The sequence below is a fragment of the Mytilus californianus genome, unplaced genomic scaffold (genome assembly GCF_021869535.1).
Source record: "Mytilus californianus isolate M0D057914Y unplaced genomic scaffold, xbMytCali1.0.p SCAF_2, whole genome shotgun sequence".
Lineage (NCBI taxonomy): Eukaryota > Metazoa > Mollusca > Bivalvia > Mytilida > Mytilidae > Mytilus > Mytilus californianus.
This window is the reverse complement of record NW_026262668.1, coordinates 46,700,283-46,825,075: the sequence shown is the minus strand read 5'-3', so window position 1 is coordinate 46,825,075 and position 124,793 is coordinate 46,700,283. Positions and strand designations below refer to the sequence as shown.

Genomic DNA, 124,793 nt, shown 5'->3' with positions numbered 1-124,793 from the left:
TTATTATAGATAGAGATAAACTGTAAACAGCAATAATGTTCAGTAAAGTAAGATCTACAAATAAGTCAACATGACCAAAATTGTCAATTGATCCCTTAAGGAGTTATTGCCCTTTATAGTCAATTTTAAACAATTTTTCTTAATTTTTTTTCTCATCACTTGGCGTCGGTCGTCTGTCATCGTAGTCGTCGTCTGTCATCGTTAACTTTTACAAAATTTTCTCCTCTGAAACTATTGGGCCAAATTTAACCCAAACTTGGCCACAATCACCATTAGGGTATCTTGTTTAAAAAATGTGTCCAATGACCCCGCCTGACAACCAAGATGACCGACATGGCTTAAATTATAACATAGGGGTGAAATGCAGTCTTTGGCTTATATCTCTGAAACTAAAGCATCTAGAGCAAATCTGACATGGGTAAAAATGTTTAGCAGGTTAAGATATATCTGCCCTGAAATTTTTAGACGATTCAGACAACTCATTGGGTTGCTGCCTCTGAATATTGGTAATTTTAAGGAAATTTTGCAGTTTTTGGTTATTATCTTAAATATTATTATAGATAGAGATAAACTGTAAACAGCAATAATGTTCAGCAAAGTACAATCTATAAATAAGTCAATATGACCAAAATTTTCAATTGACCCCTTAAGGAGTTATTGCCCTTAATAGTCAATTTTTAACAATTTTTCGTAAATTTTTTTAATCTTTTACAAAAATCTTCTCCACTGAATTTACTGGGACAAATAGAATTAAAATTAGCCACAATTTTCAATAGGATATCTTGATTGAAAAATGTATCTGACGACCCTGTCATCCAACCAACATGGCTGCCATAGCTAAAAATAGAAAATAGGGATTTACTATAGAAGTCTAAGGGAAAATTGTAAAAAAAACAATTTCAAATGGTCACAACTTGAAAACTACTTTAAAAATGATAAGGGGTCTTCAGTAACTGCGAGTACTCTCAGATCTGTACTTAGTGTCTTTTTGTTGTTTGGATGTACAACTACCCGGCCACATCCACTTGTATTTGTAGTATTTGTATTTTATCCATCTGATGAGTTAAGCCTCTTTCAACTGATTTTTATAGTTCGTTCTTATATTGTACTGTTACACCACTGTCCCAGGTTAGGGGGAGGGTTGGGATCCCGCTAACATGTTTAACCCCTGCCACATTCTGTATGTATGTGCCTGTCCCAAGTCAGGAGCCTGTAATTCAGTGGTTGTCGTTTGTTTATGTGTTACATATTTGTTATTCGTTCATTTTTTGTACATAAATTAGGCCGTTAGTTTTCTCGCTTGAATAGTTTTACATTGTCATTTCAGGGCCTTTTATAGCTGACTGTGCGGTATGGGCTTTGCTCATTGTTGAAGGTTGTACGGTGACCTATAGTTGTTAATTTCTGTGTCATTTGGTCTCTTGTGGAGAGTTGTCTCATTGGCAATCATACCACATCTTCTTTTTTTATATTCAGTAACTATTGTAAGTCTAGTTACCAGTGGGATGACCTTCTTTTAATTTAACTACTGGGCCAAATTAAACCAAACTTGGCCTCACTCATTATTAGGGTAACTTATACTATTTATTTTGATTTAAACCTTATTTTACATGATTTCCAAAACCACAGAAGATACAGGTGAGCGACACAGGCTCTTGAGAGCCTCTAGTTTATATAAATTAGACCATTGGTTTTCCCGTTTGAATGGTTTTACACTAGTAATTTTTGGGGCCGTTATAGCTTGCTGTTCGGTGTGAGCCAAGGCTCCCTGTTGAAGACCGTACTTTGACATATAATGGTTTACTTTTATAAATTTTGACTTAGATGGAGAGTTGTCTCTGGCACTCATACCACATCTTCTTATATCTACTGAAAAATTATGGGCCTACATTTGTGTCGAAATTATGTACTTGCACAACATCATGCTTTTCTGCGACTTTTGATGACGTCTTTATGAAAAATCAGTTGGATGTGTACTGATTGATACTTAAGTCTATGAGAACTAGATTTATTTTATTAGTTGTTATTAGCATTGAAACATTGAAACAGTTTTCAGTAACTATGAGTACTCTTAAATCGGTACTTTGTATCTTTTGTCTTTTAGGGAGCTACCATTTGATTTTTAGGGGGCGGGGGGGGGGGGGGGGGGGGGGGGGGGGGTGTGGTAGGATGAAATTTGAGACAGGAGTTTTGAGTAAAAAAAAGGCAGGATGAGCAACTTAGCAAAAAAAAGTCAGGATAAACTAATAAAAAGGCAGGACCGAATAGAGTGAAAAATAAAAAGACAGGACAGAGCTCGAGATTACAACTAAAAAAAATGCAGGACAAAATTGTTCATCCTAGCCCCCACCCCCCATAAAAATCAAATGGTTGCTCCTTTATATGGTATGACACTAAAGTTGGATAAACATTAAGTTTTAATATTTGCAGTCCCATCTGTGAGGAATGTTGCAAATATGATCGAGACATGGATATGTTGACTGTAACAACTTGGATAAAGCTTCTACTACACTGGATTTTAAAATACCATTGAAATTATATTGCCTTATAATGACTAACGATCAACAAAACTGTACTATATCCATGGTTACTAATTCTAAATGTAAAATTTTGCATAATATAATGTTGTTTGTAATTGATTACCACATGTTTTACATGAAATAGAGGTGGATAGGACATCTTTAGAATAATAACAGACGAAAACAGATAATACACACTGACCTTTGGAACTACTAGCGAAATGTTGACTGCTGTACCCCAATTTTTGACATGTTTACCTATTATGTCTGTTTGTTTTGCTCACACATTGTTGTCAATATAATGTAGTTATATGCGACTGTCATACAAGTGAGAAGCTTAGCTAGTTATAAAACTAGGTTTAATCCACCATTTTCTACATAAAGAAATCCCTGTACCAAGTCAGGAATATGACAGTTGTTTTCCATTCGTTTGATGTGTTTGAGCCTTTGATATTGCCATTTGATAAAGGACTTTCCGTTTTGAATTATCTTTAGAGTTGATATTTTTTAATTTTACTTTTTTCGTCAACATTTGCATGATAAATAACTTTCAATGGTATAGTTGCGCGCTGATAAAGAACATATTTGTAAGCACTCAAAAATATGACAAAAGTTCTTTGTATTGTATATACCGAAGAAACTACATTTGTTGCCGACTGGGGGGAGGAGGCACGTACGCTATTCAACGTTTGAAGTGGACATGTGAAAAGTCTATGCATTATCCATGTAATACATGTTCGGGAATCCCCGGACACCAAGAGTATGTCAGCCAACTATATTTTGCACCCAAAATATTTTGGGACCAAACAATTGATGTGAAAGTACAATCATGTACATGTATATATGTATGTACCCCGAGATGTATCCAATAAGCTGTATTTGCTTTGGAATAAACTATTATTTATTTATCCTTTCCTTGCGTATACCCGATTATTTTATTCATAACACATCGTTGCCATGTTGGTTAATTCATAGGTTGCCCAATGGATTTTTTTTCTGGGTGAAAGAGATGTCCCTCTAGTTTATTTTGTGTTAATGGTTCATTATAATCTTTTTTTCAGTTTTGAGTACACTCGAAGCGATTGATTAGCAATCAGTAGTTTGATTTCTGCCAGGCTTTAAAAGAGTAACTTTTCAGAGGGCCATGTAGATTATCCTACTCTGTAAACTGAGTTTTACTGTGCGTATTGCTGTGTTTCTTTATTCTACATTGGCTAGAGGTATAGGGGAGGGTTGAGATCTTACAAAACATGCTTAACCCTGCCGCATTTTTGCGCCTGTTCCAAGTCAGGAGCCTCTGGCCTTTGTTATAGTCTTGTATGCTTTTTTTTAATTTTAGTTCATTTAAATATGTTTTGGAGTTTAGGGTGACGTCCATTTTCACTGAACTAGTACACAATTTTATTCAGGGGCCAGCTGAGGACCACCTCCGGGTGCGGGATTTTCTCGCTGCGTTGAAGACCCATTGGTGGCCTTCGGCTGTCGTGTACTCTTCGGTCGGGTTGTTGTCTCTTTGACATATTTCCAATTTCCATTCTCAATTTTATCTATCGAGTGCTGAGCCATTTATCTCTGAAAAATACCTATTTACGGCAATAAAAAAATCAGGAGACAATAAAGTGCCTGTGACCGAGTGTTTGTTTTATTGTCAGAAAAGCATAGCAATCAGGATTTAGTGATAATCAAAAAATGGCATTGAAAAATGTCCGGACTTGATTGATAAATTATTATTTATAATTTGTCCGAAATTTGGAAATTTATATTTCAAGTCTGTTAAGAATTACATTCGAACCCTATGCCCGCCAATCCAAGTTTGCTTTAGTTAGTTTTCTTCAATGATTACTATTACGAGTGGTTTGATTGACTATCTACTTGTGATAAGTTATTTATTTTGAAAATCTCTTATACCCCCTAAGCGAAAATCAAACGGTTGTACCTTAATCACTTAATTTTTCTTCGAGAGATTTATAAGTTGGCAAACTTTTGAAATGGTTTTATGGAACGACTGTAATCGTATATGTCGTACTTGTATATTATTTTTATTTTAGTTTTGCAGTACAACATTAAGAACTTGTGACTTACGTACTAGAAATATTAGAGTTAAAACCCGATATAAATTAAGACACTTTTTGAAATATTTGAATATCCTTGATAAATATTCTACGAATTTTAGTAGTAGCTGAGTTGAATAGATATATGATGTTAACGTCAATGAAATAGTAACCGAACGATACAAATATCCAAGACATATAGGGACTAGGGGTAAACCTAGAAGTAAAAATAATTATTATTCTAAAATGTGCAGGAAAATCATGGGAAAGATTAACTGTAGTCTCAAAGTAATAAGGGCATAGCTTGATGATTATGATATTAACTGAAGAAATGAGTGATACAAGAACACAAGGACGTATAATCTAATATACGTCCTTGACTGATAAGTACAACAAAATAAGACACTTTTTTGAAATATTTGGGTGGCCCTGAAAAGGGCCTTTGGATTGTGTAGTTATTTCTGCTAATCGGGTCTACTTCTTTGACTTCTTGGCGGCCTTCTTCTTGGGAGACTTTCTGGCTTTCTTCTTTGGAGACTTTCTTGCTGGTTTCTTGGCAGCCTTCTTTTTCTTCGGAGACTTTGGCTTTTTGGCCTTCGACTTTGATGACTTTTTAACTGCAGCTTTCTTCTTTCGGGGTGACCTCTTAGCCTTAGCGTTGTTTGTTTTGTTCTTTGATTTCTTGGAACTCTTCTTTTTTGGTGACTTTGCTTTCTTTGCCTTTTTCTTGGGAGAAGAAGGTGCTTTTCCAACTCGGAAGCTACCAGTTGCACCAGAAGCGCCAGCGGAAGTTTTAGGTCTGACTAAAACACCAGATTTCAATCCCTTTGCGAAAGCCAGTTTCATTGCAGATCCGAGGTGTGATGTGTTGATTCCTTTGTTGTTAGCCAGGATGTACTTTCTAATAGCTTGGACTGAAGACCCCTTTCTGTTCTTCATTGCTTGGATGGCAGCAACAATCATGGATAAAGTAGATGGCTTCTTGGCTCCACCCGTTGCTCTTGCTTTCTTTGGTGTCTTTCTTGCCTTCTTTGCTGGACTTCTCTTTGGAGATTTACTCCTACTCCTAGACCTAGATCTGGAACGTCTACTTGGGCTTGGCATATTGGTTACTTGCTTTTACTACGTCAAAATACAAGAATGACAACGATGTCTACAGGTGCTTCATTTATGTTACTAACGCGGACGTGATAGAGAGCACCAATAGAAATTGGATCAGAAAACAGAGGGAAAATGGCGGACAGGAAAATTTGTGCTTCCAAGTTCACTTCAATTGCATAGAATATACAGGTAATTGCGTGAAACCGGAAATTATTAATGTAGAAATAATTGGTAAGATCAAATCTTCAAATTCCATAACAAATAACGCACATTTAAAAATCTTTTCGTCATGAAAGCGTACGTCGAACTTCTAATTGTTTGTTTCTAAAATGTTTGCTCAGTCATAGTGACACTAAAATGGAAAGATAACTGACGTAAAAGGGTATGGAATTGGTTTTATGTGGCCAATAAATGATGCGTGTACCAAACCTAATCATTTTTAGTATAATTAATGAATGCAATATTAAAATATTTGAAGAAGCAAAATAGGTTTCCAGATACATGAACGCATGTCCGCCATTTTTACTTTGGCAATGTTCACTTTGGTCCATTTTCACCTAAAAAATTCCACTCATGTTATGACTGTATTGTCAATAAAATATTTTCTCCTTTTTAGAGATAGATTTCAATGCTTGACTATATTTCCAAAGAATTCATGAAAGCTATTGACATATATGGGTCATTTAAAAAAATGTTCAGTACACCTATGCTAACAAAAGATATGTGTAATGAAAAAGGCAGTTGTAAGTGTTTTAATGAAATTTTGTAGGATTTATGAGTATTTACATCAATAATAAATACGATTTAGATTTATTTTGATGAGATTAAAATATTTATATATGTATAAGGCGACGACCATTTGATTTTCAGGACGAATGGTTTTCATTCACGGAATTTACTACGCCAGGTGAAAATGACTTTAAATGTATAATTTTGCCTGGCAAGAACTAAATATGAATAACTGCTCACAGACAGGATGAAAATGAATATTCTGCAACACAATGAATAGGAAACAAATGGGTACAAAACTGAAAATGAATTATCGTGTAGGAAAAATCCTCCTCCCCAGCAGAGGCGGATTTAGAGGGGACAGGATGTGCGGGCCCCACTTAAGGAGCTATATATAAGGGTCTGGATGGGGTTTACAGAATAGAGAATAATATAATTTAATTATAATCTTTATTGCAAAATTACACCCATAAGGGTCAAGCAATACAAACAATTATAAATTTTAAATACAATGCAATACAATGTAATACAATATATTTTAAGAGTTCAATTTTAAATTTATGTAAAAATCACAATCATAAGCTTGTCTGACATGGGTCTGACCCCCTCAGTTCTAAAGACTCCAATATGACAAACAAAGTCAGGGATGGGGTTTAGAATGTGTTTTAGTTTATTAAATGCATCAAGATGTTGAAATAATGGTACATAGTCTTTTAGATAAGCAAAAAAATTGGAACGCAATGATATGTTAATGTTACAATACAAAAAGAAATGAAATTCGTCATCTAGGACTCCACATTTTTTACATAATCTTTGTATGGAAAAACCGTTCAGAATAAAGGGCAAAAAATATAAAGAAAAGAGAAAAATAGGCAAAAAAAAAAATTCAGAATAGAGAATAATGGGGTGCTAAAATATAAAGAATGGAGAATAACAGGCAAAATTTATAAAGAATAGAGAAAAATAGTTTAAAATTTAAAGAATACAGAATTGAAGGACCCCCATCCAGACTCTCGTATATGGTTAATGCATTCCCCGTTTCCATTCTCAATTTTACTCTTACATGTACCACTGCAAACTTTGCCTAGTTTGGGAGCCCTGGCCCCCTTTTCAAAATCCTAGATTTGCATCTATGGTGGTCGTCCCCTGAGTCAAATTTTTGCGTAATAATTTTAATATGAGCGTAATGTGTCAGGGTAACAAAATTTCAATCACCCTTCCCACCCAACAAAGTATATTCGCCATACATGAAATATATGTGATACTAGATCAGCCATTAAATCATCCAAGCTAGCCCTCGGGGGGAAGGGGGGGGGGGGGCCTTCAATACTTAATTGATAAGGGGTGTCGCTGGGGTTCTGTTACCACACCCTTTTATATAATTTAGATTTTTAAAATGTATACCTGTTCATATATTGCGTAAGTAAAAATGCAACCTTTTCCCACATTGGTTGGGTTTCGTGAAATCGAGAAATATCACCTTTGCTGGGAGCTCAGATAATTAAAGGTTATCTTTGAAACTATTCACCGTCTTCAATAACACTTGATTTTCTTAGCAAAATTAAGAAAAAAGTAGAACAGAACGACGGACAAATTTGTGGATTGGTTAGGCAATATATTAGTTATACGTCCTTGGTTAGGCAAAACTATATTTTCTAAGCTATCCATAATTTAACACATTTTTTTTAGAAATTAATTCAAAGATTAAAAAAAAATAATCAGTGTGTGTTTAGCGGTAATATATGTGAAATGATTTTGACAAAAATAAAAGTTAGCTTTCTGACATCAATAAAAATCAACACTGTAGAAATTCTGAAATTCACCCCATGAAAACAAAAAAAATAAAATTAGCAAAATATTTTTTTATACTACATGCTGGTGTGTTCCTATTTTATTTTATTTAAAAGAACAGCATAGTCTTATATATAAATTAATAGTAATCTAAAATATTATTCCTGAGTAATACACATAATTCATTCATTCACTCATAAAGCCACCGGCACAGATAGCATTAGTGGCCGCTTACTCAAAGAAATGCAGACACAAATCGCACCAATTCTCTGCCAAATTTTCAAAAAATCTTACATCACTGGTATTACACCTAACGACTGAAAACATGCTAGAGTCACACCAGCATATAAAAAGGGGGATAAACACAAACCGGTCAATTATAGACCTATCTCATTAACTTGTATTTGCTGCAAGTTAATGGAGCACATAGTAACATCACATATTATGAAACATCTTGATTCAAATAACATCTTGTACGACCTCCAACATGGCTTTCGGCACTCTCGATCCTGCGAAACACAACTTCTCTCCTTCATCCAAGAACTTCAATCCACAAACAATTCAAATACACAAACAGATCTCATAATTATAATGGACTTTGCAAAATCCTTTGATAAAGTTCCACATCGTCACTTACTATACAAATTAAATTATTTTGGCATTAACGGAAACACATTAAATTTAAACTGGATCTCTGCATTTCTCTCCGACCGTACTCAGAGTTGTTCTGTATGGAAGATCATCAAGTACAGTCCCAGTCACCTCTGGGGTTCCACAAGGTACTGTCTTAGGTCCAGTCTTATTCTTGGCCTTATTAACGACCTTCCAGACTACCTTACTCATAGCAAACTAAGATTATTCGCTGATAACAGTATCATATACATGCCAGTTAAATCCCAGACTGACTGCCTAAAACTACAAGCTGATCTTGGTGCAGCTGCGAAATGGGAAGTGGACTGGCTGCTGGCCTTCCACCCAGACAAGTATAATGTTCTCTCTGTCACAACTAAACGTCAACCTTTACAACATAATTACACTCTTCACAATCATATTTTAGAAACTGTTACATCTGCTAATTACTTAGGCAGCACACTACAATCAAACATAAAATGGGACAAACATCAGGGCCGGAACTATGTCTTCAAAACAGACGAGGCAGGGGTATGGGGGCCGCCGACTGAGGCCCCCCCCCCTTTTGGCCCCCACTACCTAGGGGGCCTCAGTCGGCGGCCCCCAGACCCCTGCCTCGTCTGTTTTGAAGACATAGTTCCGGCCCTGATGTTGTAAAAAATTGTAGTATTAGGGTTCGAAATAAATATATCTTGTAACATCCATTTTTGCATCATATTTATCGTTTGTGTTTCATATTTACTGTATGAAGAAATGCGTTAGGCAACCAGAGCCGGCTGATCGATACTTGCCTCGGATTTTGTTCCATCAAAACATATATCCATTTACAGTAGGGTACATGTTTAATAGTAGAAAAAGCGGGACAAGTGTGTGTGTTTAACGCTGCAATAAAAATAACACATTTTGACAAATTTTAATAAAGACCAAAGAATGGAAGCTGGTCCTCGTCTGTGAACGCTAGTTCGACCTTTCTTGTGCCAATAAGATCCCATTGTTTGAGAACAGCTTCTACGTTTACTTGCCCGACATTGTCCGTACGATGGACGTGAAACATGGTCAAACAACATAATCTGTCCTCGGTCGAACTTGTTCAGAACCTTTTTCGCGGGAAATAGATAATTGCTGAACCAAATGCCGGTTTACTGGCGATAGTAATCAGACAGAGCGTTCGATTAACGTAGTTGAAATAAAAGTACACAAGCTTAACGTCAACATTTTACTATTCGAAGTATGTATTACTTAATTGTTGAATGAAATGAAAATGTAAGGATGTTTTCTATGGCATGGTATTGGTTGCAAAAATTTGATATTTTTCATTTAAATGCATTATTTCTTATTTAATTGGTATATTTCTTCATTTAAATGCAATATTTTTTTATTTGAATTGTATATATTTTCATTTAAATGCAATATTTTTTATTCAAATGGTATAATTTTTCATTTAAATGGTATAATTTTTCATTCAAATGGTATAATTTTCATTCAAATGCAATAGTTTTTATTCAATAGGTATAAAATGTCATTTGAATGCAATATTTTTTATTCAATTGGTATAGTAGTTTTTTTATTTATATGCAATAATTGCATTATGGGAAATTCTTTGACGTCATAAGGTCAAATTTGCAACAACGTTTGCGATTGGTCGGAAATTGTTTGGATTTCACCCCTTTCTTTCTAAACATGGGTTACCAAGAATTAAAAAACGCGTCAGAATATCGCCCCTCTAACCAAATCTAACGTTCGTGCGAGTCCTGCACTGGCTGTTAAAATCTTGTGGTCATAACTAGTATTTCTATTGCAAAATTTCGATGGTCAAAACGTTCGGTCCACTTTTCAAAAACCGTTTCATTGTATATAGACACCGTTGGTTTTCCCGTTTGAATGGTTTTACACTACTAATTTTTTGGGGCCCTTTATAGCTTGCTGTTCGGTTTGAGCCAAGGCTCCGTGTTGAAGACCGTACGTTGACCTTTAATGGTTTACATTTACGAATTATGACTTGGATGGAGAGTTGTCTCATCGGCACTCATACCACATCTTCTCATATCTATATACAACGTAAACCAGACGTTTCTCAGACTGTTTTCTCTTTTTAATAAATTCTTCGCCGCGCGTTGTGTACTGATTGATAACTCAGTCTGGGAGAACAAGATTTATTTCAGTACCAGTTGTAATTAAGTTTGAGCAAATTTAAAACTTCCAGTAATTGCAAATACTCTTATGTCGGTGCTTTGTGCCTATTGTCTTAATGTTAGTTTTTTTTTGTGTGTCTCGTACCGATCTTTTGAGTTAATTTGCTGATTTGTGTAGGTTGTTAATTTATTGTACTGTTACACCACTGTCCCAGCTTCGGGATGGGTTGCTCACAAACATGTTGTTGTACTGTTACACCGCTGTCCCAGATTAGGGGGAGGATTGGGATCCCGCTAACATGTTTAACCCCGCCACATTCTGTATGTATGTCCTTGTCCCAAGTCAGGAGCCTGTAATTCAGTGGTTGCCGTTTGTTGCTTGTTATACATATTTGTGTTTCGTTCATTTTTTTGTACATTAATTCGGCCGTTAGTTTTCTCGATTGAATTGTTTTACATTTTTGATTTCGGGGCCTTTTATAGCTGACTATGCGGTGTAGGCTTTGCTTATTGTCGAAGGCCGTACGGTGACTTATAGCTGTTGATTTCTGTGTCATTTGATCTCTTGTGGAGAGTTATCTCATTTGCAATCATACCACATCTTCGTTTTTATATCCACCCTGCCATATTCTTTATTTGCCTGTCCCATGGATGGAGCCTGTAGTTTAGTGGTTGTCGTTGGTTCCTGTCTCGACTCATATTTGATAGTTTGTAAATTGTTTTGTTATGTATAATTAGGCTGTTAGTTTTTTCGTTTGAATTGTTCACACTTTTCATGTCGGGCCTTTTATAGACGACTTTACAGTATCAGGTTTTTGTCATTGTTGAAGGCCTTACGATTGTCTACAAAAAGCATTTGTCTATATGATGGCAAAAAGATCTACAGAGCTTATGTTTGTAGTATTTCATGTAACCCGGCTTAAAATAAATTTTTCTTATCTTATCTTATCTATAATTGCTTACATCCACTTCATATTTGAACTCCGGTGGATAGTTGCCTTATTAGCAATCATATTCCATCTCTTCATTTTTATATTATATACGTGACTTCTAAACTCGTGTTTTCCTGAACAAGCATGAAATAATTTTTACTGGGCGTTAAAATTAGCAACAAACAATCAATCAATTTAAACTTGTGTTAAATAAGAGGAAAACCATTTGATATTTATTTATTTGTTGGGGTGGGGGACAGAGGGATTTCATATATGAATATGGTTGCCTGGTAAGAGCTGAAAAATAGGCATGATTAGCGACAGATTGAAATGAATAATAATGCCCTCTCTTCCCTTCCCCATCCTTCATCTATAAATTTAAACTGACCACCACGGAATAGCCCAGTAGTGTTGAAAGTAGCGTTAAACACCAATCAATCAAAATCCCTTCCCTAGAATATCAAATAATCGTCCCTTAACTGTTATTGTCCGTGCAGTTCTTATATTTATCCAGCTTATCGTCCTACAGGGATGTCCTACTAAGGCTGTCATACCATAAAAACGTTTATAAAACAGCTCACATTCTAATATATCTGCATTCATAAATTTATTAATTTCATTTAGACTAAACGACGCCATGTTTGTTATGTGCCTCTGCCGTCAACCTATCAAAAAAGAAGAGGTGGAAGAGAGCCAGAAGATCTTCCCACTGCAAAAAAAAAAAATTTACTTCTTCTGGCTCACTTCCGAAGAACAAAAAAAAAAGCGCCCCATTGATATGTTTTAAAAACGCCTTGCCCCTACCCTTTTTTCCAAAAAAAAAAAATGGCATTATTAAATATATAAACATATATATAATCATCAAAATTAAAATCCTATTGTATTTTTATAAGACCTACTTTATTACATGACCTGGGACTAATGACATCTATCTATAAGTCCTAGCATACATTAATTATTATAATATGAATATGTTTCTTGTTTTAATAACCACATATGATGCTATGCATGAGTCACCATTTATCAGGACATTACATGAATTGGGTTTACATAGAGAGGATAAGGGACGACATCAGAAAATCAATGAAGGATAAAAAACTTAATTCAAATATTATTTTTTTTTTTGGGGGGGGGGGGTCAAAATTGCTGCAAGTTTTGTTTAATTAACATCGATTTTATATATATCCTTATTGGTCAATAAATGTTTCCCAAATTAAGTGAAGAGGGGGGGGGGGGGGGTAGAGGGTTAGCGAAAAAAACTATATGAATTAAGTTTTTTTTTATCCTACATTGAACTTTTGATGTCTCTAATGTGCAAAAAAATAGATAAGGGGCGGGACCAAACCTATAGATAACATAATAAAGAAATGATGAAATATACAGAATACGTTGATTGACTTTTGGTTGCCTTATGTCCAGTGGCAAATATGTCACGCATGTTTAGGACAAATATAATAGAGATCAAAGAATAGAGTGAAATGGTAAAAACTAAAAGATATAGAATTATAGAAACGATCTTTGGTCTGAAACCTCTACCCTCACACACACACACCATAACCATTACTGCCAATACTCGCATATATACATCTCTATACAAATATCTAAATTTGAACCTACTCCCCCCCCCCCCCCCACCCCCCTCTAGACACCGAGGTTTTGGATCCGCCCCTGTTAAATGTGTCTAATTATATACATTTTGTATGGGTCTAGATAATAGCTAAACGTACAATTATATAATTTGTTGGATACCTAATTATATTATATAATGTGTCACAAAATAAACTTGTATACCTCCTCCCCAATGTAGTATTGGAAAGTAAATCATTTAAAAGTCCTGAAGATAAAATATGTTTTGAAATATGCCCTGCATACTTATTTATGCAAAGACATATAGTAATTATTGAACTACTGTGGGGCTTCAAAAAAATCTATTTAAGGGATTCGGAGACGAGAACAGTAAAAACTAGAGGCTCTAAAGAGCCTGTGTCGCTCACCTTGGTCTATGTGCATATTAAACAAAGGACATAGATGGATTCATGACAAAATTGTGTTTTGGTGATGGTGATGTGTTTGTAGATCTTCCTTTACTGAACATTCTTGCTGCTCACAATTATCTCTATCTATAATGAACTTGGCCCAGTAGTTACAGTGGAAAATATTTTGTAAAAACTTACAAAAATTTACAAAATTTATGAAAATTGTAAAAAATTGAATATAAAGGGCAATAACTCCTTAAGGGGTCAATTGACAATTTTCGTCATGTTTAACTTATTTGTAGATCTTACTTAGCTGAATATTATTGCTGTTTACAGTTTATCTCTATCTATAATAATATTCAAGATAATAACCAAAAGCTGCAAAATTTTCTTAAAATTACCAATTCAGGGGTAGCAACCCAACAACGTGTTGCCTGATTGGTCTGAAAATTTCAGGGCAGATAGATCTTGACCTAATGAACAATTTTATCCTCGTCAGATTTGCTCTAAATGCTTTGGTTTCAGAGATATAAGCCACAATCTACATTTTACCCCTATGTTCTATTTTTAGCAATGGCGACCATCTTGGTAGGTTGGCGGGGTCATCGGACACATTTTTTAAACTAGATACTTGAATGATGATTGTGTTTAAGTTTGGGTGCATTTGGCCCAGTAGTTTCAGAGGAGAAGATTTTTGTAAAAGTTTACGGACGACGGACGACGGACGACGGACGACGGACGCAGGACGACGGACGACGGACGCAAAGTGATGAGAAAAGCTCACTTGACCTTTCAGGTCAGGTGAGCTAAAAAGCTCAGCAACGAATCCTAAATGTAAAATGATTTGCAGCATAAGACATGAGAGCACATATTATAGATAGTATTAAATATGAAGTTCACGCCTCCTATAGTGAAGTCCTATGTCATAGGACTATTGTTGTAACATGGGTTAGTAACTGGTTCCAATTTATCCTGAATTGTCTTTATTAAAGAATTAGTTCCGGAGTATAACAGCTTATGTCTCTACTTGTGGGTTTCCGGTTCTGCTGTCGTAATTAGGTGATTTTTTTTCTACGTGTAGTAAAAAAGAGGGTGCTTAGTCCAAATAATTGTAACGTCCTGGATGCTTTTTATTCTTTTTTCATGTGTGCCTTCCTGCAACGTCTCTGGGGATCAAGAAAAGTAAAAAATGATATAGCACTAAAGTACGTCATGATTACATGTATCTGGACTTAGAAGGGGGAGGGGGGCTAGCTATGTATTTTTTTTTTATTTCAATGTGTAGACTGTAGGAGAGTTTCTTCAGAAAAGGTTTTCATTGGAGGTGTTTTTGCCATGCACGCAGGCATCTGTTTCTATCCATGAACAAGTTGTGTGTCAAATTAATTATTATTACTTGTCACTCGCATTTTTTGCTCGTCCTGGCCATTATTGGCATTAACAGCCAGTGCACGAACTCGCAAGAACGCCAAATTTAGTTAAAGGGGCGATATTCTGACGCGTTTTTTGATTCTTGATCACTCAAGTTTAGAAAGAATGGGGAGAAATCCAAACAATTACCGACCAATCACAAACGTTGTTTCAATTTTGACCTTATGACGTCAAAGAATTTCCCATAATGCAATTATTGCATATAAATAAAAAAACTACTATACCAATTGAATAAAAAATATTGCTTTCAAATGACATTTTATACCAATTGAATAAAAAATATTGCATTTGAACGAAAATTATACCACTTGAATGAAAAATTATACCATTTGAATGAAAAATTATACCATCTGAATAAAAAATATTGCATTTAAATGAAAAAATATACCATTCAAATAAAAAAATGTTGCATTTAAATGAAGAAATATACCTATTAAATAAGAAATATTGCATTTAAATGAAAAATATCAAATTTTTGCAACCAATACCATGCCATAGTTTTCTACCTGTGCATGTCCAACCTTTTTCAATTTTCTTTTTTTTTCTCTTTATTATTTTTTTTTGCCAAAAATTCACTGCCTCGTCTGCCTCTTCGGTAGTTACGGCCATGTGGAATTTCCCGAAATATGTTTTTTTTTAATATGTCTTGAAACAACTTGTAGTGAACACTATTCGTAATCTCTTATGTCCATGCTATTAAAAAAAAACAATTTCTATTGTTATGAATAACAATGGACAGTGTTTTCGGGATGTATAGAAGCAGGGGTTTACAGAAACCCCGCTCGTCACACTCTGTGGTCAAAATCCATTGTTATTCGTAACAATAGATCTATTCAATTTACTCTTGTTTCAGAAGAAGTATAACAATAGAACTAGGGTGTAACTATTGAATGAGTGGTAACGTTTTCATCTCGTACAAACAATTGCCTTACATTTGACGCTTGGATGCCTGGATAATTGATTTTATCATGCCGTTGTATATACATCTTATTCAGTAAAGACAGTTCCGAGCAACAATCGAGTCACATTAATTTATGTTTGAATTTCTCAGAAATCGTTGTTACAAATAAGCAAATACGTTATTGTAAGAATACAAGGATAATTATATTAAATACAGTTTATTGTTGGTAGATATAAGAAGATGTGGTATGAGTGCCAATGAGACAACTCTCCATCCAAGTCAAAATTTATAAAACATGTTTAAATGGTTCTATACCACGGGGTATGACCGCCGTACAATTGATACCGGACGTTAATCGCTGCATCGCGAAGCGATTTTGGTAGATAGACCGTCCTAATATTTTCACCAAAGACTACTTGACGTGCTGTTCAGTTAAGTATTCAATTTGTATGAAAACAAAGTGTACTTCTCCTGCCAGCATTCAATTTTGTATATTATTTATATTACATCAACACCCTGTGACTTTTTTTTAAATAGACAGGTATGTGAATCAACATCGCCAAACAAACACTCGATGAAACTCAAACTTGATTTAATACACTACAATGAGAGCATATACATATATATATATATATATATATATATATATATATAGATGTTTGGCTCTTACACAAAATGGGACTTATATAAACCCTGAAACCAAATTTCAGAAATCCTTGTATTGTAGTTCCTGAGAAAGATTCGACGAAAAATGTTCATGGGACGGACGGACGGACGGACGGACTGACGGATGGACAGACAGAGGTAAAACAGTATACCCACACTTTAAAAAATACAAGATAGGCATTTCAATAGAAACAGCTAATTATGTTCTCGATGTTTTACTTACGAACGGTACAGAAATATGACGAAAACATACAAATTAACGAACTTACAGAAAAAATATCGACGAACGGTATACAACGCACAATGTCCGGAATCAACCATACGTTGGCTATACCCGTGTATAATCAAGTAAGCATCTACGACAAGCTTGCATTTCAAATTGTAAATATTATCAATATTAAAGTCTTTTAAAGACTATTTTAAGTTGTTGCATGTCGAATTATCATATAAAACAACAATGAAAATTCATCGCACCTCCAAAAATTCCACATCAGAAATGATTGATCGCATTTATAGTTAAAATGAATCGCATTCAGTAAACAATATTATGGATTCAGCTGCTTTAATTACACCTTTTTTTAAGTTTAACCTTCTTATTGTCATTTAAAAAATTATATTCTAATGAAATTGTGTTAAAACATACATTCAAATCAATTATTTCGTATTTTCAAAAAGTAAACAAACGCAGTCTTTCCCGTCATCCTTTATTCTACAATAGACATACTGGCATACGACAGTGAAAATGCACAAACTGGATTCGCACTTTATGTACACTGAAGGACCAACAAATGAGAAATCTATATTTAAAATTGTATAACAAAATCTCTGTAATCATGTCTGTGAATATAAAAAAGAAGATGTGGTATGATTGCCAATGAGACAACTCTTCACAAGAGACCAAATGACACAGAAATTAACAACTATAGGTCACCGTATGGCCTTCAACAATGAGCAAAGCCCATACCGCACAGTCAGCTTTAAAAGGCCCCGAAATGACAATGTAAAACAATTCAAACGGGAAAACTAACGGCCTAATTTATGTACAAAAAATGAACGAAAAACAAATATGTAACACATAAACAAACGACAACCACTGAATTACAGGCTCCTGACTTGGGACAGGCACATACATACAGAATGTGGCGGGGTTAAACATGTTAGCGGGATCCCAACCCTCCCCTAACCTGGGACAGTGGTGTAACAGTACAACATAAGAACGAACTATAAAAATCAGTTGAAAGAGGCTTAACTCATCAGATGGATAAAAATACAGTTTATACAGTAAGTTTGTAAAATCTTGGCTTTATTTCCATCGAATCCACATGTTTTTATTAAGCTGTTTGCTCCTCTGTTTCAAAATAACAAACTTTTTAAAAGACTGTTATAAATTGACAGTATATAAAAAATGGAATTAAAAAAGCAGAAAACAATTAAGGGTCCGTGTGTTTGTTTTCGAGATATAAGCCATTGAAAATTTGGCGGGAAATGATTCTCTCTAGATTTTTCATCTATTTATCATTGGCACCTTTTTTCTTTCAAAAACTTTGAAAAAATAGCAAGGATTTTATAAGATTTTCAAATATGGCTTTTTAAATAAAATTATGAAAAGAAAAGTAGGGGTTAGCGGGCAAATTTGTATTAGCAATACATGGATAAAACCAGAGAATTCCGAACATTCTTAAATACAATTAACATGTTGGGAACGATCCCTCAAATGAGGGGTAACCCCTCAGTGTAATGACTATCCCTTTTATGAGGGGTATATTTCAAGTGATAATTTTTTTTTTTTTGTTAAAACCACGTCTTAGTACAAAAGGGCACATATTTATATTATCTGAAGAAACTTTTCAAAAAGAACTATACATCTATCTTGAATTATATTGTCAAAACATGTCCAAGAATTTTGTAATATTTATTGACTTATAATTATCTTCTTTATCATTAAAAAATAAGTCACCGGTATCCCTCTTTTAGAAAAGTTGTTCCAAATATATTGAATGTTTCCACTTTTAAGTTAAAAAAAGCAAAGTTTTTCTCTTTTCTTTTATACAACAGCAAAATGACTTCTTGTCTGTGGGATAGTCCCTTGTTTAAGGGATGTCCCTCCGTTTGGGGGTTGTTTCAACCCTGATGAAACATTGCTTTGAACAACGTTTCCCTTTGAATTAGATACAAACTGGCATGCCACTTTTATTCTGTATTTTTACTGATTTTATATTGTAGCACTTTGAAAATAAGAAAATGTAGTATGATTTCCAATTAGACAACTCTCATGCCACCAGAGACCAAAGACATAGAACTTAAGGTTCATCATAACCTTTTGGCTAATATGGCCGTATTTACACCATAAATTTTACTCTGAGTACAGATAAACCTGTACACTTGGAAAAGTTTTAATGCATGGCAGGAACTAGAAAATTAAATTTTAAATGCATTTTATGTTTCAGAAAATTATAGATTTTTCTGGATTTTGCTATTTATTTTTTTTTTATTCCTGCAGAAGGTGCCAAAATAAACAAAGTTGGGAAAGAGGTTTGAGAAGCTCCCCTCATATAATAAATGTTGAGTAGTATTGATTTAAATGGACAATAGACATCTGCAAACTATAGGTGATTTAAACTGTGTAACTGAGTGGACCGTATCAAATGAAACTCATGTGTTTGTTTATTTTGCTATCTTCTGCAGACTGGACAAAAATGTACATCGAAATCTAGGTAAGTTTTTAATTTTCTGAAACATAGACTACATATAACTTTTATATATCTAGGTCCTGGCTGCCATGCCTTAAAACTTTCCTAATTGCATACAACTCACAACATGTATTCTATGAGGGGACTCCAAACAATGAAGCATAGTATATTTTGGCACCTTCTGCATGAATGAACAAAGATGAATAGCAAAATTTAGCCATGCTCTAAAACTTTCCCAGATGCACAGGTCTGTCTGTACTCAGATTGAAATTTGTAGAGGAAATACATCCATATTTGCGAAAAGGTTATAATGAATCTTAACAACTATAAGTCACCGTACGGCCTTCAATAATGAGCAAAACACATACCGCATAGAAAAGGCCCCGAAATTTGTTTGCTCAATCCATTAATGTTATTGCTTATAAAATACCATCATGAAGGCATTGGTCCTAGCTTTATTCTGTTGACGTAATGTTTTACCTACTTGTGGCTACAAAAAATGACCTGCTTTGAGCTAGTTGTCTATTTTCAGTCAGTCTAGTAGCTTTTGCGCTAATATTTGGTGTTAAAGTAAGCTGTGTGTATTGAGTAATAATAACATATCAAGATGAAAAGTTCCATTACCATCATTCTATATTTCTAGGATTCATTTGCTGATGGCCTTATTAAGCACATTTGAAGGCTATTGTCATCAATGACCAGGTTTCCAGTGGCGAACCAAGGCCATGTTTAAGTGTACGCCCGGACTTGGGCCATTGGACTGGGACCCTTGTCTGAGTTTCAAGGGAGCGAAGCCTCTCCGGTTTTACGCGTTATCGAGAAAGAGGTGCTATTTCTGTCATTAAAAAATCGTCAATAGCAACATATTTTAGTTTTTTTAATTTTAGTTCATTTATATGTTTAGGAGTTTAGTATGACGTCCATTTTCACTTAACAAGTACACATTTTTTGTTTAAGGGCCAGCTGAAGTCCGCCTCCGGGTGCGGAATTTTCTCGCTGTGTTGAAGACTCATTGGTGGCCTTCGGCTGTGTTTTTTTTACTCTTTGGTCGGGTTGTCTCTTTGACACATTCCCCATTACCATTCTCTTTTTAATTTAGAGACTATATAAAAATTTGAAGATGTGATATGATTGCTAATGAGACAACACCAGACCGTAAAGTAGAAGTTAACAACCTATATAGGTCATAGTACGGCATTCAACAATGAGCAAAACCAATACCGCATACTAAAATTGAGAATGGAAATTTTCATAGGTGTTCTGGTGTAATATAAGAAGGCAAACCACGTATCGTATTTCAGGTCCCATAAAATAATAAAGAAAACTCGAGTGAAAAGGCTTTTAAAGACCCCGAAACGTACAAGACAATAATAGAAAATTAAATATGATATACAGCACAAACGGCAACCACTGAATTACAGGCTTCTGAAAAGTGATATGCTCATATATATAGAATGTAGCGACCAAAACATGATTGCTGCCACCAAACCTTCCCCGTGACCTTTGGGACAGTGGTGTAACAGTACAACATAAAAACAAACTTAAGAATCAATTGAAAAGGGTTTAACTCATGAGATCGATACAATGAACAACCAGAAAAAAATAACAAAAAAACTCTCACAAAACACAAGGTACATGTAGATATCTGAGATTACTCGCAGTTACTGAATGCTAGTTCAAAGCCAATAACAACTAATACAACAAATGTATTTCTAAAACTAAGATATCAATCAGAACACATTCAACATCCAGTGGACTTAGAGTTAAGACGTGATTAACAGTAAAAAAAACGATATTTTGCAATGGCAAAAATATCCGTATATTGTATGACCGTGAATGTGTATGTAAAATTGAGAATGGAAATGGGAAATATGTCAAAGAGATAACAACCCGACCTAAGAGCAGATAACAGCCGAAGGCCACCAATGGGTCTTCAACGCAGCGAGAAAATCCCGCACCCGGAGGTGGTCCTCAGCTGGTCCCTAAATAAAATTGTGTACTAGTTCCGTGAATGAAAATAGACATCATACTAAACTGCAAAACATAAAAATGAACTAAAATTAAAAAGCATACAAGACTAACAAAGGCCAGAGGCTCCTGAACAGAGGTTAAACATGTTTTGCGAGATCTTTACCCTCCCCTATACCTCTAGCCAATGTAGAATAAAGAAATACATAGCAATACGCACCGTATAACTCAGTTTAAAAGAAGTATATGTATGTGTAAAACAATAAAATTTAGTTGGGTTTTAATCAATTGATAACAAAATCAATATTTATACCGATGAAAAACAATATTCAGGGATATAATTACAGTGTTGAATAGGGTTACCTTTTAATGTAAATTTATATACAGGATCGATATTTTACCCGCATCGTATCTTAATTTAAGGGCTCGTTAAACACCATCACCGTAAAAATTAGGAAGTGCTTTGTCATTTAATAAGTTTTCTATAGCCAAACTTCCAAACAAAAATTATTTGTATGTATGAAAGGATTTAGTAAATTTTTAATTGGGTTTCTCGAGGAATATGCATCAACCCTAATGCGGATAGTCTCTTCTGGTGCATAGTTATGCGCAAGTCAATTTTTACCCAACGCAAAAAAATAAACGACACTTCGGCAGTAGCTGTAGCAACGGGTATGATAAGTAGTACAGTGAGGAACCAATTCTTTAATTTAATTAGATTAAAAATTTGTTGTCTGAGATGCATATGTACACCCGAGCGTTTTGACGCAAATAAGCTCCGCGCTTGATTCTGGTGCAAACACTATTAGAGGGCATGCATTTTGTAGCCGGAGACTCGAACGCAGTGATATATTATAAATATCAATTCTCAAATAACTCAGTTTAAAGACTAAATTTAATACAACTGATCTTTTTTTTTAATGTAAAATACACTTATCTAGTAACGTCTATATTTATTTCAATATAACCAGATAACACGGGACTACTATGGTATAAAACCCCTATTTCATAGCCCCATTACTTTCTATGTTAAATTCTGCAATTTTCTAGCATTAATGGTTACTTTATCTTACGTTCAAATAAAGTGCCAGTCATTTCATGTCAAAACTATACATTATCCTGTGCTAAAAAAATCAATATACCTTAAATAGCATTTTAGAGCGTTTTGGTTCCCCAATTAAGCCCATTTCTAGTAAAATGTGTCTGGCACTTATTTTCCTATGAACATTTTTATATATCCGTATTCTCATTTTTTTTTCAATGAAAAAGTCCCTGTTAAATTTTATTTTTAAGACATTCTTTAAATTAATCAATATTAAAATTAAGAAAGGAACAATTGTAATTATGTACATCATAACAATCTGTGATATCCATTTTCCTATGAAAACAAGTCCGTTTAATTATATAAAAAAAAACGAACACCCATATTTTTTTTTCATATATAGTGAAATATTATTGTCTGTTAAACAATTTTAAAACATATAACAATTAAAAATTGAATTATTTCTTTCATTGCAAATTTCCTATAAAATTAAAGGACCTGAATTTTATGCATCTTATAGATGTGTTTTTACTTCAATTATAGTTTGGAGCTTCGAGATATTTGTAAACTTTTAAATCATAAACACATTTTCATAAAACAAAAGATTGTGCATAAGCAGAAATTCCGCCGAAAAAAATCCACAGAAAGAGAATAAATTGATCTTTTTAAAGTAATAAGGATGGACACCTCTGAGGAGCCAAACATTTCTAGAATTAAACTTTTTTCTTTACCTGATTTTTTTTTATATATGTTACTGTAAAAAAGTAATTGATGAAGGAATAGATCATATTAATATTAATACTGTGGTGCACTTCTTATTTTGCTTCGGCCATTTGAAATACCCCATTTTTATGATTTCGCCATTTGTCATCAATTTTTACCCATCTTTGGGCTATTATCATGAAAAAAATCAAAGTTATTAAATTAAACTTTTGTTCATTCTTTGAAGTGGACCAATCTGAATAACCTAGCTTTAAAAAACGAATTATTGATCGTGTTAATATAAGAAAGTTTATAAAATTTTGTTGCTTTTTCGTGTCAAATTGACCATGCTGTAAATTTTTAAAATTTAAGATTATTTTTTTTTTTAACAAAAAGCATATTATATCAACTTCTTTGTAATGAATGATTGAAAAATACATATCTAAGAATTTGGAAAGAAAAAAATGACATGGGATGTACATATTTTTGATAAAATCACTTCTTTGTACACTTCACCAATTTTCTCAACATTTTGGCTAATCACACTGACCGGATTGCTTATTCAAATTAAAAAACAATATATATCCCAAAAACTACTTATTTTTAGAACACAATTTTTTTGCATCTCTGCCCCGGCGACAGTTTTTTTTTTTTTGAAAAAAATCATAAAAAGGAGCAAAAATTTCATAAAAGAGAGATTGCACCTTTCTTTGTTCAGGCGTGTTTGAGTTTACCATTCTGTCTTGAAAACTTATAAAGCAAATATATTTGATACATGGTCTCGCATCATATTCTATTAGTTTTATATTTTAGGCTACAGGTTGATTTAATATTATTAAAAAAATCACAGTACTAAAAATGAAATATGTGGGTCAAGTGAAATACCTTTTCGTTGAGTCATAAAAACAGAGTAGGTGTGTTCGAATAACAAATTTCAACTAAAATGCTTGACGACAGACTTTTCAAGTTGATCTTTGAAATGCATGACTTCAAAAAAACTTTATTTTATGTGTTAGTTATTTAGGGTTATAATTAAGTCTTCAACCTTTGAAAAATTTTAGTCTGCCCTTCCACGAAATATTTAGTTAGAATTTTTTAAAATGCTTTCGAACTTTCGAAAATTACACCTGACAACCGATTAGACATTAATTTTCAAGTTGACTAAATGCAGAAGTACATTAAATGGTGCTCAATAGCTAATAGATATACACATGTCTTTTAAAATACAACTTGCATGTAAGGGTCGTTATGGGGCTATGTGGATAAATGTGTCGGTTTTCTAGAGCTAAATTGGCAGCGCGTCATCCGTATAATGGCTGCCATGTTTACGATTGTACAAATTGACTGTCGTAATTGGGAGATATTTTTGACGAAGTCGAATCCTGACTGATTAAAAGATTAATGCACAACTGTTACAAAACATAAAAACATAAGAATTAAAAACTCCATTGTTAACATGTAAAAATTCTTTAATTTCACATTTTCTGAGTAAAATAAAGGACATGGACGTTTTTACCTTGAAATATTGATGACCTGAACATGAATTCTTACGAAAATTTGTCTGGGGACATAAATTACTGACATCGGACTCGCGACTAAATATACTAGTAAATTCTTAACCATGCATGGACATTTTATAATGGTATTATTTCAAGTTCCGCCCTAATTTATCTCTTACACTTGAACACTAAGTATTTGTTTCTTTAGTGACAACCCTGTGATGAAATATAAAAGTTCAACAAACGCTATAACTGTTTTATCTTTATGAAACTTCTTTCTGGTGATATTTTTGGTGTTGCTGCGGACAAAATATATTCTTTCTCCTTGCCTAAAATTCAACTATTTTTTTTATCAGAAGTTGCACTTGGCTCATAATAGATTATCTGAAGTATTCCCAGGACGGAGCAACTGAATACATGCTTCATTCGATTCTTTATAATTTACGGTCACAATTAACTCGGTAACTCCGACAGAAGCCCAAATAAAATCAACCGAAATCTAAGAAATAATGGTAATGAAAGAAAAAAAAACTCGGTCTTTTCTAGTATACAAAAACTGGTGTAAATTTATGATATTTCGAAGCACTTCTTAAATAGCAATCTCGTGTTTTTGCCTGATCCGCCACTGAATAAACCGGGTCCTTCATTCTGTATTCTTCGCTCATTTTTTTTAATCATTCGCTCATTATTTTTTTATCTTTAAAACTATAATTAATTGATTACTGTATTCTGGACTTTGCTTTTATCTGTAATCAGTATATTTTTATCCAATTCTTAAATTTTCCCAATTTTTCCAATTATTTAGTTTATATTTTAGCACTCCATTATTCTCTATTCTTTCTGATGTTTGCCAATTTTTCTCTATTTTTTATTTTATTTGCCAATTAAATAAATTAATTAAATTAAGGTAAACCCCCTTCCTTCATGGTTCATTGCACCACGTGCATTCTGTTTTTCAGTGGCTACTATTGGCGGGATTTTCTATTGTTCTAACTGTTGGGGGTGAAGCCATTTTGATGTTCTAGCTAACACATTACACTGAACGGCTGTTCACACATATAACATTTATTTTGAAAATTTCATCTATAAGGTAGGTTTTATTCATTCTTTATAAATAACATATGGTCTAGTTATGTTACGCAGTATAAATATCAAGTTTTAAATGTTGCACAGTATCGGAATGTCAAGTTTAGTTTGGTGACTATTGAAAACTTGTAATCACTTTATAAAAAAAAATATATACATTTGTGAATAAAGATAAGAAGTGAATATTTCATCATTCAACATGCATCTATAACTATCATATTAAGTCTCTGGTTTGACCAAAGAATTGACTGAACTCGGCGGATCCTCGATTCGAGTAGACCGGTATGATTGTGTAAAACGATTTGAAATGACATGCCATAGAAAAGAAAATTGTTTTATCTAATACGGTTAATTTGAGTTTTATCCTGAACAGGATTTTTTGTTGTAGTAAGTGTCAGTGTATTCACAGGACTCGACTATCACAATAGAGCTTCTCGCGCTTTTCCACCCGGCAGTTAAACACTTGCCAAAAGTGGGGCAGAGGCGGATTTAGAGGGGGCACAGGGGGTTTGGGCCACCCTTTTCTGGGAAAAATCGGTTGATTATATAGAGAATCACTAAAGCATGACCGGAGCAGGGCCCTCTTTGCCAGTCAGTGGGCCCACACTTATGAAAATTTCTGGATCCGCCACTGTGGGGCATCTGTTTGGCTATGCAAAATGTGCAAGTACCTAGTCATTCAGTCAGAATATGGACATTACATTTCAATGATTTGATGCCTCATGTAGAGAGAGTGCCAATGCTCTCTGCACATTATGAACCCTTCTTACTTCTTATGATTTCCAGTTATCCATCAGACTTTTGATGATTACTAACTGCTGTGCATGCGTAGTATAATTGTACATAAATATTAACAAAAGAATAGTGCCAAAAATAGATACTTTACATAACTCCTAAGGTTACTCTGAGGGTTTACTTCGATAGTTTTTTGGTATAGGGGTGTGCCATTTTTGCCTCAAAAAACGTACCCATTTTAATATAATACTAGAACACACCCGCGAAATCGCGGGTATTTAGAGCTTGGTTGAAAGTATGTAAACTGTTGTAGGATGAATTTTTGTAAAAGATTTTATGTCTGGAGAATTTCAGAAAAGGTATCAAACTGAGTCATAGGCACTTGGAGACCGGACAATTATTTTAAGCCCTCTTCCTTTTTTCCAAAGTCCGTTATTTTTTTTCTCTGTTAAATTCCATGATTTTCGCGTTTCTGTATACTATGAACATACATATAATATATATAAAGTGTATTTGCTATTAACTATCAATTCAAGTCAGTTTCTTCTCCACGGCGATCACTGCTATATTATATAGAGAGTTTCTATATATTATAGGATTATAATCATAGTATACATGCAGAATAACGCGAAAATAATTGTTCCGTCCCAGAGTAATTATGAAAATTATGTTTAAAGAGGGGAGTATAGGGGGGTTGTATCTGCATGGAAGAACGCGAAATAAAATTGCCATTTCATGATTAGAGAACAATTAAAAATTTCTTGCACGTTCATCTTTTTATCGATTTCAAGAACACGGTGAATAACTAACCTTTTTCATGGCTGCACGTGAAATAAAAAGTGGCAAAACATGTTGCACGAAAATAACCCTTTACCCCCTCTTTTAAAGTTGAAAATCAGAAGTCTTGGGTATGACTTAAAAGTCGGTCTGATGACGGAAACAATATCCGGACGCCTTTTTCTTCGTTTTTCTCCCAAAATAACCCAAACTGAGTAATCATAAGAATGGATGACAAATGCGACTATGTACCTATAGGACACAGAGGCATGATGATTAATTTATTGGGGAAGGAAGAGAAGCGACACACAAAATGAGGTCTTCTCATTTAATAGTATAGATATTCACTGAAATTCAGTTCCTATAGTAAAGCCAAAAAAAAAAATATGTCTGTTTCCGGTTACCCAACCGGGTCGACCCTACTTTTGAGCGCCGACCTTCGTAAAGTGAAAAATAAACTGAACTCGTGTCAAAAGCAAAGTTAGTGTTGCAAATAATATAAATCAAATGTTTGATGCATCCCAATGTTCACAATCGTGAATATGACAGCTGTTGTCTCCATTTTTTCCAATCAATTACCAAGGGAAATAATCCAATCATTAAAAATACGGGTAAATTCTGCCCATGATCAACTCGGACCACGACAAGACAAAACAGCATGACTCAAAATCTTGTCACAAAAAATAAAATGAAAAAATAAAATAAAATGAAAATACCGACCTACCTACCCTATTTTTTTAAAGTATGCAACCTTAAACAGACACATATATATTTTTTTGGCCTAATATAAATATTTAAGAAAGAATGACCAATACTTATATACAAATTGGGAGACAAATGTCCAGGATTTCATTTTGGGAACTTATTTGAAAGGTGAACTTTCAAATGAATTGGTTTAATTTAATTATGAATATAATATTGACCATTGATAATTTAAGATTCCGAATAGCATATTTATATATGATATGAAGATCATATATATACCCCAAATCAATATACAGTTATCAAACGTAAATGCATTTTAATATCATGAATATAGTGTGTGATGAAAAGGAGGATCATTTTTAAATAAAATCTAGCAAAATTATGACCCATATATGGTGTGTACATCACTGTGTTACACCCAATTATAGGAAGTGACCTCCCCTGGGGGTTGAATGTTGTAGTAGGTATCAACTGTTCTCTAACAGTTCATGCCCGTGTGTGTAGTGATGTCATAGATTTTAACGAAGGTAATCAATGCATCACTGGTAAATTATTAAGTCAGGGATTTCATTACCATAAATTACTTAAAACTTTTACTAAATTCTTTAGTCTCTGATGCATGATTTTTTATTATTAATTGTTTTGGCTTTTAACTAGCTGTCAGTAACTGCTGGACCGTTAAAAGGTTTGTTTAGTTCGCACTGGTATATAGTCCGCACCCCCTTCTCCCCACGAAATTTCAGGTAAAAAAACTTTTTGTAACTGTTAGAAAAGGTCTAATGAAACTCCGGTAATTTTAAATCGTGTGTGGTCGTTTGCGGTATTTTCTTGGAAAAACCTATTTTCCATCACCAAACAGAAGCTGAAACTGCTTGTAAATGGTTCTAAAACACTTCACGCTGGTTAAAATAAGTCTAAATCACACAAAAAACAATTTAGAAACTTGTGTATGTTTAAACCGGAAGTTTGAAAAGCACCTGTAAAAGATGAAAAAATCCAGTGAGAGTCGAAATCCGTACATAATAGATACCACTATAATACAACTTTGAAAGAAAACAGTTCCCTCCTTATGTAAAACAGCGTTAAATATATCTATCACATTAATGTTTGAAGGGTCTTAAGCTAATACAAAACATATTTGTCGATAGGAAACACCAAAACGGAACGAATAATAACCAATTACATTTTGTAGTTTACACATCGTAAGCTGGTTTACGGTTGTCTTTTTTTACTTTTTTTGTACGATTTCATGCAAGCAGATACCAGTTTATGCATTGAAAAGAAACGAGAATTTTGTAATGAATCATTTAATTTTTAAATTTATCAGTATTAATTTGATATTGAATAAAAATAACTTATTCATATGGATTGGGTAAATTATTGGTTTGGAAAATGGTAAGAGCGCCCTCTACAATGTCAATAACAAACATGGTGGAACGTAAACAAATCACATTGCGAAATTGAAATTTTCTCTTATTTCTTGCTTATTGTACTCTATAGTCTGCACCCCTGCTGTCAGGGTCAATTTTGGAGAATAAAACCGCAGACTATACAAGCCTTTTAACGGTACTCTCAAGTCGTACTTTCTTTTTAATTTGACCTATTGATACTATTTGTAATGCTTTTTTGTTATTTAATGTTAACATGGATCTTGTCTATATACCAGCTTTGATTATTTGGTATTACTACAAATTTTCACTTCTTCGTACTATGAACATCAAAATTATTTCATTTTTCCTTAGATGCTGTTCTTGGACCTGTACACATATATATAAATATAAATATGTGCCCCTATTATAGTAACCGTTGGGGATCTCTCTGAAGTAATACCAGGAGGTTTAGAATCTTTTGCACCAACAACATTTGGTGGCTTATGCTGAAAATTTACCCCTTCTCATCAATATTGTATATGCAATGAGGTTTATCAATAAGGTTATATTTTACAAGAATTGTTTCTAGTTCCTGAAAATAGCTATTACCCAGTAAACAATCCAACGTTGACATTACGTTGTGACAACGTAGTAAAATTATGTTGGTACAACGTAATTTTGTGGACTCCAAGGCACGTGCTGACAACCATCCACACAACGTTGGCACAACGTAATTTGTGACGTAATTTATTACACAACTTATACACTTCTAAAAATATCCCAAATGAAGAAAATACCTGAAATACAATCAAAACTAACTATTGCTTTTTTCCATTGACCAACTACAAAATGTAGAGATAGACCTATCCAAAAGTTAAGACTTCTTTTTTCTTGGCTTCATGAACCAATAAAAATATAATAATATATTTCTGAATTTTTTTAATTTTTATTCCAAATTTTAGTCTTGTGTTGGTTGTATACATGTCATTCCAAATTTTGGTTTTCTGCCCTCTGATCAGCTGGTCTTGTGTTGGTTTCAGGTCTCTGAAAAATAAATAACCATAAATTATAAAATACAAAAAAAAAACTGATCCCAACTTATGAATTACAGCAGTTCTTAAAAAATATCCTGTGTAAACATAATTTATATTTTTTCTATTGCTGGTCGTATAATAAATCTTGCAGATTCATAATTATGTTGTGCTGTTACTGAGTCAGAGATGTTTGTATCTTTGCCAATTATACACATTTTGATATTGTATGTTAGAAATTTTAACATAATTTCAACAGTATATAATAATTTATAACTTTTGGTTAACCTTTTTCTTATTTAAAAAATAAATTTGTTGTTAAATTGAACATGTGTTAATGAATTTATGGCTGTTCCAGAAAATACTATGTCCGCCCCCCAAGGACGGCCATTTTTTAACCCCCAGCACCGACAGAATTAATAAACTACTGTGCTGTGCGCATCTGGATATGCCCGCAGAGGTCCAACCCTGAACAGTTGGGGCAAAAATGGACACAATATTCAAGCTTGATACAGGTCTGAATTTGGATTGAAATTAAATATTTGACATATTATAGGTTTCTGAATAAATGTAGTCAAAGAACTTGAAATTGGTTATATGAATTGAATTCATATTCAATTAATATAAAGATTTCTCGCTGTTGTGCAATACACTGTGCTGTTGTGCAATACACTGTGCTGTTGCGCAATACTTAGTAAATCTGTTGTCAGACTATAAACAAATAAAGTTCAATTAATTCTCAATGTCATATTAGAAATTATGAAAATCAAAAGGGAGCTTACATCAATAGATATAAACAATTCACCAAAGTTTCATGAGAATTGCTGACAGCATTTTTGAGTTATTGTCTGAAACTGGAAAATCCCCCCTTTTTTAATGAATAAAACCCCATAACTCAGAAATGTAAAATTTAAAATTTATAAAATTCTAAAGGGAGCTTACATCAATAGATATAAACAATTCACCAAAGTTTCATAAGAGCTGCTGAAAGCATTTTTGAGTTTTGTCCGAAAACTGGAAAATCCCCCTTTTTTATGAATAAAACCCTGTAACTCAGAAACGTAAAATCTAAAATTTATAAAAATCAAAAGGGAGCTCATGTCAATAGATATAACAATTCATTACAATTTCTTGCAAGTTGGTGAAAGCATTCTTGAGTTATTTTCCGAAAACTGGAAAATCCCCCTTTTTTTAATGAATAAAACCTGATAACTCGGAAACGTAAAATCTAAAATTTACAGAAAAACGAAAGGGAGCTTTTGTCAATAGAATTAAACAAGGCACCAAAGTTTTATGCAAATTGGTTAAAGCGGTTTTGAGTTAATGTCCAACATGTTGATGACGGACGGACAGACGGACAACGGTATACCATAATACGTCCCGTAAACGGGCGTATAAAAATAAATAAGAACAACACTCCCTTTGCATTTTGGTATTTCAAATACAACCACCCCCACATAAAATTTAAAAAAAAAGAGCCTTCCCTGGGGGGACATAGTATTTTCTGGAACAACCAGTAGTTATTCTACAAATAATGATGAATCCAAATTAAAAAAGGAAGTTTGGTTTCTCAAAATTGTTATTTATCAATTAATTTTAGATATTCATGGGATTTTATCTTAATACATTTAGAATTTACAGCAAGACCTTATATCATATGCCAATGAACGCAATCTATAAAATCAACAAATTATAATTTGATAAATAAAATTAATAAAAGAAGAATGTGTCTATGAGCCACAAATGATGTTATTAAAGGAGATAACTAAAGAACAGTAAAACAGATGCTCTTCAAATTCAAACTCTGCGTTTTATGATAATAAGCATTGTGTATAAATTTCATAACATGTCGTTCAGGCAAACTAAAGTTAGAGAACAGAATCCAATTTTGAGTTCAATGTATGTACGTACAGAACAAGAGTAAAACTATATCACTCAGTGAAGGAGGGCATAAAAAGAGCTGATCAACTGATGTTTACCTTTTTATAACTTGGTCCATCTTTTTGAGCTGGTGCATGCTTAAGTGTTACTGCAATGCATTCTTCAACCTCAGACACATTGGATCTGTGGATTTTTATACAAGACTCTGGAAAAAAAATTATAAATACATTCAATTATCTTCTATATTCCTCCGTCTGTTTACATGAGTGTCAGTCCAACAAATCGTTGGGAGAACTAGGTAAGTGACAAATTTACATGCATTCCAAAATTCATAAGTTTTATGATTGATTACAACATTGTTTCTGATCACATATTTAGTGAGAGTTGAATACAGCTCGTCATTGATAAACGTTTAGATTTCATACCATAAATTGAACAGCAAAAAAGACGTCCCTATATACTAGTTTTTCTAACACCAGTAAACTTGGTTTTACCCTCAAAACAGGAAAATTTTACCCAACTTTTCCCGATTGGATCCTAGTCTAAATAATTATGACGTCTTGGAAGGCTATTTTAATTTTTTTCTGTGACGCCTATCTACGACGATCTAGTCCCAAATAATTATGACATCTTGGAAGGGTATTTTGATTTTTCTGTGACACCTATCTACGACAGTCGTTATTGGCACAATTGTTTATTCCCATGCATGTCAGACCCAGTGATACATTGATTGATTGTTGGTTGCTTAACGTCCAGTGGCAAATATTTCATGCATGTTCAGGACGACCACCAGTGATACATGTAGTATTATCATTAATAGGCCGAGTTTGTAACATGCCAAGTTTGTAATGTGCCGAGTTTGTAATGGGCCGAGTTTGTAATGACTAATGTGCCGAGATGTCTAGCTTCGCATTTGTGATATTGATAAGACTTTTATGCTTCCAACATTATCAAAAAATAACGGTGCAAAAGAGACGTGCAGCCTTAATATATAGGGATAGTAGCTCTTGGCATGGATAGAAAACAAGTGCCTGTGACTGTGCTGTGCACCCCCCTTTTTTTTACTTTCTACAGTTAATTTCATATATCTTAAAAAACAACACAAGTTAATCGAGCAATTTGAAAAATGGATTCAAATAACACAAATTTTTGCTAAAATATCTTGTATCAGTGCAATGTATTGACAGTAAAATAAGAAGTATCATATTTCAACCCGGTCGCGGACAACAGACTTGAAAGAGGCGCCCAACACGTCAACAGATGTTTTATTTTCTTCAATCATACTTGTTTTTATCATGGAGAACCTTTTTGGCGTAATGTGCAATTATTATATTACCTTTTTCTTTGTTCTGGAATCTGGATCGAGCTAAATTTCACTGCAAGTTTGGTTATCACTGACACTGTTTTTAAAAATCAAGCGGTGAAAGTGCGCATGCTCAGACTTTTCATAGTATACAGCGGTAAAACCCGAGTACTGCTGAACGTTCCACTATTTATAACCAATCGTAAAAAAACAATAAATGATGACAAAACTTTAATGATATATTAAACAATAAATATTCATACAAAATATATATATTAGAACACTAAAATTGGATTTGTAATATTTTCTTGGACATTTTGGTGCAAATTATGTCTGTGCGGGAAAAAAGGGGGATATTTTGAAAATCGAAAAAATCGTGAATATATTCTGGTGAAGGTGAATGTTATATCCAGGAAGACTCATACCTACAAAATTCGTCCCATAAAACCAGATTTAAATGTGTCACTGGTATTCACAGGGTTTGTTCACTACGTTATTATAATGTTGATACGACGTAACAAAATGTTAAGTCGGATTATGACAGTTATAAGCACGTTGTCACAACGTAATAAAATGTTACGTCCTGACAGGGTACTAAATTTACGTAAATTAAACGTAATTTTATGACGTCGTCTGTACGTCTGCATCCAACGTTGGGTTTTTACGTTCCCACAACGTAGGTACGACGTAAACTCAAGACATGATGTTCAGACGACCATTAACTGACGTTGGGAGTACGTCGTGTGTTTGCTGGGTAATATTTTCTTGTGATGCAGATTTTGCCCTTGATATGGCTAAACCCCTGGCTTTGATGGTTTTAAGCTCTGGCCATCTAGACATGAATGAATAGAACCAATTCAGGGTAAATGGTTTGGTTTTCTCTCTCAGCTCCATGTACACGGCATAATCTGTGGCCAAGTCAACAACTTCAGATCATGTGTATCAGGGGTTAAAAAAATTTGTTACAGCTCACTAGCCCAGGACTTATTGGTAGCAGGATTTTACTAGCCCTGTTGGAAGAGCTGCTAGCCCATCAAAACTGACCTGCTAGCCCGAGTATACCTTACAAATTTAGAGTGGGTGTCCCTTGTTTTGAATGCGGCATTATACACGGTATTTGATAAAATAAATCAAATAAATTTTTGTTTTATTAATTATAACAAGGATCTCTAGACATCTTTTTGGATATCCCTTGTACTATGGGTTGTTAAATATTTCCGGGCACAGAAAACATGTTCATTGATCTTGTCATGTGAAACCAGTGGTTCAATTCGTATATTTGTTGTTCCCACATACAAAGCAGACTTTTTATCAGCGTGATCAGGAAAATAACGGCAATATTCACAAAACATCATCTCTTGTATATAATCAGTAACAGTCGACCTTGCCCATGGGGAATCTTTCTGTCCATGACACTATAAATGTTTTTTTCCGCTTTTCCTGGTTGTATTTGGCATTTTTTGGGATAAATTTTCAGCCTCGTTACCCCCTTCATCTACCGTTTTTCGTTTTGAAACTGACAAAGTTCCTATGGTGGCCGTACTAAAATGTTTAGAAATAATTTGTGCATGGTTTCAAGCTCAAATTAACAGCTGTCCGACAAGAAAGGTCAATATCGATCATTACATTATACACCCAAGTACCATTAATTGAAAATCTCGGCATAAGCAATGTACAATACCCTCTGTACTGAGAAATTGATATTGAAAGTTGAAAGTACGTGAATTGCGATCAAAACATGATACTGGTCCACCCAGAGTTAGTTCTTCTATTTTTAAAACATGTACAAAATCGGTTCAAATTCTTGGAATCCCGGATGACGTACGTAATTGAATCTGATTGGCTAAGATAGAATAGTGATGAGGGGATTTTCCACTTACAATTTTGGAAATGCCAAGAATTGTTTGTTACTAGTCCGTCGGGCATATTCCGTTACAAGTTTTAATTGCCCGAAGTGTAAAAGTCTAGTCCCGGGCGTCGGGCTAGTGGATTTTTTAACCCCTGTGTATCTGCAATAATAATAATAGTAATAATAATAATAATAATAATAATAATAAAATATATTATTACAATAATAATAATAATAATAATATATATATTATTACAATAATAATAATAATAATAATAATAAAATATATTATTACAAGAAAAAAGTATGCACATGCATCTGACACGAATTATTTAAATAAATATTAAAATTAATTGAAACCAAAAATATATTTTTCAATGAAAAACATTGAAACTGTTAGCATTTAAAAAAAATTAATAATTTGAAACTCCTGAAATATTTGCATTTATTTCCCCTCTTTAAAATTTAAACTAACCCGTAACCAAAATTTGCCATCATTTTTATGTGATCAACCAGTCGTGCTTCTTGCTCTACATCCAATGTTGGGGCAGGGTCAGACTTCACTACATCTACACCAACCCTTCCAGAAACTGTATCAAGGAGGGTTGACTTTGGCACTCCATATACTTTGGAAGCCTTGCAAACAGTCATGTTTTTGTTCCAAGACTTTAGTCAAGGCATTGTGAAGTGAGGTTGGGGAGTATTGTCTGTAATCTTTCCTAACAGGTTGTTGTTTCTGTAATTCAAAATTAATTAATATTTTATTTTTCAGTAAAAAACTGTAAGGATCATGCAAATTTCCGGATTGAAAATAATTTTAAGTATGACGACTAACCACATGACAGTCACATGACTTATTGACCTGAATGTGAACTTCACATGCAAAAAGTCTTCAGGCATATCTATAGAATATTTGTTTATTTTTAATAGATTCCTTTGGAGAGTAGAAAAGGTATTAGTGAAAGGGTACAAAAATGTGATATCAAATAGAAAAACGTAAATACTTATTTGTAATAACTTTATTTGGAACAACTTCGCCACACGTGGAATTACTTGTTATTGTAACTAAGTATAGCAGCCGATTATGACGTCACGCGAGCACGCGCAGCATACAGGAAGTGAAAGTAGGATTAGGTCGAAAACGTAAGACGGTCGAAAACACAATACGAGACGATACAATCTTCCATGTTAAACTGTTGTAGTTTAAACAAATCTTGTCCGTTTTTCAAGTTTGTTACATTATTTGATTTCTTTCTGAAGGTAGAAGTTTTATATGATACAGCGCCACCTTGTAATTGATAAACTAGGGATTTCCCACAGGTGCTTTATAATTACCTTCCTCGATAAAATCATGTGACTGATAAGAAATTCCAGATGCCATTTTACAACAGCGTTACCACAGATAATAACTAAAGGCGTCTTGTCGCTGAGACAATATTTGGAAAAAAATCATATGACTTTAGTACAGAGCTCTGCAGGTCATTAATATATGCTAATTTATTGTTGTTATTCGTTCTCATTTTACTTCCATGGTCAAATTTATTTGTTCACTGTATGTTCTTCTGGTGTTAATGTCTTGATTGAGTTAAGCCATTTCAATTGATATTTTATATGTCTTTCTATGTTGTGATGTTACACTATTGTTTCAGATAAGGGTGAAGGTTTGGTACCATTAAAACGTTTAAACCTGCTGCTATTGTTTGCACCTGTCCTAAGTCGATCAGGAATCTGATGTTCAGTAGTTGTAGTTTGTTGATGTGGTTTCTCGTTTTTCGTTTTTATACCCCCGCTTTAAAAAAGTGGGGATAAACTGTATTACCTCTGTCTGTTCTTCGTCAGTCCATCCGTCCCATGAATATTTTCGTCGCATTTTTATCAGGAACTACTTGACAAGGATTTCTGAAATTTGGTTTCAGGGTATATATAAAAAAGTTACACCGTATGATGCGTTTTCAGATTCATCACTCAACAACTTCCTGTTTACCGAACACTTGTATTATTTTATACATGATAGCCAAGTTGAAAATTTTCGTCACATTTTTCTCAGGAACTACTTGACAGGGATTTCTGAAATTTGGTTTCAGGGTTTATATATAAGTAATTAGTTACACCGTGTGATGCGTTTTCAGATTAATCACTCAACAACTTCCTGTTTACTGAACACTTGTATTGTTTTACACATCATCAGATAGCCATGCAAGTTGAAAATTTTTGTCACATTTTTCTCAGGAACTACTTGACAAGGATTTCTGAAATTTGGTTTCAGGGTTTATATAAGTCAGCTATACCGTGTGATGCGTTTTCAGTATCATCACTCAACAACTTCCTGTTTACCGAAATATTTCGGCGTTGGTATCATCAGAGAGCAGTAGCTCACAGTTTTTGTCGAGCCTGCAACTTTTGTCGCAGAAAGCTCGACATAGGGATAGTGATCCGGCGGCGGCGTTAGCTATATTCTTAAAAGCTTTATATTTTAGAAGGTGGAAGATCTGGATGCTTCATTCTTTGTATATGGATGCCTCATGTTACGAAGTTTCCGTCAGTCACATGTCCAATGTCCTTGACCTCATTTTCATGGTTCAGTGACTACTTGATAAAAAAATTAAGATTTTTTGTAATGTTAAATTCTCTCTTATTATAAGTAATAGGATAACTATATTTGGTATGTGCGTACCTTGCAAGGTCCTCGTGCCCGTCAGACAGTTTTCACTTGACCTCGACCTCATTTCATGGATCAGTGAACAAGGCTAAGTTTTGGTGGTCAATTCCATATCTCAGATACTATAAGCAATAGGTCTAGTATATTCGGTGTATGGAAGGACTGTAAGGTGTACATGTCCAACTGGCAGGTGTCATCTGACCTTGACCTCATTTTCATGGTTCAGTGGTTATAGTTAAGTTTTTGTGTTTTGGTCTGTTTTTCTTATACTATATGCAATAGTTCAACTATATTTGTTGTATGGAAGAATTGTTAGCTGTACATGACTGCCTAGCATGGTTCATCTGACCTTGACCTCATTTTCATGGTTCATTGGTCAATGTTTAGTTTACTTGGTTAATGTTAAGTTTATGTGACAGTTGTAATAAAGCTTTATATTGAGGACTATCAACATAATATCAATGATTAGTAAAGAAGGTGAGACATTTCAGCGTGTGCACTCTTGTACTTGTTTATATAGATTAGACTGTTGGTTTTCCTGTTTGAATGGTAATTTTTAGGACCCTTTATAGCTTGCTGTTCGGTGTGGACCAAGGCTTTGTGTTGAGGACCGTACTTTGACCTATAATGGTTTACTTTTATACATTTTGACTTGGATGGAGAGTTGTCTCATTGGCACTCATACCACATCTTCTTATATCTATCAAACATAACTACCAAAGTTGTCAATTGATCCCTTAAGGAGTTATTGCCTTTTATAGTAAATTTAAAAAAAATTAGACCTTGACTGAGGGGGCAGGGCCAAAAATTAAAAAAAATTAAAGTATTTAGAGCAAATCTGACATGGGGTAAACATGTTCATAAGGTCAATTAAGTTTTATCAGCCTTAAGTGATATTCCTACCTTTTTTCAAATGAGGCCTGGGCCCTAGCCAATTGGTAGAAATGTGTCGTATATAACATGTTAATTGGGGAAAAAAATAAATCATCGTTTTTATCATATCTTAATGAGGTTATTTATTAAATTTCCAATTTTATGAACACATCAAATTCTTTTCTTGATGCATGTTAATATATATATCCAGGTTTTGACACTAGCTAAATTTCTTTACTAGCCTAGAGGGCTATTTAATTTTTTTTTAAAGTCCTCCCTCAACTCTGCTAGCCCGTCAAATTCTGCATTTGGCACGACTCATATGCTACGGGTGTCTGATGGCATGCCCCCCACCAGAAAATTTAAAAATAATTGAAGCTATATCATGTGACCTTGGACATTTCCAGATGTTTTTCATGATGAATTAACTGGTTTGCTAATAAAATGTAGAGACAAAACAATTTATTTTTAATCATCTGCATTAAGAGTCTGTATGCAGTGATCTGGAAACATTTAGTCTCTATGAGCCAAGGGCTCCCTCATATAAATTTGAATGGACAAATTTGAACATGAATAGGCCATGAGAACATATGCATCGATAAGTAAAAAGTATATACTAAAACGGGAAAGTACTATCCATTACTCTCCATGATGACAACAAAATGAAGAATCAAATCTGGATACAGTGACTACAGACTAGTAGAAAAATTCATTCAAATTATTACAACTGATTTAACCACTTTTAATAATCATCAAAATTAGAAAGAGATAATTAAAGATTCGTTTCTATTCCCATGAATTCCGAGTGTAAATGGACTGCCATATTTTTTATGCTACATGAGTTTAATTAATACCATTTAGTGCACTTCCGTGGCTTGATTGACTGTTTAATTAATATTATCATCACAACTAACAGAAGAAAATAATGCATTGACCAGCTTTGGCATGTTTACAAAATTTATAAATAAACCAAAGACCAAAAAATTAACAAAGACAGTTAAGCGCATTTTATGGAGACAAAAACTAAATTTAGAATAAATGCTCAATGTTTTCTTAATCCAAATTAATAGTAATCATACTTTCAATACTTTTATTGGAAGAAAAATAATCGACTGTAGTAGGAAACTTTCATAGAATTAAAATTGTTTCCTTTGAAAATTTAGATCATGCATGGTTATTGACGTTTTTCCGGTTTTCAGATGAACCATGCAAAACTTTAAACTGGTTCCCAAAATATATGATGATATTCTATCTACGGATGGACATATTTTTCTTCGGGAACAGTACAACAACCTATATTTTGAACCAAATCATACAAACGATAAAATTATCAATTAATTATCTTTCTGCTACAACTTGATTAAATGGTGGGAATTTTACGTGTTCATTTGGGAAAAATTTAGGTTTTTATACGCCCGTCAAAATTTTCACTGGACGTATTATGGTATACAAAGGTATACAAATGTTGTCTGTCCGGCGTAAACATGTCTCATCGTATGATACATTTGGTCTGAAACAATCCAGTGACATCTTATAGGAGTTATTGCCCCTGAAATGTTTAATTTTAAGGTAAATTGATTATTACTTCAGATTGGTACATGCTAAAGCAATAAGGTCTTTTAGAAAAAGTTGTGACATGACCTTGAAAAATATCAACCGGAAGTGACCTTGGGTGAACCGGAAGTAGTCATTTTTACACTTATTTTATGTAAAAATATATAGAAACCATATATTTTTTGAATGGTCATACATTAACCTATCATTTGAGACCAGAAGTGACATTTTATAGACCGGAAGTATCATATCATCTCCCTTATTACATGCACAAGTATATACAAACTATATATTTTGGAAATTAGTGTGAATAAAGCTATCGAATGAGACCGGAAGTTACATTTTCGAAACCGAAAGTTGACAATATCTCCCTTATTTCAGGCAAAAGTCTATAGAAACCGTATATATTTTTAATCAGTATGAAGAAACCTATGATTGGACGCCAATAGTAGCTTTGAGTAAACCAGAAGTAGCATCTTATCAATTATTCAGAAAACTAATGTTGAAAAAAAAAAACCTTCAATTGTTCTTTAAACAATTGGTTTTTAATTGAAAATATACTTGTGTCCAATTTAGGATTTGACATAAAATATGAGTGACATTTATTTTATAATTGATTGTAACAGCCATTAGTCTCTATTTGAAGCTGATACTAATTGATGATTTGTTTTTTTTTCAGAAACAGCCTAAATATGTTACACTTCTAGACAATGAGGCTTTCATGGTATATAGCACACAGAGATTTGAATCATGTAGGTATTTGGTCATTATATTTGTACTTTTAACTCTTTTTATATGTGTTGGGTAACAAAAAAAAAGCTGATGTTATGTTATAGGTTTTGTTGGAAACAGCCGAAATATGTTGCACTCCTAGACAGAGAAGATGGAGTCATGGCAGATATGAAGAGTCAACATGTAAGTATTTGGTCATTACAATTGTACTTAAAACTATGTTAATATTTGGAAGTCAATAAAAATCTGTTTTCACTGAAACAATAGCTTAAAATTTTATTACAAATGGGTCTAAAATATCTTATTCGAATTTCAAATGTGGTATATTTTAATAAGAATGAAAGAGTAATTGTAAATTAATTGTCCAAAATTTAAGATTTGACATGAAACATGAATCACATTAATTTTTTATTTTTTCAACAGCCATTAAATATTCTCTAAAGCTGATGTTAATTTAATTTTTTTCTTTTGTAAAAGATACAGCCCAGATATGTTCCACTCCCACACATTCAAGATGGTTTGGTGGTAGATGGCACATGAGGATGTTTGACATGTAAGGATTTAGTCATTACAATTGTACTTTAGACTATGTATGTGTTGGGTAATAAATATCAATTTTCCCTGGAACAACAGCTTAAATAAAATTTTATTTCAAATTAGTTTACATATTTCTTTTGTTCAAATTTATAATCTAGTGAAGTAAATTTTAACATGAATGCGTTGTAATTAGGTCTCACCACTTAGACCTATTGTATTTGTTCTGATTATTATTTTTGTTTTCATCACCAAACCCTTTTCTTGCGGTATAAAATTGTTTCGCAAGATGTTGCTTAGATATTATTTTGTATATGATATCGAACAGTTATTGCGCTTTTTAAACATCTCTCTAAGGCGAAGACTTTTTTATTGTAAGAGTTATCTCCCCAAACACTTTTACTTGTGAGTGTATCTCCTCCGTAACCAAAAAAGATAACGACAAAATTCTTTTTCATATTTGTTCGTTACATCCTCTGAAATTTTTGGCTGATTTGGATTGAAGCGATCCAGTGAAATTTGATAGGAGTTATCTACCTTTATCAATTATATTTGTCGTTATGTTTTTGTAACTCGTAAACCGTAAGCCGTATAAACCTAAAGTCTTTTTATTTGAGGTCCTTGGGGCCTAACTTAGAAAATGAGGTCAAGGTCATGTTCTCAATTTTGTTTTTTGCTTGTTTTTGCATTTTCTTTGATATTTTTAACGTCATATAAAAGAACTAGTGCAAAATGTTTGTTTTATTATGATGAAGATATGATACATTTGGTCTGAAACAATCCATTGACATGTTATAGGAGTTATTGCCCCTGAAATGTTTAATTTTAAGGTAAATTGATTATTACTTCAGATTGGTACATGCTAAAGCAATAAGGTCTTTTAGAAAAAGTTGTGACATGACCTTGAAAAATATCAACCGGAAGTGACCTTGGGTGAACCGGAAGTAGTCATTTTTGCACTTATTTTATGTAAAAATATATAGAAACCATATATTTTTTGAATGGTCATACATTAACCTATCATTTGAGACCAGAAGTGACATTTTATAGACCGGAAATAGCATATTATCTCCCTTATTACATGCACAAGTATATACAAACTATATATTTTGAGAATTAGTGTGAATAAAGATATCGAATGAGAACGGAAGTTACATTTTCTAAACCAGAAGTTGACAATTATCTCCCTTATTTCAGGCAAAAGTCTATAGAAACCGTATATTTTTTGAATCAGTATGAAGAAACCTATGATTGGACGCCAATAGTAGCTTTGAGTAAACCAGAAGTAGCTTCTTATCAATTATTCAGAAAACTAATGGTGAAAAAAAAACCCTTTCTTTGAACAATTGGTTTTTAATTGTAAATATACTTGTGTCCAATTTAGGATTTGACATAAAATACGAGTGACATTTATTTTATAATTGATTGTAACAGCCATTAGTCTCTATTTGAAGCTGATACTAATTGATGATTTTTTTTTTTTCAGAAACAGCCTAAATATGTTACACTTCTAGACAATGAGGCTTTCATGGTATATAGCACACAGAGATTTGAATCATGTAGGTATTTGGTCATTATATTTGTACTTTTAACTCTTTTTATATGTGTTGGGTAACAAAAAAAAAACTGATGTTATGTTATAGGTTTTGTTGGAAACAGCCGAAATATGTTGCACTCCTAGACAGAGAAGATGGATTCATGGCAGATATGAAGAGTCAACATGTAAGTATTTGGTCATTACAATTGTACTTAAAACTATGTTAATATTTGGAAGTCAATAAAAATCTGTTTTCACTGAAACAATAGCTTAAAATTTTATTACAAATGGGTCTAAAATATCTTATTCGAATTTCAAATGTGGTATATTTTAATAAGAATGAAAGAGTAATTGTAAATTAATTGTCCATAATTTAAGATTTGACATGAAACATGAATCACATTAATTTTTTTAATTTTTTCAACAGCCATTAAATATTCTCTAAAGCTGATGTTAATTCAATTTTTTTCTTTTGTAAAAGATACAGCCCAGATATGTTCCACTCCCACACATTCAAGATGGTTTCGTGGTAGATGGCACATGAGGATGTTTAACATGTAAGTATTTAGTCATTACAATTGTACTTTAGACTATGTATGTGTTGGGTAATAAATATCAGTTTTCCCTGGAACAACAGCTTAAATAAAATTTTATTTCAAATTAGTTTACATATTTCTTTTGTTCAAATTTATAATCTAGTGAAGTAAATTTTAACATGAATGTGTTGTAATTAGGTCTCACCACTTAGACCTATTGTATTTGTTCTGATTATTTTTTTTTTTTCTTCACCAAACCCTTTTCTTGCGGTATAAAATTGTTTCGCAAGATGTTGCTTAGATATTATTTTGTATATGATATCGAACAGTTATTGCGCTTTTTAAACATCTCTCTAAGGTGAAGACTTTTTTATTGTAAGAGTTATCTCCCCAAACACTTTTACTTGTGAGTGTATCTCCTCCGTAACCAAAAAAGATAACGACAAAATTCTTTTTCATATTTGTTCGTTACATCCTCTGAAATTTTTGGCTGATTTGGATTGAAGCGATCCAGTGAAATTTGATAGGAGTTATCTACCTTTATCAATTATATTTGTCGTTATGTTTTTGTAACTCATAAACCGTAAGCCGTATAAACCTAAAGTCTTTTTATTTGAGGTCCTTGGGGCCTAACTTAGAAAATGAGGTCAAGGTCATGTTCTCAATTTTGTTTTTTGCTTCTTTTTGCATTTTCTTTGATATTTTTAACGTCATATAAAAGAACTAGTGCAAAATGTTTGTTTTATTATGATGAAGATAAGATACATTTGGTCTGAAACAATCCATTGACATGTTATAGGAGTTATTGCCCCTGAAATGTTTAATTTTAAGGTAAATTGATTATTACTTCAGATTGGTACATGCTAAAGCAATAAGGTCTTTTAGAAAAAGTTGTGACATATGACCTTGAAAAATATCAACCGGAAGTGACCTTGGGTGAACCGGAAGTAGTCATTTTTGCACTTATTTTATGTAAAAATATATAGAAACCATATATTTTTTGAATGGTCATACATTAACCTATCATTTGAGACCAGAAGTGACATTTTATAGACCGGAAATAGCATATTATCTCCCTTATTACATGCACAAGTATATACAAACTATATATTTTGAGAATTAGTGTGAATAAAGATATCGAATGAGAACGGAAGTTACATTTTCTAAACCAGAAGTTGACAATTATCTCCCTTATTTCAATTTCAGGCAAAAGTCTATAGAAACTGTATATTTTTTGAATCAGTATGAAGAAACCTATGATTGGACGCCAATAGTAGCTTTGAGTAAACCAGAAGTAGCTTCTTATCAATTATTCAGAAAACTAATGGTGAAAAAAAACCGCTTTCTTTGAACAATTGGTTTTTAATTGTAAATATACTTGTGTCCAATTTAGGATTTGACATAAAATACGAGTGACATTTATTTTATAATTGATTGTAACAGCCATTAGTCTCTATTTGAAGCTGATACTAATTGATGATTTTTTTTTTTCAGAAACAGCCTAAATATGTTACACTTCTAGACAATGAGGCTTTCATGGTATATAGCACACAGAGATTTGAATCATGTAGGTATTTGGTCATTATATTTGTACTTTTAACTCTTTTTATATGTGTTGGGTAACAAAAAAAAAGCTGATGTTATGTTATAGGTTTTGTTGGAAACAGCCGAAATATGTTGCACTCCTAGACAGAGAAGATGGATTCATGGCAGATATGAAGAGTCAACATGTAAGTATTTGGTCATTACAATTGTACTTAAAACTATGTTAATATTTGGAAGTCAATAAAAATCTGTTTTCACTGAAACAATAGCTTAAAATTTTATTACAAATGGGTCTAAAATATCTTATTCGAATTTCAAATGTGGTATATTTTAATAAGAATGAAAGAGTAATTGTAAATTAATTGTCCATAATTTAAGATTTGACATGAAACATGAATCACATTAATTTTTTAATTTTTTCAACAGCCATTAAATATTCTCTAAAGCTGATGTTAATTCAATTTTTTTCTTTTGTAAAAGATACAGCCCAGATATGTTCCACTCCCACACATTCAAGATGGTTTCGTGGTAGATGGCACATGAGGATGTTTAACATGTAAGTATTTAGTCATTACAATTGTACTTTAGACTATGTATGTGTTGGGTAATAAATATCAGTTTTCCCTGGAACAACAGCTTAAATAAAATTTTATTTCAAATTAGTTTACATATTTCTTTTGTTCAAATTTATAATCTAGTGAAGTAAATTTTAACATGAATGTGTTGTAATTAGGTCTCACCACTTAGACCTATTGTATTTGTTCTGATTATTTTTTTTTTTTCTTCACCAAACCCTTTTCTTGCGGTATAAAATTGTTTCGCAAGATGTTGCTTAGATATTATTTTGTATATGATATCGAACAGTTATTGCGCTTTTTAAACATCTCTCTAAGGTGAAGACTTTTTTATTGTAAGAGTTATCTCCCCAAACACTTTTACTTGTGAGTGTATCTCCTCCGTAACCAAAAAAGATAACGACAAAATTCTTTTTCATATTTGTTCGTTACATCCTCTGAAATTTTTGGCTGATTTGGATTGAAGCGATCCAGTGAAATTTGATAGGAGTTATCTACCTTTATCAATTATATTTGTCGTTATGTTTTTGTAACTCATAAACCGTAAGCCGTATAAACCTAAAGTCTTTTTATTTGAGGTCCTTGGGGCCTAACTTAGAAAATGAGGTCAAGGTCATGTTCTCAATTTTGTTTTTTGCTTGTTTTTGCATTTTCTTTGATATTTTTAACGTCATATAAAAGAACTAGTGCAAAATGTTTGTTTTATTATGATGAAGATATGATACATTTGGTCTGAAACAATCCATTGACATGTTATAGGAGTTATTGCCCCTGAAATGTTTAATTTTAAGGTAAATTGATTATTACTTCAGATTGGTACATGCTAAAGCAATAAGGTCTTTTAGAAAAAGTTGTGACATGACCTTGAAAAATATCAACCGGAAGTGACCTTGGGTGAACCGGAAGTAGTCATTTTTGCACTTATTTTATGTAAAAATATATAGAAACCATATATTTTTTGAATGGTCATACATTAACCTATCATTTGAGACCAGAAGTGACATTTTATAGACCGGAAATAGCATATTATCTCCCTTATTACATGCACAAGTATATACAAACTATATATTTTGAGAATTAGTGTGAATAAAGATATCGAATGAGAACGGAAGTTACATTTTCTAAACCAGAAGTTGACAATTATCTCCCTTATTTCAGGCAAAAGTCTATAGAAACCGTATATTTTTTGAATCAGTATGAAGAAACCTATGATTGGACGCCAATAGTAGCTTTGAGTAAACCAGAAGTAGCTTCTTATCAATTATTCAGAAAACTAATGGTGAAAAAAAAACCCTTTCTTTGAACAATTGGTTTTTAATTGTAAATATACTTGTGTCCAATTTAGGATTTGACATAAAATACGAGTGACATTTATTTTATAATTGATTGTAACAGCCATTAGTCTCTATTTGAAGCTGATACTAATTGATGATTTTTTTTTTTTCAGAAACAGCCTAAATATGTTACACTTCTAGACAATGAGGCTTTCATGGTATATAGCACACAGAGATTTGAATCATGTAGGTATTTGGTCATTATATTTGTACTTTTAACTCTTTTTATATGTGTTGGGTAACAAAAAAAAAGCTGATGTTATGTTATAGGTTTTGTTGGAAACAGCCGAAATATGTTGCACTCCTAGACAGAGAAGATGGAGTCATGGCAGATATGAAGAGTCAACATGTAAGTATTTGGTCATTACAATTGTACTTAAAACTATGTTAATATTTGGAAGTCAATAAAAATCTGTTTTCACTGAAACAATAGCTTAAAATTTTATTACAAATGGGTCTAAAATATCTTATTCGAATTTCAAATGTGGTATATTTTAATAAGAATGAAAGAGTAATTGTAAATTAATTGTCCATAATTTAAGATTTGACATGAAACATGAATCACATTAATTTTTTAATTTTTTCAACAGCCATTAAATATTCTCTAAAGCTGATGTTAATTCAATTTTTTTCTTTTGTAAAAGATACAGCCCAGATATGTTCCACTCCCACACATTCAAGATGGTTTCGTGGTAGATGGCACATGAGGATGTTTAACATGTAAGTATTTAGTCATTACAATTGTACTTTAGACTATGTATGTGTTGGGTAATAAATATCAGTTTTCCCTGGAACAACGGCTTAAATAAAATTTTATTTCAAATTAGTTTACATATTTCTTTTGTTCAAATTTATAATCTAGTGAAGTAAATTTTAACATGAATGTGTTGTAATTAGGTCTCACCACTTAGACCTATTGTATTTGTTCTGATTATTTTTTTTTTTTCTTCACCAAACCCTTTTCTTGCGGTATAAAATTGTTTCGCAAGATGTTGCTTAGATATTATTTTGTATATGATATCGAACAGTTATTGCGCTTTTTAAACATCTCTCTAAGGTGAAGACTTTTTTATTGTAAGAGTTATCTCCCCAAACACTTTTACTTGTGAGTGTATCTCCTCCGTAACCAAAAAAGATAACGACAAAATTCTTTTTCATATTTGTTCGTTACATCCTCTGAAATTTTTGGCTGATTTGGATTGAAGCGATCCAGTGAAATTTGATAGGAGTTATCTACCTTTATCAATTATATTTGTCGTTATGTTTTTGTAACTCATAAACCGTAAGCCGTATAAACCTAAAGTCTTTTTATTTGAGGTCCTTGGGGCCTAACTTAGAAAATGAGGTCAAGGTCATGTTCTCAATTTTGTTTTTTGCTTGTTTTTGCATTTTCTTTGATATTTTTAACGTCATATAAAAGAACTAGTGCAAAATGTTTGTTTTATTATGATGAAGATATGATACATTTGGTCTGAAACAATCCATTGACATGTTATAGGAGTTATTGCCCCTGAAATGTTTAATTTTAAGGTAAATTGATTATTACTTCAGATTGGTACATGCTAAAGCAATAAGGTCTTTTAGAAAAAGTTGTGACATGACCTTGAAAAATATCAACCGGAAGTGACCTTGGGTGAACCGGAAGTAGTCATTTTTGCACTTATTTTATGTAAAAATATATAGAAACCATATATTTTTTGAATGGTCATACATTAACCTATCATTTGAGACCAGAAGTGACATTTTATAGACCGGAAATAGCATATTATCTCCCTTATTACATGCACAAGTATATACAAACTATATATTTTGAGAATTAGTGTGAATAAAGATATCGAATGAGAACGGAAGTTACATTTTCTAAACCAGAAGTTGACAATTATCTCCCTTATTTCAGGCAAAAGTCTATAGAAACCGTATATTTTTTGAATCAGTATGAAGAAACCTATGATTGGACGCCAATAGTAGCTTTGAGTAAACCAGAAGTAGCTTCTTATCAATTATTCAGAAAACTAATGGTGAAAAAAAAACCCTTTCTTTGAACAATTGGTTTTTAATTGTAAATATACTTGTGTCCAATTTAGGATTTGACATAAAATACGAGTGACATTTATTTTATAATTGATTGTAACAGCCATTAGTCTCTATTTGAAGCTGATACTAATTGATGATTTTTTTTTTTTCAGAAACAGCCTAAATATGTTACACTTCTAGACAATGAGGCTTTCATGGTATATAGCACACAGAGATTTGAATCATGTAGGTATTTGGTCATTATATTTGTACTTTTAACTCTTTTTATATGTGTTGGGTAACAAAAAAAAAGCTGATGTTATGTTATAGGTTTTGTTGGAAACAGCCGAAATATGTTGCACTCCTAGACAGAGAAGATGGATTCATGGCAGATATGAAGAGTCAACATGTAAGTATTTGGTCATTACAATTGTACTTAAAACTATGTTTTAATATTTGGAAGTCAATAAAAATCTGTTTTCACTGAAACAATAGCTTAAAATTTTATTACAAATGGGTCTAAAATATCTTATTCGAATTTCAAATGTGGTATATTTTAATAAGAATGAAAGAGTAATTGTAAATTAATTGTCCATAATTAAAGATTTGACATGAAACATGAATCACATTAATTTTTTAATTTTTTCAACAGCCATTAAATATTCTCTAAAGCTGATGTTAATTCAATTTTTTTCTTTTGTAAAAGATACAGCCCAGATATGTTCCACTCCCACACATTCAAGATGGTTTCGTGGTAGATGGCACATGAGGATGTTTAACATGTAAGTATTTAGTCATTACAATTGTACTTTAGACTATGTATGTGTTGGGTAATAAATATCAGTTTTCCCTGGAACAACAGCTTAAATAAAATTTTATTTCAAATTAGTTTACATATTTCTTTTGTTCAAATTTATAATCTATTGAAGTAAATTTTAACATGAATGTGTTGTAATTAGGTCTCACCACTTAGACCTATTGTATTTGTTCTGATTATTTTTTTTTTTTCTTCACCAAACCCTTTTCTTGCAGTATAAAATTGTTTCGCAAGATGTTGCTTAGATATTATTTTGTATATGATATCGAACAGTTATTGCGCTTTTTAAACATCTCTCTAAGGTGAAGACTTTTTTATTGTAAGAGTTATCTCCCCAAACACTTTTACTTGTGAGTGTATCTCCTCCGTAACCAAAAAAGATAACGACAAAATTCTTTTTCATATTTGTTCGTTACATCCTCTGAAATTTTTGGCTGATTTGGATTGAAGCTATCCAGTGAAATTTGATAGGAGTTATCTACCTTTATCAATTATATTTGTCGTTATGTTTTTGTAACTCATAAACCGTAAGCCGTATAAACCTAAAGTCTTTTTATTTGAGGTCCTTGGGGCCTAACTTAGAAAATGAGGTCAAGGTCATGTTCTCAATTTTGTTTTTTGCTTCTTTTTGCATTTTCTTTGATATTTTTAACGTCATATAAAAGAACTAGTGCAAAATGTTTGTTTTATTATGATGAAGATATGATACATTTGGTCTGAAACAATCCATTGACATGTTATAGGAGTTATTGCCCCTGAAATGTTTAATTTTAAGGTAAATTGATTATTACTTCAGATTGGTACATGCTAAAGCAATAAGGTCTTTTAGAAAAAGTTGTGACATATGACCTTGAAAATATCAACCGGAAGTGACCTTGGGTGAACCGGAAGTAGTCATTTTTGCACTTATTTTATGTAAAAATATATAGAAACCATATATTTTTTGAATGGTCATACATTAACCTATCATTTGAGACCAGAAGTGAAATTTTATAGACCGGAAATAGCATATTATCTCCCTTATTACATGCACAAGTATATACAAACTATATATTTTTGAGAATTAGTGTGAATAAAGATATTGAATGAGAACGGAAGTTACATTTTCTAAACCAGAAGTTGACAATTATCTCCCTTATTTCAGGCAAAAGTCTATAGAAACCGTATATTTTTTGAATCAGTATGAAGAAACCTATGATTGGACGCCAATAGTAGCTTTGAGTAAACCAGAAATAGCTTCTTATCAATTATTCAGAAAACTAATGTTGAAAAAAAAAACCTTTCTTTGAACAATTGGTTTTTAATTGTAAATATACTTGTGTCCAATTTAGGATTTGACATAAAATACGAGTGACATTTATTTTATAATTGATTGTAACAGCCATTAGTCTCTATTTGAAGCTGATACTAATTGATGATTTTTTTTTTTCAGAAACAGCCTAAATATGTTACACTTCTAGACAATGAGGCTTTCATGGTATATAGCACACAGATTTGAATCATGTAGGTATTTGGTCATTATATTTGTACTTTTAACTCTTTTTATATGTGTTGGGTAACAAAAAAAAAGCTGATGTTATGTTATAGGTTTTGTTGGAAACAGCCGAAATATGTTGCACTCCTAGACAGAGAAGATGGAGTCATGGCAGATATGAAGAGTCAACATGTAAGTATTTGGTCATTACAATTGTACTTAAAACTATGTTAATATTTGGAAGTCAATAAAAATCTGTTTTCACTGAAACAATAGCTTAAAATTTTATTACAAATTGGTCTAAAATATCTTATTCGAATTTCAAATGTGGTATATTTTAATAAGAATGAAAGAGTAATTGTAAATTAATTGTCCATAATTTAAGATTTGACATGAAACATGAATCACATTATTTTTTTAATTTTTTCAACAGCCATTAAATATTCTCTAAAGCTGATGTTAATTCAATTTTTTTCTTTTGTAAAAGATACAGCCCAGATATGTTCCACTCCCACACATTCAAGATGGTTTCGTGGTAGATGGCACATGAGGATGTTTGACATGTAAGTATTTAGTCATTACAATTGTACTTTAGACTATGTATGTGTTGGGTAATAAATATCAGTTTTCCCTGGAACAACAGCTTAAATAAAATTTTATTTCAAATTAGTTTACATATTTCTTTTGTTCAAATTTATAATCTAGTGAAGTAAATTTTAACATGAATGTGTTGTAATTAGGTCTCACCACTTAGACCTATTGTATTTGTTCTGATTATTATTTTTTTTTTCTTTACCAAACCCTTTTCTTGCGGTATAAAATTGTTTCGCAAGATGTTCCTTAGATATTATTTTGTATATGATATCGAACAGTTATTGCGCTTTTTAAACATCTCTCTAAGGCAAAGACTTTTTTATTGTAAGAGTTATCTCCCCAAACACTTTTACTTGTGAGTGTATCTCCTCCGTAACCAAAAAAGATAACGACAAAATTCTTTTTCATATTTGTTCGTTACATCCTCTGAAATTTTTGGCTGATTTGGATTGAAGCGATCCAGTGAAATTTGATAGGAGTTATCTACCTTTATCAATTATATTTGTCGTTATGTTTTTGTAACTCATAAACCGTAAGCCGTATAAACCTAAAGTCTTTTTATTTGAGGTCCTTGGGGCCTAACTTAGAAAATGAGGTCAAGGTCATGTTCTCAATTTTGTTTTTTGCTTGTTTTTGCATTTTCTTTGATATTTTTAACGTCATATAAAAGAACTAGTGCAAAATGTTTGTTTTATTATGATGAAGATATGATACATTTGGTCTGAAACAATCCATTGACATGTTATAGGAGTTATTGCCCCTGAAATGTTTAATTTTAAGGTAAATTGATTATTACTTCAGATTGGTACATGCTAAAGCAATAAGGTCTTTTAGAAAAAGTTGTGACATATGACCTTGAAAATATCAACCGGAAGTGACCTTGGGTGAACCGGAAGTAGTCATTTTTGCACTTATTTTATGTAAAAATATATAGAAACCATATATTTTTTGAATGGTCATACATTAACCTATCATTTGAGACCAGAAGTGAAATTTTATAGACCGGAAATAGCATATTATCTCCCTTATTACATGCACAAGTATATACAAACTATATATTTTTGAGAATTAGTGTGAATAAAGATATCGAATGAGAACGGAAGTTACATTTTCTAAACCAGAAGTTGACAATTATCTCCCTTATTTCAGGCAAAAGTCTATAGAAACCGTATATTTTTTGAATCAGTATGAAGAAACCTATGATTGGACGCCAATAGTAGCTTTGAGTAAACCAGAAGTAGCTTCTTATCAATTATTCAGAAAACTAATGTTGAAAAAAAAAACCCTTTCTTTGAACAATTGGTTTTTAATTGTAAATATACTTGTGTCCAATTTAGGATTTGACATAAAATACGAGTGACATTTATTTTATAATTGATTGTAACAGCCATTAGTCTCTATTTGAAGCTGGTACTAATTGATGATTTTTTTTTTTTTCAGAAACAGCCTAAATATGTTACACTTCTAGACAATGAGGCTTTCATGGTATATAGCACACAGAGATTTGAATCATGTAGGTATTTGGTCATTATATTTGTACTTTTAACTCTTTTTATATGTGTTGGGTAACAAAAAAAAAGCTGATGTTATGTTATAGGTTTTGTTGGAAACAGCCGAAATATGTTGCACTCCTAGACAGAGAAGATGGAGTCATGGCAGATATGAAGAGTCAACATGTAAGTATTTGGTCATTACAATTGTACTTAAAACTATGTTAATATTTGGAAGTCAATAAAAATCTGTTTTCACTGAAACAATAGCTTAAAATTTTATTACAAATTGGTCTAAAATATCTTATTCGAATTTCAAATGTGGTATATTTTAATAAGAATGAAAGAGTAATTGTAAATTAATTGTCCATAATTTAAGATTTGACATGAAACATGAATCACATTAATTTTTTAATTTTTTCAACAGTCATTAAATATTCTCTAAAGCTGATGTTAATTCAATTTTTTTCTTTTGTAAAAGATACAGCCCAGATATGTTCCACTCCCACACATTCAAGATGGTTTCGTGGTAGATGGCACATGAGGATGTTTGACATGTAAGTATTTAGTCATTACAATTGTACTTTAGACTATGTATGTGTTGGGTAATAAATATCAGTTTTCCCTGGAACAACAGCTTAAATAAAATTTTATTTCAAATTAGTTTACATATTTCTTTTGTTCAAATTTATAATCTAGTGAAGTAAATTTTAACATGAATGTGTTGTAATTAGGTCTCACCACTTAGACCTATTGTATTTGTTCTGATTATTATTTTTTTTTTCTTCACCAAACCCTTTTCTTGCGGTATAAAATTGTTTCGCAAGATGTTCCTTAGATATTATTTTGTATATGATATCGAACAGTTATTGCGCTTTTTAAACATCTCTCTAAGGCAAAGACTTTTTTATTGTAAGAGTTATCTCCCCAAACACTTTTACTTGTGAGTGTATCTCCTCCGTAACCAAAAAAGATAACGACAAAATTCTTTTTCATATTTGTTCGTTACATCCTCTGAAATTTTTGGCTGATTTGGATTGAAGCGATCCAGTGAAATTTGATAGGAGTTATCTACCTTTATCAATTATATTTGTCGTTATGTTTTTGTAACTCATAAACCGTAAGCCGTATAAACCTAAAGTCTTTTTATTTGAGGTCCTTGGGGCCTAACTTAGAAAATGAGGTCAAGGTCATGTTCTCAATTTTGTTTTTTGCTTGTTTTTGCATTTTCTTTGATATTTTTAACGTCATATAAAAGAACTAGTGCAAAATGTTTGTTTTATTATGATGAAGATATGATACATTTGGTCTGAAACAATCCATTGACATGTTATAGGAGTTATTGCCCCTGAAATGTTTAATTTTAAGGTAAATTGATTATTACTTCAGATTGGTACATGCTAAAGCAATAAGGTCTTTTAGAAAAAGTTGTGACATATGACCTTGAAAATATCAACCGGAAGTGACCTTGGGTGAACCGGAAGTAGTCATTTTTGCACTTATTTTATGTAAAAATATATAGAAACCATATATTTTTTGAATGGTCATACATTAACCTATCATTTGAGACCAGAAGTGAAATTTTATAGACCGGAAATAGCATATTATCTCCCTTATTACATGCACAAGTATATACAAACTATATATTTTTGAGAATTAGTGTGAATAAAGATATCGAATGAGAACGGAAGTTACATTTTCTAAACCAGAAGTTGACAATTATCTCCCTTATTTCAGGCAAAAGTCTATAGAAACCGTATATTTTTTGAATCAGTATGAAGAAACCTATGATTGGACGCCAATAGTAGCTTTGAGTAAACCAGAAGTAGCTTCTTATCAATTATTCAGAAAACTAATGTTGAAAAAAAAACCCTTTCTTTGAACAATTGGTTTTTAATTGTAAATATACTTGTGTCCAATTTAGGATTTGACATAAAATACGAGTGACATTTATTTTATAATTGATTGTAACAGCCATTAGTCTCTATTTGAAGCTGATACTAATTGATGATTTTTTTTTTTTTCAGAAACAGCCTAAATATGTTCCACTTCTAGACAATGAGGCTTTCATGGTATATAGCACACAGAGATTTGAATCATGTAGGTATTTGGTCATTATATTTGTACTTTTAACTCTTTTTATATGTGTTGGGTAACAAAAAAAAAGCTGATGTTATGTTATAGGTTTTGTTGGAAACAGCCGAAATATGTTGCACTCCTAGACAGAGAAGATGGAGTCATGGCAGATATGAAGAGTCAACATGTAAGTATTTGGTCATTACAATTGTACTTAAAACTATGTTAATATTTGGAAGTCAATAAAAATCTGTTTTCACTGAAACAATAGCTTAAAATTTTATTACAAATGGGTCTAAAATATCTTATTCGAATTTCAAATGTGGTATATTTTAATAAGAATGAAAGAGTAATTGTAAATTAATTGTCCATAATTTAAGATTTGACATGAAACATGAATCACATTAATTTTTTAATTTTTTCAACAGCCATTAAATATTCTCTAAAGCTGATGTTAATTCAATTTTTTTCTTTTGTAAAAGATACAGCCCAGATATGTTCCACTCCCACACATTCAAGATGGTTTCGTGGTAGATGGCACATGAGGATGTTTAACATGTAAGTATTTAGTCATTACAATTGTACTTTAGACTATGTATGTGTTGGGTAATAAATATCAGTTTTCCCTGGAACAACAGCTTAAATAAAATTTTATTTCAAATTAGTTTACATATTTCTTTTGTTCAAATTTATAATCTAGTGAAGTAAATTTTAACATGAATGTGTTGTAATTAGGTCTCACCACTTAGACCTATTGTATTTGTTCTGATTATTATTATTTTTTTCTTCACCAAACCCTTTTCTTGCGGTATAAAATTGTTTCGCAAGATGTTCCTTAGATATTATTTTGTATATGATATCGAACAGTTATTGCGCTTTTTAAACATCTCTCTAAGGCGAAGACTTTTTTATTGTAAGAGTTATCTCCCCAAACACTTTTACTTGTGAGTGTATCTCCTCCGTAACCAAAAAAGATAACGACAAAATTCTTTTTCATATTTGTTCGTTACATCCTCTGAAATTTTTGGCTGATTTGGATTGAAGCGATCCAGTGAAATTTGATAGGAGTTATCTACCTTTATCAATTATATTTGTCGTTATGTTTTTGTAACTCATAAACCGTAAGCCGTATAAACCTAAAGTCTTTTTATTTGAGGTCCTTGGGGCCTAACTTAGAAAATGAGGTCAAGGTCATGTTCTCAATTTTGTTTTTTGCTTGTTTTTGCATTTTCTTTGATATTTTTAACGTCATATAAAAGAACTAGTGCAAAATGTTTGTTTTATTATGATGAAGATATGATACATTTGGTCTGAAACAATCCATTGACATGTTATAGGAGTTATTGCCCCTGAAATGTTTAATTTTAAGGTAAATTGATTATTACTTCAGATTGGTACATGCTAAAGCAATAAGGTCTTTTAGAAAAAGTTGTGACATATGACCTTGAAAATATCAACCGGAAGTGACCTTGGGTGAACCGGAAGTAGTCATTTTTGCACTTATTTTATGTAAAAATATATAGAAACCATATATTTTTTGAATGGTCATACATTAACCTATCATTTGAGACCAGAAGTGAAATTTTATAGACCGGAAATAGCATATTATCTCCCTTATTACATGCACAAGTATATACAAACTATATATTTTTGAGAATTAGTGTGAATAAAGATATCGAATGAGAACGGAAGTTACATTTTCTAAACCAGAAGTTGACAATTATCTCCCTTATTTCAGGCAAAAGTCTATAGAAACCGTATATTTTTTGAATCAGTATGAAGAAACCTATGATTGGACGCCAATAGTAGCTTTGAGTAAACCAGAAGTAGCTTCTTATCAATTATTCAGAAAACTAATGTTGAAAAAAAAACCCTTCTTTGAACAATTGGTTTTTAATTGTAAATATACTTGTGTCCAATTTAGGATTTGACATAAAATACGAGTGACATTTATTTTATAATTGATTGTAACAGCCATTAGTCTCTATTTGAAGCTGATACTAATTGATGATTTTTTTTTTTTCAGAAACAGCCTAAATATGTTACACTTCTAGACAATGAGGCTTTCATGGTATATAGCACACAGAGATTTGAATCATGTAGGTATTTGGTCATTATATTTGTACTTTTAACTCTTTTTATATGTGTTGGGTAACAAAAAAAAAGCTGATGTTATGTTATAGGTTTTGTTGGAAACAGCCGAAATATGTTGCACTCCTAGACAGAGAAGATGGAGTCATGGCAGATATGAAGAGTCAACATGTAAGTATTTGGTCATTACAATTGTACTTAAAACTATGTTAATATTTGGAAGTCAATAAAAATCTGTTTTCACTGAAACAATAGCTTAAAATTTTATTACAAATGGGTCTAAAATATCTTATTCGAATTTCAAATGTGGTATATTTTAATAAGAATGAAAGAGTAATTGTAAATTAATTGTCCATAATTTAAGATTTGACATGAAACATGAATCACATTAATTTTTTAATTTTTTCAACAGCCATTAAATATTCTCTAAAGCTGATGTTAATTCAATTTTTTTCTTTTGTAAAAGATACAGCCCAGATATGTTCCACTCCCACACATTCAAGATGGTTTCGTGGTAGATGGCACATGAGGATGTTTAACATGTAAGTATTTAGTCATTACAATTGTACTTTAGACTATGTATGTGTTGGGTAATAAATATCAGTTTTCCCTGGAACAACAGCTTAAATAAAATTTTATTTCAAATTAGTTTACATATTTCTTTTGTTCAAATTTATAATCTAGTGAAGTAAATTTTAACATGAATGTGTTGTAATTAGGTCTCACCACTTAGACCTATTGTATTTGTTCTGATTATTATTTTTTTTTTCTTCACCAAACCCTTTTCTTGCGGTATAAAATTGTTTCGCAAGATGTTGCTTAGATATTATTTTGTATATGATATCGAACAGTTATTGCGCTTTTTAAACATCTCTCTAAGGCGAAGACTTTTTTATTGTAAGAGTTATCTCCCCAAACACTTTTGTGAGTGTATCTCCTCCGTAACCAAAAAAGATAACGACAAAATTCTTTTTCATATTTGTTCGTTACATCCTCTGAAATTTTTGGCTGATTTGGATTGAAGCGATCCAGTGAAATTTGATAGGAGTTATCTACCTTTATCAATTATATTTGTCGTTATGTTTTTGTAACTCATAAACCGTAAGCCGTATAAACCTAAAGTCTTTTTATTTGAGGTCCTTGGGGCCTAACTTAGAAAATGAGGTCAAGGTCATGTTCTCAATTTTGTTTTTTGCTTGTTTTTGCATTTTCTTTGATATTTTTAACGTCATATAAAAGAACTAGTGCAAAATGTTTGTTTTATTATGATGAAGATATGATACATTTGGTCTGAAACAATCCATTGACATGTTATAGGAGTTATTGCCCCTGAAATGTTTAATTTTAAGGTAAATTGATTATTACTTCAGATTGGTACATGCTAAAGCAATAAGGTCTTTTAGAAAAAGTTGTGACATATGACCTTGAAAATATCAACCGGAAGTGACCTTGGGTGAACCGGAAGTAGTCATTTTTGCACTTATTTTATGTAAAAATATATAGAAACCATATATTTTTTGAATGGTCATACATTAACCTATCATTTGAGACCAGAAGTGAAATTTTATAGACCGGAAATAGCATATTATCTCCCTTATTACATGCACAAGTATATACAAACTATATATTTTGAGAATTAGTGTGAATAAAGATATCGAATGAGAACGGAAGTTACATTTTCTAAACCAGAAGTTGACAATTATCTCCCTTATTTCAGGCAAAAGTCTATAGAAACCATATATTTTTTGAATCAGTATGAAGAAACCTATGATTGGACGCCAATAGTAGCTTTGAGTAAACCAGAAGTAGCTTCTTATCAATTATTCAGAAAACTAATGTTGAAAAAAAAACCCTTTCTTTGAACAATTGGTTTTTAATTGTAAATATACTTGTGTCCAATTTAGGATTTGACATAAAATACGAGTGACATTTATTTTACAATTGATTGTAACAGCCATTAGTCTCTATTTGAAGCTGATACTAATTGATGATTTTTTTTTTTCAGAAACCGCCTAAATATGTTACACTTCTAGACAATGAGGCTTTCATGGTATATAGCACACAGAGTTTTGAATCATGTAGGTATTTGGTCATTATATTTGTACTTTTAACTCTTTTTATATGTGTTGGGTAACAAAAAAAAAGCTGATGTTATGTTATAGGTTTTGTTGGAAACAGCTGAAATATGTTGCACTCCTAGACAGAGAAAATGGAGTCATGGCAGATATGAAGAGTCAACATGTAAGTATTTGGTCATTACAATTGTACTTAAAACTATGTTAATATTTGGAAGTCAATAAAAATCTGTTTTCACTGAAACAATAGCTTAAAATTTTATTACAAATTGGTCTAAAATATCTTATTCGAATTTCAAATGTGGTATATTTTAATAAGAATGAAAGAGTAATTGTAAATTAATTGTCCATAATTTAAGATTTGACATGAAACATGAATCACATTAATTTTTTAATTTTTTCAACAGCCATTAAATATTCTCTAAAGCTGATGTTAATTCAATTTTTTTCTTTTGTAAAAGATACAGCCCAGATATGTTCCACTCCCACACATTCAAGATGGTTTCGTGGTAGATGGCACATGAGGATGTTTAACATGTAAGTATTTAGTCATTACAATTGTACTTTAGACTATGTATGTGTTGGGTAATAAATATCAGTTTTCCCTGGAACAACAGCTTAAATAAAATTTTATTTCAAATTAGTTTACATATTTCTTTTGTTCAAATTTATAATCTAGTGAAGTAAATTTTAACATGAATGTGTTGTAATTAGGTCTCACCACTTAGACCTATTGTATTTGTTCTGATTATTATTTTTTTTTCTTCACCAAACCCTTTTCTTGCAGTATAAAATTGTTTCGCAAGATGTTCCTTAGATATTATTTTGTATATGATATCGAACAGTTATTGCGCTTTTTAAACATCTCTCTAAGGCGAAGACTTTTTTATTGTAAGAGTTATCTCCCCAAACACTTTTACTTGTGAGTGTATCTCCTCCGTAACCAAAAAAGATAACGACAAAATTCTTTTTCATATTTGTTCGTTACATCCTCTGAAATTTTTGGCTGATTTGGATTGAAGCGATCCAGTGAAATTTGATAGGAGTTATCTACCTTTATCAATTATATTTGTCGTTATGTTTTTGTAACTCATAAACCGTAAGCCGTATAAACCTAAAGTCTTTTTATTTGAGGTCCTTGGGGCCTAACTTAGAAAATGAGGTCCAGGTCATGTTCTCAATTTTGTTTTTTGCTTGTTTTTGCATTTTCTTTGATATTTTCAACGTCATATAAAAGAACTAGTGCAAAATGTTTGTTTTATTATGATGAAGATATGATACATTTGGTCTGAAACAATCCATTGACATGTTATAGGAGTTATTGCCCCTGAAATGTTTAATTTTAAGGTAAATTGATTATTACTTCAGATTGGTGCATGCTAAAGCAATAAGGTCTTTTAGAAAAAGTTGTGACATATGACCTTGAAAATTATCAACCGGAAGTAGTCATTTTTGCACTTATTTTATGTAAAAATATATAGAAACCATATATTTTTTGAATGGTCATACATTAACCTATCATTTGAGACCAGAAGTGACATTTTATAGACCGGAAATAGCATATTATCTCCCTTATTACATGCACAAGTATATACAAACTATATATTTTGAGAATTAGTGTGAATAAAGATATCGAATGAGAACGGAAGTTACATTTTCTAAACCAGAAGTTGACAATTATCTCCCTTATTTCAGGCAAAAGTCTATAGAAACCGTATATTTTTTTAATCAGTATGAAGAAACCTATGATTGGATGCCAATAGTAGCTTTGAGTAAACCAGAAGTAGCTTCTTATCAATTATTCAGAAAACTAATGTTGAAAAAAAAACCCTTTCTTTGAACAATTGGTTTTTAATTGTAAATATACTTTTGTCCAATTTAGGATTTGACATAAAATACGAGTGACATTTATTTTATAATTGATTGTAACAGCCATTAGTCTCTATTTGAAGCTGATACTAATTGATGATTTTTTTTTTTTCAGAAACAGCCTAAATATGTTACACTTCTAGACAATGAGGCTTTCATGGTATATAGCACACAGAGTTTTGAATCATGTAGGTATTTGGTCATTATATTTGTACTTTTAACTCTTTTTATATGTGTTGGGTAACAAAAAAAAAGCTGATGTTATGTTATAGGTTTTGTTGGAAACAGCCGAAATATGTTGCACTCCTAGACAGAGAAGATGGAGTCATGGCAGATATGAAGAGTCAACATGTAAGTATTTGGTCATTACAATTGTACTTAAAACTATGTTAATATTTGGAAGTCAATAAAAATCTGTTTTCACTGAAACAATAGCTTAAAATTTTATTACAAATTGGTCTAAAATATCTTATTCGAATTTCAAATGTGGTATATTTTAATAAGAATGAAAGAGTAATTGTAAATTAATTGTCCATAATTTAAGATTTGACATGAAACATGAATCACATTATTTTTTTAATTTTTTCAACAGCCATTAAATATTCTCTAAAGCTGATTTTAATTCAATTTTTTTCTTTTGTAAAAGATACAGCCCAGATATGTTCCACTCCCACACATTCAAGATGGTTTCGTGGTAGATGGCACATGAGGATGTTTAACATGTAAGTATTTAGTCATTACAATTGTACTTTAGACTATGTATGTGTTGGGTAATAAATATCAGTTTTCCCTGGAACAACAGCTTAAATAAAATTTTATTTCAAATTAGTTTACTTATTTCTTTTGTTCAAATTTATAATCTAGAAAAGTAAATTTTAACATGAATGCGTTGTAATTAGGTCTCACCACTTAGACCTATTGTATTTGTTCTGATTATTATTTTTTTTTTTCTTCACCAAACCCTTTTCTTGCGGTATAAAATTGTTTCGCAAGATGTTGCTTAGATATTATTTAGTATATGATATCGAACACTTATTGCGCTTTATAAACATCTCTCTAAGGTGAAGACTTTTTTATTGTAAGAGTTATCTCCCTAAACACTTTTACTTGTGAGTGTATCTCCTCCGTAACCAAAAAAGATAACGACAAAATTCTTTTTCATATTTGTTCGTTACATCCTCTGAAATTTTTGGCTGATTTGGATTGAAGCGATCCAGTGAAATTTGATAGGAGTTATCTACCTTTATCAATTATATTTGTCGTTATGTTTTTGTAACTCATAAACCGTAAGCCGTATAAACCTAAAGTCTTTTTATTTGAGGTCCTTGGGGCCTAACTTAGAAAATGAGGTCAAGGTCATGTTCTCAATTTTGTTTTTTGCTTGTTTTTGCATTTTCTTTGATATTTTTAACGTCATATAAAAGAACTAGTGCAAAATTTTTGTTTTATTATGATGAAGATATGATACATTTGGTCTGAAACAATCCATTGACATGTTATAGGAGTTATTGCCCCTGAAATGTTTAATTTTAAGGTAAATTGATTATAACTTCAGATTGGTACATGCTAAAGCAATAAGGTCTTTTAGAAAAAGTTGTGACATATGACCTTGAAAAATATCAACCGGAAGTGACCTTGGGTGAACCGGAAGTAGTCATTTTTGAAACCATATATTTTTTTGAATGGTCATACATTAACCTATCATTTGAGACCAGAAGTGACATTTTATAGACCGGAAATAGCATATTATCTCCCTTATTACATGCACAAGTATATACAAATTTTATATTTTGAGAATTAATGTGAATAAAGATATCGAATGAGAACGGAAGTTACATTTTCTAAACCAGAAGTTGACAATTATCTCCCTTATTTCAGGCAAAAATCTATAGAAACCGTATATTTTTTTAATCAGTAATATTGGTATGACTTTGGCGTTGTCATCGTCCGAAGACACATTGGTTTTTGCACAATAACTTTAGTTTAAGAATTAGGAGTAAGGGGCCTAAAAAGGGGCAAAAAACAAGCATTTTTCTAGTTTCATGACAATAACTTGTGTGTAAGTGTATGGATCTTTCTGAAATTGTACTACAAGGTTCCATATCACAAAGGGAAAGCTGGAATATAGTTTTGGGGTAATTGCCCAAAACGTTTAGGAATAAGGGGCCAAAAATGAGCATTTTTCTAGTTTCAAGACAATAACTTGTGTTCAAGTGTATGGATCTCTCTGAAATTGTACTGCAAGATACCATACCACATGGGAAAGGCTGGGATTAATATTGGAGGTAATTTTAGGAAAAAGGGGCAAAAAACAAGCATTTTTCTAGTTTCAAGACAATAACTTGTGTGTAAGTGTATGAATCTTTATGAAATTGTACTACAAGGCTCCATATCACAAAGGAAAAGCTGGGTTTGAGTTTTGAGGTAATTGCCGTAAATGTTTAGGAATTTGGGGCCAAAAAACAAGCTTTTTTTCTAGTTTCCCGACAATAACTTGTGTTCAAGTGTATGGATCTCTCTGAAATTGTACTGCAAGGTACCATTCCACAAAGGGAAGGCTGGGATTAAGTTTGGGGTGATGAATCAAAAAGGGGTTCAAAAAATTTTGGGGGGGATTTTTTTTCGGTCCAAAATTGAAATCAAAAATTGAATTCTTGGGGTTCTTTGATATGCTGAATCTAAACATGTATTTAGATTTTTTATTTTTATTTGTGGGCCATGCTATCAAATTGGTTCATATTGAGGTCAAAAGGGTCCAAAATAAAACTTTGTTTGATTTCATCAAAAATTGAATTATTGGGGTTTTTTGATATGCCAAATCTAACCGTGTATTTAGATTTTTAGTATTGGGTCCTGTTTTTTAAATTGGTCTACATTAAGGTCCAAAGGGTCCAAAATTAACCATGTATTTAGATTTGGATATTGGACCATAATAGGTAAATTAACAATTTTTAAGTTCTTGAAGACCACATTCATTCTGTGTCAGAAACCTATGCTGTGTCAAATATTTAATCACAATTCAAATTCAGAGCTGTATCAAGCTTGAATGTTGTGTTTATTATACTTGCCCCAACTGTTCAGGGTTCGACCTCTGCGGTCGTATCAAGCTGCACCCAGTGGAGCATTTTATTATTTCTTATAATCAGACGCCGTACAGGATGACAAAATATTTTTACTAAATTGTTATATGCAACATGTCGTAACACATGATTTTTGGTTGAAGACATATGTTGACATAAAATGGGAGTTTTCTCCCCTCTCATATTTAAAACTAGCTGTATGGTGATATTACTCATTAACCATATATAGTAGAGATCTAGTGTCTTTTGATTTGAGGTCCTTACTTTATGACCTTGAAATATAGGTCAAGGTCATAGGTAAATTTGACATTCTAGATTTTGACCTTAGCATTAACTTAAATTAAAAATGATAGGACTTCTTGCATTAGGTTGCAAGCCATATGACCTTGAAAAAGCCAACCAGAATTTTGTGAAAAGGAAGTAACTATTTTTTGTACATATTTAATGTAAAAGTATATAGAACCATATATTTTGGGAATCCGTGTCAAGTAACCTATATGTGTTAGGTAACAAAAGTCCGTTTTCTCCTTGAACAACAGTTTGAAATTTTATTACAAATTTGTCTAACATTTCTTTTATTCAAATATTTACTGTACTGAGGTATATTTTTAATAAGAACGTAAAGTAATTGTAAATATACTATCACATATCACATTAATTTCTGAATTGATTGTTTTTTTACAGATGCAACTTATATGATGTTTTAGTAGTAGAAGGTGCAGCATGGCAGCAGAAGATGTTAAATGGAGAATCTATAGATACAGTTTAATTCTTTAGAGGATAAATAATATAAGTTATAGATTTATAGTTTATAATTTCTTTAATGTTCAAAATATCAGATGAGAATTTGCAAAGTGCCCTCAATATGTCTACGATGATTTAACATTCATAATAAAGAATGTATTGTAAACCTCTTTTTCAATATTCATATTAAAGGAAGTAGATTGTCAATTTAGATATTTACTTATTTACCTGAATTTTTTTATTAAGTAATAAAACAATATGACTTTATTTAGATTGTTTAGATTCAAGTTCAAAATGTATATACATCAGATAGTTTTGGTTTGCCAACAACTTCAATTGTATAGCCAAAAGATCAATTATTGGTTGTAAATAATGCCAGCTCTAACTAAAATCTTAAAATAGAAACTCTTCAAATTTGACAAGTTACCATATTATACATATGAATAAATTAGAATAGTCTGTAAATATTCTGTATTTTCCTTTTTGCATCATCTTTTGAGTAACCAAATCAGAACACCCAATTTGGTGAAATATTTTTTCCTATTATATCTATTATTGCTTTTGTACGATAAACACAAAAATGTATATGCAGTTTTGTTAAATATATCTAAATAAAGAATTAAAAAAAAAATCAATTTCAAATTAACACAAACAAAATTGACTTTAACTTATGGTTTAGTTCATGCACTCTTTAATGTATATCTTAAAAGTTTTGTTGTGGACTAAGCAAATATCAAATTATCATTTCAGAAGTACATTTTCTTGCATGGTATCATCTTCACTAACATTTAACATAGTGGGTTTAGGAGTTACTGAGGTAGTTCTTATTGAGGTGTTTCTTGTTTTTTTCTTTGGAGGAATCAGTGGTTTCTATGTCTTCAGGATATGGTTTTGTCATTCAAAGGGAACTGTCTATGTAATTCTGAAATGATATACATTTGGTATTTTATTGTAATTGAAAAAGAAACAATATTAGTGCATGAACATTTGAACTTTGAATATATAATATTTAAACTTGATAATTTATAATTTTTAAAATCGATTTTGGAAATTTATTGTTTCAAAATTAAATTGTAACTTGTGAACCATAATAAGTGATATTTTTATTTGCAACTTGTAAACCATAAGAGATAGAGACCTAGGGTGTTTTGGTTTGAGGTCTTTGGTCCACTTAAAGAAAATTTAGGGCAAGGTCAAAGGTCAAGGTCATTTTCTAAATTTTTATTTTGGCTTGTTATTTCTTATCAGAGGCCGTATAAGATATTGACAAAATATTTTTCTAAATTGTTATATGCAACATGTCGTAACATATGATTTTTGGTTGAACACGTACGTTGACATAAAATGGGAGTTTTCTCCCCTCTCATATTTAAAACTAGCTGTATGGTGATATTACTCATTAACCATATATAGTAGAGATCTAGGGTCTTTTTATTTGAGGTCCTTACTTTATGACCTTGAAATATAGGTCAAGGTCATAGGTAAATTTGACGTTCTAGATTTTGATCTTAGCACTAACTTTATTTTTATAAATGATAGAGCCATAGGACTTCTTGCATTAGGTTACAAGCCATATGACCTTGAAAAAGTCGACCAGAAGTGACCTTGTTTGAATCGGAAGTAGCTATTTTTTGTACTTATTTAATATAAAAGTATATAGAACCATATATTTTTGGAATCCATGTCAAGTAACCTATCATATTATACCAGAAGTAATATTTTTCAAACTCGAAGTAACAAATTATCTCCTTTATACGGACAAAAGTGTATAGAAACCATATATTTTTAGAATTGGCACTCAGCTATAATCTAAGACTGGAAATGACATTTTAAACTCGATTTTGATATTTTCAGATACAGCCTAAATATGTTACACTCCTAGACAATGAAGATGGTTTCATGGTAGATTGATCACACATCTGGATACGTAGCATGTAGGTATTTGGTATTTTTAATTGTACTTTTAACTATGTTTATATGGTTTGCAGGTAACTAAAATCAGTTTTCCCTTGAACAACAGCTTAAATTAGATTTGATCTTTTATTTAAATTTACACTCTTATGAAGATTATTTTAATGATAATGTATAGAAATTGTTTATATACTTGTCTTCAAATTAGGATTTGTCATAAAAAATGCATCATATTAATTTTGAATTAATTTCAACAATCAATATTCTCTATTTTTTTTTGTTTTGTTACAGATAGCCTAAATATGTAAGACTCCTATACCATGAAAGATGCTTGCATTGCAGATGCGCATTAGGATTAGACACATGTAGGTATTTGGTCATTATAGTTTTTTTGTAGAGCCTGCAACTTTTGTCGCAGAAAGCTCGACATAGGGATAGCGATCCGGCGGCGTTAGCTAACTTCTTAAAAGCTTTATATTTTAGAAGATGGAAGACCTGGATGCTTCATACTTTGTATATGGATGCCTCATGTTACGAAGTTTCCGTCAGTCACATGTCCAATGTCCTTGACCTCATTTTCATGGTTCAGTGACTACTTGAAAAAAAAAGTTCAGATTTTTTGTAATGTTAAATTCTCTCTTATTATAAGTAATAGGATAACTATATTTGGTATGTGCGTACCTTGCAAGGTCCTCATGCCCGTCAGACAGTTTTCACTTGACCTCGACCTCATTTCATGGATCAGTGAACAAGGTTAAGTTTTCGTGGTCAAGTCCATATCTCAGATACTATAAGCAATAGGTCTAGTATATTCGGTGTATGGAAGGACTGTAAGGTGTACATGTCCAACTGGCAGGTGTCATCTGACCTTGACCTCATTTTCATGGTTCAGTGGTTATAGTTAAGTTTTTGTGTTTTGGTCTGTTTTTCTTATACTGTATGCAATAGGTCTACTATATTTGGTGTATGGAATGATTGTAAGGTGTACATGTCTAGCTGGCAGGTGTCATCTGACCTTGACCTCATTTTCATGGTTCAGTGGTCAAAGTTAAGTTTTTGAGTTTTGGTCTTTCTTTCTAATACTGCATGCAATAGGTCAGCTATATTTGGTGTATGGAATGATTGTAAGGTGTACATGTCTAGCTGGCAGGTGTCATCTTACCTTGACCTCATTTTCATGGTTCAGTGGTCAAAGTTAAGTTTTTGAGTTTTGGTCTTTTTTTCTAATACTATATGCAATAGTTCAACTATATTTGGTGTATGGAAATATTTTATGATCTATATGTCAGTCACGCAGGTTTTATTTGACCTTGACCTCATTTTCAAGGTTCATTGCTCAGTGTTAAGTTTTTGTGTTTTGGTCTGTTTTTCTTAAAATATAAGCAATAGGTCAACTATATTTGTTGTATGGAAGAATTGTTAGCTGTACATGCCTGCCTAGCATGGTTCATCTGACCTTGACCTCATTTTCATGGTTCATTGGTCAATGTTTAGTTTACTTGGTTAATGTTAAGTTTATGTGACAGTTGTAATACAGCTTTATATTTAGGACTATCAACATAATATCAATGATTAGTAAAGAAGGCGAGACATTTCAGCGTGTGCACTCTTGTCTTAAAACTATATCTATATTTGTTAGGTAATAAAAATGAGTTTTTTTTTCCCCTGAAAACCAACAGATTGAAGTTTTATATCAAATTGGGCTAAAATTTCTTTCATTCAAATTTATACTCTGATGCTGGAAGGGTCCACGGTGGCCAAGTGGTCTAAGTAGTTGCTACTGTAATCACTAGCCAGTCAACACTTGAGGTTGTGAGTTCGAACCCCATTCGTGCGGGTGCACTCGACTCCAATCTTAATTGACTAGGACTGTCAGTTTTCCTATCGAAGGTCGGTGGTTTTCTCCGGGGCACTCCGGCTTCCTCCCCCAATAAAAACTGGCCGCCACGAAATAGCCCAAAAGTGGCGTTAAAACACCAAAAAATCAAATCAAATCTAATGCTGAATATTTTAATTAGAATGTATAGTAATTGTTTTTATACTTTTCTCTAATTTGGGATTTAACATAAAACATGCATCATATTATTTTCTGAATTGATTGCAACAGCAAAAAGTCTGGATTTAAAGCGGAAATTTAATTTATAATTTTTGTTTTTGTTACAGATTATACAGCCTAAATATGTAACACTCCTATACCATGAAAGATGCTGTCATTGTAGATAGCACATTAGGATGTTGCACATGTAGGTATTTGGTCATTACAATTTTTCTTAAAACTATGTTTATGTTTGTTAGGTAATAAAAATCCGTTTTTTTTTTCCTGAACAGTTTAACAAAAAGATGCTTTATGTTAAAATGGGTCTCGTAAAAGCAGACCTTTGCAGAGAGCAAACTTTAGATTTTGATATAACATTGATGAATTTAATGGGCGCTAATCTTGTGAAAACATATTCCCCAACAGAGCTGATTACATAGTATGATGAAAACTTGTGTTTATGGTAAAATGTATTTAGTTTTTTGCCTGGCTCTGTTTCATTATCAACCAATTTGAAACTTTATTACAAATTGGTCTAAAAATATTTTCTTCAAATTTATACTCTAATGAAATATATTCTTGATGGAATGTATAGTAATTATAAATATTCTTGTCCAACATGCAAAAGATTAAATTCTGAAAAAATTGCAACAGCAAATAGACTCTAAAGCTGATATTAAGTTATAGTTTTTGTTAAAGATACAGCCTCAATATGTTGAACTCCTAGACAGAGAAGGTGGATTCATGGCAGATAAGTAGAGTCAACATGTAAGTATTTGGTCATTACAATTGTACTTAAAACTATGTTAATATTTGGAAGTCAATAAAAATCTGTTTTCACTGAAACAGTAGCTTAAAATTTTATTACAAATTGGTCTAAAATATCTTTTATTCGAATTTCAAATGTGGTACATCTTAATAAGAATGAAAGAGTAATTGTAAATTAATTGTTCGTAATTTAAGATTTGACATAAAACGTGAATCACATTAATTTTTTAATTTTTTCAACAGCCATTAAATATTCTCTAAAGCTGATGTTAATTCAATTTTTTTCTTTTGTAAAAGATACAGCCCAGATATGTTCCACTCCCACACATTCAAGATGGTTTCGTGGTAGATGGCACATGAGGATGTTTAACATGTAAGTATTTAGTCATTACAATTGTACTTTAGACTATGTTTATATGTGTTGGGTAATAAATATTAGTTTTCCCTGGAACAACAGCTTAAATAAAATTTTATTTCAAATTCGTTTACATATTTTTTTTGTTCAAATGTATAATCAAGTGAATTAATTTTTAACATGAATGCGTAGTAATTGTAAATATACTTGAGTCCAATTTAGGATTTGACATAAAATATGAGTGACATTTATTTATAATTGATTGCAACAGCCAATAGTCTCTATTTGAAGCTGATAAGGTCTTTCCACTTTTTCATTGAAAGACCTAATTAATGCTTTTGTTATTTTTTTTCTTCGTTGTTTGGTTGTTTAGCAAGATATCGCTTAGATATTTGGTATATGATATCAAACAGTTTATACGCTTTTGAAACTGACACCGCTTAACCGAATACTTTTCTATGTAAGAGTTCTCCCCGAACACTGTTTTCTTGTTATTTGTTATTCTTCGCAACCTTAGAAGAAACCGACTAATTAATTTTTGCAAATTACTCGTTATATCCTCTGGATACGTTGAGTTTCATTTTGACCTAAGCGTTATGAAGACTCCATATGAGAGTTATTCCCCCTTATGTATTTGAAATAAGTGATATGTATTTGTAACTTGTAAACCATAAGTGATAGAGACCTAGGGTGTTTTGGTTTGAGGTCCTTGGTCCACTTAAAGAAAGTTTAGGTCAAGGTGAAAGGTCAAGGTCATCTACATTTTTATTTTGGCTTATACGACCTCAAAAAATTTTTGCAGTGATATATTGGTATGACTTTGGCGTTTTCATCGTCCGAAGACACATTGATTTTTGCACAATAACTTTAGTTTAAGAATTAGGAATTACGGGCCTAAACGGGGGCAAAAAACAAGCATTTTTCTAGTTTCAAGACAATAACTTGTGTGTAAGTGTATGAATCTTTATGAAATTGTACTCCAAGGCTCCATATCACAAAGGAAAAGCTGGGTTTGAGTTTTGGGGTAATTGCCGTAAATGTTTAGGAATTTGGGGCCACAAAGGGGCCAAAAACAAGCATTTTTCTAGTTTCAAGACAATAACTTGTAAGTGTATGGATCTTTATGAAAAATTTTTGCAGTTGTATATTGGTATGACGTTGGCGATTCATCGTCTGAAGACACATTGGTTTTTGCACAATAACTTTAGTTTAAGAATTAGGAATTGTCGGCCTAAACAGGGGCAAAAAACAAGCATTTTTCTAGTTTCATGACAATAACTTGTGTGTAAGTGTATGGATCTTTATGAAATTGTACTACAAGGCTCCATATCACAAAGGGAAAGCTGGGTTTGAGTTTTGGGGTAATTGCCGTAAACGTTTAGGAATTTGGGGCCAAAAAACAAGCTTTTTTTCTAGTTTCCCGACAATAACTTGTGTTCAAGTGTATGGATCTCTCTGAAATTGTACTGCAAGGTACCATTCCACAAAGGGAAGGCTGGGATTAAGTTTGGGGTGATGAATCAAAAAGGGGTTCAAAAAATTTTGGGGGGGATTTTTTTTCGGTCCAAAATTAAACTTAGTTTGATTTTTAACAAAAATTGAATTCTTGGGGTTCTTTGATATGCTGAATCTAAACATGTATTTAGATTTTTTATTTTTATTTGTGGGCTGCCAAACCTAACCGTGTATTTAGATTTTTAGTATTGGGTCCTGTTTTTTAAATTGGTCTACATTAAGGTCCAAAGGGTCCAAAATTAAACTTTGTTTGATTTCATCAAAAATTGAATTCTTTGGATTCTTTGATATGCTGCATTTAACCATGTATTTAGATTTGGATATTAGACCATAATAGGTAAATTAACAATTTTTAAGTTCTTGAAGACCACATTCATTCTGTGTCAGAAACCTATGCTGTGTCAAATATTTAATCACAATTCAAATTCAGAGCTGTATCAAGCTTGAATGTTGTGTTTATTATACTTGCCCCAACTGTTCAGGGTTCGACCTCTGCGGTCGTATCAAGCTGCATCCAGTGGAGCATTTTATTATTTCTTATCAGACGCCGTACAGGATATTGACAAAATATTTTTACTAAATTGTTATATGCAACATGTCGTATTTTTGGTTGAACACGTACGTTGACATAAAATGGGAGTTTTCTCCCCTCTCATATTTAAAACTAGCTGTATGGTGATATTACTCATTAACCATATATAGTAGAGATCTAGTGTCTTTTGATTTGAGGTCCTTACTTTATGACCTTGAAATATAGGTCAAGGTCATAGGTAAATTTGACATTCTAGATTTTGACCTTAGCATTAACTTTATTTTTATAAATGATAGGACTTCTTGCATTAGGTTGCAAGCCATATGACCTTGAAAAAGCCAACCAGAATTGTGTGAAAAGGAAGTAACTATTTTTTGTACATATTTAATGTAAAAGTATATAGAACCATATATTTTGGGAATCCGTGTCAAGTAACCTATATGTGTTGGGTAACAAAAGTCAGTTTTCCCCTTGAACAACAGTTTGAAATTTTATTACAAATTTGTCTAACATTTCTTTTATTCAAATATTTACTGTACTGAGGTATATTTTTAATAAGAACGTAAAGTAATTGTAAATATACTATCACATATCACATTAATTTCTGAATTGATTGTTTTTTTACAGATGCAACTTTATATGATGTTTTAGTAGTAGAAGGTGCAGCATGGCAGCAGAAGATGTTAAATGGAGAATCTATAGATACAGTTTAATTCTTTAGAGGATAAATAATATAAGTTATAGATTTATAGTTTATAATTTCTTTAATGTTCAAAATATCAGATGAGAATTTGCAAAGTGCCCTCAATATGTCTACGATGATTTAACATTCATAATAAAGAATGTATTGTAAACCTCTTTTTCAATATTTATATTAAAGGAAGTAGATTGTCAATTTAGATATTTACTTATTTACCTGAATTTTTTATTAAGTAATTGGAACAATATGACTTTATTTAGATTGTTTAGATTCAAGTTCAAAATGTATATACATCAGATAGTTTTGGTTTGCCAACAACTTCAATTGTATAGCCAAAAGATCAGTTATTGGTTGTAAATAATGCCAGCTCTAACTAAAATCTTAAAATAGAAACTCTTCAAATTTGACAAGTTACCATATTATACATATGAATAAATTAGAATAGTCTGTAAATATTCTGTATTTTCCTTTTTGCATCATCTTTTGAGTAACCAAATCAGAACACCCAATTTGGTGAAATATTTTTTCCTATTATATCTATTATTGCTTTTGTACGATAAACACAAAAATGTATATGCAGTTTTGTTAAATATATCTAAATAAAGAATTAAAAAAAAAATCAATATCAAATTAACACAAACAAAATTGACTTTAACTTATGGTTTAGTTCATGCACTCTTTAATGTATATCTTAAAAGTTTTGTTGTGGACTAAGCAAATATCAAATTATCATTTCAGAAGTACATTTTCTTGCATGGTATCATCTTCACTAACATTTAACATAGTGGGTTTAGGAGTTACTGAGGTAGTTCTTATTGAGGTGTTTCTTGTTTTTTTTCTTTGGAGGAATCAGTGGTTTCTATGTCTTCAGGATATGGTTTTGTCATTCAAAGGGAACTGTCTATGTAATTCTGAAATGATATACATTTGGTATTTTATTGTAATTGAAAAAGAAACAATATTAGTGCATGAACATTTGAACTTTGAATATATAATATTTAAACTTGATAATTTATAATTTTTAAAATCGATTTTGGAAATTTATTGTTTCAAAATTAAATTGTAACTTGTGAACCATAATAAGTGATATTTTTATTTGCAACTTGTAAACCATAAGTGATAGAGACCTATGGTGTTTTGGTTTGAGGTCTTTGGTCCACTTAAAGAAAATTTAGGGCAAGGTCAAAGGTCCAGGTCATTTTCTAAATTTTAATTTTGGCTTGTTATTTCTTATTATCGGAGGCCGTATAAGATATTGACAAAATATTTTTCTAAATTGTTATATGCAACATGTCGTAACATATGATTTTTGGTTGAACATGTACGTTGACATAAAATGGGAGTTTTCTCCCCTCTCATATTTAAAACTAGCTGTATGGTGATATTACTCATTAACCATATATAGTAGAGATCTAGGGTCTTTTTATTTGAGGTCCTTACTTTATGACCTTGAAATATAGGTCAAGGTCATAGGTAAATTTGACGTTCTAGATTTTGACCTTAGCACTAACTTTATTTTTATAAATGATAGAGCCATAGGACTTCTTGCATTAGGTTACAAGCCATATGACCTTGAAAAAGTCGACCAGAAGTGACCATGTCTGAATCGGAAGTAGTTATTTTTTGTACTTATTTAATGTAAAAGTATATAGAACCATATATTTTTGGAATCCATGTCAAGTAACCTATCATATTATACCAGAAGTAATATTTTTCAAACTCGAAGTAACAAATTATCTCCTTTATACGGACAAAAGTGTATAGAAACCATATATTTTTAGAATTGGCACTCAGCTATAATCTAAGACTGGAAATGACATTTTAAACTCGATTTTGATATTTTTAGATACAGCCTAAATATGTTACACTCCTAGACAATGAAGATGGTTTCATGGTAGATTGATCACACATCTGGATACGTAGCATGTAGGTATTTGGTATTTTTAATTGTACTTTTAACTATGTTTATATGGTTTGCAGGTAACAAAAATCAGTTTTCCCTTGAACAACAGCTTAAATTAGATTTGATCTTTTATTCAAATTTATACTCTTATGAAGATTATTTTAATGATAATGTATAGAAATTGTTTATATACTTGTCTTCAAATTAGGATTTGTCATAAAAAATGCATCATATTAATTTTGAATTAATTTCAACAATCAATATTCTCTATTTTTTTTTGTTTTGTTACAGATAGCCTAAATATGTAAGACTCCTATACCATGAAAGATGCTTGCATTGCAGATGCACATTAGGATTAGTCACATGTAGGTGTTTGGTCATTATAGTTTTTTCTTAAAACTATATCTATATTTGTTAGGTAATAAAAATCATTTTTTTTTCCCCTGAAAACCAACAGATTGAAGTTTTATAACAAATTGGGCTAAAATTTCTTTCATTCAAATTTATACTCTAATGCTGGAAGGGTCCACGGTGGCCAAGTGGTTTAAGTAGTTGCTACTGTAATCACTAGCCAGTCAACACTTGAGGTTGTGAGTTCGAACCCCATTCGTGCGGGTGCACTCGACTCCAATCTTAATTGACTAGGACTGTCAGTTTTCCTATCGAAGGTCGGTGGTTTTCTCCGGGCACTCCGGCTTCCTCCCCCAATAAAAACTGGCCGCCACGAAATAGCCCAAAAGTGGCGTTAAAACACCAAAATATCAAATCAAATCTAATGCTGAATATTTTAATTAGAATGTATAGTAATTGTTTTTATACTTTTCTCTAATTTGGGATTTAACATAAAACATGCATCATATTATTTTCTGAATTGATTGCAACAGCAAAAAGTCTGGATTTAAAGCGGAAATTTAATTTATAATTTTTGTTTTTGTTACAGATTATACAGCCTAAATATGTAACACTCCTATACCGTGAAAGATGCTGTCATTGTAGATAGCACATTAGGATGTTGCACATTTAGGTATTTGGTCATTACAATTTTTCTTAAAACTATGTTTATGTTTGTTAGGTAATAAAAATCCGGTTTTTTTTTCCTGAACAGTTTAACAAAAAGATGCTTTATGTTAAAATGGGTCTCGTAAAAGCAGACCTTTGCAGAGAGCAAACTTTAGATTTTGATATAACATTGATGAATTTAATGGGCGCTAATCTTGTGAAAACATATTCCCCAACAGAGCTGATTACATAGTATGATGAAAACTTGTGTTTATGGTAAAATGTATTTAGTTTTTTGCCTGGCTCTGTTTCATTATCAACCAATTTGAAACTTTATTACAAATTGGTCTAAAAATATTTTCTTCAAATTTATACTCTAATGAAATATATTCTTGATGGAATGTATAGTAATTATAAATATTCTTGTCCAACATGCAAAAGATTAAATTCTGAAAAAATTGCAACAGCAAATAGACTCTAAAGCTGATATTAAGTTATAGTTTTTGTTAAAGATACAGCCTCAATATGTTGAACTCCTAGACAGAGAAGATGGATTCATGGCAGATAAGTAGAGTCAACATGTAAGTATTTGGTCATTACAATTGTACTTAAAACTATGTTAATATTTGGAAGTCAATAAAAATCTGTTTTCACTGAAACAGTAGCTTAAAATTTTATTACAAATTGGTCTAAAATATCTTTTATTCGAATTTCAAATGTGGTACATCTTAATAAGAATGAAAGAGTAATTGTAAATTAATTGTTCGTAATTTAAGATTTGACATAAAACGTGAATCACATTAATTTTTTAATTTTTTCAACAGCCATTAAATATTCTCTAAAGCTGATGTTAATTCAATTTTTTTCTTTTGTAAAAGATACAGCCCAGATATGTTCCACTCCCACACATTCAAGATGGTTTCGTGGTAGATGGCACATGAGGATGTTTAACATGTAAGTATTTAGTCATTACAATTGTACTTTAGACTATGTTTATATGTGTTGGGTAATAAATATTAGTTTTCCCTGGAACAACAGCTTAAATAAAATTTTATTTCAAATTCGTTTACATATTTTTTTTGTTCAAATGTATAATCAAGTGAATTAATTTTTAACATGAATGCGTAGTAATTGTAAATATACTTGAGTCCAATTTAGGATTTGACATAAAATATGAGTGACATTTATTTATAATTGATTGCAACAGCCAATAGTCTCTATTTGAAGCTGATAAGGTCTTTCCACTTTTTCATTGAAAGACCTAATTAATGCTTTTGTTATTTTTTTTCTTCGTTGTTTGGTTGTTTAGCAAGATATCGCTTAGATATTTGGTATATGATATCAAACAGTTTATACGCTTTTGAAACTGACACCGCTTAACCGAATACTTTTCTATGTAACAGTTCCCCCCGAACACTGTTTTCTTGTTATTTGTTATTCTTCGCAACCTTAGAAGAAACCGACTAATTAATTTTTGCAAATTACTCGTTATATCCTCTGGATACGTTGCGTTTCATTCTGACCTAAGCGTTATGAAGACTCCATATGAGAGTTATTCCCCCTTATGTATTTGAAATAAGTGATATGTATTTGTAACTTGAGAACCATAAGTGATAGAGACCTAGGGTGTTTTGGTTTGAGGTCCTTGGTCCACTTAAAGAAAGTTTAGGTCAAGGTGAAAGGTCAAGGTCATCTAAATTTTTATTTTGGCTTATACGACCTCAAAAAATTTTTGCAGTCATATATTGGTATGACTTTGGCGTTTTCATCGTCCGAAGACACATTGGTTTTTGCACAATAACTTTAGTTTAAGAATTAGGAATAATTGGCCTAAAAAGGGGCAAAAAACAAGCATTTTTCTAGTTTCATGACAATAACTTGTGTGTAAGTGTATGGATCTTTCTGAAATTGTACTACAAGGTTCCATATCACAAAGGGAAAGCTGGAATATAGTTTTGGGGTAATTGCCCAAAACGTTTAGGAATAAGGGGCCAAAAATGAGCATTTTTCTAGTTTCAAGACAATAACTTGTGTTCAAGTGTATGGATCTCTCTGAAATTGTACTGCAAGATACCATACCACATGGGAAAGGCTGGGATTAATATTGGAGGTAATTTTAGGAAAAAGGGGCAAAAAACAAGCATTTTTCTAGTTTCAAGACAATAACTTGTGTGTAAGTGTATGAATCTTTATGAAATTGTACTACAAGGCTCCATATCACAAAGGAAAAGCTGGGTTTGAGTTTTGAGGTAATTGCCGTAAATGTTTAGGAATTTGGGGCCAAAAAACAAGCTTTTTTTCTAGTTTCCCGACAATAACTTGTGTTCAAGTGTATGGATCTCTCTGAAATTGTACTGCAAGGTACCATTCCACAAAGGGAAGGCTGGGATTAAGTTTGGGGTGATGAATCAAAAAGGGGTTCAAAAAATTTTGGGGGGGATTTTTTTTCGGTCCAAAATTAAACTTAGTTTGATTTTTAACAAAAATTGAATTCTTGGGGTTCTTTGATATGCTGAATCTAAACATGTATTTAGATTTTTTATTTTTATTTGTGGGCTGCCAAATCTAACAGTGTATTTAGATTTTTAGTATTGGGTCCTGTTTTTTAAATTGGTCTACATTAAGGTCCAAAGGGTCCAAAATTAAACTTTGTTTGATTTCATCAAAAATTGAATTCTTTGGATTCTTTGATATGCTGCATTTAACCATGTATTTAGATTTGGATATTAGACCATAATAGGTAAATTAACAATTTTTAAGTTCTTGAAGACCACATTCATTCTGTGTCAGAAACCTATGCTGTGTCAAATATTTAATCACAATTCAAATTCAGAGCTGTATCAAGCTTGAATGTTGTGTTTATTATACTTGCCCCAACTGTTCAGGGTTCGACCTCTGCGGTCGTATCAAGCTGCATCCAGTGGAGCATTTTATTATTTCTTATCAGACGCCGTACAGGATATTGACAAAATATTTTTACTAAATTGTTATATGCAACATGTCGTATTTTTGGTTGAACACGTACGTTGACATAAAATGGGAGTTTTCTCCCCTCTCATATTTAAAACTAGCTGTATGGTGATATTACTCATTAACCATATATAGTAGAGATCTAGTGTCTTTTGATTTGAGGTCCTTACTTTATGACCTTGAAATATAGGTCAAGGTCATAGGTAAATTTGACATTCTAGATTTTGACCTTAGCATTAACTTTATTTTTATAAATGATAGGACTTCTTGCATTAGGTTGCAAGCCATATGACCTTGAAAAAGCCAACCAGAATTGTGTGAAAAGGAAGTAACTATTTTTTGTACATATTTAATGTAAAAGTATATAGAACCATATATTTTGGGAATCCGTGTCAAGTAACCTATATGTGTTGGGTAACAAAAGTCAGTTTTCCCCTTGAACAACAGTTTGAAATTTTATTACAAATTTGTCTAACATTTCTTTTATTCAAATATTTACTGTACTGAGGTATATTTTTAATAAGAACGTAAAGTAATTGTAAATATACTATCACATATCACATTAATTTCTGAATTGATTGTTTTTTTACAGATGCAACTTTATATGATGTTTTAGTAGTAGAAGGTGCAGCATGGCAGCAGAAGATGTTAAATGGAGAATCTATAGATACAGTTTAATTCTTTAGAGGATAAATAATATAAGTTATAGATTTATAGTTTATAATTTCTTTAATGTTCAAAATATCAGATGAGAATTTGCAAAGTGCCCTCAATATGTCTACGATGATTTAACATTCATAATAAAGAATGTATTGTAAACCTCTTTTTCAATATTTATATTAAAGGAAGTAGATTGTCAATTTAGATATTTACTTATTTACCTGAATTTTTTATTAAGTAATTGGAACAATATGACTTTATTTAGATTGTTTAGATTCAAGTTCAAAATGTATATACATCAGATAGTTTTGGTTTGCCAACAACTTCAATTGTATAGCCAAAAGATCAGTTATTGGTTGTAAATAATGCCAGCTCTAACTAAAATCTTAAAATAGAAACTCTTCAAATTTGACAAGTTACCATATTATACATATGAATAAATTAGAATAGTCTGTAAATATTCTGTATTTTCCTTTTTGCATCATCTTTTGAGTAACCAAATCAGAACACCCAATTTGGTGAAATATTTTTTCCTATTATATCTATTATTGCTTTTGTACGATAAACACAAAAATGTATATGCAGTTTTGTTAAATATATCTAAATAAAGAATTAAAAAAAAAATCAATATCAAATTAACACAAACAAAATTGACTTTAACTTATGGTTTAGTTCATGCACTCTTTAATGTATATCTTAAAAGTTTTGTTGTGGACTAAGCAAATATCAAATTATCATTTCAGAAGTACATTTTCTTGCATGGTATCATCTTCACTAACATTTAACATAGTGGGTTTAGGAGTTACTGAGGTAGTTCTTATTGAGGTGTTTCTTGTTTTTTTTCTTTGGAGGAATCAGTGGTTTCTATGTCTTCAGGATATGGTTTTGTCATTCAAAGGGAACTGTCTATGTAATTCTGAAATGATATACATTTGGTATTTTATTGTAATTGAAAAAGAAACAATATTAGTGCATGAACATTTGAACTTTGAATATATAATATTTAAACTTGATAATTTATAATTTTTAAAATCGATTTTGGAAATTTATTGTTTCAAAATTAAATTGTAACTTGTGAACCATAATAAGTGATATTTTTATTTGCAACTTGTAAACCATAAGTGATAGAGACCTAGGGTGTTTTGGTTTGAGGTCTTTGGTCCACTTAAAGAAAATTTAGGGCAAGGTCAAAGGTCCAGGTCATTTTCTAAATTTTAATTTTGAAGGAGGCCGTATAAGATATTGACAAAATATTTTTCTAAATTGTTATATGCAACATGTCGTAACATATGATTTTTGGTTGAACATGTACGTTGACATAAAATGGGAGTTTTCTCCCCTCTCATATTTAAAACTAGCTGTATGGTGATATTACTCATTAACCATATATAGTAGAGATCTAGGGTCTTTTTATTTGAGGTCCTTACTTTATGACCTTGAAATATAGGTCAAGGTCATAGGTAAATTTGACGTTCTAGATTTTGACCTTAGCACTAACTTTATTTTTATAAATGATAGAGCCATAGGACTTCTTGCATTAGGTTACAAGCCATATGACCTTGAAAAAGTCGACCAGAAGTGACCATGTCTGAATCGGAAGTAGTTATTTTTTGTACTTATTTAATGTAAAAGTATATAGAACCATACATTTTTGGAATCCATGTCAAGTAACCTATCATATTATACCAGAAGTAATATTTTTCAAACTCGAAGTAACAAATTATCTCCTTTATACGGACAAAAGTGTATAGAAACCATATATTTTTAGAATTGGCACTCAGCTATAATCTAAGACTGGAAATGACATTTTAAACTCGATTTTGATATTTTTAGATACAGCCTAAATATGTTACACTCCTAGACAATGAAGATGGTTTCATGGTAGATTGATCACACATCTGGATACGTAGCATGTAGGTATTTGGTATTTTTAATTGTACTTTTAACTATGTTTATATGGTTTGCAGGTAACAAAAATCAGTTTTCCCTTGAACAACAGCTTAAATTAGATTTGATCTTTTATTCAAATTTATACTCTTATGAAGATTATTTTAATGATAATGTATAGAAATTGTTTATATACTTGTCTTCAAATTAGGATTTGTCATAAAAAATGCATCATATTAATTTTGAATTAATTTCAACAATCAATATTCTCTATTTTTTTTTGTTTTGTTACAGATAGCCTAAATATGTAAGACTCCTATACCATGAAAGATGCTTGCATTGCAGATGCACATTAGGATTAGTCACATGTAGGTGTTTGGTCATTATAGTTTTTTCTTAAAACTATATCTATATTTGTTAGGTAATAAAAATCATTTTTTTTTCCCCTGAAAACCAACAGATTGAAGTTTTATAACAAATTGGGCTAAAATTTCTTTCATTCAAATTTATACTCTAATGCTGGAAGGGTCCACGGTGGCCAAGTGGTTTAAGTAGTTGCTACTGTAATCACTAGCCAGTCAACACTTGAGGTTGTGAGTTCGAACCCCATTCGTGCGGGTGCACTCGACTCCAATCTTAATTGACTAGGACTGTCAGTTTTCCTATCGAAGGTCGGTGGTTTTCTCCGGGCACTCCGGCTTCCTCCCCCAATAAAAACTGGCCGCCACGAAATAGCCCAAAAGTGGCGTTAATACACCAAAATATCAAATCAAATCTAATGCTGAATATTTTAATTAGAATGTATAGTAATTGTTTTTATACTTTTCTCTAATTTGGGATTTAACATAAAACATGCATCATATTATTTTCTGAATTGATTGCAACAGCAAAAAGTCTGGATTTAAAGCGGAAATTTAATTTATAATTTTTGTTTTTGTTACAGATTATACAGCCTAAATATGTAACACTCCTATACCGTGAAAGATGCTGTCATTGTAGATAGCACATTAGGATGTTGCACATGTAGGTATTTGGTCATTACAATTTTTCTTAAAACTATGTTTGTTTGTTAGGTAATAAAAATCCGTTTTTTTTTTCCTGAACAGTTTAACAAAAAGATGCTTTATGTTAAAATGGGTCTCGTAAAAGCAGACCTTTGCAGAGAGCAAACTTTAGATTTTGATATAACATTGATGAATTTAATGGGCGCTAATCTTGTGAAAACATATTCCCCAACAGAGCTGATTACATAGTATGATGAAAACTTGTGTTTATGGTAAAATGTATTTAGTTTTTTGCCTGGCTCTGTTTCATTATCAACCAATTTGAAACTTTATTACAAATTGGTCTAAAAATATTTTCTTCAAATTTATACTCTAATGAAATATATTCTTGATGGAATGTATAGTAATTATAAATATTCTTGTCCAACATGCAAAAGATTAAATTCTGAAAAAATTGCAACAGCAAATAGACTAAAGCTGATATTAAGTTATAGTTTTTGTTAAAGATACAGCCTCAATATGTTGAACTCCTAGACAGAGAAGATGGATTCATGGCAGATAAGTAGAGTCAACATGTAAGTATTTGGTCATTACAATTGTACTTAAAACTATGTTAATATTTGGAAGTCAATAAAAATCTGTTTTCACTGAAACAGTAGCTTAAAATTTTATTACAAATTGGTCTAAAATATCTTTTATTCGAATTTCAAATGTGGTACATCTTAATAAGAATGAAAGAGTAATTGTAAATTAATTGTTCGTAATTTAAGATTTGACAAAAAACTTGAATCACATTAATTTTTTAATTTTTTCAACAGCCATTAAATATTCTCTAAAGCTGATGCTAATTTAATTTTTTTCTTTTGTAACACATACAGCCCAGATGTGTTCCACTCCCACACAATGTAGATGGTTTCATGGTAGATGGCACATTAAGATGTTAATCATGTAAATATTTAGTCATTACAATTGTACTTTAGACTATGTTTATATGTGTTGGATAATAAATATTATTTTTCCCTGGAACAACAGCTTAAATAAAATTTTATTTCAAATTCGTTTACATATTTTTTTTGTTCAAATTTATAATCAAGTGAAGTAAATTTTAACATGAATGCATAGTAATTGTTAATATACTTGAGTCCAATTTAGGATTTGACATAAAATATGAGTGACATTTATTTATAATTGATATCAACAGCCAATAGTCTCTATTTGAAGCTGATAAGGTCTTTCCACTTTTTCGTGGAAAGACCTAATGCTTTTGTTATTTTTTTTCTTCGTTGTTTGGTTGTTTAGCAAGATAAAGCTTAGATATTTGGTATATGATATCAAGATATTTGGTATATGATATCAAGATATTTGGTATATGATATCAAACAGTTTATACGCTTTTGAAACTGACACCGCTTAACCGAATACTTTTCTATGTAACAGTTCCCCCCGAACACTGTTTTCTTGTTATTTGTTATTCTTCGCAACCTTAGAAGAAACCGACTAATTAATTTTTGCAAATTACTCGTTATATCCTCTGGATACGTTGCGTTTCATTCTGACCTAAGCGTTATGAAGACTCCATATGAGAGTTATTCCCCCTTATGTATTTGAAATAAGTGATATGTATTTGTAACTTGAGAACCATAAGTGATAGAGACCTAGGGTGTTTTGGTTTGAGGTCCTTGGTCCACTTAAAGAAAGTTTAGGTCAAGGTGAAAGGTCAAGGTCATCTAAATTTTTATTTTGGCTTATACGACCTCAAAAAATTTTTGCAGTCATATATTGGTATGACTTTGGCGTTTTCATCGTCCGAAGACACATTGGTTTTTGCACAATAACTTTAGTTTAAGAATTAGGAATAATTGGCCTAAAAAGGGGCAAAAAACAAGCATTTTTCTAGTTTCATGACAATAACTTGTGTGTAAGTGTATGGATCTTTCTGAAATTGTACTACAAGGTTCCATATCACAAAGGGAAAGCTGGAATACAGTTTTGGGGTAATTCCCCAAAACGTTTAGGAATAAGGGGCCAAAAATGAGCATTTTTCTAGTTTCAAGACAATAACTTGTGTTCAAGTGTATGGATCTCTCTGAAATTGTACTGCAAGATACCATACCACATAGGAAAGGCTGGGATTGATATTGGAGGTAATTGCCGTAAAATTTTAGGAATTAGGGGCCAAAAAGGGGCAAAAAACAAGCATTTTCAACAATAACTTGTGTGTAAGTGTATGAATCTTTATGAAATTGTACTACAAGGCTCCATATCAGATAGGAAAAGCTGGGTTTGAGTTTTGGGGTAATTGCCGTAAATGTTTAGGAATTTGGGGCCACAAAGGGGCCAAAAACAAGCATTTTTCTAGTTTCAAGACAATAACTTGTGTGTAAGTGTATGGATCTTTATGATAAAATTTTGCAGTTGTATATTGGTATGACGTTGGCCAAATTGTCTGAAGATACATTGGTTTTTGCACAATAACTTTAGTTTAAGAATTAGGAATTAGGGGCATAAACGGGGGCAAAAAACAAGCATTTTTCTAGTTTCATGACAATAACTTGTGTGTAAGTGTATGGATCTTTATGAAATTGTACTACAAGGCTTCATATCACAAAGGGAAAGCTGGGTTTGAGTTTTGGGGTAATTGCCGTAAACGTTTAGGAATTTGGGGCCAAAAAACAAGCTTTTTTTCTAGTTTCCCGACAATAACTTGTGTTCAAGTGTATGGATCTCTCTGAAATTGTACTGCAAGGTACCATTCCACAAAGGGAAGGCTGGGATTAAGTTTGGGGTGATGAATCATAAAGGGGTTCAAAAAATTTGGGGGGGATTTTTTTTCGGTCCAAAATTAAACTTAGTTTGATTTTTAACAAAAATTGAATTCTTGGGGTTCTTTGATATGCTGAATCTAAACATGTATTTAGATTTTTTATTTTTATTTGTGGGCCATGCTATCAAATTGGTTCATATTGAGGTCAAAAGGGTCCAAAATAAAACTTTGTTTGATTTCATCAAAAATTGAATTCTTTGGATTCTTTGATATGCTGCATTTAACCATGTATTTAGATTTAGATATTGGACCATAATAGGTAAATTAACAATTTTTAAGTTCTTGAAGACCACATTCATTCTGTGTCAGAAACCTATGCTGTGTCAAATATTCAATCACAATTCAAATTCAGAGCTGTATCAAGCTTGAATGTTGTGTTTATTATACTTGCCCCAACTGTTCAGGGTTCGACCTCTGCGGTCGTATCAAGCTGCATCCAGTGGAGCATTTTATTATTTCTTATCAGACGCTGTACAGGATATTGACAAAATATTTTTACTAAATTGTTATATGCAACATGTCGTAACACATGATTTTTGGTTGAACACGTACGTTGACATAAAATGGGAGTTTTCTCCCCTCTCATATTTAAAACTAGCTGTATGGTGATATTACTCATTAACCATATATAGTAGAGATCTAGTGTCTTTTGATTTGAGGTCCTTACTTTATGACCTTGAAATATAGGTCAAGGTCATAGGTAAATTTGACATTCTAGATTTTGACCTTAGCATTAACTTTATTTTTATAAATGATAGGACTTCTTGCATTAGGTCGCAAGCCATATGACCTTGAAAAAGCCAACCAGAATTGTGTGAAAAGGAAGTAACTATTTTTTGTACATATTTAATGTAAAAGTATATAGAACCATATATTTTGGGAATCCGTGTCAAGTAACCTATATGTGTTGGGTAACAAAAATCAGTTTTCCCCTTGAACAACAGTTTGAAATTTTATTACAAATTTGTCTAACATCTCTTTTATTCAAATATTTACTGTACTGAGGTATATTTTTAATAAGAATGTAAAGTAATAGTAAATATACTATCACATATTACATTAATTTCTGAATTGATTGTTTTTTTACAGATGCAACTTTATATGATGTTTTAGTAGTAGAAGGTGCAGCATGGCAGCAGAAGATGTTAAATGGAGAATCTATAGATAGTTTAATTCTTTAGAGGATAAATAATATAAGTTATAGATTTATAATTTCTTTAATGTTCAAAATATCAGATGAGAATTTGCAAAGTGCCCTCAATATGTCTACGATGATTTAACATTCATAATAAAGAATGTATTGTAAACCTCTTTTTCAATATTCATATTAAAGGAAGTAGATTGTCAATTTAGATATTTACTTATTTACCTGAATTTTTTTATTAAGTAATAAAACAATATGACTTTATTTAGATTGTTTAGATTCAAGTTCAAAATGTATATACATCAGATAGTTTTGGTTTGCCAACAACTTCAATTGTATAGCCAAAAGATCAATTATTGGTTGTAAATAATGCCAGCTCTAACTAAAATCTTAAAATAGAAACTCTTCAAATTTGACAAGTTACCATATTATACATATGAATAAATTAGAATAGTCTGTAAATATTCTGTATTTTCCTTTTTGCATCATCTTTTGAGTAACCAAATCAGAACACCCAATTTGGTGAAATATTTTTTCCTATTATATCTATTATTGCTTTTGTACGATAAACACAAAAATGTATATGCAGTTTTGTTAAATATATCTAAATAAAGAATTAAAAAAAAAATCAATTTCAAATTAACACAAACAAAATTGACTTTAACTTATGGTTTAGTTCATGCACTCTTTAATGTATATCTTAAAAGTTTTGTTGTGGACTAAGCAAATATCAAATTATCATTTCAGAAGTACATTTTCTTGCATGGTATCATCTTCACTAACATTTAACATAGTGGGTTTAGGAGTTACTGAGGTAGTTCTTATTGAGGTGTTTCTTGTTTTTTTCTTTGGAGGAATCAGTGGTTTCTATGTCTTCAGGATATGGTTTTGTCATTCAAAGGGAACTGTCTATGTAATTCTGAAATGATATACATTTGGTATTTTATTGTAATTGAAAAAGAAACAATATTAGTGCATGAACATTTGAACTTTGAATATATAATATTTAAACTTGATAATTTATAATTTTTAAAATCGGTTTTGGAAATTTATTGTATCAAAATTAAATTGTAACTTGTGAACCAAAATAAGTGATATGTATTTGCAACTTGTAAACCATAAGTGATAGAGACCTAGGGTGTTTTGGTTTGAGGTCTTTGGTCAACTTAAAGACAATTTAGGGCAAGGTCAAAGGTCAAGGTCATTTTCTAAATTTTTATTTTGGCTTGTTATTTCTTATTATCAGGAATCCGTATAAGATATTGACAAAATATTTTTCTAAATTGTTATATGCAACATGTCGTAGCATATGATTTTTGGTTGAACACGTACGTTGACATAAAATGGGAGTTTTCTCCCCTCTCATATTTAAAAACTAGCTGTATGGTGATATTACTCATTAACCATATATAGTAGAATTCTAGTGTCTTTTTATTTGAGGTCCTTACTTTATGACCTTGAAATATAGGTCAAGGTCATAGGTAAATTTGACGTTCTAGATTTTGACCTTAGCATTAACTTTATTTTTATAAATGATAGGACTTCTTGCATTAGGTTGCAAGCCATATGACCTTGAAAAAGTCGACCAGAAGTGACCTTGTCTGAACCGGAAGTAGCTATTTTTTGTACTTATTTAATGTAAAAGTATATAGAACCATATATTTTTGGAATCCATGTCGAGTAACCTATCATATTATACCAGAAGTAATATTTTTCAAACCGGAAGTAATAAATTATCTCCTTTATACGGACAAAAGTGTATAGAAACCATATATTTTTAGAATCGGCACTCAGCTATAATCTAAGACTGGAAATGACATTTTAAACTCGATTTTGATATTTTCAGATACAGCCTAAATATGTTACACTCCTAGACAATGAAGATGGTTTCATGGTAGATTGATCACACATCTGGATACGTAGCATGTAGGTATTTGGTATTTTTAATTGTTCTTTTAACTATGTTTATATGGTTTGCAGGTAACAAAAATCAGTTTTCCCTTGAACAACAGCTTAAATTAGATTTGATCTTTTATTCAAATTTATACTCTTTATTTTAATGATAATGTATAGAAATTGTTTATTTACTTGTGTTCAAATTAGGATTTGTCATAAAAAATGCATCACATTAATTTTGAATTAATTGCAACAATCAATATTCTCTATTTAGGTGTAATACCACCAAATCATAGTACGTCACATCCGGTTGCATACGAAAATAGGTCAAAAAAAAATATTACCTTGAAATTGACAGTTGTAGGTAATTGATGCTACATTTCATTGCCGTAAAACATTTCTGTGTCATAAACATATATCTTGGGTATTTCAAAGCGCCATTATTTTTTTATTTGGGGTTTCTATAGAATATTTTGGAAACTTGAGGTTACATGGTTACTAAAGCTTGGATGTGCACAGGTTAAAAAAGGGGGAAATTTGATTGGTTAACTTCCAGTGATGGTTATTTTCTTATATGCAATGAAATGTTGTGTTAATTTTTTTCTATAGTACTGGACAGGAAATAACTTTACTCATGCCAAGTATTTCTTTATTTGAAACAAAGATAAATTCTGCACAATTTTTTGAAAAGTTCAAATTTAACAAAGACTAATAGGGGAAAATCAATGGTGGTATTACACCTTTAAAGCTGATACTGATTTAGAATTTTTGTTTTTGTTACAGATACGGACTAAATATGTTACACTCCTTGACAATGAAGATGCTTTCATGGTATATAGCACACGAAGATACATATCATGTAAGTATTTGGTCATTATAATTGTTCTTTTAACTCTTTTTATATGTGGAAGGTAACAAAAATCAGTTTTCCCCTTGAACAATCGTTTAAAATTTTATTACAAATTTGTCTAATATTTCTTTTATTCAAATATTTACTGAAATAAGTAATTGTAAATATACTAAGTCTCTAATTTAGGATTTGACATAAAACATGCATCACATTAATTTCTGAATTGATTGCAATAGCAAATATTCCCTATTTAAAGCTGATACTAATTTACAATTTCTGTTTTTGTTACAGATACAGCCTAAATATGTTACTCTTCGACAATGAAGATGGTTTCATTGTAGATAGCACATTGGGATTAGTTACATGTAGGTATTCATTCATTACAATTTTTTTCTTTAAACTGTTTATATTTGTTAGGCATTAAAAATCAGTTTTCACTGAAACAACAGATTGAAGCTTTATAACAAATTGGTTTAAAAATTTCTTTTATTCTTATTTATATCCTAATGAAGTATATTTTATTACGAATGTATAGGTATTGTGAATATACGTCTCCAATTTAGGATTTGACATAAAACATGCATCACATTAATTTTTGTATTGATTGCAACAGCAAATAGCTTTGATTCTGAAGCTAAAACCAATTTCAAATATTTGTTTTTGTTACAGATAGCCTAAATATGTAAGACTCCTATACCATGAAAGATGCTTCCATTGCAGATAGCAAATTAGGATTAGTCATGTAGGTATTTATTCATAACAATTGTTCTTAAAACTATGTTTATATTTGTTAGGTAATAAAAATCAGTTTTTTTCCTGGAACAACAGCTTGAAATTTTATTACAAATTGGTCCTACATTTCATTTATTGAAATATTCACTGTAATGAGATATATTTTAATAAGAAAAAAGTAAAATCACAAAAATACTGAACTCCGAGGAAAATTCAAAACGGAAAGCCCCTAACTAAATGGCAAAATCAAAAGCTCAATCACATCAAATGAATGGATAACAACTGTCATATTCCTGACTTCGTACAGGCATTTTCTTATGTAGAAAATAGTGGATTAAACCTGGTTTTAAAGCTAGCTAAACCTCTCGCTTGTATGACAGTCGCATCATATTTCATTATATTGACAGTGATGTGTGAACATAACAAACAGAACAATAGGTAAACATCTCACAAATAGGGGTACAACAGCAACACGAACCCCAACAAAAACTGGGGGTGATCTTAGGTGCTACGGTAGGGTAAGCAGATTCTGCTCCACATGTGGCACCCATCGTGTTGCTCATGTTATAACAAAGCCGGTAAATAGTCTAATTCTGTAGGTCACATTCGTGAAAAGGGAATGGTATTGTAGTTACGACAAGGAACACGAAGTGATGATTTCAACTTCACCATTTGGAACTCTTGGTTTTGTATGGTGATTGTAAAAATTCTTGTCTCCAATTAAGGATTTGACATAAAACATGCATCACATTAATTTCTGAATTGATTGCAACAGCAAATAGTCTGGATTAAAAGCTGAAATTAATGTATATTTTTTTTGTTTTCGTTACAGATAGCCTAAATATGTAAGACTCCTATACCATGAAAGATGCTTCCATTGCAGATGCACATTAGGATAAGTCACATGTAGGTATTTGGTCATTACAATTTTTTTTTCTTAAAACTATATCTATATTTGTTAGGTAATAAAAATCAGTTTTTTCCTGAAACACAACAGATTGAAGCTTGAAGATATGTTTATGTTTGTTAGGTAATAAAAATCCGTTTTTTTCCTGAACAGTTTTGACAAAGAGAACTTTATGTTAAAATGGGTCTCGTAAAAGCAGACCTCTGCAGAGAGCAAACTTAGATTTTGATATAACATTGATGAATTTAATGGGCACTAATCTCATGAAAACAGATCCCCAAAAAGAGCTGACTACATAGTATGATGAAAACTTGTGTTTATGGTAAAATGTATTTAGTTTTTTGTCTGGCTCCATTTCATTATCAACCAATTTGAAACTTTATTACAAATTGGTCTAAAAATATTTTCTTCAAATTTATACTCTAATTAAATATATTCTTAATGGAATGTATAGTAATTATAAATATTCTTGTCCAACATGCAAAAGATTAAATTCTGAAAAAATTGCAACAGCAAATAGACTCTAAAGCTGATATTAAGTTATAGTTTTTGTTAAAGATACAGCCTAAATATGTTGAACTCCTAGACAGAGAAGATGGATTCATGGCAGATATGAAGAGTCAACATGTAAGTATTTGGTCATTACAATTGTACTTAAAACTATGTTAATATTTGGAAGTCAATAAAAATCTGTTTTCACTGAAACAATAGCTTAAAATTTTATTACAAATTGGTCTAAAATATCTTTTATTCGAATTTCAAATGTGGTATATTTTAATAAGAATGAAAGAGTAATTGTAAATTAATTGCCTGTAATTTAAGATTTGACATCAAACTTGAATCACATTAATTTTTTAATTTTTTCAACAGCCATTAAATATTCTCTAAAGCTGATGCTAATTTTTTTTTTTCATTTGTAACACATACAGCCCTGATATGTTCCACTCCCATACAATGTTGATGGTTTCATGGTAGATGGCACATTAAATAGTTTAACATGTAAGTATTTAGTCATTACAATTGTACTTTAGACTTTGTTTATATGTGTTGGGTAATAAATATCAGTTTTCCCTGGAACAACAGCTTAAATAAAATTTTCTTTCAAATTAGTGTTACATTTTATTTTTTTTGGTTCAAATTTATAATCTAGTGAAGTAAATTTTAACATGAATGCGTAGTGATTGCAAATATACTGGATTCCAATTTAGGATTTGACATAAAATATGAGTGACATTTATTTATAATTGATTGCAACAGACAATAGTTACTAATTGAAGCTGATAAGGTCTTTTCCACTTTTCTGTGGAAAGTCCTAATGCTTTTGTTATAATTTTTTTTCTTTGCTGTTTGGTTGTTTTGATATCAAACAGTTTATACGCTTTTGAAACTGACACCACTTAACCGAATACTTTTCTATGTAAGAGAGATATCCCCGAACACTGTTTTTCTTGTTATTTCTTATTCTTCGCAACCTTAGGAGAAACCGACTAATTTATTTTTCCAAATTAGATGTTATGTTTCATTTTAACCGAAGCGTGACGAAGACTCCATATGAGAGTTATTCCCTCTCATGTATTTGAAATAAGTGATTGATATGTAATTGTAACTTGTAAACCATAAGTGATAGAGACCTAGGGTGTTTCGGTTTGAGGTCCTTGGTCCACTAAAAGAAAATTTAGGTCAAGGTCATCTTCTAAATTTTTATTTTGGCTTGTTACACGAACGCCAAAAAATTTTTGCGGTCGTATATTGGTATGACATTGGTGTCGTCCAAAGACACATTGGTTTTCGCACAATAACTTTAGTTTAAGTGAATGGATCTCGCTGGAATTTTACCATAAGGTTCAATACCACAAAAGAAAGGTTGGGATTGATTTTGGGGGTTATGGTACCAACAGTTAAGGAATTGGGGGCCAAAAATAAGCATTTTTGTAACTTCAAGACAACAACTTGTTTGTTAGTGTTTGAATCTCTCTGACATTATACCACAAGGTTCCATATCACAAAGGGAATGCTTGGATTGATTTTGGGGGTAATTGGCTCAAAATTTTAGGAATTAGGGCCAAAAAAGGGGCAAATAACAAGCATTTTCTAGTTTCATGACAATAACTTGTGTGTAAGTGTATTGATCTTTATGAAATTGTACTACAGTGTTCCATTTCATAAAGGAAAAGTTGGGTTTAATTTTTGGGGTAATTGCCGTAAACGTTTAGGAATTTGGGGCCAAAAAGGGGCCAAAAAACAAGCATTTTTCTAGTTTCCAGACAATAACTTGTGTTAAGTGTATGGATCTCTCTGAAATTGTACTGCAAGGTACCATACCACAAGGGAAGGCTGGGATTAAGCTTGGGGTGATGAATCATAAGGGGGTTCTAAAAATTTTCAGATTTTTGATTTTGGGTCCAGTTTTCAAGTTGGTCCAAATTGGGGTCCAAAATTAAACTTTGTTTGATTTCAAGAAAAAAATTGAATATATGGGGTTCTTTGATATGCTGAATCTAACCATGTATTTAGATTTTTTATTTTTATTTGTGGGCCATGCTATCAAATTGGTTCATATTGAGGTCTTAAAATTTAACTTTTGAGGTCAAAAGGATCCAAAATAAAACTTTGTTTGATTTGATCAAAAATTGAATTATCGGGGTTTTTTTGATATGCCAAATCTAACCGTGTATTTAGATTTTTAATATTGGGTCTCGTTTTTTAAATTGGTCTACATTAAGGTCCAAAGGGTCCAAAATTTAACTTAGTTTGATTTTAACAAAAATTGAATTCTTGGGGTTGTTTGATATGCTGAATCTAAACATGTGTTGAGATTTTTTATTATGGGCCCAGTTTTCAAGTTGGTCCGAATTGGGGTCCAAAATTAAACTTTGTTCTTAGACCACATTCATTGCGTGTCAGAAACCTATGCTGTGTCAAATATTTAATCACAATCCAAATTCAGAGCTGTATCAAGCTTGAACGTTGACATAAAATGGGAGTTTTCTCCCATCTCATATTTAAAACTAGCTGTATGGTGATATTACTCATTAACCATATATTGTAGAGATGTAGGGTCTTTTGATTTGAGGTCCTTACTTTATGACTTTGAAATATAGGTCAAGGTCATAGGTAAATTTGACGTTCTAGATTTTGACCTTAGCATTAACTTTATTTTTATAAATGATAGAACCCTAGGACTTCTTGCAATAGGTTGCAAGCCATATGACCTTGAAAAAGCCAACCAGAAGTGACCTTGTGTGAAAAGGAAGTAGCTATTTTTTGTACATATTTAATGTAAAAGTATATAGAACGATATATTTTTGGAATCCGTGTCTAGTAACCTATATGTGTTAGGTAACAAAAATCCGTTTTCTCCTTGAACAACAGTTTGAAATTTTATTACAAATTTGTCTAACATTTCTTTTATTCAAATATTTACTGTACTGAGGTATATTTTTAATAAGAATGTAAAGTAATTGTAAATACTAGTCTCCAATTATGAATTTGACATAAAACATGCATCACATTAATTTTCTGAATTGTTTTTTTACAGATGCAACTTGTATGTTTCTGTAGTAGAAGGTGCAGCATGGCAGCAGAAGATGGTAAATGGAGAATCGTGAAGAGACAGTTTAATTCTTTAGAGGATAAATAATATTATAGTTTATAGATTTATAGTTTATAATTTCTTTAATGTTCAAAATATCAGATGAGAATTAGCCAAGTGCCCTCAATATGTCGACAATGATATAACATTCATAATTAAGAATGTATTGTAAACCTTTTTTACAATATTCATATAAAAGGAAGTAGATTGTCAATTTAGATATTTACTTATTTACCTGAATTTTTTATTAAGTAATTGGAACAATATGACTTTATTTACATTGTTTAAATTCAAGTTCAAAATGTATATACATCAGATAGTTTTGGTTTGCCAACAACTTCAATTGTATAGCCAAAAGATCAATTGTTGGTTGTAAATAATGCCAGCTCTAACTTAAATCTTAAAATAGAAACTATCTTCAAATTTGACAAGTTACCATATTATACATATGAATAAATTAGAATAGTCTGTAAATATTCTGTATTTTCCCTTTTGCATCATCTTTTTAGTAACCAAATCAGAACACCCAATTTGGTGAAATACTTTTTCCTGTTATATCTATTATTGCTAAAATGTATATGCAGTTTTTGTCGAGCCTGCGACTTTTGTCGCAGAAAGCTCAACATAGGGATAGTGATCCTACGGCGGGGGCGGCGTTAGCTAACTTCTTAAAAGCTTTATATTTTAGAAGGTAGAAGATCTGGATGCTTCATACTTTGTATATGGATGCCTCATGTTACGAAGTTTCCGTCAGTCACATGTCCAATGTCCTTGACCTCATTTTCATGGTTCAGTGACTACTTGAAAAAAAAGTTAAGATTTTTTGTAATGTTAAATTCTCTCTTATTATATGTCATAGGATAACTATATTTGGTATGTGCGTACCTTGCAAGGTCCTCATGCCCGTCAGACAGTTTTCACTTGACCTCGACCTCATTTCATGGATCAGTGAACAAGGTTAAGTTTTGGTGGTCAAGTCCATATCTCAGATACTATAAGCAATAGGTCTAGTATATTCGGTGTATGGAAGGACTGTAAGGTGTACATGTACAACTGGCAGGTGTCATCTGACCATGACCTCATTTTCATGGTTCAGTGGTTATAGTTAAGTTTTTGTGTTTTGGTCCGTTTTTCTTATACTGTATGCAATAGGTCTACTATATTTGGTGTATGGAATGATTGTAAGGTGTACATGTCCAACTGAGAGGTGTCATCTGACCTTGACCTCATTTTCATGGTTCAGTGGTTATAGTTAAGTTTTTGTGTTTTGGTCCGTTTTTCTTATACTGTATGCAATAGGTCTACTATATTTGGTGTATGGAATGACTGTAAGGTGTACATGTCTAGCTGGCAGGTGTCATCTGACCTTGACCTCATTTTCATGGTTCAGTGGTCAAAGTTAAGTTTTTGAGTTTTGGTCTATTTTTCTAATACTATATATGCAATAGTTCAACTATATTTGGTGTATGGAAATATTTTATGATCTATATGTCAGTCACGCAGGTTTTATTTGACCTTGACCTCATTTTCAAGGTTCATTGCTCAGTGTTAAGTTTTTGTGTTTTGGTCTGTTTTTCCTAAACTATAAGCAATAGGTCAACTATATTTGTTGTATGGAAGATTTGTTAGCTGTACATGCCTGCCTTGCATGGTTTATCTGACCTTGACCTCATTTTCATGGTTCATTGGTCAATGTTTAGTTTACTTGGTTAATGTTAAGTTTATGTGGCAGTTGTAATAAAGCTTTATATTTAGGACTATCAACATAATATCAATGATTAGTAAAGAAGGCGAGACATTTCAGCGTGTGCACTCTTGTATTAAATATATCTAAATTAAAAATTCAAATAAAAATCAATTTCAAATTAACACAAACAAAATTGACTTTAACTTATGGTTTAGTTCATGCACTCTTTAATGTATATCTTAAAAGTTATGTTGTGGACTAAGCAAATATCAAATTATCATTTCAGAAGTACATTTTGCTTGCATGGTATCATCTTCACTAACATTTAACATAGTGGGTTTGGGAGTTACTGAGGTAGTTCTTATTGAGGTGTTTCTTGTTTTTTTCTATGGAGGAATCAGTGGTTTCTATGTCTTCAGGATATGGTTTTGTCATTCAAAGGGAACTGTCAATGTAATTCTGAAATGATATACATTTGGTATTTTATTGTCATTGAAAAAGAAACAATATTAGTGCATGAACATTTGAACTTTGAATATATAATATTTAAACTTGATAATTTATAGTTTTTAAATTGATTTTGGAAATTTATTGTATCAAAATTAAATTGTATTAGACAGTTTAATGAATGGAAATTGAAAATTAGAAAAACTTAATTCATGTTCTTAATTTAAGCACAAGTGAAAACAAAATTCCAAATATAAATTTCTGCTTCATTAAAACTTGTTAAATGGATATGCAAAATCACTGATAGCTAACATGGTTAATCCGTCTTAATTAGATAGTGTCGTTAAGTATAGTCTAATGGATCCTGTTGATATCATATTAAAAGTATTGATGTATTATAAATCCTATTCCTAAATCTCGCATGTTAGATGCCAGAGACCCCCCTTTGTTATAGAGGGATCGCCCTTGCATCAGTGTATTGCAAATTGTACTGGAATATACTGAACTATAGATTACTTTCTGTTAATAAAGCATAGGGTCACTTTCACTCAACTTACTTTTTTTTACGTATACTAGTATACGTTGATAATTTTATTTTATATTGCATTTTGATTTGCAATACACACATGTTTTAAGGTGTAGGTCAGAGCACCTGACCCTGGAGACGGGATTGCGCACTTGGCATCCACTGACACAGGTTTCTAGGGCTTTTTGATCGATTATATTGTTTTTTATCTCTAGTTGTTCCTGGCCGGCCCTGACTGTCTATGAAGGGGTGCATTTAGTCAAAAGTTGGTTTTGGTGTATTTAGGTTAATCATGGAAGTATTATATTTTACTTCCATGGGATCAAATATACATATGAATTGTATGATTTTAAATTATATATGCATTGCAATAATAAGAATTTATTGAATTTGTGAATTTTTATAATACAATCTGGCGTCCATCGAGCATGACGGGCTGTCGGCAAACTAAGATTATGTTTGCGTTGTTTATATTTTGCACGAGTATATAGTTAATACCACCTATTTTTGATAAGCAGTGGAAAGGTTTTATTCGTTTGTGGTCTAGATTTAATAACATGAGCTCAAGTCGGTTAAATGCAAAAGTTCATTAGTGGTCTGACAGAATGAGTATTAAGCATATAAGTGTGTTGAAAACGAACTTTTTAGTATGGAAAACCTCTGAACTGAATTCAAGTCATTTATCGTGTCCTGAAAATATGGACACTAATTATGTTGTTAAACTTTTAATGTCAAAATGCATTTCAGTCACAGAAGTGCTTTTCTCAAATTTAGATGTGGTGTTGCTCCACTAAGGATTTAAACTGGGAAATATGAAAATATTGTTTTAGAGTGTGCCATATATGTTATAGTTTTATTGAAGACGAAGCACATTTTATTAAGGTTTCCTCTTTATAAAGATTTTAGAAACCATTTATATTATGTTGCTGAAACTTGTAATGAAAATTTTAATACTTTAGATGATAACCAAAAGTTAAGTGTTTTTATTCTCAAATGTAAATATGATACATGTGTGTTCCAAAACCTTTTATTTGATTTTAAAAAGGTGTAGAAATTTTATATATGGTAAATACATGTAGTACTTTATTTCATATTGTTTATTGTATTGGTTCTATGCATTTTCATAGTCTCTTATAACTCTGTATTGAATGGCTCTCATTTTATTAAGTATTGTTTTACAATGTATAAATATCGATTGTAATTGTCAAGAGATGTGACATTCATAAAATATTGAATTAATTTAATTGTTATATATATAGTATTGCAATCAATATTTGTGTATGCCTCGCACAAAAAGGTGCAAGCAAGGCTGTACTGGTCATCTTCAGTTATCAAGGTTTTTTTTTTATAACAAACCCACTGAGATCTGGTATCCAGGAAATTAAAATGAATCAACAATAGTTTCGTGTATTTTGTACAATAATATTTTTTGTAATTACATCTTACTCATGATGCAGATCTGTCTTCATCTAATACTATGATGATGCACTACAGTGGCATAAAAGTCGTTACGATAGGTTTAGAAAGTGTCATTTTGGTATTTATTATCATGATGCATAAGACTTGAATTTCCCCACGTTTCAAGGAATAACATTGAAAAATAATTTATAAGCCAACACTTCTAGCCAGCAGTCTGTTTTGAATAATAAGGATTTCTTTAAAACTGTTCAATGTATACCTCCTTCGACAATCTTCCTAGCATTTACGCACGACATTTTCAGTTTTAAATTCGATTCGCCGTGTTAACTCGTTTTAGTTGGTTGTTCCATGATAGAATTTTTGCCATTATTTGATATTTCACATAAAATACAATGTAAGAGCATATCATCAATTACAATTGCTATGATTTACTTTATGTATTTATGCTTATCCTTGTATGCATGTTTATTGTTTTAATAAAGGTAAAATCCGATGTCTAGGTTATCGGCAATATGAATATATTATTTGTTTTGTTTAAGTCTAACTATTTGGTAAGATTCGTAAATGTTACAGCTCATTAACCCCTTCCATGGTGATGCACATGTTCATCCATTCCTTTGTCCTGTCTCAAGTTTGCTTTCCACTCTGATTAATTACAATTTGCCTAATGTCATGGACTTGCCTAATGTCATGGACAACAATAAAATGCAGCTGAAGTTCGATTTTGTCTTAGTTACCTTTAGAGGTGTAATATTACCAGTTTCCCCCATTAGTCTTTGTTAAATTTGCACTCTTCTAAATATTTATCTTTGTTCCAAATAAAGAAATACTTGGCTTTAGTAAAGTTTTTTTTCTTTCTAGCTGTATGGCTACAGACCAAATTTCAAATAAATGTCATTGCATATACGATGATTACCATCACTGGAAGTTCACCAATCAAATGTTCTCCCCCTTTTTCCTGTGTACAAGCTTTCGTAACCATGTAACCTCAAGTTTCCTAAATATTCTATAGAAACACGAATCCAGAGGCTCTGACGATCCTGTGTCGCTCACCTGGTTCTACTTTGGTTGTGGAAATCATGTAAAAATAGATTAAAATCATAACAGATACCCTAATGATAATTGAGGCCAATATAAAAAGGATGTGGTATGATTGCCAATGAGACAACTCTCCACAAGAGACCAAATGACACAGAAATTAACAACTATAGGTCACCGTACGGCCTTCAACAATGAGCAAAGCCCATACCGGACATTCAACTATAAAAGGCCCCGAAATGACAATTAATGTAAAACAATTTAAACGAGAAAACTAACGGCTTAATTTATGTTAAAAAAAACGAAAAACAAATATGTAACACATAAACAAACGACAACCACTGAATTACAGGCTCCTCACTTGGGACAGGCACATACATACGCCCTTACTGAAAAATAAGCCTCTGGCGAACTGTTGCGGTAAGGTTTCTGCAGATAGTTTGCGGCAACTTCACCACGACTTTTTACCATGCAAATTAAGGTGTGATTGCCTTATATAGTTTGTGGTGAACTTCTGGTGACTATTTGTGGTGAACCTCTGGCGAACTTTGATAGCCTTATATAGTTTGTGGCGAACTTCTGGCAATTTTTGTGGTGAACTTCCGGCAAACTTTCTAAGCCTTATATAGTTTGCGGTGAACTTCTGACAAATCAAATACTAATGATACATGTACCCTATGACTACCTTCCTGTTAATTCTTTTTCAAAACTACGTCTCATTCAAAACATGCACATTTGGATCAAAATTTAAATTATATTAATTATGACAAATAATTGTTATTTACCTGCTCACCTGCTAATAAAAATTTCATTTGTAAAGAAATGTGAAAGAGAGAAATATAAATTGTGACCACAAAAAAAAACCGTATAGGTACATGTATATCTATTTTTTTACACAGTGCAGAATTCAGAATGAGCTGATTAATTTCTTAATCAGTTAATAGATACATAATAAAATATTATAATGAAAAAAATCAAGAACAGATCTGTTTTTATAAGGCCAACTAAAAAGAACTGGGACTAACAGCATGACAACATTTATACCATGTATACTGTATTAAGCATAAAATTATATCTAAAATATTAATCAAATGTGATTTAACAATAAAGCATTACAAATTATTTGAGCATAAGAAGACCATTCCTGCTAAACATCATTATCCACAAAGTTTAAGTTTATAACTGCAATGATATTTCTCTAAGGGCAGTATTTAAGAGTGTAACACTATTGTCATTTTCAAAATGGGGGTTCTTTGACATAAATTTTGTACCAATGATACCAAATTCACATGCAAAAAATGTCTAAAATGACTTACAAAGAGATGATCAATAATGCATTGCCTGTTCCAGGAACTAATTGAATCATATAGCTCAGACATCTATCATATATAAAATCCATTTACTTTTTACATGAAAACACCAACATTAAAACTTCCCTCCTATTTCAAATTTAGGAAGTCTGATTTTAGTGCAGGGAGCATGCTCAGTATGCTATAAAGTTTGCGGCGAAGTTCCAGCAAACTTTAAGGAAGTCTGTAAAGTTTGTTTACAAAGTTCCTTCAATTTTAAGAAAGTTAACAGTTTGCGGCAAACTTGCGGCACACTTTTACATCTGTTTGCCGAAAGGTCGCTGCTAGCGGCGAACACTGGTGAACAACTTTCAGGTCTTCTGGCGAACTAAAAAGATTGCCGCAAGTTTGCTGCAACCTTACCGCAAGGTTGCGACAAAGTTTCTCTTTTGATAAGGGGTACGTACAGAATGTGGCGGGATTAAACATGGCAGCGGCCAAGTTTGGTTTTATATTGGCCCCGTAATTTAATAAAAAATCATGGTGGCCATCTTGAAGAGTAAATCGGCAACAAAGTAGCAAGTCCCCCATCTTGGTTGATGGATTTGCTACAAAGTAACAACACTTGGTCAGCATTTCGTAAGGAACATTCATGCCATGTTTGGTTTCATTACATTCAGTATTTCTTCAAAAGAAGACTTTTGTATGTATTTCACATAGGGTCCTTTGTTAAACTAAGTTCCCCGCTGGCAACCATCTTGGATGATTGATTGACTACAAAATAACAACACTTGGTCAGCGCCTCATTAGGAACATTCATGGCATGTTTGGTTTCATTACATTCATTAGTTCTTCAAAAGAAAACATTTGTATGTATTGTCCATATGGTCCTTTGTTAAACGAAGTCCCCCACTGGCGGACACTGGATGATGGATCAGCTACAAAGTAAACAACACTTGGTCAGCACCTCATAAGGAATATTCATGCAATGTTTGGTTTCATTTCAATTAATGATCCTTAGAAGAAGTTCAAAATGTAAAAAGTTACGACGACGGACAACAAGTGATGAGAAAAGCTCACTTGGCCTTTTAGGCCAGGTGAGCTAATAAAAAAAGAATGATGCTTTGAAACATCCAAGCTATATTTATGACTCAGAATTTTTTTTTAATGCAATGAAATGTTGGATAAATTTCCTTCAACTGGCAAATTCAAAGGGATATTTTTTTCGAACCTTCTTCGTATGCAACCTAATAATATGGTGGTATTACGCCTGTATTATGGGTTTCATCTTTTCTATGATAATACTGTATGCTCACATCTTTTGAAATGAACACAGGTCTAGTTTGCTTTTGATATGGTTTTGACATTTTTGGGATCCTTCAAAAGACCTGCATTGGAATTGCTTAAAAACTACATTTCTTTGCATTCTGGATGGTGATTATAGTACCACTAGATCCAATCCTTAGAAACTTGTTCAGTTTCATTGATCATCGAGTACAGGTCAATGTCCACATAAATGGTTTTGACATTGACAGTACACGAGTGCCCCTTAGTTACCTTATTTATTTATTCTCATCACTGTGCGTCGTTGTTAATTTTAGAAAAAAATATCTCTGAAACTGCTACGCCAAATTTAACCAAACTTGACCAAACTATTCATTGGGGTATCTAGTTGAGTGCTTTCCAACCAACATGGTCGAAATGGCTTACAACAAATGCAAATGTGTTTTATCTTGAAAAATCTTATAAATAGAGAAAATCTTCATTTTTGCCTTTTATCTTGAAAACTAAAATAAATAGAAACTTTAAAAGCAGAAAATACTAGCAAGATTTACCAATAGAAAAGTCAACATGGCTGAAGTTGCTTGGCGATTTCTTATTTTAGTAATTGCGACCCTTTTTGGATTATTTTAACTACATTTTGTGGGCGGTTTGTTAAAGACCAAACAGCCTATTAAGTTCTACCAGTGATTTTTCCTTAAAATTTTGTGTGAAGGTATTTCATGATTTGAGGAACAAATGTGATAAAAAAATATTGGGGGTCACCGACTTAGTTTTGTCACTATAGTAACCTCAGTTTCGTGTTTTCCCGAATATTAACATGATATTTGCTTGTTATTTAAACTCTCAAAAAATCCCATTATATCAAACCTACAAGCATAATTCTTGTTTCATGTTAAACAGTAGATTTGTGTCGATCAAATACAGGTTGAAGAGTTTAAGACTCTTATTGTTTTGAAAAAAAAACCATATGATTTATTTCATTCCCGCCAAAAATAAAACGCAAGAATGAAAAACGGATTAAATATTAAACAGTATCTACCAGTGATTTTTTCATAAAATTTTCAAGAAGGAAAGTGCTATGTGTACTCTTCAAAGTAAGACTATTTGACTATATTAGACTAGATGTGTGGGTTTTTTGTCGCGTCAATTTCAGAAATTTGCCCTAGCGCACTCTTTCGCTACCACTGTTGACAGACGGACACACATTAGCACGGACGGACTTCTTTATACCATACCATTATGTGTCCCGACTAAAACGAACGTATACAAATTATTCCATCTAGTTTGTGAATTAATTATTTCTGAATATTTAAAATATAAGAAAATTAAAATTATAGGTATAATATATGAATTAAAGTTTTTGATCCTAAAACGTTTTACATCCATTTAACCTATGATAAAATACGATCCCGGTTATTACTACCTCACGTGTTTTAAATAAACGAGAGAGTAAATATAAAATACAAATAAGTTTTTAATGCAATAATAAAAAATCTAAGAAATAATTTTCCGTTGAAAACTATAAAGTATTTCTCAAAACAGGATGAAATATTATGAATCTTAATAGCTCATTTTGGAAATTAAAACAAAGACAAGGTATGTATAGATTGCCGGCATTGAAAATCGGAATTTGTTTTCAATCTTTCCGGTCATTGTAGCTTTTTGAAAGTGAGAAATTTTATGTTGGATCTTGTTATTCTTGAAGCAATTGTTTTTGTCATAAGTTAAATTTACAACAAGTTTTGTTTTAAAAACCGTAAATTTTGATTTTAATTCACATTCACTGAGTATATTAATTTCTTATATTTTTTGCCTTAAGCTTCTGTGTGATAAGGCGAAATCTTTATCATTTCTCCTTGAGACAATTTGAAATGAAACAAATGACAAAAGACAATGAACCTTTATCATTTTCATTTTTACTATAAGATTTTGTCAATTAAGCCAGAGACATATATACACATATATGTCTCTGATTAAGCAGTATAGATAAAATTTAACTTCATTGCAAGATCACCACAAGTAATAGCTTTTTAAAAAAAGGCTAGCCGTCTCTTAGCTGATGAAAATGGAAAGTGTTCTCGCTTTGTAGATTAATTCATTCAGAATAGTCTTGCATATCAATCAACAAATTTTACCACTCACGTGAGGTCACACGTTATGAAGTAGTATATCGTTTAACGTTGTGTGTGTTTACAAAACTCCAGAAGATTCGGCTATTTATAGATAAAAGTTACCTGTGTACCAATTTCATGAATATGCATGATTAATGACTAGGCAAAATCTAATTGCTAAAATAGAGAGGACAAATCCGATACTCTACGGGATTGAAAGACATTTACTAGGTTTGGATTGTCCTAACCAATCAACAAACTTTGATTATTCACGTCTCGTAATATCTTCCAATCAGGTAGTAAGAGGCATTCACGCACTGACTGTCCATCGTTCAATTCTTAATAACGTCTCCGAGGAGACGTTAATTATTTTACGAGAATCTTAAAGAAATAAGTTAATTTCAACATGCATACGTTGCCAGTATATCGAAACTTCCAGAAAGTATTGTTTATCGGCCTAACCTTCTGTAAACTCAATTTTGAAAATTACATATTTTAAAAAGTTAAAATTCTAAGCGTAAGTCATATAAATTTACCAGTGTAATGTTACATGGCGTACGAGATTTGCGCCGATTTAAAAAAAAATCGATCTTTAATTTGCTCCGATTTGATTCTTTCATTAGCGCCTATTTTATTTTTTTATCACTAGCCCCGATACTATATTTGCTATTCGAGTAAATACATGGTAATATATGGATATTTATAAACAGTGCTCCCTTATGTTTAAGATAATTTTGGTCATATTGTTCGAGAACTTCGTTTTGACACGAGAAAGAAAAGATGGACTTCGTTGTTGGCAAATACAACAAGTATAGAAAAGATGAAATGACAAGATAGGAATATATCAGATGTGTGGCATATAAATTCTCGACAAGATAATAATTCATTGTACTAGTACTAAATTTTTATGGATTTTATTGTGGTGCTTTGGAATGCTGTAAATAGAATTTTACTCCGTAATTTTAGTGGATGTAAACAGCTAGAGTGCACAAATATCTTTTAAATTGGCTTATCCTGCTCGAAATTCTACTCCCACCTCCCCTTTGTGAGCAGGGGACAACAGTTATATACATGTTGTAATTGACAATTCATAACATATGTACAACTGGCTAACGGAAGACGTTTATATGTTTAATAAAAATATAACTTCCACCTATAAATTACCTGTACACAATCGGCGCAAATGAAAGACAAAATCGGGGCAAAATGAAAGAAAAAAAGTGAAATGCAGATCGGCGCGAATGCAAAAAACCGAGTTCAAAATTTATATTTTTATTATTATTTCTATTAGAACGGAGGTTACAGATAGTGTAGTATCTTTTATTTAAGCGTACAGCATGTTGGAACCAGTGAAAAACACGAAATAGGACGTTATAATTTGACGTTTTTTTCATGGCTAGAAACAACATCATAGAGCTTTTATGTCACTACCAAGTTGCGTTAGTTGATACGCATCAACAATAGAATGTTTGGTCTTTAATATCGTAATACTCTTCACAGAGGTGAGAATATTTTTATTGCACCTTTTTGTATGTCCCAAATAGGGGGCATTGTTCTTTGAACCACAAAAATAAACCTTGTAGTTTCCAGTTTCTATAATTTTTATATAGAAATAACCTTGTGTCTATTTGTTTCCGCCTTTATCCATGTTTTCTTTAGTTCTTAATAATATATGGAAATAATATAATTTTGGATGTAACGCGTCTTCTAATTGGCTGACGTTGTTTTGTTTATCAGCTCATAGACATAATTTTGTCATGTGACCGTGACGTCATCAACGTTTTTTCATGGTGTACTCCGGTTTAAAATGGAATTTAAAATTAGTGTATTCAGATTCATCAAAGGTCAGTTTTATGCCTCTCTCAATTTTCTATTTTTACAACGTTTGTTCGATTTAGGGGTTAAAAATGGGTTCCAAAACAGAACTTCTAATTTATTTATAATGAACCCGAGGTCTTACCGAAGTTCTAAGTTCAAAATTCTTTATTTAACCTCAGACACATTGAGCGTATAAGAGGACATTAAGGAAGTTGGCTTGTCATGTTTTGGACTTTTTGTCAGATTTTCGGAATCCTCTGGTTTTATTGATTTGAATGCCTTAAAAAATTTTGCCCATTAACCCCCATTTTTCTTTTTATAAATCTTTTACATTTATAATTATAAGCCATATGTAAAAGTCTTATAACATCTTTATTATTTTTTAATAGTTTTTGAGAACTTAAACTTGCCAATGATAAAGCTATGAAAAATCAAGAGAGAATATTTTCCCGCCAAAATTTCAATGGCTAAAATCTCGAAAACAAGCACATTGACCTATATATTTTTTTCGCTCTTTTTGTTCCTTTAATTATCCCCTATCAATACATACTAGTTTTATGAAAAGCTTATTATTTTGAAATGAGTAGCGAACTTCCTTAAACAAACATTATATACATAAATGATGGCAGGCGAGACTGTAAAAATACAGAGAACATACACTCAGATCGAAAATATGATATCATGTTTCAACAAATTATTTAGTACTGTAAAAGCACAATCTGAAATATGATTTTTCTAAAAAATACTTAAGAGATTTTTTTTCAGGAAAAAGGACAGATTTTTGTATAGTCGAACATGACATAATTATAACATATTTTTCATTTTTATCTCATTTGGATTTGTACTATTATTATAGTAACTATACATGTAGGTACATATTTTTTCGAATTTGTTTAAGTGGTGGAAATGCACATAGGAATAAATAATCAACTCATTCCAGATTCCGTTTTTTCAAAGGTTACAAATTCTTTTCTCTTTAGGTATCGTGACCCATCTTTCAGTTTCTACAGGAAATCTAATATTTGCACATCTCAATTTTGTAATTTTCCTTATCGGAAGTCGATATTTTCTCGTAGCAAAATTTGGAAAATTAGCGAATTGAACTGAATGACTGAACCGAATTACCTCGTTAATCTCCATTTTGTATAAATGAAGTCTACATTTTGTGAGAAATTATGACATTTTGAATATCGGTTAACTTAAAACTGTGAGTTTCAAGATTACCGATTTGTAATATTTCAGAGTTTGAATACTCAATGCATGTGTATGCAATATAATTGAATATTGTGCAATAATCGGCATTTTGCCTTTTGTTTCGTCACATTTCATTAAAATGATTACATGTACATGTATACTTTAACGACCTTCATGGCGTAATGGTACACATTTTTAGTCATTTCTTTCATCCCTGAAATAATGGCGGGAAAAGGCCATATCCGCTATGACTTCGCATTTCAATATAACAGTAAAAAATGCCTAAAACGTAGAAAGCGGAAAAAAATAAGATGTTATATGTTATATGACTCTCTGACACGGTGCTAGCCTGGGGCCTGGACCTCTTCTGGAGATATTCTGTAGAAGAAGCAATAAAACAAAAATTCAATTTGCCGTCGAATATAGTAGAATTTTTTTATATTGGATAACATAAACAAAGTTTACGATGATTTATTAGAAAATTTAGTTTATACGTCAGTTCACTCGGTACTGAGACATGACTTCAATAGTGTTCTCCGTTTTGGCATTGATGTAATTATATGATAAGTCAAAAAAGACAAAGAAAATTGTTGGAAAAAATCGCTGTGTATGTGAAATTTTTTCTTTTAAATTATGCTTTTCTAATTTAATGTTAACAAACAAATCCAGCTTAAAGCTCAGGCCATTAATTGTTTTTGGAATAATCTTAAACTATACAAGAATTTGTCAATGTTTGTCTGGTATATGATCGAAAAGGACATCTTGTCTATAAGCATTGTATATAAAAGATATCGCAGAGTTCTCAAAATCTTTATTCCCTGTTGCGTGGTCCTTGAAGAAAAATATACTGGTCTTAACTATTACTTCTATTTCAAAATACCAAAATTGTGCCGGTCCTCGCAATATTTCGATGGTTAAAATCTTCGGGCCACCACTTTTTGAGAACCTTAATTGTATATGTTTATAAGGTACTAGAATACAAGGATGACTAAATCCGTTGGTTGTGTACTGATTGATACTTTAGTCTGGGAGGGCATGATTACAAGCCGTTCAGTTACTGCAAAAACTCTTATTTCGGTGCTTTACGTTTATCCTCTTAATGTTATTTGTTTTTTGTGTCTCGTACCGATGTTTTGAGTAAATCCAACTGCAACTGATTTTTAGTTTGTTCTTATGTTGTACTGTTACATCACCATCCCAGTTTAGGGGAATGTTGAGCGCACACAAACATGTTTAACCCTGCCACATTCTCCAAAGTCAGGAGCCTATAGTTCAGTGGTTGTTGTTGATTCATATCTGTCAACTCATATTTGTTTTTGTTTTTAAAGGGTTTTGATATACATGTATATAGTTAGGCCGTTTTTTTTTTCGTTTTAATTGTTTCATATTTTTCATGTCGGGGCCTTTTATAGCTGACTATACGATATGGGTTTTTGTCATTGTTGAAGGCCGTATGATTGGTTATAATTGCTGACACTACTTCATTTGAACTCCGGTTGATAGTTGCCTAATTGGCAATCATGCCACATCTCCTTACTAGTTTTGATATTCTATACCTGACTTTTGAATTTCTGAACATGTATGAAATATTAGTGACTGGACGTTAATTATAAGTAACCAACAATCAATCAATTTAAACTCGTGTTAAATAAAGGGAAAACCATTTGATTTTTTGGGGAGGGGAACAGGAGGATTTTGAATATGAATATGGTGGCCTTGTAAGAGCTGGAAAAAAAAGGCATGCTTAGCGACAGATTTAAAATTTAAAATGAATAAAAAAATCCGCAAAAAATCCTCTTGCCCCATTCCCCTTCCTAGAATATTAAAGAGTCGTCCCCTTACTGTTATTGTCCGTGTAGTTTTTATATTAATCCAGCTTATTGTCCGTGTAGTTTTTATATTAATCCAGCTTATTGTCCCTATCGGAATGTCCTACTAAGGTTGCCATACCATAAAAACGTTTATCACACAACTCACATTCTATTATATCTGCATTTATAAATTTATTAATGTCATTTAAACTAAGCGACGCTATGTTTGTTGTATATGTGTCTCTGCCGTCTAAACTACCTATTTAAAAAGAAGAGACAGAAGAGAGCCAGAAGATCTTCCCAATGCAAAAAAAAAAACAACCAGAAATGAACCTCTTCTGGCTCACTACTGAAGAACAAAAAAAAACACGCCCCTGTCCACACTGAGGTTGTAAGTTCGAATCCCCCACGTGACAGGTGCGCTCGACTGACTCCGATCTTAATTGACTAGGATTGTCAGTTTTCCAACTGAGGGTCGTTTGTTTTCTCCGGGAACTCCGGCTTCCTCCACCAATAAAAACTGACCGCCACGAAATAGAAAAATAGGATTAAAATTGGCGTTCAACACCAATCAATCAATCTGGCATAGTGCGCCTCGCCATCTGATTAATTTTGTTTGTATAAACCTTTAGTTTGATTTCGATTTTCGAGATCTACACAAATATGAGAGTAACGGTGGTATACGCAGTGCGCGAACTGGTGACAAAATATTACCTCCCCTGTAAACAGTGTGCTCTTCTGACTAGAGGCAATCGGTAAAGAAAAACGGATGATGCTGTAATTGTTTTGCTTGGTTGAAATAATCTAGCACAGATGAACTAAGACGTGTCAACATAATGTGAATATGATATATACAATGAATCAGGTAAATTATTATTTGTTAAGGTTATCACCTCATCGTATCTTCATATGATAGTAAATGTTTGAATTTTCGATTTTCAGTGTGGTCAGGGTTCAAACTTGTAATCATTCTTTCATTTTTTTTAATACTACCCAATGGTTGGAACACCTTGATTTTCTCCCAATTTGTAAATTTGATTATGTTGCATGATATATATTTTTATCGGGGAAAAAAATTGATATACAGCAAATATTGGCAGTTTTTTATTTGTGTTGCTACGAGAAATAAAGGGAGGTAAATTAAAGTAAAAGAAGGCGCACTTTTTCAAACAGTAAACAATTTAATTCAGATGCATGGTATTTTGTCAAATGATAAAGAATATCGTAGAAATTTACTAGAAATTCATCTAATTTAAGCAGTTTTCATTAAAGATATACAATATGATATACTGAAAGCCGAAAAGGGGTAAAACCACCATACCTTGAACAAATTAGGGGGGGATGTCGGGTGAAAATATTACGAAATTTAGATTATTTTTATCTGTGGTAACATCCATTTGATTTTCGGGGAGCATTTCTCTGTTCAAACATTGGTCTAATATTTTCAGGTTCTCTTTGGATTGCCAAATAATATTAATATCACCTAATAGTGAACGATCAAATTATTTTGCAGCGATGTTCTGTATGGAAGGAAGACTGTCATAGAATCCAACAGTTCCGGAGGGGCCTTTAAACTAACTGCTTAACATCAAGATCGATGTAAGATTCAAGTCCCTGATCCAGTGCAAGTTGTAGCTAGTTTTTCCTTGTAATTGTGGCAGAAAAACCACTAGCTCTCAACTGGGTAATAGACAGTTTCTGGCATTGAAAGGGAAAGGATACCAAACGGATGTTTTATGGAATAGTCTCAAGTACATATGAGATTTCTTTAATCAATATTGTTGCCTACATTGTCAGTGAAACCACGTCTTTCAATATTTTGTTTGTGGTTTGTTTACATGTAGATTCTGAATTCTCAGGTTTTAAATTTCTATTGATCAAGAAACTGAGCAACTGAGCTTTGTAGAAAGATGTCAATATGAAATAAATGAGTTTTCCTAAAGTTTGTTCATTGCTGTTGGACTGTTAAGAGACCATCTTCTTTGTGTCTTAATTTGGCAATTTCTTTCAATCCAGCATCGAAGTACGTTTTCATAAGAACTGGCTATGTAATTTTTAGAAAATGCTAGTCACTGAGGGAAAGGAAAGACCCACGAAAGTTCATCTGTATATTCAATTTTGAACATTAACATATCATTTGTTTTGGCATCAACGGCATTTAAAATAAGGCCGCAGTTAAAATTTTAGCCTAAAGTTTCATGACTTTTTGAAGCTATATTGGGACATATTAGACAAGTGTTCGACCTTCTCTTTTTTTGTGGAGGACCCTTGGGTATGTTTTTTTTTGTCCGAGTCAAACATATTTCATATATTAATAAATTCAGATTTAACATATATTTTCCTATATGTAGTGTTTGTATAAAAGTATTACCAACAAATTTCATCAAATTGGGGATCGTAATATTTTTAAAGAAAAAACCCATAACCCACTTTTTTCTTAAAGTTAAATGATCGTTCCCTTAGAAAAATTTCTGGAACTGCCACTGTTTATACTTTAATATGCACTTTAAAGATTTCACATGCGGACTTCTGAATCAACACCTGCAAAAGTTTTCAATTATACAAAAGATAGGAAAAAAATAATGCACTTTTAATTTGACTCGGATGGATATTTTTATTTTGCACACACTCCAACATATTACAAGAACTGACAATAAACATAAATCAAAGTTAGAGAAATTATTATATTTATATCAAAGAAATACCAAATAAAAATACTCATGATATTTGAACAAAGACAAAACTATTGCGTAGTGTGTAAGTATTTCAATTTTTCATTTTTTTAACAGATTTGAATATGGAAGATGCGCATACCTGCACATCATAAACGTGTAAAGTCTGTTGTTTAACACACGCGGTTAATTTGGATCACATGTTTTCTAGTCCTATATTATAAGAATTCGAAGGTTCATATCATTTACATTCAACGTTTTTTATGGGATTTTTTTTTCACTATCAATGTTGAACCTCGAGGTTACATAAATAGTAAAAAAAAAATGCGATAAAAAACGTTGAATGTAAATGATATGAACCTTTAAAGTCTTATATTATAGGACTCATGTTTTTCAAACAATATGTTGATCATTTATATTATGATGATTTCAATACACTCCACATTAGGTAATTTGTCACGTATGTTGATTACATTATATCGAGTTGTCCCAACGATACACTTATCGGTGTGCTCGATCATACGAATTTACAGACATTGATATTGACAAAATGACCCAACTTTGAAAATTTTTGTGGCGAAACTACATTTTGGAACACGTTAAAAATTGGATCCTCAGAAAGCTACATTATTAAGGTTTGATATATATTTTAAAAAAACCCGAAAATTATGCAGTCAAGATTGGCATTTTTTCATACACCCTATGTTGAGCAATAAATTGTTCAATGAACAGCATATTTGGCAACTAAAAAATCATATATCAACAAATTCAGCATTAAAATATACTTTACTTATAGTGGTTGTATAAAAGTTATATTATGGTTTTTTGTTTTAAGAGATATTCATCCCTATGCATATCGAGTTTTATGTGTTAATTGTCTTTCCTTTTTTTTTTTGACCTTTTCTATCTTTTTTCATAAGAAGAGTCACTTTTCTATTGTTCTAGTGTCACTAGAAATTCCACTGCTAAAACATAAAATATGTTTGAATTTTTTTATCTAGGGCATGCTATGCATTAAAACTTTTCCAGATACACAGGTTTGTCTGTACTCAAAAGTAAATTTTGAGGTGAAAATGCAGCCGTTTAAGCCAAAGGTTCCACATGAACCTTAAACAAAGGACTCTTTACAACATTATTTTTAAAGACAAGAATAGAATTCATGACACAATTCTCTGTTTTGGTGATGGTGACTTGTTTGTAAATCTAACTTTACTGAACATTCTTGCTGTTTACAGTTATCTCTATCTATAACAAACTTGGCCCAGTAGTTTCAGAGGAAAATATTTTTGTAAAAGATTACAATAATTTACGAAAAATTGTGAAAAATTTAGTTTAAAGGGCAATAAGTCCTGAAGGGGTCAATTGACAATTTTGATCATGTTGACTTATTTGTAGATCTGACTTTGCTGAACAATTTTGCTGTAAACAGTTTATCTCTATATATTATAATATTCAAGATAATAACCCAAAACTGCAAAATTTCCTTAAAATTACCAATTCAGAGGCAGCAACCCAACAACGGGTTGTCTGATGAGTCTGAAAATTTCAGGACAGATAGATTTTGACCTAATGAACATTTTTACCTCCGCCGGATTTGCTCTAAATGCTTTAGTTTCAGAGATATAAGCCAAAAATTGCATTTTACCCCCATGTTCTATTTTAAGCCATGGCGGCCATCTTGGTTGATGACCGGGGTCATCAGATACATTTTTAAAACTAAATACACGAAGAATGATTTTAGCCTATAAAAAAGAAGATGTGGTATGAATGCCAATGAGACAACTCTCCACAAGAGACCAGTGACACAGAATTTAACAACTATAGGTCACCGTACGGCCTTCAACAATGAGCAAAGCCCATACCGCACAGTCAGCTATAAAAGGCCCCGAAATGACAATGTAAAACAATTCAAACGGGTAAACCAACGGCCTAATTTATGTACAAACAATGAACGAAAAACAAATATGTAACACATAAACAAAAAACTACCACTGAATTACAGACTCCTGACTTGGGACAGGCACATACATACAGAATGTGGCGGGGTTGCGGGTTAAACATAGTTTGCTTGTATTTGGCCCAGTAGTTTCAGAGCAGAAGGTTTTTGTAAAAGTAAACGGACGACAACGACGGACGCCAAGTGATGAGAAAAGCTCACTTGGCCCTTTTGGGCCAGGTGAGCTAAAAAGGTGGTTTCAATCTTCACTATGAATCTATTTTTATTCATTTAAACAAAAAGCACGGATGCACATGACAAGAAATGAGATGAAACTCTCTACAACAATTGGTATACTAAAGCAACGATTCTAATTCCTACATAATACATGTTCTAACTTTTGTTACACCAGTCTACTAATCCTGCTGTTTGTTTCAAATTAACAACCATATAATTTTCACACTCGCATAGTTTTTTAAAAGTGAGTTTTAAAATAATATAAATTTTTTAAATTATGTATTTACTTGTACTATATCCTGACCTCTTGATATCTTATTGAACCCCCTTTTAATGAATTGATTTAACTAAATTAGAAACAATGTCTCATATATAGAAAAGCTTGAGATCTAGTAACTTGATTTTTCTTTAATAATGTCTACATTGTCATTGCCTTAAACTGCAAAATACAAATGTGTATTTATATTTCAAAATTCATATTGCAGATGGTGGCGACAAAACAGTTAAGAAATCAAAGCTTGGTGATGATTTGATTTTGATTTTTGGTGTTTTAACGCCACTTTTAAGCACCGCTTTTGGGCTATTTCATGGCGGCCAGTTTTTAGTGGTGGAGGAAGCCGGAGTGCCCGGAGAAAACCACCGACCTTCGATAGGAAATCTGACAATCCTAGTCAATTAAGATTGGAGTCGAGTGCACCCATACGAGCGGGGTTCGAACTCACAACCTCAGTGTTGACTGGCTAGTGATGACCCCCCCCCCCCCCCCCCCCCAGTGATTACAGTAGTAACTACTTAGACTACTCGGCCACCGAGGCCCCAAACTTGGTGATGTATCACATGCCTGGTTTCATGCTTTTAGCTATATAGAGTTGATAGTAATCCTCCTCATAGAATACAAATAGAAAAAGAACCTACATGTTATAATCACGTCGTTATATTATAAGTGAGACGATGTCTATTGATTATTTTTTCAAATTTTATTTATCGTAGTTTGAATTGTACAAACATTTTCTTTTCTTTTGTCACATTAAATAATTACAAAGTTTTTTAGTTTTATATCTAAAAAAGCAATAATTAATTACTAGTATATACACCTTCATTAGAACATTAGTACCAAGAAGATACTTTAACTTTTCTCTTATCATACTGTATTATCTCCTATAATTACGGTAGGTACAATAGGATATGTGCTCCCGATTTGATTCAGAACAATTGTTATCGCTATCGTGTACAGCAGATTTGTGACTGCTGTTCCGAATGCCATTGTAATACAATAGTGTACAGTAGATAATAATAAATAATAGTGGTTCTTTTTGTGTTATAGGCGGTAGCAATTAGTAATATTGGTGGCCTCAAACAACCAAATCACAGCATTTAAAAGAAAAGCAAAATGTATAACGTCAACAATCTCCTTTACACCCGTTCAATAAAGTACTACTCTAACAAAATTACGAAATTGTACAGAACCAAAAACAACGTTAATAACTTACAAACAATCTCATGAGCAACAAATAAGAGACCGTTTTGTAATCGCAACATAATGACAATTCACTTGAAAATACATTTGGTGATTTCTTACTTGGAAAAATAGAAATAATCTCTCCAATATCCAAATCATGCTTCTTTCAAATTCGAAATAAAGGACGCATTCGGTCATTTAAAAACGAGGCCGCGTGTAAAACTTTAATCATTTCACTTGTTATCTCTCGCATTGACTTTGGAAACGCTTTACATTACGGAGAAAATGCTTCTATACTATTTGAATTGCTGCATGTTCAAATTCATCAGGTAGACAGATCACCCGACTAAAAAAATACCACCATATAACAAATATTCTCGTATCACTCAAATGGCTTCCATTACGATATTTCTGTCAATACAAACTGTTGTTGTGTGCACATTTAAAGCTACACACAATCGTGCTAATTTGTACTTAAAAGGACAGTGTATACCTGCCATCACGATCTCTACGACCAGAGAACGCTGTGCGTATGCAACCACCAAGTATACCAGTTCTACAACTTACGGAGAAAGACGGTATGACAAAGAGACTGCAACTCTGTGAAATAGTCTACCTTGTTATCTCCAGAAAACGTTTGACCCATATCATTTTTCAGAAATACTCTTTTACTATACTCTGATTTCTCACGTCATTACACGTTTATGGGCTAACTGGATCTCTGCATCTTTTGACTGATAAAGTAATTGTGACTGCTTGACGTAGATGATATGCCCAACGAACGCACGCATGACATCAAATATTGTCACCTCAAATCAAACATTTTGACGCAAAGATAACGAATTGATTGATTGAATTTTGGTTGCTTAACGTCCAGTGGCAAATATTTCATGCATGTTCAGGGCGAGATCAAATAAACAATAAATACAAAAGTAGGTCCTGTATTAGAGGCTGTCCGGAATGGAGGTCGGGGGAATTTGGACTGCCACTGGAAATTGAGGGTAAATTGGATAGGGACCGAAGTGTTGACTTCCAACAGGCCACCTACGAACCCTCGTTGAAAGGGTTATTAACCTGAAAAGAGCGTAGCACTATCTCTACACGAGGCATTGGTTTTAACGTCCCTATTCTAACGGGACGTTGCTGCGTACTTGTACTTCCCGCACAGCCAAACGGACGCCCCACGTAAGCAAGGGTTTGACCGCCTTCTGAAAAAGACCAAGAGTGACCATATTTCTATTCCTCAGTAACCTTTGGGGAAAAAGACGCTTGAAACTTTTAGTTTGTTTATTGATGAGTATTTTGTTATAGTGTAAAGCACTTTGGGTATGTTTTATAAGATAACGCACTGTATATCTGGCGTCTTTGTCATATATTCTAATATGACGTGCTTCTTTCGCTTTGTGAATAAACCCATGCTCTAAATCCAATAAAATTTGTTTGCACATGCGTATATTGACTACTGCAGAATAATGAATTATATCAAATTGGCATGCATTTAATATATTTCATAAACTTAAAACACTTACAAACTCTTAAATGATGCACATGCTGTTACTAATTCATTTATTATGACTGTAATGTGTTGCAATTCGAAATTGACATATTTGACCTAGATACGACAACCGTTCATGCTAGCTGTTCAAAACTCCTCCCTCTGAAAAATCACATTGCCAGTCGTTTGCTTGTTTACAAACAAAAAAGGGAGGTTCATGAAAGAGCCTACAAAAACGCTCTACACTTATACACATCGGACATAGAAATTACCTTAATTGTCCTAATCAGAATCGAAATAATTGATGCAAGCTAAACTTTATTGTAGTTTTAACATGGGTAGGCATTATATTCGTGTTATTTAAGCCCTCACTATCGCTCGGGCAAAAATTATCACGAATATAATGCCTACCCATGTTAAAACTACAATAAAGCATAGCTTGTATCAATTATTTCTTAATATTTGAATGTTTGTTTGAAATTTTTAGTCTGTTGTGTGTATGTCTATAAAGGCAACAGTAGTATACCGCTGTTCAATAGTCATAAATCGATTAAGCGAAAACAAATCCGGGTCACAAACCAAAACCGAGGGAAACACATTAACTATAAGAGGAAAACAACGGAACAACAGAAACACTGAACTGCAACAAAAACAAACGCCAACATACATTTGATAACAACTGCCATATTCCTGACTTGGTATGGGATATTTTAAGAAAACAGTGGTGGGTTGAACATGGTTTTATGGCTAGCCAAACCTCCCGCTTATATTGCAATGTTAAAAATACCGCTAAAATGACAACATTACGTGACAGGAATACAGTACAAATAAACGCAAGAACACTCAATACAGAGAAATACACAAATAAATAATATAATAGTACATTACAACATGAAAACCACAGAATAACAACGGACACCTCAAATGAATTTGCGACAATACACCAGGACACCACAATATAATTGGGCTGCTGGATCCCAATTATTATTACTATTATTCATTAGAATCTGCCATACATAAGTATGTTTACACAGTTTGGGCTGCTGGATCCTAATTCTTGTCACATTAACCAAATATGTTTGTTTGGGTTGCTCCCCTAACTTTGTCGATATAACGGAACTATAAACAACTGTCATACAAGTGGAAGGTTTGTCTAGCTATATAACCAGTTTTAATCCTCCATTGTCTTTTGAAAATGTTTGGACCAAGTCAGGAATGTGACCGTTGTTTTCCGTTCGTTCTGTTGATTGATATAGTCTTAACTTATGATTTTGTCAGATTTTATGGACTTTCCCCTTTTTGACTTTACCTAGGATTTTTTTGTTGATAATTTAAATACAAGAAAATATGATAATAATAATTATAATACATTTGTTTTATTCAAAATAACAGACATTAACATGTAATGTAGAATTAAGACACGATAACGGTAGTTCTAATATTTCTATATTTTCCAAGATGAAATAATTAATACGCTGACAGATGTAGACTTCCGTCCTAACCCCTCTATGTTCAAACGAGTGACGCCTTTCTCTTCACATGAATGCAGGGCCAAATTATGGTTGATATACTAAAGGATGTCTGTGATATGTTTATATACTGACACCAAAATGTAGTGAATTTGACTTCATAGGAAGTTATTAGAAACGCATAATCTATAACGTTGAGATGTGGTCATCGGTTTTGTTGTCATGTTGGGTTCTCTTCTTCATTTATTTCTATTATTCCGTGACTTGTAGATAAATTTTAAAAATAAAGGGAAAACATCTTTCTTCTTAAGAGCCAGTCTGTCATACAAAATTAAAAACAATTGGCAAATGGCAAATCGGAACTTTTGAATTCTTTTTTTATATTTTTGATATCTCAGATATATCAAAAGAAAACGAAAAATACACCTTCGAATTTATTGCATCAAATCTATTTTCAGATTTTATAGTAAGATGATAAGGTCTTTGTCTCAGCGATATTTGATACCAGTTTACAAACTCCACCATGATTAACAAATTGAAAGGCTGCACATTGAAATGACCACATACAAATAGCCGCACATTCATTTAAATGTGCCGCTGTTGTCGTTGTTAAAACTTGGAATGTAGGGCACATGGTTACAAAATGAAACATGCCGTCAAAAACTTTGGATTCCATTGGGTCAGCTTGGATATAAGACGATACTGTAAAAACAAAAGACAAAATGACCAAAAATGGATCTGATGATTATAAGATATAATAATTGGTTTGTATATCTGTTGTCAATACGAGCAATACTTTGTTGATGTAAAAAATATTATTGAAATGTTTTAACTCGACAAAAAAATAATAAAACCAAATGGATTGGATTTAAATAACTTACAAATAAGATGCGGAATGTCCTCTTTTGTTGAAAACACCCGACTTTTAAAAACCTTTGACAGCAAATCTGTGTTGATTTGTTTTTTGTGGATATTCCCAAATTCGACATTAAAATTATTTCAGATATTTTTGAGTTGATGTCTCTTTGACTTATGTCCAAGTTTTCTTCCAGGATTTATTCTTTTGTTCCATAGAAATCAGTACAAAACATCGCCATGACACTTAAATTATACTGAATAGAAAGTGACATATTCAACGTAATACTAGTAACTGATTTGATGTTGTGAGTAGCTGATTCATTTTTGAACTTTAAAGATTTCATTATATAAATAAGAGGCAACAGTTGCCAACCGATGTTTAAATCTAATAAATCCATTAAAAAGATACAATTTAAGGTAACTAGATATCATTGGGCCCCGCTGTGAATAATGTGTGGTAAAAAAAAATGTATCTTTAGGGAGCTTCCATTTGATTTTTTAGGGGGGGGGGACAGAGGTTTTGAGAAAAAAAAAAGGCGGGATGAGACACTTTGCAAAAAAAAAAAAAGGGCAGGATGACAATTTGTGTAAATAAAAGTTAGAATACACAAAAAAAAAAAGGCAGGACCGAATAGAGTGAAAAATAAAAAGGCAGAACAGTGATTACAACTAAAAAAAAAAAATGCAGGACAAAAATTTTCATCCTAGACCCCCCATGAAAATCAAATGGCAGCTCCTTTATCATTGGACATGGGGTTGTCAACTGAAACCAAATTTTTTGACCTTGACCTTTGACCTAGGAAGTTGTACATAAATTATGACACACCCTCTTGTGTTGGTTTATATACATGTCAAGTATAAATTTTGAAATCACATGGTTCTCAAGATAAAGAGCGGACACGATCTTTACCATAGGACATAGGGTTGTCAACTAAAACTAAAGTTTTTGAGATTGACCCTTGACCTAGGAAGTTGTACATACATTATGACACACCCTCTGGTGTTGGTTAATATACATGTCAAGTATAAACTTTGAAATCATAACGGTTGTCTAGATATAGAGCGGACACAATTTGTTACGGGCGGACGGATGGACGGACAGACTGATCACTATAGGGAGTGCGCCATTCGGCGGGGCCCTAATGAAACAAGAAATGAGGGAATCGCATGAACTACAAAAGGACCTAGACCTGTTGCGGCGATAGGGTAAATGTCTCCTGCTATGCATGCAACACCCGCCATACGAATCCAAAAGCATTTTTATACCCCACACAACGAGTTGCAGAAGGTATAATGTTTTTGACCCGTCCGTCCGTCAGTCCGTCCGTCCGTCCGTCCGTCCGTCCGTCCGTCCGTCCGTCCGTCCGTCAGTCCGTCAGTCCGTCAGTCCTGTTTCTTGTCATCGCAACTCCTCTCAAACCACACAACAGAATTTCACGAAACCTTTTTAGATAATAAAGACATACTATGTAGTTGTGCATATCGACAGGAAATTACGATTCAATTCTTATTCTAGGAGTTACGCCCCTTTAAACTTATTTACTTTAATGTACTACTGCAACGGTTTGTCATCGCAACTCCTCTCAAACCACACAACAGAATTTCATGAAACCTTTTCAAATAATAAGGACATACTACGTAGATGTGCATATCGACAGGAAATGACGATTAAATTTTTTTCCAGGAGTTTCGCCCCTTTGAACTTATTTGCCCAATATACTACTGCAACCTTTTGTCATCGCAACACCTCTCAAACCACACAACAGAATTTCATGAAACCTTTTCAGATAATAAGAACATACTACGTAGATGTGCATATCAACAGGAAATTACGATTCAATTTTTTCCAGGAGTTACGCCCCTTTGAACTTATTTGCCCAATATACTACTGCAACCTTTTGTCATCGCAACTCCTCTCAAACCACACAACAGAATTTCATGAAACCTTTTCAGATAATAAGGACATACTATGTAGTTGTGCATATCGACAGGAATTACGATTCAATTCTTATTCTAGGAGTTACGCCCCTTTGAACTTATTTACTTTAATGTACTACTGCAACGGTTTGTCATCGCAACTCCTCTCAAACCACACAACAGAATTTCATGAAACCTTTTCAAATAATAAGGACATACTACGTAGATGTGCATATTGACAGGAAATTACGATTCAATTTTTTTCCAGGAGTTACGCCCCTTTGAACTTATTTGCCCAATATACTACTGCAACCTTTTGTCATCGCAACTCCTCTCAAACCACACAACAGAATTTCATGAAACCTTTTCAGATAATAAGAACATACTACGTAGATGTGCATATCAACAGGAAATTACGATTCAATTTTTTCCAGGAGTTACGTCCCTTTGAACTTATTTGCCCAATATACTACTGCAACCTTTTGTCATCGCAACTCCTCTCAAACCACACAACAGAATTTCATGAAACCTTTTCAGATAATAAGGACATACTATGTAGTTGTGCATATCGACAGGAATTACGATTCAATTCTTATTCTAGGAGTTACGCCCCTTTGAACTTATTTACTTTAATGTACTACTGCAACGGTTTGTCATCGCAACTCCTCTCAAACCACACAACAGAATTTCATGAAACCTTTTCAAATAATAAGGACATACTACGTAGATGTGCATATTGACAGGAAATTACGATTCAATTTTTTTCCAGGAGTTACGCCCCTTTGAACTTATTTGCCCAATATACTACTGCAACCTTTTGTCATCGCAACTCCTCTCAAACCACACAACAGAATTTCATGAAACCTTTTCAGATAATAAGGACATACTACGTAGATGTGCATATCGACAGGAAATGACGATTCAATTTTTTTCCAGGAGTTACACCCCTTTGAACTTATTTGCCCAATATACTACTGCAACCTTTTGTCATCGCAACTCCTCTCAAACCACACAACAGAATTTCATGAAACCTTTTCAGATAATAAGGACATACTACGCAGATGTGCATATCGACAGGAAATTACGATTCAATTTTTTTTCCAGGAGTTACGTCCCTTTGAACTTATTTGCCCAATATACTACTGCAACCTTTTGTTATCGCAACTCCTCTCAAACCACACAACAGAATTTCATGAAACTGTGTCGATAATAAGGACATATTATGTAGATGTGCATATTGACAGGAAATTATGATTCAATTTTTTTTTCTGATACATTTTTTTCTTCTTACACTTATTCTATTTCTCCAATGGCAATGTGGGGACGTGTGGTATGTGAGCGCGCTCACTTAGGTTCTTTCATCAGTACTAACCAGGTACTTGAATAATCCATTCTAAGTGTCCTTCGTGTTCTGTATTTATCTGTATATCCTGTATAAAAAATGGGCACGGATCTACATATGACAACAATATATCGTCATTGATATTTTCTCGTCCGACTTTTATCTTCCCTCCCCTCCATGACAACCAGAACTTTTTGTTGTTCGAACAATTCATTTCACCATATCCAAAGTCGTTATCAACTTCATAATAATAGTTCGTGTGTCTGGCTAGTATTGATTTGTTATTATGCCAACCACCAATCATAATGACATACAATGGCGGGATTTGTGTTTTCTGCGTTAATAAACGAAGGTGAGCGCCTCTACAACCTCTGGCCTCAAATCTGAGCTCTGTTGTTTCGTTTGCAAAGATTCCAAAAGTCGACAGTTTAACATTATTCATCAGTCCACCTGTTATCGTAATGTTTACGTTTGAAGCTGGAAAAAAAATTAAAGTAAGTAAAACATGAAAAAGCTACCAAGGAGTTAATCATACGTAGAAGTAGGACACCATAAGACGAAGAGGGACATAGAACAACATCAAAAGCAGAAGGACACACATCATATTAGGGCACACAACACTATTAGTCGAAGAAAGGCACACAACATAATTCACCAATGCAAAGAGAAATATAAGTAAAGAAAACACTGCCTTTAAAACTAAAGATTGAGGAACACGCCCCCCCCCCCCCCCCCCATACAAAGGGATCATTTCATATGCTCAGATAGAACAAGCACCCTCCACTAGTGCTCCCGTTATATTGCTAATTACAATTTGATTGTGGTGATTAACAGATGGTTATTTCTTATAAATTGAACATTTCCGTCTTTTCTCAGTCAATTCTACTTCCGATTTCACATTTTTTGCATGTTAGATTCTTCTTCTCCCACTGTATTATTACCTTAATTCAAAGTCTGTCTCTGTTATAAGGTTATCTTTCTCTAGTCCCGAAGTTAACCTTTATATAAAGGTCAAACTGCACTGAATTGGACATATATAAAATGCGATTTATGGAAAAAGAGAAAACAGAATAGTAAAATAATGTTCAGAAAACGGAAAAGCGAAATTGTTTTGAAAACAGCAAAACCCGGGAAAAAGGTTCGGCAAAAATGTTATGAGAATTTTACTCCCAAATACTGGAATGTTGAAGTTCCGATGTTATTATATAAACAACACATAGCTGAGAGGGTGATAGAGCGGATTATCAATTAGTGACAATATCTGACAAATTTAAAGAGGACAACTTTAATTCACCACAAAGGCAACTTTCCACAGAGACACAACACGAAACCTATAAATACAATGTACCAACTGCAAATAGATTTGAAGCGCTACAAATAGATAATTCACATGAACAATCATCTCAACCCAGTAATAGGGATAAAGAAGATTTAGTAGCACCGATTAAGCAAGTTCTAATGATAGGAAATTCCCACTTTCAGAGAATTCAAACGCCACATTTAAGTTTTGTTGATAAGTGTAAAGTCACAAAAAAGGCAACTTATGACATAAAAGAGGCAACAAAAGTCATTTCAGATTTACAACAGGAGATGCAATGTGTAGTTATTCAGTCATTCTCAAAAGACATCCATGCTGAGACAAAAGTCAACTACATCGATTCATTAACAAGTCTTTTTGACAATATACTAGCAAAATGGCCAAAGTGCAAAATAAACATTTCCACAGCACTATTCAGAGGAATGTCTCCATCTTACAATGAGAAAGCTTATGCAGCCAACATTGAAGTTTTGCACAAATACCAGCCCCGCGCAGGACCAATTATCAGCAGAAAACCAACAACAATGCATGGAAAAACAACTATAATCAGCAGAAAACCAATAATAATTCGTGGAAAAACGGC

At 32.1% G+C, this 124,793-nt stretch overlaps 1 protein-coding gene and 2 long non-coding RNA genes across 7 annotated transcripts; 1 reads left to right on the top strand and 2 right to left on the bottom strand.

Moving 5' to 3' along the window:
- Positions 1–5,044: 5,044 nt before the first annotated feature.
- LOC127729890 (sperm-specific protein PHI-2B) lies at positions 5,045–5,674 on the bottom strand. Its single transcript, XM_052237824.1, has one exon. The coding sequence runs from the start codon at positions 5,672–5,674 to the stop codon at positions 5,045–5,047; it is 630 nt and encodes a 209-aa protein (XP_052093784.1).
- Positions 5,675–25,767: 20,093 nt separating this feature from the next.
- On the top strand, positions 25,768–99,483 carry LOC127729892 (uncharacterized). 5 transcript variants are annotated; one of them, XR_007994883.1, is made up of 17 exons: positions 25,768–25,850; positions 41,263–41,498; positions 45,948–46,023; positions 47,490–47,725; positions 48,021–48,096; positions 49,563–49,635; positions 49,720–49,798; positions 62,522–62,597; positions 65,640–67,633; positions 89,586–89,661; positions 89,944–90,017; positions 90,322–90,394; positions 91,217–91,290; positions 91,850–91,918; positions 92,221–92,290; positions 94,830–96,069; positions 96,217–99,483. It is a non-coding gene; the product is annotated as an uncharacterized LOC127729892 (long non-coding RNA). The 5 variants fall into 5 exon arrangements; XR_007994884.1 differs by lacking the exons at positions 25,768–25,850; positions 41,263–41,498; positions 45,948–46,023; ... (4 more) ...; positions 62,522–62,597; positions 65,640–67,633 and adding exons at positions 79,978–81,240; positions 88,101–88,832; XR_007994886.1 differs by lacking the exons at positions 25,768–25,850; positions 41,263–41,498; positions 45,948–46,023; ... (4 more) ...; positions 62,522–62,597; positions 65,640–67,633 and adding an exon at positions 75,362–75,441.
- Positions 30,366–33,784, bottom strand: LOC127729891 (uncharacterized). Its single transcript, XR_007994881.1, has 3 exons — positions 33,682–33,784; positions 32,444–32,550; positions 30,366–30,477 (listed from the first exon to the last, which is right to left on the bottom strand). It is a non-coding gene; the product is annotated as an uncharacterized LOC127729891 (long non-coding RNA).
- Positions 99,484–124,793: the final 25,310 nt, after the last annotated feature.

Coding starts and splice junctions, on each gene's coding strand:
- LOC127729890 (XM_052237824.1), bottom strand. CDS start 5,674: ATGCCAAGCCCAAGTAGACGTTCCAGATCTAGGTCTAGGAGTAGGAGT.